The 144179-nt window shown below is 41.5% G+C and overlaps 4 protein-coding genes, 1 long non-coding RNA gene and 1 other non-coding gene across 20 annotated transcripts in view; 4 read left to right on the top strand and 2 right to left on the bottom strand.

Annotated features, from left to right (window-relative positions):
- Positions 1 to 41356: 41356 nt before the first annotated feature.
- IL6 (interleukin 6) lies at positions 41357 to 43615 on the top strand. Its single transcript, XM_042817354.1, has 4 exons — positions 41357 to 41629; positions 41712 to 41825; positions 41947 to 42093; positions 43424 to 43615. Exons 1-4 carry the CDS (start codon positions 41357 to 41359, stop codon positions 43613 to 43615), a joined length of 726 nt encoding a protein of 241 aa, XP_042673288.1.
- A 7751-nt stretch (positions 43616 to 51366) lies between these two features.
- TOMM7 (translocase of outer mitochondrial membrane 7) lies at positions 51367 to 55235 on the bottom strand. The gene is made up of 3 exons (XM_042816739.1): positions 55063 to 55235; positions 52788 to 52836; positions 51367 to 51586 (listed from the first exon to the last, which is right to left on the bottom strand). Exons 1-3 carry the CDS (start codon positions 55163 to 55165, stop codon positions 51571 to 51573), a joined length of 168 nt encoding a protein of 55 aa, XP_042672673.1. The 5' UTR covers positions 55166 to 55235; the 3' UTR covers positions 51367 to 51570.
- LOC122159291 lies at positions 55021 to 68299 on the top strand. 10 transcript variants are annotated; one of them, XR_006168434.1, is made up of 7 exons: positions 55230 to 55354; positions 56086 to 56166; positions 58294 to 58371; positions 59899 to 59943; positions 62389 to 62521; positions 64603 to 64670; positions 67699 to 68299. It is a non-coding gene; the product is annotated as an uncharacterized LOC122159291 (long non-coding RNA). The 10 variants fall into 10 exon arrangements; XR_006168432.1 differs by lacking the exon at positions 67699 to 68299 and adding an exon at positions 65934 to 66808 and having other exon boundaries at positions 55021 to 55354; positions 62389 to 64670; XR_006168436.1 differs by lacking the exon at positions 64603 to 64670 and having other exon boundaries at positions 55022 to 55354; positions 62389 to 64315.
- On the top strand, positions 58578 to 58665 carry LOC122159794. The gene has a single exon (XR_006168633.1). It is a non-coding gene; the product is annotated as a small nucleolar RNA SNORD93 (small nucleolar RNA).
- Positions 68300 to 73609: 5310 nt separating the features above from the next.
- Positions 73610 to 110123, bottom strand: FAM126A (family with sequence similarity 126 member A). Of its 6 annotated transcripts, none has more exons than XM_042816609.1 (12): positions 110002 to 110116; positions 94889 to 94968; positions 92328 to 92429; positions 88497 to 88676; positions 87523 to 87603; positions 87004 to 87119; positions 86573 to 86668; positions 84822 to 84938; positions 83998 to 84085; positions 82445 to 82604; positions 77114 to 77128; positions 73610 to 75980 (listed from the first exon to the last, which is right to left on the bottom strand). In XM_042816609.1, exons 2-12 carry the CDS (start codon positions 94937 to 94939, stop codon positions 75424 to 75426), a joined length of 1563 nt encoding a protein of 520 aa, XP_042672543.1. In that variant the 5' UTR covers positions 94940 to 94968; positions 110002 to 110116; the 3' UTR covers positions 73610 to 75423. The 6 variants fall into 6 exon arrangements, with proteins under 6 accessions (XP_042672543.1, XP_042672544.1, XP_042672545.1 ...); XM_042816610.1 differs by lacking the exon at positions 110002 to 110116 and adding an exon at positions 98379 to 98776; XM_042816611.1 differs by lacking the exon at positions 110002 to 110116 and adding an exon at positions 96704 to 96889.
- Positions 110124 to 129680: 19557 nt separating this feature from the next.
- KLHL7 (kelch like family member 7) overlaps positions 129681 to 144179 on the top strand; it is a 24589-nt gene continuing 10090 nt past the window's right edge. The window contains exons 1-7 of the mRNA XM_042816513.1: positions 129681 to 130002; positions 133454 to 133556; positions 134313 to 134406; positions 135527 to 135651; positions 137636 to 137811; positions 140361 to 140535; positions 141848 to 141990. Coding sequence (XP_042672447.1) covers positions 129883 to 130002; positions 133454 to 133556; positions 134313 to 134406; positions 135527 to 135651; positions 137636 to 137811; positions 140361 to 140535; positions 141848 to 141990 — 936 coding nt within the window. The 5' untranslated portion in view covers positions 129681 to 129882. The remainder of the gene's footprint in view (positions 130003 to 133453; positions 133557 to 134312; positions 134407 to 135526; positions 135652 to 137635; positions 137812 to 140360; positions 140536 to 141847; positions 141991 to 144179) is intronic.

Raw genomic sequence — 144179 nt, 5'->3', positions numbered from 1 at the left:
TTTATCTCAACATCAAAATAAGCTCTAGCACAATCATCTCTCATTGGAACTTCTGACTTTTAAGACTGATCTGAAAGACAAAGCAAATTGTAGGTAAAGCAGAAACATCTGCTTTCCCAACATAAACAATTTCCAATTTATTTACTGGGGTTGGGGAGCTCCCAACTTGTATAAGGAAAAGAAATTGAACACTTTCCTGAAACAGCTCAACATACAACCCTAGGAACACTTATGGATGTCAATGATGATGTCAACGACAAACACCTTTACAATAAACACATGAGCAGGATCCAGCTAAGGACTTCATGCTCATCATCAATTACAGAGGAAGCATTTCTGGTGGCTACAGCTTTCACCTAAATATTATCCACTTTTTTGAGAGACCAGCAGGGGACTGCAAATGGGTAACTACGCACTGACAGAGAGCAGAGAACTCGGGACAGCAGTAACTGATGTTTTAAAGACTTGGCCAACTCTAATGAAGAACATATGCCTGCATTTGTATTCCACTGAAGGCACACAGTACATTATGTAGCACATTAGACTTTAAAGCTCCCTGTGTATGCAATGAATTATGCAGCATTGTTTATTGAACAATTATACTAATAAGCCATCTTAAATTTAAAGATATTTTTACATGTAAGGCGTACAGTAGAAATGAGTCATGCAACTGAAGTGCCCTGAGCAAAGCGTACCTCCCTTACTGGGAGCACACAGCCAAGAGTTTACCAGCTCCGAGTAAGAACAGAGACATAGAAACAAAACACTTCTGGTTCCTCTGCCATTTCAGCCTGTCTACAGCCAGCCTTGTAGCTGGAGCTCAGGACTGTAAATGATGTGTGAGATGTGTGAGCATCTTACAAGCAGCATTAGCTGGCAGCCACAGCAGCAGGTCATACTGTGATGTATTATCTACTGCTGAATGGTGCCACAGATAGAAGCTGATGAAAAACAAATGAGAATTCTGAAATGGTGAAGAGACAAGCATTTATTTTTTGGATTTTGGTCCTAATAAATGGGGATCATCCAAATATTCCAAGAAGGACGCTGGAAAGGAAAACTAGATTTGTTGCTCCATGTGCTTTAGAATCTGAATGACCTATATATTAACATATGGAATATTACAATTCGCCACAATTATAGAATTACAGCCATATTACATATTACACTACATAAAATTGGAATCAATGTTGCATAATTATCATACGAATAGTATACAAATTAGATTGTGTATTATATGCAATACTATGTTATAATGTATTCTGGCATTTCCCATGCCCCAACTTCAAGTTACCAGTGAGAGCATTTACTTAAATTCCTACCCACAGCTCACTTCAGATTGCCAACCTACTTTAATTTCATTTCTTCACATCTTGCACAGCCTTCATCACTGGCTTGGGCTCCACCACAATAATTTTGCCTTGGCACATGTGGTTACTCAGACCTTGGCCTGACAGATTTTAAACCATTTCAAGTTAATGCAGAACTGTTGTAGAACAATCACAGAACTACAGAAAAATAAAGGGAGGAAAAGAAAAAGAAGAAAAGCCAAATAGTAGTGGAGAAACTAGAAAATAATACTCTCTTGGAACTACGAGTGAAATACAGAAACATCCTTTAGTTTAAGTGATTTATCGCAAATCAGCATGTCTAGTTACTAATTGTTGAGTGTATCTGGAACCAATGGATCAGCTACAGTCTGTAACAGTCACGTTATCACTCTATTAGCTGTGATGGTGATGCACTCTTGCCCTGGGTTGTCCATGGATCCACAGCCTTCGTTTCAGCTTTACTGTCTGCACTGCACACTCCTGGCCAAGTAAGCAAATCCCAGAGATAAACATAAATTGTTCAAACTTTCCTGCAATATCAAGTAGCACTTGTAGTTTGGATGGCTGAAAGACTTCTGAATTAGAAGTTGCCACAAGACTGTTCTTGCTGTCAGGCACAGCCAGTGTGTGCCTGAGCCAGATAAGATGGGTGATACCATCCACAGCCACGCAAAGAACAAGCCAGATGCATTTCCATTTTAACAAGAAATAGCGTTTCATACAGATTTTCAACGGTCTTCTATCCAAAAGCCTTTTCTTCACAGAATCATAGGATGGCCTGGGTTGAAAAGGACCACAATGCTCATCCAGTTTCAAACCCCTGCTATGTGCAGGGTCGCCAGCCACCAGACCAGGCTGCCCAGAGCCGCATCCAGCCTGGCCTTGAATGCCTCCAGGGATGGGGCATCCACAACCTCCTTGGGCAACCTGTTCAGTGCATCACCACCCTCTGTGTCAAAAACTTCCTCCTAATATCTAACCTAAATCTCCCCTGTCTCAGACCATTCACCCTTGTCCTATCACTATACACCCTTGTAAACAGCCGTTCCCCCTTATATGCTCCTTTCAAGTACTGGAGGGCCGCAATGAGGTATTCCTGGAGGCTTCTCTTCTCCAGGCTAAACAAGCCCAGTTCCCTCAACCTTTCTTCACAGGAGAGGTGCTCCAGCCCACTGATCATCTTAGAGACCCTCCTTCAGACTCGCTCCAAGAGCTCCACATCCTTCTTCTCCTTTAGCAATTCCAATAACTTCTCCTGAGGGTGAAGCGAGGAGCCCAGCACCCCAGGGTGCTCCGCATAGTAGGACACAAGTTCCAGGCAGAAATGATTCTGTATTTGACTGAAGGGCGTGACTGAAAGCGAAACTTCACCTTTCTCTCTGCTTTATTTCATTTACTTTCAACGTTTTTCTACTGGTCTCCACTCGTACAGTCTGCTTTGCATTTTCGGCAAGACAATTTTCGTATTTTCCCCACTGCTTATACCCTATTCATTGGAACAGGTAAGGACAAATAAAGAAGGGAAAAGGGAAAGAAGAAACGAGCCCTTGCCCTAGGGGCCCCGCAGCAGCGCGGTCCGCTGGCACCACCTAGCGCCCGCCGCAGCCCGAGCAGGCCCGGCTCCGCCCCGCCAGCTGCTGAACCTGCGCGGCTCAAAGCCTGCTCTCCTTCCTCCGCAGCGCACCGTGCTAACTGCCACACCTCGGGGAAGCTCTGCAGCTCTGCTTGGGGACTTTTTTTTTTTTCCCTGCCGTAATTACGCGCGGCTACATTTTTAGCCTCTCTGTAAGTACATATTAGCACTTCAAATCCCCTGAGAATTGTATGGATTTTAAAATAGAGTTTAAGGGGGCTTCTTTAATCTTTTTTTTTTTTTTTTTTTCTTCCATTAGCTGTTATTCACACAGATCAGGATAATACCCAATGAAAGACAATGCATTTTTGCATGGAATTCACCACAAGCAATCTGCAGCATCTTTTTGCTACAACTTCTGGAATTAGGGCTATTTTGTCCTTATTCCCATCTGCTTCATCATCTATGTTCTATGTGCAAGTTTTACTCAGTACAGCTTCTTTGCATTCCCAGCCCAACATAATTGACATCTGAGATATGACCCGGCAAACCACGGCTCGCAGAAGCACAACAGAAAGTGGATTGAGCTCTAGGGCAAAGATGCTTCTATGTCCAAGAAGGACAGTAGCTAGGGGCCATTTGGTTTTGCATTAGAGAAGATGAGTGGACCAAAACTAAGAAAACCTGTAATATTTCCTGCATACGAAACCAAACCATAGCTCTGCTTGCAGACCAGCTCCAGCAGCCAGGCTTCCTGGGGGCTTCCCAGACAGGAAGCAACCCACAACTATTTGTGGACTTCTGGTCACCTTGGCACTGAGAGCCGTCACAGCAGAGTTGTGAAAGGGCTCAGATCCAGAGTCAGGACAGTGCAGCAATGGTGCTAATGTACCGCTGGGGACAACATCTGACATCTGCAGAGCAGCACATGGCACCCAGCAGAGAGCTCAGCTCAGGAAGAACTGCTGCAGGAAGATGCTATTCTTGGTGGCAGGGAGGGCTTGGGAGGGACCAGAGACCCTTAGACTGGTCACCCTGGATGAGGCGATAGGTTGCCAGATGAAAGAGGTAAATAGCCCACGCAGCATCAGGATAGATCAGCAGGAGATCAGTAGCATCTTAAGAGAGTTATGAGAGCATGCAGAGCCATAAACCCAAGCCCAGTTTCATAGTACAAATGGATGGTCTTTGATAATAAACCTCCTCAAAGCACAAGCACAGCCCATTCTGACATGCAGGAAGTAAGTGTGTGAGAAGGGCCCTATGGTAGGGTCATTCATTTCCTGGCTGAGCTCAAACAAAATGAAAGCACACAGAAGGGCAAAGCAAAAATAGGCTACCCAGAAGATGTATGGAGACACCACTTGAATTCACAGGAACAAAGATAGAAAGGCCAAAGTTCTTCTGGTTGAAACTTACAGGTGGTATACAAATCGGTAAGAAGAACTTCTTTTCCCCATTGTTACAAGATGAAATCTAATGAAAACAGCTCTGCTGTATAGTGAGATGGGAAAGATAGCCACAGGAGACATGAAGTGGGCTGAAGTAAGTAATCTATGCTTTTGGTGGTTTTTTTTAAAAATTCTTTCTTTTCTTTCACCAATACGGTCTGCCATCTGGTTTCTCATTTCCTTTAGCCTGCTAGGGTAATCTGTGGGAGCATGTCAGGGAACAACAAAAAGAGAACTCCACCAGAGACTAGGAGCCAAGGGTAAGGACAGAATAGGCAGGGAACTTACCTGAAGTCCCATCAGTGACCATTAGGCAAAGCAAACAAGTCACATCTGAAGTCAAACCAATAAATTCAAATATTTCTTCATAATCAGAACAAAACAGAATTAAAAACATAGCCTAAAATTACAACATAACTCAAGAGTGGAATTGATAACCTGGACATGAGCTTAAATAGAGCTCCTAAGACCATGGGAAGTGGGTGCATGGGCGGAGGTTCCAGCTGAGAGTGATCAAGGCAATTCCTGCCTATTGGTGCCCTCAGGGCCCTGGCAGAGTGGCTTGTTACCTGCAGTAGAAAAGGGCACAGCTAAGGCATGCTAAAGTCAATTGCACATATACAAGTCCATAGGACTATCCATAGATGTGCCTGGAAGTCCAGGGGGAGTTACTGAAAGGTCCCTCTGTGGCATCACTGAAAGGGTCACGATGACTGGAGGAGATGTGTAATGTTTGGGAAAACACAAACATCACAGCCATCCCTCAGGAACGATAATCAGGACAACCTGGGGAAATGAAGACCAGCAAGCTGCATCTCAGGTTCAGGGAAGTAATAGAGCAAATCCTCCTGGAAGTCATTTCAGCTACATTTATGTCAACAAGGTGACAACAAGGCCTTTATAGATTGGTTAAAGGCTGGTCATAGCTGACTAACCTGATAGCCTCCTCTGACGAGATTGTGTGGATCTGGTGGGTAAGGGAGGGGCAAGCTCCCAAGATCTACGTCTCAAGAACTTTCTTCAAGGGACACGTTTCATTTGCATGACAATGACACGTTTTAAGTTTTCATGCACTATTCCAGACAGTTGTACTAAATATGTTCCCATCAGTTTGTCCAGGTCGACTGCTGAGCAAAGGAGGTTCACTGCCTCATGGATGTGAGCCCAGCTGGAACCTCAAGACCAGAGCTCTCCTTTGTCATGCGTTCATTAAATAAAATACAACTTAACTACGGTAATGGAATAACTACACTGAAAAAAGAAGTAATACCTAAGCACTTCTTTTCTTATTCTCATACTGACCTTTCTCAACTCCTTCAATGTGACTAAATCTTTTCTTTCACAAACCACAATGCTTTTCAAAATATAAAGACTACAGCTTCTGCTGTAAAGGCTTCAACATCCTCTAAAACAGAAAAAAGATTAGTTCCTGTGATCAGTATTTCAAAACACAACTTTTCTTTTGCATTCACGTAATAAACGTGAGAGACAAAATACATCAAAATGGCAAATAATTTACATGACAAAAAAGGGAAAATGCAATGGATTGGGAACAGTTGTGATTAAATTTGTAAATGAGAAATTTATCAAAGAAAAATGTTTCCTGCATACTGTGGTTTATAGAAAAAATGTAACCAGACTCTATCCAAAACTGAAGATATGCTTATCATTCCCCTTGAAGTGCCAGCACGTTCAGATAAGATTGAGTGATAAGCAGTGTTAGCAACCAAACGTTCTGTCTCAAAGGTTGTGACCTTAGATCCTGCTGAGAGTTGTGCACATACTTAGTATTAGGGAACAGCTGCATATTGTGACTGCCACCGTTCCTGCTGTGATATGGGACAGGTTCTGGGTTATCTTCAGCAAAAAAACAGAGGTGTCTGTGGTCTGATGGACTCTGGCCACACTTCTCCTTGTAGCATGCGCTGGGGAGGAATAGTCCACCTGTGCCCCTCACCATGCATTGCATGCAAGCCCATTTCTTGCCATTGTCTGTGAGTGACCGTCTGCTTCAACATCATGGATGTATTAAAACAGTTTCATTTTAAAGGGGCCCTTTGTTGGTCTTTGTTTTTTTTTTTTTTCTTTTTTTTTTTTTTGGGGGGGGGGGGGGGGTTTTTGTTGTTGTTTTTGTGGGGTTTTTTATGAGTCGTGGAAAGAAGGAAATTGTGATGAGGGAAATGCCATTGGAGTCATACTCATTGCATGGTACTATTCCTTCCTCCACAACTGTATGCAAATTATTCATTGTGTTTCACTAGGAGCTGATGTTTCCTAGGGAAATCCCCTAGTGAAAATTATTCCACTACCAATTCCATGAAAAGATTCATAAAATAGCCATTCATGCCATTCTCTAAAATCATTATTGCAATTGCTTGATATGTGGTTACAGTAGGAAAGGGGAAATGCCTTGTTAAGTATATATATTTATACAAATATGGAATTATTACATCATCTATTTTACAATAGTAATATAATAATGCAGCATATATTTTGTTATACATTTTGTATATATAATTATATGAAAATGTGTACAATTTAGCATGCACATGTGTATATTCTTGTGTGTGTATTTATATATGGTACAGTTTATCTCTGCACCTTTGAAGCCAAAATTCTTGGAGTGATATCAAATGAAGGCATAGCATTCACATTCTGGGGAAACTGGTAGGAAAAAGAAAAAGCAGTCAAATAAATGTGTGAAAACAAATGCAGATGCACATGCTATGCCAAAAAAAAGACACAGCAAAGGTTTTCCAAATGAAAAGTTATGCTTCACAAATCTACTGGAGTTCTTTGGAGAAGTCTATGGTTATGTAGATTAATGAGGCATATCCAGGTGGTACTGTCTACTTAGATTTCCAAAGGACATTTAACATGGTCTTTTAAAGGAATAAACCTTTCATGGGATAAAAGTAAAGAAATTTTCATTTAAATTTAGAGTATCTACATTCTCAGTACTTCTCTAACCCTCCATCTTTAAAAGGACATGAAATAACCAAAAAAGAATACTGCAAAGATTACTGGGGGCAATCAAAATATGGAATAGCTTTTAAATAAGATATGTCCCAAACGGCTAAGACACTTCATTCTGGGAAAGGAATGGTTGAGAAGGGATATTTCAAAGGTCTATAAATCCATGTAATAGTGCAGAAAAAGTGAAACACTGAGTACAAATTCAGAAGGAAGGATGTTTTAAAAGGAAAATTGCAAGAAGAAAGTTCAAAATAAACACTAAATACTGAGGCTATGATTCTTCTTTCCACAGGATGCTGTGGCAGATAAAAGTTTAGATGGATGCAAAAAGTAATTGAATATCTGTTTTCATTAATTTGATCATCAAGGGCTGTCTGTTACAGTGATAAAAATGAAGGTTCCCTACGACCCTGAGCCAAAGATCATTGGAATCTGATAGACTGTATCAGAGAATTGTGGTTGTATGTTTGATCTGTTCTTACATGCCATTTAAGCATCTTTTGTCCTGGTCATGCCAGAAGGATTTAGTGCAAACCCACTAAGACACGTGAGACTTGTAGGATGCTAAAGGTTTTCTGCAGAACCTCATGCGCATCAGCATCGCTGCTCAGAGCACACCAAGGGAAGACTGCAGTGACAGTAAGTGTGGTCTGTACCTTGTTGCAGGGCTGTACTCTCCTTTGGTTTGCATTTGGTAACCACTGCAGCTCTCCTGGTGCTGTGGTCCTGTAACAGCAAAGCTTGAAGGCACCAGAAACAGATTCTGCTAAACTGTGCATAAGCGTAGGCTTGTGATGTAGCTCTGACATCAGAGACAGTCTAGCAGAGGGCTGTGGGCACAGCATGGTGGCTGCCATAGAAAGAAATCCACCTCCAGTAACTGCACGTAAGTCCACATACTCATATTTTGTACTGCTTTTATACTGAAGCAGAAAGTATCTGCATCAGTAACAAAGGCTGATCCACCAGAATGATGTCTCAGAAGGGCAATTGAAAATGTATTTTCACAGGGTTAGAAATTTTATTTGAAGGGATCATGCCTTTGTCCAAAAAAGAGGAGAACACTTTAAAGCAAAGTTTCACAGTGAAAGTTTCAAACAGCATAAAGAGTGGTACAACAAAAATTCTGGAAAAAAACCCAGCTTTGTTTAGAAGTGTCTTAGAAGGAGTCTACGTGTTCTGTCAGGTAAGTGTAAGTTCTGAGCAGCCATCAAGTTTATGACAAGATACTGTGCATAAAACAAACAAACAAATTAACAATCTTTTAGAAAAGGGCATCTTACAACCACCATGCAGAGAATTTCTTTAGGTGGACATGGTTTTCATTTCTTATTGCTTTCTTGAACTAATTGTTGGATTAATTGCCACATAGCTTGCTTTCATTTTATTATATGAGCAAGCTTTTTCTTGCCCCAAGTAAAACAGAATATCTGTCTTTCAGAATTTCTGTCCTACCTTTTGCAATACCATTCATTTGTATGTTGTAAAATCATAAGCATTTAGCAAATTACATTGTGGTCAAAGGAAGTTTGCAGCTTTCATATTACAAGAGGATAAAGGTTTTCTTGAGCTACAGGATTGACTAATGTGGGACATTTCCTGTTTCCCCTTACTTTGATGTCATATGTAGAAGTTTAAATGAAGGGCAGCAGAAATAATAACTATTTCACTATTCATTGCCATGACACTCAGCCTTAATGACAGCCAATTTAACAAGCTTGTAAATGTGCTGTGAGTGCTCCTACTCTCATGCCATGGGGCAGATTACCCCAGTATCATCCATGCAAAGGGTATGAAAGCTGCCTTTACTCTATTAGTGGTATACAGTGATTTTATTTTCTAAAGAAAATGCTCACAGTTAGATGTTAATGATGGGTTTGCATTGGTAACAAAAATAGGTAAAAAAACATGAAGAGAGTCTGAAAAATAAGCTATTGTTTGTTCAGAGATGTTTCAGGCTTACAATGACAAAATTAGTAAAATAGTTTCTTAACAATCTTCTATCCAATATTTTAGTTTTATTTTGGAAGGAAGGGAGTGCTCAGAGTAGAATTTTAGAAGTCCGTTTCTCTAGAAAAATCCACTGTGATAAGAACAAAAATAGAGAACTAAATTCTGAAGCTGAAAAGTGAAAGTTGAGCAACTAAGGCTTTTTAAGCTGTTTTGTTCCTCTTTTTATAATTTTCATTTTACCAGCTTTTCAACTTCACAAGATTGCCAGCCTGGAATAAAACAGAAAGATCTTGGCTAGTGAGTCCACATCTCTGTCCCTTCAGCTGAGGCATGAGAGTTTGCAAAGGCAGATTTCAGAGACATCCAAAAGATCCCACACAAAATGGGGAAAACTGTACCTTACCTAGTCCATATAGTCAAAGTAAGAAAGTAGATAAAAGTGGAAGTATTTGTAGATCTATCATTTTTTTATATATACATAAAATAAAAGAGATGGAAACCAATACGGAAAGAAAGGAGGAGGGAGGGAAGGGTGGGCAGATGGAAGGAAAGAAAAAAGGAAGGAAGGAAAGGAGGAAGGAAGGAGGACGCTTCCAGCTGTTTTTAAATCACTTCCTCTGCTTGAAAAGGGACTTCAATTCTTCAAGTGAAATTACATGCATATATGCCCTTTAGAAAGTGCTTTACAGAGATGCTATAAAAATCCATCCACTCTAAGTCCACGGCCACTCTCCCTGATGAATATTACATACTGCTTAGAGAAAAGTGGGTAAGGAGGAAATTGCATACTTAGAGGCAAATTAGTAAATGAAGGTCACACTCATTGCTCCAGGGTACAGACTGCAAGACAGTAAGACTTCAGGAACATGACCTGTTTTCTCTGAGGGATTCTCACCTCTTGGGGTGTGCAGGCTGTTGCTCAGGGGAGGAGACACCTACTCAGCACTTTCAATGTTTGTTCAACAGATGATCACTCTTCCACCTACTTCAGTGCAAGTCTCTCTTTTTCTGCCCTAGCAGTGGTAGAGAGGTGTTAACCTCAACAGGATTTCTCCAAAAACATCTAACATTTCAAAGACATGAACTTGCTCCAGTCCTCTGATTATCTTTGTGGCCCTCCTCTAGACTCTCTCCAACAGCTCCACATCTTTCTTGTGCTGGGAGCTCCAGGCCTAGATGTGATACTGTAGGTGAGGTTCCATGAGGGCAGAACAGAGGAGGACAATCACAGAATCACAGAATTGTAGGGGTTGGAAGGGACCTCCAGAGATCATCGAGTCCAACCCTCCAATCACCACCCAATCACCACCCTACAATCACCACCCTAGCCCTGCTGGCTATCCCTCTTTTGATACAGTCCAGGATATTGCTGTCCTTCTGGACTGCAAGTGCACGCTGCTTGCTCTGGTCAAGTTTCTCCACCAGAGAACCCCCAAATCCTTCTCTGCAGGGCTGCTCTCAGTGAGTTCTTCTGCCAATCTGTACACAGGTTGCCCTGACTCAAGCTCAAAACCTTGCATTCAGCCTTGTGGAACCACACTGGAGTCTTGTGGGCTCACTTTTCAAGCCTGTCCTGGTCTCTCTGGATGCCATCCCTTGCTTATTATATCAATCAAACCACTCAGATTAGTATCATCAACAAACTTGTTGAATCCCACTGTCTATGTCATTGATAAAGATGCTGAAGAGCACTGGTCTCAAGACAGACCCCTGGGGGACACCACTGATGACTAGTCTCCACCTAGACATAGAGTCATATTTTGTATAAATGATTATAAAACACTTCAGGGAAGGTGAAGTTTTAAACCAGAAACAAGAAGTACCGAGAAAAAAAAAGTTTCCAACATTGTATCACTGTTTTTGAAAGGACCAAGACCACAAAAGCAAATCAGCCACTAGGGAACTCTCTTACAGTGAAGGTGGTTATGGTACAAACTACACTGTTAAACAACGTCCCCTCAGACCTCATTCCTAATCTTCTTCATCCGTTTTACGTTTCATTTCCATCACTGAATAAAGCCCTGAGGAGAAATAACCTTAATTATTAGTATGCACCCTCCACAGCCTCCTATTTGACTACGTCAAGCCATAGTCATTGCTCTGACACACCTCCCTGCAACTCACTCTCCAGTGCGGCACTGGATCTCCTTCCCTCATGTTGCATTCCCTCTCCTCTTGGCTGAGGTCTGCATGTGGGATTGCTCGGGGTTGTCTGCCAACTTTGAAATGAGAGATGTGTCCAACCACTATTGGTTGATCTCAGTTCGTAAGGGCTAAAACAACATTATTTGAAGCTTCAGACGAATGCCAGAAAGGAAAAAAAAAAAATCTTCGCTGTTAATTTACCGGAACACATTATCACCAAGACTTAAAGGGAAGGAATTTGAAGAACAAATTGTGCAAGCTATTAATTTTCCAAGCTGATGAACAAGCTGAATAACACATACCCTAGAGTAAGAATGTAGGTAAGAAGCACCCAATTCACCATCGTCATGTCTATCTTAAACTGACCAATTCCTAAATTCCCAGACTAACCATCTACTACACTGGCTCAAATAATGAATAAAGGAATTTTCTCTTCTTCTCACATCTAACCCCTTTTTGACCTCTAAATAATAAAATAAATTATCCTCAAGGCACTGAGCACACCCAGTTGGCTTGCAGTAATATTTGCTTAAATTAAAATTAGGAAGCAGCAGTCAGATGCTTCTTAAATCATATTCTTAATTCAGCCAGGACACACATAGTAAGATTTTAGAAATAAGACCCAAGTTGTTGAAAACAATTCTTAAGAGACAATTACACAAGCCTTAAGAAGGACACAAACTCTTTTCAAAAATGTACGCTGGAGGATGCATTTCCTATATACAGTGTCCCATATCTTAATTATGATACATCAGCCAGGGCTTCTTATTCAAGAGATATCAGTATTTTTATGGGTGTTACAGCAGAAGGACTAATAAGATTTCTATTAAACACAGAACCTACTGCTGAACCACAAAACATCAATGTCTATATACAGAACTTTGCATGAACACTGGCATGTATGAATCTTAGAGGCACCAGAAAATTCACAGGATTTTTAAAGCACATTTACAAGAAAGTTGTTAAAAAAAAAAAAAAAAAAAAAAAAAAAAAAAGGCTGAACATGTTTTATAACAATATTACACAAAAAAGCTCATAAATATCTTAAGGTAAGAAGAATCTTCGGATTATTTTGGCTAACAAAGAATTCTACTATCCAAATGAAGCTCAGGACGTTTCCTCATTCTTAGGATTCTCTTGGCATTTATTGTTGCAGCAATTAGAGAGGGTCTTGTGTAAGTTAGACAGGAATTTATCCTGACATGAAACCTACTGATTATCCATTAGAAAGGTAGTAGAAGTTCATGTTGCTATTTTTAAAATTCTACTCCAATGATCCAAAAAACCCACGCAGTTTCTAAGAAACGAAAAATATTCTGAAAGCCCTATTTTTTTGGAAAAGAAATCCAACAAGCAGTTCTCCACTGCCAAAAAAAAAAAAAAAAAAAAAAAAAAAAAAAAAAGCAGCTTTTCAATCCAAACAACTCATTTGGGGATAGTTGTTTTTGCAGCATATCAGAGATCATTTCATACTCCTTGTACTCCAGATGGTCCTAAGAAGATACATAGTGCCTGTAGGTACAGCTCACAAACCAATTGCCTCACAGACATTTTGTCATTACCCCAAACTGGAGCTCTAAACCCACACCTGTTTTTTACACCCTTCTGCAGCCCTCCCATGCCTCCTCCCCACATCCAGTTGCCATTATTTATCACAGATCCATGCCCTTCTGTTGGGACAGAGCTCAGTACTCCAGAATTAAGATGCTGGGGCTGTCCTTACCTTAGAGGTCACTGCCTTTTCAAGAGATGCACAATGAGTCACACATTCTGGAGGAAGTACAAGTGTTTGGTGGGGAAATTGAAACTGTAGCTGTATCTAGCTATACACAAGATTAAACTAGTCACGGTAATGCTGCATTTAGGATAAGCACTCAGCTAAATCCTCAGCTTCCTGGAAAAGTTTTGTAGTCTATACCAAACCACCTGCTACTAAGAATATGCTGCCAGAAGATGCTCAGGGTAGCTACTTAAAATGTAATTACATCACTCACTTTATTTGTTTCAAAAATCACCAGTATGGGGTCCTAGTGGAATTCTTTAGCTGCTGCCTTCAGTTTCCAGTAAATTCACATCCTCAATCCCTTTTAACCCATGCTATGTACAAGTTGAACAGTCAGTCTGGTGCTGAGCTGGGATGCTCATGAATTAGGGTGCATGCTTGCAGCCTTCCCAGCCCTTGTGTTCCCCACACAACTGCTGAACTACTCTTTCAGAACAGGTGTGCATGCAGCATTCTTTTAGAAGACTAATCTTGTGTTCTTTGCTGCAGATGTGCTTTATTCTATTGTCATTATTGTTCCACAGTCAGCCCAGGGGCGATCCTTTTCCTATTATATCTCACAGTAGTAGAATAACATGGCAAAAATAGCACTCACCATCAATTAGTGGTTTTGTTGTTTTTTTTTTCCTTCTGAAGACACTTTTCGAGTCTCTGTTTTCTGAAAGCCATGGAGGTTTGTTGAGGTTTTTTTGCCAAAGAAAGGAATGAGTCAGACTGCTAATAGATAGTACACGCAGATCTTTTAGGAGCGCATTAAGCCATTCCCTGCTAATGTCTCACATCTGTCTTCACAGCCTGACACAGAGCAGGACAATCAGAACACCCGTTAGCACATGAATCATGGAGGAACATCAGGTAGGAGAGCACACTGTGTTACGTCACCATTACATCAGCTCACAGAGTAATAGAAAAGAAAATCAATCAGAATACCACTGTATCGTCCAGTCTGATTAGAAGCCAAAATTCTGTGATGAGGCAGCAAAAAAGCACCAGCATACTTTCACACATGTTGCCCCTTCTGCCTGTACTGTCCAGCAAGTCAGAGAAAAATCGTAGTATCCAATGCTCCTGTAAACTTTTTGGCTGTCAAAGAAAGAGTTCTTTCTCCAATTTGATTCTTGTACAAAAGGAGGAAAAAGATTGCTTTAAAAAAAAGATTGGAATAAGGACAGTGCACGTAAGAAGGCACTAAGGTATCTATTAAATATTATTAGAGAGCATCGTCTTGTTTATATATAGCTGGGGCTTGCTTTACTCTTTATGTGGGAGAAGGACACTACGAATGCTTGCAGTCCTGCCAGTCCTCATGCTGACTTGGTGTGCAGTTTGTTTCACCACATCTGATGGAGCAACATGCTTCCCATCAGCATATAGACATACCACCAGCTTTCTCTGTGCCAAAATCAGCCAGCTGCCTTACTGTCTGCTACACCGAGCAGAAATAGATAAGTACAATTTAATCTAGAGAAACTCCAGAACACACTGAGGAGTGAAAAGACTTGCTTGCTGGAGGGAGTCTAGAGACCCAGTGAAGTCTGCTTCTTCACTGATCCAGAAGCTGGATGTGCTTGTGATTGCTCCCTGTATGACCTCTGATTAGTTCACCATTTCCATATGAGTTTTGGAAGGTGCCAGTTCCAGAAGAGTGGAATGAATAAGTCATCCCTAAGATTGTGACTTCTTAACAATTGAAGTTGCTATTGAAAACATGATTTCTGTGGGGTGAGATTTACTGGAAGAGGCACTGTGAGGTTTTTGAAACTGAAATCCAGATTGCCAGAGTTGCATTCTGACATAATCCATTTAAGAAAAAAACTTAGATCCCAGGGGACAGTCAATATTCCTTGTGCATTGAACTTTGCACAAGTATTTCAGAATCAGAAGTAAAAGATAAAAAGCAAGACCAATACCTGAGATATGTGTACAGGATACTCTAAGCACACCAAGACACAATCCCCGTTACTACCCAAAAACTAATGCAGAGGTCAAACAAGGAGCAGTCACAAGCACATCCATATTTTGGATCAATGAAGAAAAAGATCATCCCATTTCAGAGAGGTTCATCATCGACAGAATTTGCTTTTAATTTCAACTGATATTAACCAAACATTATAAAAGACTGAGTGGCCAGGTTCTTTCCTCCAGCATACTGCTGGGAAGCTGCAGTGCTTAGACAACGTAATCTCACTGACCTCAAGGAAATTCAGCAATAGCTTCCATGGCCAAAGAGGTGGCAGCAAGCCAGGTCAGTCTAACCCAGAAATTTCTGCTGCTGGTACATGCAGAGCAATCACAACCCTATATAAACATGACCAAGCTGACATGAGAACTTGGGAAGGTTTTCACCATCACAGAGTACCAAAGAACCAGCAAGATCCCACCCTACTCACTCCAGAATTTGCTTTTCCAAATTTATTTTTCAGTTAATTCTTGCTGTTAGTCATGAAAGTGAGTTTTCCATTGGGACAGAAACATTAAGAACTCAGCAGTATGGCATGAGGTCAACCAGTGTTAACACAAGGCACTCCTGGCTGCATGGAGAAACATCAAGAAACAGGACAGTTTTCTTCCTTGAAAGGACCGAAAACCAGTACGAGAAGCTGTGGTCACATCGTGTGGTATGGAGGCAAGAAGTGATACTGAGAGAAAGCAAGCAGCCACGCTCATAGGAAATAGGATGTCTGATTCCCACATTATTCCTAACAAACTCCAAAATGTTTAAGGATCCTGTCAAGTTTTATCTGATGTCCGTGACCCTGTTAAACTGTTGCAAAATAATATATATCTATTTCTTTTAAAGGAAAAATTATTGCTGCACTGACAGGCTTCTGAAAACTCAGCTGCAAGGAGGGACGTAAATGGTGCTTGTAGGCTGCAGTATGGCTTAAATATCTCCCAATTGTAAGTCTTAGAATATCCCTCAGAAGCTGCCATCTCTAATTCTACTCTAGCCCACAAGACCTGGAAATAATAAATACCAGAAGTCTATTTGGTTGCAATAGTCTATGCAGCAAATCCTAGAGCTGGAAAAATGCAGCATGACATTTAGTCCTATGACAAACAGCTCAGTACAATCCTAAAGAATTTGTGTTTGAACACCAAACACCTGTGAGTCAATCATAATAGAGTGAATAGCAACAAGATCCTTCATAGCCTGTGCTACCAGGGTAAAACCTATTTATTCACATCTAGCAAGTGAAGCCTCAGAGCACAGTTATTTCTTGAAGAAGCTTTGCCCATTGGAAAGCCATCTGTAGGGAATGGACAGCAAATTACTGTTAATTTGTGATTAACCTCCAGGCTCCAGGTTTTGTTACCTTAATTGTAACTTCAGACAAAGAAAAACTAAGCTGTCACATGGCTCAAAAAATCAGTAAAGATGAGTGTGAAACATGGAATCATACAGCATCCCAAATTGGAAGGAACCCACAAGGATCATCAAGTCCAACTCCTGGCTCCACACAGGACCACCATTCAAACCCTATGTTGTCCAAATGCCCCTTGAACTCAGGCAGCTTGAGGCCATGACCGCTGCTCTAGGGAGCCTGTTTCAGTGTCTGACCACTCTTTGGTGCAGAACCTTTTCCTGACCCATCCCGACACAGCTCCATGCCATTCTCTCTGGCCCTGTTGCTGCCACCAGAGAGCAGAGCTCAGCACTGCTCCTCTGCTCCCTGTGAGAGCTGCAGCCGCCATGATGTCTCCCCTCAGCTCCTTTGCTCTGGGCTGAGCAAACCAAGGCACCTCAGCAGCTCCTCATATACCTTGCGCTCCAGACCCTCCAACACCTTCACAGCCCTCTTTTGGATGCTCTCTCTAATAGCTTTATATCATTCCTATTTATGGCACCCAGACCCGCACGCAGTGCTTGAGGTGAGGCCACACCTACTGGGAAATCAGCCAGAGATGCTGATGCTCTCCCTTTGGAATGCAATGTGCTGAGGTAACTTTGCAGGCTACAGGCGGTCCCACAACAGACTTCAACATTTTAGTCTTATAGAAATATTTTGGCTGGTTCTCTCTCAAAAGTCTTTGAAAACAGATTGGCCAAGTAATCTGAGATAGGGGGCTTCTTTGCTGCTACAGGAGCCTGAAGCATACTTGACTTTTTCTTCTGACAAGACATCTTCCTCGCACCTGGAATTCCCTGCTATCACAAGGAGCACAGCTGAAGCAGACCTGCTGGGGGCTGCCTGTTTAGTGAATCCCTGTGATGTTGCCACAGCTGGGGACTGCTGCTCTGTCGTGCCCCAGGATGCAGCACAGCGCAGCAGTTTCTTTCACAGAAAAGGGAAGCAGGACACAACCCTGCACAATCTTGGAAAGCTTCGTCAACAGCCCCAGCTCTCACTCTCGAGAAATCACCACCACTTCCTTTTGCATTTCTCCTTCAACTCAGCACTCTGCTGACTGGCCACGGCTCTGAGAGTCACAGAACACCTTCAGGCCAGCCTTCAAACAGGTGAATCATCCTGAGCCTGTGAAATATCAGGTAATTGGGCTTAGCAAATTGGGAAGAGAGATAAAGGGATAACATTCCCTTTTTTCTCCTCACGGGCTTCCCTGGAAATACTGTAAATGTGTTTCAGCCAACTGTGAGGCCGTGGGTCTTCACTTCCCCCTCAGCAGGTACAGCTGCTCTCTGCTGAAGAGATAGCACTTGCTCTTCTCTTTCTCCTCCGAAATGAATCAAACCACAGGCATCTGACAAATAACAGGAACAAAAACCACTTCATTCGCTTTCAGGGAGACTGTGAGAGGGTTTCTAAAACATAACAGGATGTGAAAGCAGCAGCACTGTGTGCTCGGCTGCTGCAAAGCCACGATTCCCGGGAATTTCTGCTCCTCGGCACGTCTCTCCCAGTGACATTGGTCATTCTCTCATAGCTTTGAAATTGTTGCCTTTGACGTCCAATGTTTGGCAAGGGAGGTCCGCTTAGAAAAAAAAAAAGTTCTAAGAATCAAGTCCATTTCTTCTTCTGTCCACGTTTAGGGTATTTGGAAATTACACAACAGTTTCCAAATTTCACTGACATCCCCCCCACCTTCCCAAGCAGTGAGCTTTCCTCCTGGCGTCAAATACAGTAGGTCTGGCCTGCATCCAAATTTCCCTTCATCCTAATTCTCTGTTTGCACAAGTGTTGTGACAGCTGCAGCTATGTCAGGGTCGGCCGGGTAGGGAGCAGGGGGTGAAGGAGGGGTGGCATAAGGCAGTTGTGACATCATTCATACAGAGGAAATTAGGGATTGTGTTTCAAGTACAGCTAAACTGTAAGAGCTCTCCAGGAAGCATATGAACTCCTATTTTTCAGTAGCAGCGTGATTTTGTACATGTAGTGCATTTTTAAAAAACTTTTAATCAAACTGTTTCCACATCTAGAACTTTTCCTCCCTCTTCCAACATGAAAAGCAACAGCTTCCACAAACACAGGGCTCTGGACTGAAACATTTGGCTAAGCAGTGGCACCTTCAGGGGCTGACAGATGTGTGCTATGGCATTATCATGCCATCTCATTGTGTGGAACCTCACAGGCTCCACATATAGGATTTCCATAGAATTCTAGAGGGAAAAGAACTCTCCTTAAAATACATGATAAACAGGAAAAAAATAAAAAGTAACTTCCAGCTCTCAGCACCTGGAATGTTAAATGTAGAGCGTGAGCCTCAGGGTTCATTTCTGACTCCAAACCACTTCATACTGCTTGCTCGTGCTGAAAACACATGCCATGCGGCAAGGTGCAGACCCCAGGAGGCCATGATCTGCAGATTAAGTACAGCCAGTGCAGAGATGCCACACACCCCAATGCTCCATAACACCAGAGCAAGAAAACCCTGCTCAGAACCTAGATTCCTGGCCGCAGGCTCTGGAAAGTTTATCAACTGATGTCAAGAGGTATTTACCATGTGACTTTGTGTGTGGAAACAAACTGCAAGCTGTTGCAACGTACAGTAAGAACAGTGAAGGCAGCAGGAGTGTTACAAGCATTTTGCTACCACAGCACTTTGTGCTGAAGAAAATCCCCGCAAGGCACTGACAGCTGTCCTCTAGCTAACAGGACAGAGATCAAGTGAGATAGCTGCCCTGGGAAGCCTCCAGCTATGTAGGTTCCCATATCTGAGAGAGAACACTGGCTACAAACGTATATTAAGAGAGAAGGTGATATAAAAATGGGGCAGAATCCACATTTTCCATGACCCAGGCACTCTCCCTATGGTGGGAGAGAACAGAAATCAGATTTACATTTCTTCTTTGGGATTTAAAAAAAAAAAAAAAAGGGTAAGAATTAATCACGAGGTAACAACTCTTTGTAATGCTGTGACTCAGCAGAAAACATTACTTGCTTGAAAGCCCCTAGAGAACGCAGCTGGGACACAGCCATGAGTCAGGGAAACCTGGAACGGAGCTGTTGCCCTCACCCGACCCTTTGCTTTTCCTCTGTGTGTGCCCTGAGAACAGGGCAGCTGCTTACAGAGGTGCACACGTAACTGACGTCTTGCATAGTTAGTATGAGTTTAGATGCATGATAGAAATGGGAGACATTCTGTTTTTTGTGAAATGCTTTTTAACACCAATCTCCCATAGTGAGTTCCTAGCAGAACGTGATGATTAACCACAGAAGAGCCCTCAGCATACGCATTAATATAATCCATGGTAGCATAGACCTGGAAAGGATGTTTCCAGGATGATCACACAGCTTCACCTTTCACAGCATGGAGCCAAAAGCACATAGGAGTACATCTCATTCCTAAGATTGCAAAGATAGGATCCAGTCTAATGGCTCTCTTGTTTACTGCAAACTTACATATAGTACCTCTTAAAACAGCTTTGTTAATGGTACTTAATCAGCTTACTTAGGGTTACTCACAAATTTAACTCAGAACATCAGTTATAGCCCCTTTAAAGAACACTGCTAGATTTCTACATAAATTTTTGCAGAATGTCTGCAAAACACACAGTCTCTACGCACAGGAGCCTTGTTTGCTCTTCAGGCCCTTGCTCTTCATGGTCTGGATGCTCTGAACTAGTCTATGGTACTGTCTGAGCAGATAAAGGAGATTTTTGGACTGCTAAGCTGTCTCATTCCCACCTAAGGAAATGGGAATATTCTCTGTATAGCTCTTTCATTGTTAATGTTAAAGCACTTCTGACCTGGAGAACCCAGCCAGAAGCAAATCTCATGGTAAATAGTTCATAGCTCACATGGAAGTTGACTTTACCCCATGGATGTTATAATCCAGGATACAGCAAAAAGGCAAGAAGGCAAACACAGAGACAAGGGGAAGGCGACGTGTTGCAGCAGTGAAGATAAGTGTGATTCTGTGATCCACAGAGACCTGGGTAACTACAAACTGCTTCAGGATGGTTTGTGCAATAGCAGCAGGCAAAGTAGAGCTTGGTGAAGACAGCATTTTCATGAGTTTTGAAATGCAATATGCAAAACCACGAAGCCAAGGACTTACTACAAATCCATGAAACTCAGGAGGGGATCTGCAATGTTATTCACAACATCTCTCCTTATTGCTTTTCTAACTCTTTTAAGTCTCATTGCTCAGCACTCTGACATCTTCTGAAAGATCAACATGAGAAATACTGGTGGCTTTTTTAGCTTGAGTTTCTGCTGACAAATCCTGGTGACGTGTTAGAACACACTGTTGTTTATGGGCCACTGCCAGAGAATCAGCCAAGAAATAGGCTGCGGGAAGAAAACGTCGGGAGCAGGGACTTCTCACCACTGGAATTACAGGAGTGAGTGAGATTCATGTTTGCAGCGATTCCAGTCCAGACTGCTGGAAGTCATTCAAGTACCACTATGGAGTTTGCTGCTGTCTCTCCAGGGGGTTGCTAGCTCAGAGTTGCCTGTATCCTCCTCTCTGAGGAGTCCCCTCTGAGAAGCTGTCATCCCTCCAGCACTAACCAAAACAGGCTGTAGTTTACTAAGCATTTTGGAAGGTCTACACCAAAACAAAAAGATAGTAAGGCTGGAGAGATTACAACAATTCCTAACCCTATTTCTGTTCATCTTGTTCCCCTCTTCTACCCCCTTCCCACCAGTGGTACTAACATGAACCAGAGCTGGAAGCTTTGTCACCTGAAATCCAGATCTCCCCACACTTGCTGGGGCTCTTTTCTGCCAGGTTAAATGCACATCGAAGTTCAGTCTGGGCTTACACATCTACTCACCTGTTTGCTCACTCAGTCACATCACCATTTCTTTGCTTTGTTCCAACAGTACTGCTCCCCAAAACCTGAGGAAAAAAAATGCAAGAAAATGTCAAGGAGACATTATAAACTCAAACACCTTTACAGAGAATTTTGTTAGCTAGGTAGTTAAACTTGGAATTATTCATAGCTCTGAACAGTTCCTCTCTGTCACCAATGGCAGCATATCACCATGAGCTCACTGATGCAAGAGGCTGTTCATGAAGGCCATCTACATTCCCCTTCTCCCTGAGCATAACAAAGAACTGTTACAAGAAACACTAGTAAACTGCCACCAGAAGGAAACAAAGAACGTTGCATCAGTGGGGAAACACTTTCTCTGCTCTTAAGCACAACCTCAGAACCTTCATGCACATCACTGTGAGTCTCTGGAGGACAAGCAGGCCTAGCTAAGGAGAGCACACACTTCTGTTCTGGAAAATGCATTCTGCTTGGAGTCTCCTTCAGCAAGCTTTGAGAACCACTGTATTTTTAAAAGGAGGATAAAAGCAATTGCAACACCTGTGGTAGATGGACCTACCACTGCCATTTATACTTTAAAAAAAAAAAAAAAACAAAACAAACCTCTCTCTTCCTCCTAGTTTACTAATTCCTGAACACAGCAATAACCTCACCAGGTGGGGAGTCCCAGACTCTCTCACTCAACAGAAGACTAAATGAAGCCAAGAAGCAGAATTATACTTTCCTTGAGGTATTTTCAGTTCTTGAAAATTATATAACTCTCATTAATCCTTGCTGAGTATTAGTACCATGAGTGACAGAAAGAGAACAAACGCTGTTATGAAGCAAAAATTCAGCTATACTAGACTAATGCTGGCAAAAATGTTTCTTCCACTGAAGGGTGGCCTGAAGTCCTTGTGCTTGCCTGAGTCAGTATCAACCTTCCCTATGCCAGTAATTTCCCTTGCAAATCTTATACCAGGATAAGATATTAATCTTTATTTTCCTGCTTAGGCAGTTCATTTTGGGAAGAATGACTACACAGGTGGTATGGACAAGCATTTCTTTACAGTCTCATTCACTGCAGAGCCTCATGACCTTCCAGTGTTTTATTTAGAGTTCCAGTATTAGTGATGCCATTATTAGAGCCATAACGTCTTCAGAAAGCTTAGGATGATCTTTTGATGATGATAATAACAACATTAGCAACAGTATTAAGTCATCAACCCTATTGATGACAGGTTGGTGTTTGAAAAACAGCTCAATTCTACCCAGTGCCTCCTCATTAAAGCAAATGTAGAAATAAGTAAATATTAAATATGTGTTTAGCTTCTTGCTTTCTGGGATGCTTATTTAACGAATGGTCTGCACGGCAGACAATACCAGTACTGAAACCTCTCTAGAAGAGTAGCACTACAAAACCATCCACGGCAGAGAAGAAAATGGAATTGGCTGACTGAGTTCACCTCTTTCACGGGCCAGCAGATATAGGAGAAATGTCATGAGGTTTATCTGAGTGGCCCTAAATGGTATGGGGCAATCAGAGGTGAGGACTGCTCTTCCCATCTCTGGGTACCATCCTCCCTTGGCAGCACCCAAACTGTTCCAGCAGCTTGGACTTTCACAGCCATCGTACCATAAGGGATTTGGGGGGTATATTTCTTTCTATTTTCGAATAGTAAAGAGAATATTCCTCTGGCTGAGTTACACTCAAATCCTGCATCAAGTCCAAGGAAAACACAATGGAACTTTTTTTCAAAGATCCTTTCAGAGCTTCAGAGCATGAAGCAGGTCACTTCCGCAGAATGAGAGGTGGAAGAAAGTGCTTTGGCTCACAGTTCAGAAAATAGTTCATGTAAACTCATCTTAAATCATGGCCAAAACAGAAGAATGATAGCTTCTAAAATGGGAAAGCTTTCTCTTCTTCACATACTAAGTTTTTTTCCTAAAACTACGCAAGCAGCCAGGCCAAAACAAACATAAGGGTTGACTGAATTGTTTGGAGCATTATTATTTCTTACTTTTTCTTTCATTTTTAAAAGTGTGTATCAAACTACACTTCTAAATAAAATGGTAATAATAAATAACACATGCTCTAAAAGCATATGTGTTCATTTTTGTGCTTGAGTTAGTTTGTTGTTTCTCTGGAAGCACGGCCTGAAATTGTGTTTTCTTTTCTCAGATGACTTAGAAAGTAATACATATTTCAAAAGGAGTTACCAGGTACAGGTTATTCTGATTGTTTGTTTTTTTTTTTTTTTTTTTAAGAGGATATGACAGAAGATATTTCTTTTACATGGGAGATGCAACTTACAAGAACTAACCATTTAGTTGCCAGACAAAAGCCATAAGTTAATAACACTATTGCGAAGTCTGTTAAAAGGACAGGATGAAAAGTGAAATACTGAGTCATTCATTTAGCTTGCAGCTGTTTTTTATCCATACAAAGTGGTATTCTATGTGAAAGAGTGACAGTTTAAGTTTATTTTGCTGATAACTCTATTTAGATCACTTTGACGTAAATCACTTGTTTTACAAGAATGTAGACCAGCTGGAGGGCAAATACCTCTCAATTTTTATCTTTCTTTTTTCCCCCTTTTGTTTCTTCATAGACTGTCAAACCATACACTTCATTTTGGGGGATTTGTATCACCATTTTGTGATACAAAATCACTATTTTGATGCTTTAGGCACATAAGTGTAAAATCTGTCTCTAAATTACGGGGCTGTAATTCTAGTTCAGTCTGAAGAGAACAACTATAACACAATGGAAAACACAGTAATGACAGCAGAGCAGCAAGATCCCAGAGTACAGCAAACAAGGAACTGCTCAAATGCAACAGCAGTGAAGACAGAAGTAAAGGAAAGATATTGTTTACCTTTGGAAGGACTTAGAAACACAAGAATCTCCAGAGGGCTATCCTCCCTTCCCCTGCCAAATCTTAAATGAGGTCTGGGAAGGGGTGGATCCTAACTCCAACCCTTCTGGTCACTCAGGTGCATTGCTTTCACCTGAGCTCCCCTGGGTTGGCCCTCCCTACCAGGCGCTCAATCATGGTTCAAGCCATGACTTAGCATTTCTACTACAATGACCTTGTAAAGTAATAAACAAAATGATGACTGGACTAAAAAGGATGAAGAAAACATTTAAGTGATTGAATTCTAATGGATCTTAGGTATACAGTTTAACTTCTATGTGAGTGTAACTGTTGTCTTAAATGGAGACTAAGTGAAGCACAGGCTTCTATGACCTTGAGCCTATTGAGTCTATGCTTCCTGAAGCCTATGCTTATAACCTAGGTCGTTATACTGAAGCTTCTAGAGCTTATGTTATAACATCTATCATTCAGAATCCATCACAGCAAAATCATTCTCAGAGGCTGCAGCACTCATGTGAACCCCAAACTGGCTACCAGATTCCCTCTTACCAGCAAGGTTTTGGTGAAGACCTCACTCACTGTGTGTTCCCTCAGTCCAGACTCTCACTGAAAGAACCCCATGCAACCATGTGCTCCCAGTATTTTAAGATCTCCTTCATCCTGTGCCTATCATTACTGCCAGATCTCCTCCTGAGAACCAGTCAAAGTAGGAAGAAGGAACCATCCTAACACAGACTGCTAGTGTTTCCCACCAACACTGAGGGTGACTTTGATTTCTCCAATGCAAACATGAGACGCACAACACAAGATGGATCTGGCACATTACAACATGACTTGGCCTCTGCTGGGTCTCACAGGTCCCAACATGGACTTCAGACATGGACTCTGCCTTCCACTGGTGTGCCTTGTTTGTGAGACTTTCCTGCTAAGAAACCAAGTCTAGTTATCTCTCACTGCTGAAGACTGCCTCAATTACTCCATGTCCAGGCTTTCCCATTTCATAGAGAGTTTGGCCATTACTTGTTTTCTATAGGTGCCAAGAGCCACACATCTAACACTACATCTCTGCTATCAAATTGCACATGGCTAAAATCATTTGCAGGCATTGAGACCCAAATTCATATTATTAAGCCATCTCACATTCCAAAACTGGTTTGGTGCTCACAAGATACCTATTAGGAGTAACTACCAATTGGTCCTTACCCACATACTGTGCTTGAAAACTGTTTTGGAGAGTGATGTTTGCGCTAGGCTGAAGTGAAGCCAGGCTGATAAACGAATAACATAGGAGTCTTAGTCTCCTTGCTTGACAGCACCTTCTGGAAGCTCTGGCATCATCTCGAGTGGAGATACAGCCTGCCATTGATTCATTTCAAATACTCTTCCATTCTCTCACTGTTCATACAAGCCACATCAGTAGGCAAGCACCTCCAGACAATATAAGTTCTCTTAGAATATCTACCCTGACAACTTCAACAATTTCTCTACACCCAAGTAATTTCTGATGTAATTTCTAAACATACGTGTCCTCATGCATCATTTCATATACAGATATAAACACACAATTTCTAAACATCCTGTCCTCACTGCTAAATCCATCAGTTTAAACTGTATTCATCTCATGCATCTATTCGAGCTGACTGGAACTTGGCTTGTTCCTGGACCTGTCTCAAATCTTTACAATCAGTATTAAACTATGGTCTCACACATCAGCACTATCTCATGAGTGATCATCTATTTCACTGCTTCCTTTGAGGTGCAACCAGACAAGATCAAAAAAATCATAGCCATCAGCTGCTTTCAATCTGTGGTCAAACTATCATCTGATACTAACCTTAAGCAGTTGTAAATACTCTGCAAGTGCACCTAGAAATTAGATTCCCAAAGAAGACAGGGTCATGTGCAGAAACCCCTGTTCTTACCACAGAATATGTGCGTAGGCAGCACCAACCTGAATATCTGGCAAATTCCTCCTTCCCCTGAGGCATTGTTACCATCTCCCAGGAATTGGCTTAGCTTTGTAAAGGTGCCTAAGGTCCCCAGTTGGCCAGTGGCTGACTCCTAGCATAGTCACCCCCTTCCCCTGTGGGCTTGCTTCCAGCCCAATCCCCAGGCCACCCGTCCATTTGCTGTCACCAGACACCAAGTTCAGGCTAAACTCCAGCTTTATTCCTGTGCAAAGATGTCAGTGCACCAGCTGTGATCCTCCTGAGGTGGCACAGTGCTTTACAAGGCAGTGGTAGAGACAAGCTCAGCGCTGGGTTCAAGCCCTCACTCAGCAGTCCTTGGCATTCTGGAGTAAATAAAGGCTTGCTTTCATTGCCTTTTGGGTGTCGCCTTTTTGAAATCTGTTGTAAAACAGACATGGGAGCCAGCCAGAGGGCTGGATTTGAAGGACAGCCAGAATACCTGAAAAAGAGGATCAGGCAGGTGGGGAGAGCTTTGGGACACAAAGCAAGAGATAGACCCAAGCAAGAAATCCAGAGACCAAATATGCAAACTGGAAGAAGATATTGGAAGGGAAAGCATTTGGAATATATTCAAGAGAATATATTCAGAAGAGGCTGCAAAGCAAATTTGAAGTTATTCAAAGGAGTATCAAGCCCTTTAAGTGCAGAAAGACAGACAATATGTCCTGACAGGAAATGTGGGTAATGTAAAGCAAACATCTGTAATTGCTTGAGGCTGTTTCTCAAGAGACAACTACTCTACGGTAACCAGAGTAAAAGTGGGAAACAAGTATGAGAGGGTAGGGGGAAGAAAGCATCAGGGAGTTGCTCTGTCCGTACAAGTACCAACACCTTTCAGTTTCATTTGGCCTCTCTTGCTCTCTTCTCTTGTGTCCAGCTGCCCAGCCAGCATACTTCCCTGCTGCTACGTCAGACAGCCTGACCTAAAGTGCCCTACGCCTTTCCCAGATGGATGTGACTTCCTTCAGCACCCTGTCTTGGGGCCTGCCATCTCAGCACATGTCCCCTTCACCTGGGCAGTGCAGAACTCACAGCAAAGCCTGACAGCAGTGGTAGTGCTGGGTGCTGTGAGAGGCCTAGGCTACTCGAGGTCACCTGTGCCATGGAGGTCACCTGGGAGGTAGCAGACTGCAGGGCATCAGGACATCTGTGCCCTTACAGCCTCTTAGGGTACATCCAACCAGCCACATTAGGAGAATTACATCTTGGCTTGGTGAAGGTTTATACTTATATTTTGGGGCACATAGCTTAGGGCAAACTGAATCTTAGTTACTGGAAGCCACGCAATTGATTCATTACCTTTTTAACATTTCAAAAAAAAAAAATCACATTAACCTACAGAGACTGCCAGTATATGAAAATTCTTTTCAGATAGAAACAAAAGCAATGAAGAAGATGTCCTGAGTTACAAATAAGGGATCTATCTGCCAGTCACAGGGATGAATGGACCTGATCCACTGCCTCTTCCTCATATGAACGTTCTAGCTGAAGTGCAGCTCATTGGGTTACAGGAGTTGGGGCAAGAGGGCTGAGTCATATTGTTCTTGCTGCCTCTGCCCACACAAGTGCCCTCTCTTTTGTCAGTGCTGTAATTCCATGATTCAAAAGTGAAAGCAAGGTCAGTTTTGTTTCCACATTTCATTTTGCTTTTTAAACCATTAAGAGAGTATGCCACTGGAACTGCCAAAGAGATTGGAATTTGTGAAAGTTTCTAGCAAACTATACTTCCTCTGACCTCTTTTTTTCTCCACCTTCTCTCAAATCCTCTTTCAATTTTTTTCCTCCCTCCCCAGTTATTTTCTTTATCTCCATTCTACCTCCTCTGTACTCTTCACTGAAAAATAATATTTTCCCCAACCTTCAGCACTTCTTTTTGTTCATTAATGTGGTCATTCACAGCTCTCCTGCAAATAACCCTGAATCTTGTGAAAACTAAAGAGGAAATGAGTGATGAAGAGGAAGATAAGTAATTTGCTTGGTTTTTCTGTCTCAAAAATGCAGGGAAGGCATCATTTTTGCTGCTAAGCTGTGAACAAATGCTAAAAAGGATGACAAAACAGCCTGCTCCTCTGGAGGTCACCCAGGCCATCCTCTGCATACCCAGCCAGCTCAGAGCTGGAACATGTGCTCAGTGTCTTATCCAGGGCTGGCGATTTGATAGCCCACCTGGGCACCTGTTCCAATCCCTGACCATCTCACTGAAAAACTTTTTTCAGGTTACAATTTTTTTTCCATGATTAGGAAGCACCTTCCCACTTGAAAATCACATTTCTATTCACAACTATTTTATTTCATGCATTCACTGATGTTGCCTCTGCAATTTTGTGTTGCCAGCCTTAATGTAGCATCCACTCCCCAGCACAAAGCTCCCCATCCCTGTGACTACTCAAGCCATCACTGGGTACCTGCGGTCACAGTCCATTTTTGCTTAAGTATGAGCAATATTTAAATGGAATTTCACAAACATCTTGGAATAAAGGCACTATGCTTCCTTCTCTTCTGCTGGATATACCTCACCAGACTACTTTAAGATATCAGCAGCACATTCATCGTACACAAGGATCCTTCCCTTCCACAGTTGTTACCACCCAGCATCTTTGCTGCTATCACAGCACCCAGTTCATTAACTTCTTCCTCCCCACATACTCATTCGCACTCCATGGTGCTCTCTGCCTTTTAGCCATCTCTGTTCACACTCAGAAAGAAAAATACTTGGTCCAGGGCTGTGCTTCTGTATATCAATCCCAACAGAACGCATAAGCTTACTTTGCCCCATAATAACCAGGAGCTCTCTAGGAAAAAAAAAAGTCAGTTTCACTGTATTTTCAACTCTAAAAAGAAGGGTCAGAAAAATGATGGTGCATCCATGATCCCAAATGACCTGCACGTATGATCGTCCTATAAATGTGCAAAAGGAGCCCACCTGAGCAACAGCCAGCAGTATATTCAAAGCTAACAAGCTTCGACATTCTCTCCGCAAACGGCAGTTTGCAAGGTGGATGAGAAACTGAGAAGAAAGCTGGCTGGATGCTATCAGTGCAAAGAAAGAAGGTCTGGGACTCTGGCATGGGAGTGGGTGGCCGTGGGGTTATTGGTAAATGAACGTCTTTCTCTGTGTGCCAGAGGCTGCAGCTTCTGATCCATCACACAGCGGTGCTGCCAGAAGCTGGCACACACCCACACCCTTCCTGCAGCTCTCAGCCTGGCCCAGGATCACCAACCAACCCCACCATCACTCTGTCTCTTGCTGTTGAGAATAGCTCTGGAATTGCTGGCTGGGAAAACAACAAGGAGGAAAGGTGAAGTCATGAATGAGGAGTTAGTTACGAATGGGCAACGTTTCAATTCCTTTCCAAATCTCGTGGTTGAGAGATTTCTCTTTCTACCAGCTTCTTTATCCTTTTCAATCAGCATTCCCAGCAAAACGGTTACCAGCACTGCTATTAGAATACCCATAGCCATAGCAGTTTCGCAATGTGGGGAAAATCAACAGGATGGATTTCGTTGGCCTCTTCCCAATCTTCTTGAAAACAGTGGCAAAAATCCCTTGGTACAGGAGTTGCTTGTATGAGATAATCTCCTATAATCTTTGAGAAATCTGTGCATAGGAATAGATTCTAAAACATCCTAATTTGATACTCCATATTGAGCCAGTTTTACTTTGTAAGTTCAAACACATACTGCAAATATTCTCCGGCATGTTGAGTCAAAATTCTGAAAATACGTTCTAGCAGTTTAAACCAGACATAAACTCTTTCATCTGCTCAATCCTTTACAAAATCTTCACCAAAAAAAAAAAAAAAAAAAAAAAAAAAAAAAAAAAAAAGACACAAGAAAAGCACTGCCAACAACAATAATCGTAGCCTTCCGCTGCAAATCAAAGATAAGACCACCAAGCTTAATATTCAAATGGTGTGGACACTGCTATTTACCTAAGAGAAACAGTACCTACATGGTATGAACTGTTAGAGAAAAAAAAGATTTCTCAGTAAACCTACTGGAATTAATACAATGCGAAAGACTGGAAAGTTATATATTAGCAGAGAGAAATGAGAAACCATGAGAACGTGAATGGTTATTTGTAATAGGATAAGGTTAGTTTATTTACGTAAAACCAACTGTTTTCTATGCCTGAGCATGTTGTCTTATGTCAGAGTCTTTTGCCTGGTGCTTTCTTGCACAGTCTCTTGGAAAGATTTCATTTGTTTCCAGGAAACATGCAACATATTCCTGCCACATTGCACAAAATTCTGCCTGAGAAAGAGGTATCTACATCTGCCAGTTCTGTGTATGCTGAGAAATGCATATTGAAACTGAAGGTTTTAGTCAGTATACTCTAAAAAAATCCAAAACCTTTATGATATCAATACCAGGTCCAATGGGCATCCTCTTATGCTTCACTACTGTGCGGGCGTAGTGCCATCAACTGCATGAAACATGGGTCAAGCACCTATCTGCAGATCTTCCATGTCTAAGAAAATACGGTGAAAATACTGTGAAAGAAGCTGGAGAAACAGAAAGTTACAAGTTTTGCATTCAAAATGTGACCCTCTGGTGAGTATTTAAGAACAATTCCAGGCCATGTGAAATGTCTGAGGCCATTGCATGGCTCCTTTTAGAGCCAGGACTAAAATTTCCATTAGAGATGCCTCCCTGCACAGTTTCTTCACTATGAAGCAGAGTACAGTACTGATTACAGTAACAGCAGAGACAGGAGCAAATAGATTTCTCCTTGCTCTGAGTCTGCAAAAAAGGGTGCTGAGTTTTTGGCAGCTTTGCTGTGGATCATCCTGATGGAACTTGAACCCCAGAGCAGTGCGAGTGTCCCAGGATGGCCAACCAATTCTGGCTCTCCCCTCACTTCCCAGGGCAAGCTCCTATCACTGTCAGTAAAGCTGACATACAGTATAGGTGGTAGTATACTGTACTATATATATACTGACTATGGTATAGGTACAGATAGCACAGCTGGAGAAATCTGTTTTTTGCATCAGGCAGAGGAGAGTGATGTCACTGAGGACAGTATTCAAGACGACAAAGCTGTGGTTCAGAAAGGTCGTCATTGTGGCTTGCTAATTACCTACTTTCTGGATGCACTTGGTGATGACTGGGCCTTGATGCTGGCAGTTTCTGGCCCCAAAGCACTTCTTCCTGAGGTGTAACACAGTGTTACTACCAAGCTTCAGAAAAAGGGATGTCAGGATCGGTGTTTCCCTGTTGTGATTTGTTTCTCACCTTTCACCTGATACGCTCAGCAAGATAAGAAAGCTGGGCAGCTATCACAGCTGCCTGCAATTTAGAAACACAAGGAGCCATCCCTGTTCTTCTGAATATTTACAGATAAAACATCATATTTTCTATTTCACATGAATCACTCCTGATTTTCTAAACCATTCCAGATCATTAAAGGGAAGAACATAAGGGTGAAGCAAAACTGCACTTCTTCTGCAAGGCTGCGTGATAGACTTTATTTACTGTAGTGTAACATAAGGATGCTTTTCGTGTGTCCTTTTTCTTCCTCATTTGAAAATGGCTGTTGAGAAGTAAAGCAAGAAGCAAAAGAGAAAAAGAAAATATAAAAGAGCAGAGGTAGAATAATTACTCACACAGCCGGCTCCAAAGGACTTTGTCAGCATATTTCCAGGGGAAAAAAAAACACATGTATATTCTCTGATGCTGACTGAATGCTATCCTATGGCCTTTTCTGCCCATTCAAGAGTAATGCTACCTGAAATAGTCCACAGTGAATCGCTGTCTGAAAGAAAGCCTCCCACAGGGGCACAGAGGAACATCCCAGGCAAAAGATCATTTAGGGGGAAAGAGACATTTAGGGGGGAGTTTTGAGGATGCAAAAAGTATATGCATCAGTAGGGAATCAACAGCAAACTTCAGGATTATCAAGAGACATTGTACTATGGAACTGGGGTCCTCTACAGAGGTGAGGATCTATCCAGGATGATTCAGTCCATACTGAACAAATTAAAAGTGCTTCAAAAACTTACTTTCTAAAAACAATATATTGGAAAAAATGTGTCCTTTCTGTTAAATCCCCAGATAAATTTATTACAAAGCTTGTCACTCAGAAAAAGCTGGGACTTCATTTCAGATCTATGGAACTTCATGCTCAGATTGTAGTATATGACCTTTTGTGATTGCATTCCTCTTGTTGCTCCAGGCTGTGTCAAGATTATTAGTGTTTATAGGGCTAGTTCAGAGGAAGAACTGGCAGAACAGGCAAAGTGACTTTGTCCCTTGGCAATGAAATGTCCCATGTCAGTGGTAAGCAAAGGATTCCAAGCAGATGGCATCTGCAAGACAGTGTCAGGTTCATAAAGTAATCAATAGAAATGTTGCCATTGAGCTCTGTGTAAACAAATTCCATCCTTTTACAGTAATTTATCATAAAGATAATATAAAAAACTTTCCCCCAGTGTGACACTGATCTTTCACTTATGATAAGCAGATATTTTCTTTACCCCTGTGGCTGTTTCTCCAAAACAATACACAATATTTATTCAATATACACATTGTAAGAAAACTAAGAAATAGGAAACAAAAAGGAAAGGAATTCCAAGAAAGCTAAAGGACACTCCCACACCAGAAAATGTCATCTTTGTTTTGCTGACTTTTGGCAGGCCTTTTGCTCTGCAGAAGATCTTGGTAGACCAAAAAGCAGTGGAAGTTGCAACTACCTTACCTGCCCACCTACCAAAGACCATTTTGAATGTTCTGATTTCTAGAGGTTGGGATCTCATAAATTTATAGTCCAAAGACCTTTTGGACTACATTTGCAACCTATTTGCAACCTCTTCAAATCACAGAATCATAGAATGGTTTGGGTTGGAGGGGACCTTTAAGATCATCTAGTTCTAACCCCTCTGTTCCAGGCAGGGACACCTCCCTCTAGCTCACACTGCTCGAAGCCCGATGCAGCCTGGCCTTGAATGCCTCCAGGAAGGGAGCATCCACAATCTCACTGGGCAGCCTTTTCCAGTGTCTCACCACCCTCACAGTGAATAATTTCTTCCTGAGATCTAGTCTAAATCTACCCTCTTCCAGTCTAAAACCATTGTCTCTTGTCCTCCCTCCCCAGCTCTCCTGTAGGCTCCCTTCAGGTCTTGGAAGGCTGCTATAAGGTCTCCTCAGAGCCTTCTCTTCTCCAGGCTGAAGAGTGTTATCTGTCTCAGCTTGTCCTTGTAGAGGAGGCGCTCCAGCCCTCTGATGATCTTTGTGGCCCTCCTCTGGACCTGTCCCAACAGCTCCATGTCTTTCTCGTACTGAGAACTGGATGCAGTACTCCAGGTGGGGTCTCAGAGAGCAGAGTAGAGAGGCAGAATCACCTCCCTTGACCTGTCTGGTCATGTCTCTCTTGATGCAACCCAGGATACGGTTGGCCTTCTGGGCTGCAAGCACACATTGTTGCTCATGTTTAGTCTTTCATAAACTGACACCTCCAAATCCTTCTCCTCAGGGCTGCTCTCAAACCATTCTCCACCTAACCTGTATCTGTGCTTGGGATTGCCCTGACTCAGATGCAGGACCGTGCAGTTGTCCTTGTTGGAACTTCATGAAGTTGGTGTGGGCCCATCTTTCAGTAGCTTGGTATAAAAAAATCATCAGCTGCAGGCTTACCTATACAGATGGCAAAACATGCACTGAAAATTGTCTGAGGCAGTGGAAGTCTTCAGCTTGACTTCCTTTTTCACAGGCATCAGGAATCCTGTCATTATCAATGGAGTTACAATAGAATAAGACACATGCAATTGCTTTCTGAGATCAAGTAGGTACAACCAGATAAAAAGACTATTTAAGGATCAGTAAAAATGTCCAAAATAAAATCCGAAGCTGAAAGCAGCTGAGCAGTCACAATACCTTAGACATACAAATTGAATTTAGCTGCTAAATTTGCCTGTCATGAAAAGGTGATGAACACTTTGGTTTTTTAATACTTACTACTTCTTAAATCTGTTTTTAAGAGTATATGCTGGTTTGGAGAAGTGAGAACTGAATGTTATTTTGGGATGAGGTAAAACATCTTTTTGTTTGACTTGAAGACATGTATCTTGTTATTCGTAGTTTATACACTCCTAGGAGTCACCCACTTTACCTGTCTCCACCACATTGACACAAGCATTTGGGCAGAGTTAGAACTGATCCCACTGAAACCTGTCTTTATTCAGTTTCTTTGTTGGGTTGGTTTCCAACCATATGCTTTCTCCAGCTGCTCAAATGCCAACACCAACACATGTGGGGAACTGTGAGAAAAAGTGACTCATGGCACAGGTCAGGCTACTGCATGGCAGTGCCATTCTCTTTGGCAGTGGCTTTCCCACACCAATATCTACTCTCAACAGTTGTGGAACCACAGTGAAGCACCAGGCAAAAAGATTTCACTACATGGCATCTGGGCTGAGTGGGAAACATGGATAGCATCTAACTGAAAAGCACAAAACTGTCCAAGAAACATGGAATCTCCATGGAATCCTCTACCTGAATTTTAAAAATTCCTTTTAAAAATTTAGTTGAAAATTGAGTTTTAGAATGTAGCAATTTTATTGTATGTATATAATATGAAACTTTGCACCAGAAATTTTGCATAGACAAACACATAACACATAACAAAAATATTATTAAATGAAACACAATTAATATGCTGTTTCTTAAAAGCATCTGTAATTCTCAACAAAATCCTTCCTCTCTGTTCATGTTTGCCAACTTTTGTTGAATTTACTGGAACAAAGAGAATACATTCCACTGTCAGACATCTCAAAAGTGTAGGCACTTCATCCTGATATGCCCAGACACGCAGCATCAGAAGACTGCCCGCAGAAATCCCAAAATCAGGGCATTTACAAATAGAAACGGAGATCAGAGAACGAGCAGCAGGGAGTGACGTTTGATGCTGCAGAGCTAAGGCACAAAGATGACTAGGGAGATACCCAACATGTTCCCTCTCCACACCAAATCTGTCACTGTCACATGCCACTTCAGGCACAGGGGAGAGATGGGGTTTTTCAGATTCCAGTCGTTCGTCTGGAGTGCTTCTGTTTTTTGTGTGGGTTTTTGTTTTTTTTTTTGGTTTCACATGTATTTTTGAAACCAGCAGGGAAATCGCTGTGTTCAAGACAAGCGATGCCCTGGGACTTTACGCTAAGCAGCACCTAACTGGGGCAGGAAGAGCTGCGGTGTTCCCATGAGAGAGGCTAAGAGATAAACTGCTCAACAAACCATGAGGAACTCTTGCATCAACCAAAAAGAAACTCCAAGGAAATGAGCGCTTCCCCCTCAGAAAGCAGGCACCTCTCTCAGGTAGTCAAGATCCTTCTCTGGGGAAGATCCAGCACCCAACCTCTGCTAGGTTTGGGAGTACAGACCAGCTCCTCCCAAAATATATGAGAGGAAATACGAAGGAAGCAAAGACAATACTATGGGCTTCCACATCTGCCTAGGCTTATCCAAGAACTCTGAGGTCACAGTACTTATTGGGATTCACTTTCTATTCTGGCCCAAAGGCCAGAATTCTTCTGCTATGTGTTAGGGCAAACGTTGCCTGGAGTTCAGGCCAGCCCACCAGGGCAGCACAGCAGCACTCTTCCATCTTAAGAAAAAATGTTCACTTGAAGAGGAGAGAATGGAAAATGTTTTGGCCAAGATTATTTTTAGGGGTTGGAGAACTTTCCTGTAAAGTAGTAAATCTGGGTTCACAACCCCTTTACATATGGAATGATATGATTCACATCTCCCACACATCCTGATTCAGCAATTTAAACAAAATACATCAGACTATCTAATTAGCTGATTGGTAGAAATATCTGCTTGGGCCTAGACCACTTGAACCTTCTGGTGATTTGGACCAAAGTCCTTAGATCCAGTCTGACCCTCCGGGATGCTTCTGCTTCAATAGTAGCAGTGTGGGAAAAGTGAAGGTTCAGATTCAATACAACTTCTTAATCCTTGCTGTTATATCTTTTTGATGTGCAATTACGAAGGGCTCCCACTGTACTAAGTAGGTTCACTTTAACATTTTCAGTATAAAACAATGAAGGACTTTGCTAAAACGTGCACAGAAAAAGACAAAAAAATAAAAATAAAAAAATAAAAAAATCAATCAGCACTTCAGGCAATTTCTGAGCAATGATTTTCAGATTTCTTGGCAGGACCGAGGCCAAATGTACACTTACAGCAGCAAATTCCCTAGTAGCTCCCCAGTATCACCACAAGATCCTTGAGCTACAGAACATTTATGAAAACCACACTGCCATTTCTGCAGGTGTGTAACGTGTTTTGTTTTTCTGGTTACTCATCTCCTAAGAAAAATTTCCAACACACATAAATTGTCATTGAAACACTGTCTCCAAAAAGAATGCCTTGCGTGATCCTGGGAATGGAACTAGGATACTTTTGTCAGCGACCCTGTAAAGCATACCATCTTGTTGCATCACAGCTAATGCTCCAGGTAGGCAGTCAGTGTGTCTCATTACCCTCAGATGGGATAAAAATTACATCAGCGTCCACTTCAGCCATCTTCCCATTCTTCCTGGACAAGATTTGGTATGCATTCACAAATGTGATTACTTCCTAGACAAACATTGATATTGCTTGGTTTTCCTTTGCTGTTGAGCAAGCTCCCTGGAGGGAGACCTCACCTTTTGATGATTTTGTAAAATACGTTAAAACATGACATTCGTACCTCCCATATGCTGACTCCTCACTGCGTTTTCTTTCCAGCTTCGTCATCTTCCCCGATGACTGAAAAACCTCCCTCTTCTCCGTTGTCATACAACTTCTTCGAACTTCATCTTTCACACTTAAAAGGGAACAAGGAAGTTCCTTAAACGCAAGTGGAACTTTCAGTCATTTTGGTTTTAAAAGGAGACAGAGGCTTTCTATTTCCATGCTGCATGACAATAGAGGCATAGTAACAGCTGCTTTCCACCCCTGAGGAAGGGCTGTGGAATCGCACCCTGGTAGCATTTACTGGTACACCCACAGCAGTTAATTACTCCTGGCACAAGTCTACTTTCCCTGATGAGTGCTGCGTTAATCCCATTAAGGTGTACAAACGGATACTTGCTTGCAATATTTTTGATTTGACAGGGATGTGTCTACTTGGAGTGATACATGGCATTCAGATAGTCCCCAAGGATAGTTCCCTCCAGAGCTTGGTGTATCAGCCACCATGGTGGTTGACTAGAGAAGACCATGGCATGATTTCTCTTCTCAAGGTTAACCAGATAAGGCTGCAAATTGGAACATAAATTAAAACAAACTATGAATTTTTCCTCTAGACCTCTACTTTAGCCTAAGGCATGGAAATTCACAGTATTTGCATATGATATGCTTGAGAAGAAAATTTAAGTCTGTTACTATATATCCTAGTCTTGTTTAAAAATGATGCAAGCTTGCCTGTAGGGAAAAAAAATGAGCAATCCCCAGAGTTTTTCACAAAAAAAAAAAAAATCCCCAGATATCTGTGTGGTTCCTTGCTGGCTAACAACCAACAGAGAACCAAAGAACTTGCAACATAGCAATAGTAAAGGGCTGATTGTTCAGGGTGCCAGTACTCCTGGGTGTCATGTGTAGGTCCATAAAGCAGCGCTTGGTTATGAGAAACATCGACACGGTATCTTAGCATCCTGCCCAATATGTTCAAGTACAGTGCAGGGACACTTGGTTGCACTCTCACCTATTGCTGGAGCTGGTAGTATCCTACTTGCAAACGTTTGGGGCAAAAAAGTTTGTTTTCTGAAGCCTAGGATTTTTTATGCAGACTGATGAAGATGGTATTACTACTGTGAATGAGAAACACGTAAGAACTCACAAATACTGTAATTTCAGTGGATGCTGGATACAATAAACCTTAAAAAGAAAGGAGCTGTAAAATGGGTGATGTGTTTGTATCTTGGTGGACAACAGAAACCCCATCTTGTTCGGAGCTATAGGAACTTAAGATCTTATTAACAATTTTAAGGATATCCACTGAAAGCATGCCGGAGGAGCTGAACATCAGCTTTATACCTCACTCATGACATCTACCATTATTTCATTTAATCATTGTTATGATTCCACTTACACAGTCCACCAGCAGTTGGCATTTTCTTCCACACATGAACTAAACTTGTACAGCAGTCCATTACATTTTTTTAGTCATATTCCTTCTCCTGTTGCAAACACTACAGCCTAAAGAAGCAATCTCTGATCAAGCATTAGTGGCTTGCATTTATACTGCAGAATATTGAAGACTATCAGAAAGGAAAAACACCACTAAATCAGAGTGAAACATACCACAAACCTAATAATCCTCTGCCTTTATTCAAAATCTTAATTTTTTCTATGCAGGATGGCCACGTATATGCAGCCAGGTGGCTTGCAGCACTAAGCACTGGGCAGCACTGGGCCTTACCTCAACCCATGGTTGACAGCCAACAAAAGAGGAGTGATGCACTTTGACCAAAAACAACTCTGCAGTCTGCTAAGCTCTTCAGGGGCAAAGCATTTACCCCGATGTTCTCACCTATCTCACCTGAAAACAGCCTCCTGCTTGCAAATCTCCCTGGAAGCAAAAGTGGCATGGGCTTGCTTGCACCCAGAGCGATTTTTTGAGTCTAGGAGTTACCATACTAATGCTAGAAATTCAGCATTCAACAGGTGGCATTATCCTGATTGGCTCTCTGGCTATGAATTCATCCCTGACTGTAGCTAGGATTAGTTTTCATGTGCCGAGAGTCTGAGAGGTTTTTTACAGCATTCATAATTGGCCTCTCTGCTCCCACAGAGCTTTACAGTAGTAGTTTCCATTGCCCCGACAAAAGAAGGAGTTGAATGAATGCTGACAGTATTTGGGATCCCACCTGAGGAAAGTTTTGCACAGTGGGAGGCAGCCATCTGTTTTGTAATGTAAATGACAATAAGAGAGGACTAACCCACAGAGTGAAATGAAGAACAGTAGCAACAAAAGGGTAGAAGAATAGTAAACTGTAAGATACACCTGTACCTAGAAATTATGTCTTACAGTCTCAGTAATAGTGCTTGGACATATTAAAGTCCCAACAGCCCCATACCTGATGCACAGTTAACTGATGACCCAGCACTACTCGTCCAGGGCTTACTGCTTTCTGAACAAGGTGATGAAGCAGCTTAGCTCAGAGCAATACAGAGCAGGCTAATTAAGCCCTTTAAGTCCATCACAAACTTTAAACATTCCTATAGATAGATCACTGCAAATTACTCATTTTAAATGCAGTACCAGAGAGAAAAGGGGGAAAAAATGGAGAGAGAGAGGAGGGAGAGAGATTTTCCCTAAGAAAATAAATGCAGTAGTAGCAGAAGTGTGAATTCAGGTTTCTCCTTCTCTTGAATGCCATGTAAGGCATTCATGAGCGTCTGCCATGGGAGCGTGCAAGGATGCTCAGCACTTCTGAAGTGACGCACACAGCCAGACAGAAAGAGCAAACAAACCAAAAATAAAGTAAGGGGCAGCAGTGGCAGAAGGCTTGGGAGCTTTAAGATGAGAAACAACAATTGAAACTTCATTTTATTTCACTTTGAAGGTTTAATCAAACACACTGGCAAGACTAGAGAAGCTGGGCTGTGTGCAGAAAGCGGAACATGAGCCATCCAGAACCGGAAAGAAAGAGCTCTCTGTGTGCTATCACACACAGAAAGTAGGAGGCAGGAACTCCCTTCCCGCTGCATTTGCTTCTGAAGGTATCAGAAGGCAAAACCTGGACTCACCTCACTGGGTTGCTCCTGCCCTTTGGCACCTTGCAGCTGGACCCATCAATTTGGTGTTGGCCAAACATGCTGCTGGCTGTGTGCTTTATTCTTGTGGTTCATACCACAGCTCTGGCTGGGGAGAACACAACAGAATATAATTGCTATAGCTCAGGGAAGCAGGCACACGCTGACGGCAGCTACTGAAAGTCACTGTGTTGCTTGCAATTCAGTGCTAATATCTCCCAAGTGGGCAAAATTACTGCAGCTGTCTTTGCACTGTGGGCAGAATGGGACTTTAGATGAAGAGTGGTATTCTGCCTCTTTCCCAAGACGCTCTACCCAGGCTGTTCTGGAGCTGCCAACATCTGGCTTCTTTACAAAGCAGAGTCTGAGAGTCTGAGAGTCTCCTATCTCAATTCCTGTGTCAGCATCTCCCTGCACTCCATGTTATGCCCTCCCCATTCCAAAACCAGGATCAGTTCTTTCTCTGTTTTTCTCTATTTGGCAAAAGCAGATGTTGACACTCCCAAAGCCGACCAGCAGCTTGCCCTGAGCAGCTTGCCCCAGCCCATGGTAGCACATGCCTGAGCTGAATGGCCACGCTCATTCTGGGCAAAGAATCCCTCAGCGAAATGCCAAAATTCCCAGCACCCCTCCCTGTGTGGCGAAGGAGATAAGGCTGCAGATAGCAGGTAAACAACTGCGTGGCATTTCCTGCGCCTGCTGCCCCGGGGAGCCCTGGGTGCTGACCTTCCTCCACTGCTGTGTGCTGGAAACACCGGAGCGATGGGATGTGCCCAGATGTGGTTCACAGAAAGGTGCGCGTGTGACAACGTGTAACGTGGGCATGTGCAGCAGCTGAACCCAGGGCATCCAGTTTCACGTTTACAAGTAATCAAAACAGAACGAATGAAAATAGAACACAAGTAGAAGGAATTTCTGAAATTCTTAAAAACAAGAATAAAGATGCATTATGAGTAAAAGTAGTGAAAACAGGTATCAATGTATAAGACGTATAAAACACAATAAAACATAAGACAGGCCACGCCTGCGTGCAGGTACGAGGCTCTGCGGGCGGCTGCCGGGCTCATCCCCCGCCCCGACCCCCGGTCGAGGCCAGGTGAGCGGCGGCGCGGCCCGCAAGGAGTTACGGAAGGGGAGGAAAAATGACTTCATGCCTCTGCCTGGCCCGGCTCGCCTCCCCCCCCGGCCCCGTTTCACAATCCCAATGCTCTCGGACGGGGCGAGTGAGCGCTGTGTCAAACCCAGCGCAAGCACAGGGCACACACCCCCGTGTTCTCATGCCGGATTTTCCCGGACCATGAATAATCTCGAAGCCCCCTCGATAAATACACGTTCAGGGATGCCCGGAGCTCATTCGATCCGTCAGCCTCCCCGACGAGCAGAGAAGCCGCACCATGAACTTCACCGAGGGCTGCGAGGCGACGGGACGGCGGCCGGGGAGCGCTGGGAGCCGCCGCCGGAAAGCGCCCCGTCCCGGCCCCGCCGCGCTGCTGCTGCTGCTGCTGCCGCTGCTACTGCCGCCCGCCGCCGCCGCCCCGCTGCCCGCCGCCGCCGACTCGTCCGGGGAGGCCGGGCTGGAGGAGGAGGCGGGGGCGCGACGGGCGCTGCCCGACTGCGAGTCGCTGGCCTGGCTGCTGCACAGCCGCGCCGCCCGGCTTCAGGACGAGGTGGGTACGGGGCCGCGGCGGGGGACCCGCGGGCTGCGCCCGGGGCTTGGACGCGACGGCAGCTCTCGGTGTCTCTCCGTAGATGTGCGAGAAGTTCTCCGTCTGCGAGAACAGCATGGAGATGCTGGTCCGGAACAACCTCAACCTGCCCAAGGTGACGGAGGAGGACGGCTGCCTGCTCGCCGGCTTCGACGAGGCAAGGAACCGCTCCGCTCCTTCCTTGGGCCGCCTTCGGCCCAATCCGAGCGCCGCTGAATTCAGCGCGACGTGCCGGGCACCCCGAACTGCTCCTGATGTTCTCACTTCTCTCTCCACAGGAGAAATGCCTGAGGAAGCTCTCTAGCGGCCTGTTCGCCTTTCAGACCTACCTGGAATTCATTCAAGAAACTTTTGCTAGCGAAAAGCAGAATGTCGAATCGCTGTGCTACGGCACAAAGCACCTGGCGGCCACGATCCGGCAGATGGTGAGTCGGTGTGCGGGGCACTGCCGCGGCCGCTGGGACGTGCAGTGATGTGCAGTCAGGACATGCCCGAGGCTGAGCATTTCCCGCTGTTACTTATCCCATCAGCAGCAGGTGCTGGCTGCCTGTGCTGCTTTCCCTTATGACTAACTTTCAAGTTTTACAAGCTCGTGTTCTGTACTCTTCTTCCAATTTTCTGTTTCCATTCCTACCTTCCAGACAACAATCAAACTCATCAGACTCCTTTAAAAACAATGTGCTCAGGCACTCTGCTCAGAGCTGCACTTTGGTCCCCTCAGTGCTGGGACCACCGTGAAGTACAGTAACTTTGAAACCTCACAGAAATAACTGCAGATACAAACAGCTGATTTTCTTTCAATTTGATGAATGGAATGATATCCACTTCTGACTGCTGTTTTCTGCACTTTGGAGTGCTTTAAAAGATCATACTTCAAAACTGGCTTCATTCCTGCAGCACTTAATCACGCCCATAACCCTTCCCTTCCTATAACCCTTCCTACTTTGTCAGCAGTGAAACTATGGGTGAGTGAGGGCTGCCCAGGTGAAGGGGAACCAAGAACTGCAGAGCTCTCTGGCTGTGATTTCCTGCCAGGTGTTTTCAGCACTTGAGAAGGACTTTGTGTGCCTTTCCTACCACACTTTTTCGTGTTCCTCATTCTTTAAGTGAAAGGGAGCTGGACTTCTTTCTTTCACACTGTATTTGCTAAGAATAATAGTCCTGGCTTAAGGCAACTACCGGCTTCAAACTTGATATATTGTTTGTAGAAAGTTTGTTCAAGGGCTGGGTGAGACTGGCCTTCTGTGGAATGACGAGGGCTGAGGCATCAGAGCAGGTGGCACAAAACAGAGCGGGTGCACGGAGCTCTGTGCTTGTAGGGACTGTTGAGATTTTGAGAAAATCAGGAGCTATGGCTTGCAGGGTGGAAACTTCTTTATGAAAGCAGTCCGTGTAAGGCTGTTTGAGATGGGGATGGCAGGTGAAAGTAATCTGCTACTTGTGCTCCAGTCCATCCATTAGCAAGCTCCCTATTTGGATACCTAACACACTTGTGAGCGAGGATGCAGCAGCCAGTATGGTTTAGACCGAGCCACGTCCCCAGCCAGCACAGGGCAGCAGACACTGCGGGCACTTTGGGCCAGGCCACCCCAACCCCAACAAGCGTTAGTTGGAATTCTGGAAGAGCAGGGATAGGCGTACCTCAAAACCCAGCGCAGAGGTGGGGCTGCCGGCAGCTGTACAGAGAGGAGGGCTACGAAGCCGGGTGGAACACATTCGTACCTATGGTCTGACTCAACGTTCTGTTTCCCACAGGTGATAAATCCCGATGAAGTGATCATCCCAGACTCAGCCACCCAGAAATCCCTCCTCGCCAAGCTGAAGTCGGATAAGGCCTGGATAGAGAAAATCACCACGCACCTCATCCTCCGAGACTTTACTTCGTTTATGGAGAATACCGTGAGGGCCGTTCGCTATTTGAAAAACACCAGGAGTTTCAGTGCCTGAATGTTTTAGTTCGGGCACAGTCCTCTGTTACCGATCTGTCACGTGGCAGATGGCAGTGTTGTTCCGTTTCAGGAACCAGATAGTAACAATGGTTTGCATTTATAGACATTCTCATTTCCTTCTAGGAACCTATTTATTGTATTTAAAATATTTATTCTTTTCTAATGTTTTCTATTTATATGAAATATTTTCAATATTTAGAAATAACTTAAGCAAAACACCTGTTTCATTTCTTATGGTACTATTCAGAATATCAACTTATTTATTACGTATTCAATGCCAAGGAAAATGTCCAGAAGCCAGACTGTTGTATAACTTATGCTTTTAAAATATTTGAGAGATTGTATTTTTTATCTATTTATATTTTTTAAACAAATAAAAGCTCACTGGGAAAAAAAAAACAAACAGCCTGTCTGAACTTTGAATAGGACTGAAGAGCTACAGCGTATCCAGCGTCTAATGCCCAGAATTATCAAAATAAACCCTTTAAATAATTTAATCTGTATAATTAAATCAGCTATCTATGAAGGCTGCTCCAAATGTAATGCCTCCTATTTCATTGGGTCAGTCCGCTACGTCAAAGGTGGATGTTGGTGGTATGGCAGCAGAGGTTGAACCTTCCCTCAGTATCCCATTACATGTTGCCGTGTGACAGATGGCAGCAGAGGGACAGTCTGACAGAATGGCATCTGACATCGAAGTGAGGATGAAGCAAAGGTGTGCCACTGAATCCCTCCATGCAGACAGAATGGCACCTACTGACATTCATCAACACTTGCTGAATGTTTGTGGAGACCAAAAGTGGACGTGAGCACAGTGAGGCAGTGGGTGGTGTGTGCAACAGCAGTGTGAAAGACAAGCCATGTTTCAGACAGCCAACGCACAGCTTTCACACTACAGAATGAGGAGTGTCCTGATCAGCTCATCCACATGCATTGGCTAATGTGGTGGCTATACGGAATTACAATGTTTTGTAGCTGAGAACTTGCTCTATGAAACAGTGTTATTGTGCTCTTTGTTGTAGTTTCCATGGAAATATATGTAAGACACTACTTTCAGAGTGACCTACACAGGGCATCTATACATACATACACAGCACGATCAACATACAGTTCTTAAAACAGTGTATGTAATGCATACAGATGTACTGTACATCAGTGTGTACTTCACTGCATGCACAGCAGTACGAGCATGATAAAGCATCACTGCTCTCAAGAAACAAATGAATGAGTTCTTTCTATTTAATATAGAACACTCCATAAACCTGTAAATGTATTTAAGTGTATGCTTAAAAGTCAATCTAATTAAAACAAACAATATGGTCAGATACCAAATTAACAAGTTTGATTTTATCATCTGATTAGACACTGCTGTCTTCTAAGGGAATTCTCCAAATTGGATTAAACATCTGAGACAGAGATTTAGGTTAGATATTAGGAGGAAGTTTTTCACTCAGAGGGTGGTGACACTGGAACAGGTTGCCCAAGGAGGCTGTGGATGCCCCATCCCCGGAGGCATTCAAGGCCAGACTGGATGTGGCTCTGGGCAGCCTGGCCTGGTGGTTGGCAACCCTGCACATAGCAGGGGGGTTGAAGCTAGATGATCCTTTTCAACCCAGGCCATTCTATGATCCTGTGTTCTTCTCCCTTTCTCCTAAGAAGTGGAAAAAATCTTAAGTTCTTTCCCCAGGTGGAAAGAATTGACGTATTGTTGCAGCAATGTCAGTGACTCTTGGGATCTAATCCATCTGCCACAGAGCACGAATGCTAGTCACTGAGCAATGCAGAGGTAAAAATAGGTCCTTAGACTGAGTACCAAACCACTGAAATATTCCTTAGCTCTATCACCTCCTTTGTTGTGGCTGTGAACATCCTCTTATACCCAAACTTAGAGGAATTTCAGCTCATAGTACACACAAAGGATGGGCTCCCTTGAGCCTTGTTCTTCCAGCGTGAACAGCGGAACATTAATTACTCTCTCTGGAGCAGCACAATGAGGAGATGAAAGGTATGCTCTGGAATGTGGATAAGGATGTCAGTAAACTCTTCTCTTCCTCTGAGCGATCTTCTGATCCTCCACACAGACATTCCACTGCTGGGGATGCCAAAACAGTGAGCAGTCAGCTCACAGCCTGCATCTCAGAGGCTCAAAACAAAGCAAAATGCAACTGCTTTGCCCAATATGGTAAAACCATAGGCTCAAATTGTGCAACACCTCAGGAAAGAATGAAGAGACCTCAGAATGGTCATTTTCAAGAAGTCTGTGGTGAGTGAGATTTTCTTGCAAGACAGAAGATAGCACTTTAGTTGTCCTGCATGTGGTCTAAGAGACATAGAATCATAGAACAAAATACAGAAATCTGGTTGGTTTTTTCACAGCTTACCTTGGCAGAGATTTTCTTAGTGACTACTTGGTGAGAGAGCATTCTGGCACTTACCATGTCTGTGACATCTATGGGAAAGCCATGAGAATGACTAAATCATTTTGCTGTTTGTGAGTAATATGCAACAATCTATCTTAAAGCTACTGGGCTGCAGTCTTGCATGCACGTGACTATGAGAAGGAAATAAGGTAATTGAATCTGTTCTGGTCTTGATGAAATTCTAGAGTATCTTCAGTATGAATTCAGTAAGTGCCTTTAAAAATATAAAGTTCTCTGACTGAGGTAATGTATGAGGGGTCTCAATCTTGCTCCCTCTTAGCTACAGATAAGGGCTTAGATTGCAGCTACGAAAAGCACAGTCTATTCACAAGTACAGTATGAATCACACTGCCTCTGATTCACAAAGGAGTCCTCAGCGGGAATCCCGAGTTGGACCCTTTAAGCACTGTATTACTGTGACAGTAGCAGGGAACAAAACAAACAAAAAAACAGAAACATTCTGTCTCACCTCTACCAGCAGCAGTTGACAGATTGCCTAAGATCATTCTTAGTTACTGTGTACACTTCAGCTAAACAAACTCACTCTTTGGATTGAACTCCTTGAATTGCAGGAGGCACCTGAACTGCAGAGCAGTGAAATTTCACACAACATAGCTTAAATTAAACCCACATTCCCCAAAGGCACCCTTCAGCTGGTGGCTGCCTAAACTGTCCAGCATTCCAGTAAAGGTGTAAATGTTACATTTTGGGATGGAAGAGACAGCAAAGATCGCTGCTTACTGGACAGGAAGGTCAACCTCAAGTTTTTCCTGGAGGGAAGAGGATCACTGATGCTGCTGATGCAGTTGCTGAGTTGCCACAGTTTATCTGCAGCTCCTCCACAGACCCCTCCATAGAATCATGGAATCACATAGGTTGGAAAAAACCCTTAAGTCCAGCCATGAACCTGAGCTACCGAGTCCCACTGCTAACCATGTCCTTCAGTGCTACGTCCACACTTCTCTTAAATACCTCCAGGGATAGGGACACCACCATTTCCCTGCTCAGCCTGTTCCAATGCCTGATTAACCTCTTCATGAAAAGATTCTTCCTAACGTCCAATTTAAGCCTCCTCTTAAGCAGAAAGTACAACAGATTCTTGAAAAAGTCTGTCTCCATTTCTCGTACCTTTGCTGACATTAATGAAGGCTGATGGCTGTGAGGTTAGCAAGACAGAGCTGGTGCTACAGAAGTGGAGAAGCTACAGTACCAACGGATCTGATGAGTAATGAGCCATCAGATGAGCTCAGCAAACTTGTGAAACTTCCCCTGACTTTTGCACTATTACCTGCAACTAATAATTTTTCAGCATTCAGTTCACATGATGAAATGGCAGAAAGGTGAATATACAACAGTACCTATCAAGTCAAAACCTAAAGTTCCAGAACTGCTGCTGAATATATATACTATTACAAACCTTGGGTATTTGATAGGAAACTTTCTTTAAACTTCTGTTTTTCAAGTTGAATTATTAAACAGAATTTCACTGAGAGATCTGAAATTGTTTTCTTCTTCCTGGTAAGAGGAAAAATGAAACGAACACTCTCACACAGAAAATATGATCTCTGTAGACTCCAACACCAAAATACCATTTCCTCCCTTCTTCACCATACAAACAAATTTCTGCAATTTCAACGCGTTTACCCAAACCTTGGAATACTTTCAAGGCAGACTTTGGGGGCTCTCAAATAACACAGTAGACAAATATCAATAGATATAATTCTAAACTCAGCATCATAGAAATAGGGCCAAAATGATGCACACAAATTATATTAACAGTTTTATTACCTCAGAGAATCCCTGCTGCTGCACACACACACAAAAGCACCATCACCTATGGAAAGTTCCAAGTCCATTCCTCAGCTTGGATGAACTGCCTGCTACAACACCACTGGTGCACAGCAACTGTCCTTGCCTCTCCTTACACTTATCCCTCCTGCTCACATGGCTCAGTGGCCTGGCACTGGGCTATAAGAGAAAACAGAATTTGTGAGAAGGGAGATCGTTTAGGATGAAGGCAGACGTACAGACGATCTTCCAGTCTTGCTGAGAAAGACCTGTTTTCCAGTTGCTGCACCTTGAATTGCACCATTTGGGAAGTTTCCACGAGAATAAAGTGGATCCAGAGAAATCACATAACGATGTAGTTGCAAATCCATGTTTACCTAATTTCCCAGGTCAGTAACTGCTCACCGCTTTGCACTTACTTTTTCTAATTTTTGACAGAAACTTGATTTCTTAATTGCAAGAAAATAGGAGTAAATCCCCTTTTCCACTTAGCAGATTTGCATCTCCTCTGCCTTACCCATTCCCTAATCCTGAATTAATATAAACATAATCAAGAAACAATGCATGTAAGCCACAAACAGTTACTGCATCACATACCATCATGGAAAACTATTTAGAAATTGCAATTAAATAGTCTGTTTTAAAAACTAAATTAGTCATATGACATTAAACCAGGATGTGGTTTTTACTTCTGTGGTGAGAACAGATGTAATGAGCTTTTATTTCCAAAAGTCATCACTGGTATCATCATAGCTTAAATTCCAACTCCATAATGAGGTGTTTCCAAAAATACCCAGATTGCTTTGGCAAATTTTCCTGTTAAAAATGTGTTAGATCCCTGTTTCATTAACACGATGCAGCTAAGCCATGGAAAGCACTGTCATCTAGAGCCATCTTGCTGCACAGACAAGAAGCAATGGTTTTAGACACAGCCAACACGTGGGCCTGTTGTTACAAAATTATGAAAGTTGCTTTGGTTTGCAGTGTTTACATGTTTGAAAACCGTATGATAAAAACTTTAAGTTTTACTGATGATTAATTAGGAGACCAAAATTACCATACACCAAGACCAAAACAGCCCCCAAACTCACAAACTCCCCAAGCACAACACATCAAGCACCACCAGGACTCTGCTGCTCCCTGTCTGATGTGCATATTTGTCTTTTTCTCTCATCTCATCTATTTTCCACTTCCAAAAATCTTGTCTTTTATCCTCTTCTGATCAATCCTCGTCTTCTTTTTTTCTCCCAGAACCTAAGCTTTTTTTCTTGTTTTTCTTTAGCCTAATGTCTCGATCCCCGTTCACTCTGTTAGTATGACAGAGAACGAAATACTCAGAAGGCAGGACATTACAGCACTCCCTGCCCACCATGCCTTCCCAATACTCCACTAGTGCTTCACATGCAGCCTGGCTACCAGAGGAGAAACAGCCCAGTTCTTCGTCCCTGGCTTCTTCATAGCTGCTCTCCTCAGACACCAATCTGAGGTGACACCATTACCTCGTGTCACTCTTGCAGGAAGAGGCCACAGCCCCTGTGGCCAGCCCCTTCTGGCATGGAGCAATGTTATCTTCTTCATATGTGAGGAGATGAAGTACAGCTCATTCTTCTAATATTAATATCCCCGTATTCATATTTGGCAAGCAGAATAGTGAGCTACAGCAACTTTTGATCTTCCTACGAGTGGCCCAGGCAAAAACGTTCCCAAGCATAAACTTGAGTTCAGCTGTGGAATTCGGAGTATGCTTCTCTGTAAACTACCATCACTGACTTCATTTCAAATCTGAGTTCACAGTGGTCTCAAAGGAGCACACCATAAGCCTCATTACTGAAAAGAATCTGCTTGGCTACAGAAGCCACTGATTCACTTGACAGAGATTTACTGATCAATAGAGGGAAGCAGGAATTTGAACAGTGAAAGGTTCCATGTTAATGACTTTCCAGAACCGTATCTGATTTTTAAAAAGAACAATAACTGCAGCCAATTAGCAATAGAGAACGACCAAAAGTTTGCCATCCGGTGTGCTTAAAGTGAAATTCTGAACGTAAGTATTGTAATATTGATCCAATAATTCCAGATCTTAAAGTAAGCTGAACTGCAACTACTTAGACGGGAAATTTACAGCAGTGAATCCAGTCTGTGCTTAATATATCCATGCTTACGTACATACTTTTCTTAAAAGAGACAAGAACAGTTCCCAATTCTCTGCCTATTGCCAAATACTACAATTCTTGGCAAGCACAGAGCAACCATGTGGTGGTTAAGACCCACAAACCACATCCGCAAATGTCTGACACTGGATAGAACATGAGAAATACTTCTGCAGGTGTTTTGGTACATACACAGTTGCATTTTGAGCAGCCTTGTGGAATGCCAAAGTCGATTTTAAGAAATCCACGTTATTTTGCACTGGACAGCTTCTCTCTTAATATTGAGTATCTAAGGTCACGCCAACAGATTCAGTGAAAGGAAATCGTTCCTGACCATGATCAAAGCCACTCTCAGATTATTTCATCCTCATTGTAACAGGATCAGTCAAGAAAAAGGGCTCTGAATTTCAACGCTTCCATAATGAAAGACAGTTAAATTGCAGTTAAATTATTCTCAAGTTACCATTAGAAAAGCTGCAATATCAACAGGAAACAGGATCACAACAGTATTCTGCATTCAGAACTTGCTCTTTGCCCATCCGCAATCGGTCATCATCTGCTATTCCACCATTCTGTGACATTTAATTATTGTGACCAATTGGACTTCAAGGAACATGCTGCTTTATGTTACCTTAGCTTCCCACCTCCCACTTTTTTTTTTAATCCTTGTCTTTTAATTTATTTCTTCTCTTGGCTCATTTCTCATTTTTTCTCCATTTCTCATAAGCATTTTACCACGACTTCCAACAGCAGATGAGAGACTGAGGCATCTCCTACTCACCACTGAATGTACAGTCAGAAAATCCGGGTTAAGCTGATCAAGAATATCTTTTTTCAGCGTTAACTGGGAGCAAACAAGATTTTATCTTCTTAAATACAGTGATTTTGTCACATACTCCTACCATCACTCCCGAACTGTGGAAAAAGGACAAGGGGCAATGGTTTTAAACTGGGAGAGGGTAGATTTAGACTAGATTTCAGGGAGAAATTCTTCACTGTGAGGGTGGTGAGACACTGAAACAGGCTGCCCAGTCGGGCTGTGAATACCTCTTTCCTGGAGGCATTCAGGGTCAGGCCAGATGGGGCTGTGAGCAACCTGGTCTAGAGGGAGGTGTCCCTGCCTGTAGCAGGGGGTTTATAACTAGATGATCTTCAAGGTCCCTTCTAACCCAAAGCACTCTATGATTCTGGTTATTATGAAGAAAAATCTCTACCTGAAATTCATACTTGCTATGTAGATCCAAGAGGGTTGAACGTTGCCAAATTTACCAAAATCAATGGTTACTTATATTTATGATTATATATAGTTACATCCATATTTAAATGGTTAAATACATTTATGGTTAAAGGAACTGTCACTTTATGTAATAAAGACTTCAAAACAACACATATCCATTTCAAACTAGATTTAATTTTACCATAATCCAAATAAGTTACATCCATATAAACTCCATTGTGTTGTATGTACAACCTATGTCATTAGCAAGCTGAGAGAGTAAGCTGGTGAAAGCATTCGCCTCATCCTCTGGAACGTATGAATCTTCAAACACTTTCTCTGTCCATCGGCTGGTTCTAGAGCAGGACAGCCACATCTTTCATCCCCAAAGCAGACTGAAAGGGGAGGGGGGAGGAAATGAAAGTCAGATTTGCAGTACGTTCTTGTTTTTAAATAAGTTTCTCTAAAAAGCAAGTCAGAACAAACAGCCCTATAAAAATACAGCATAAATGCTACCAAAAAAAAAACCCACAAAAACCAGCCAGAATACATTGCAACAAAGCTACCTACCCAGAAAAAGGAGAACTTGTAAGCCTCAGACTAGACCTAAATGCATTTCTGTTACCTGTACACATACTCTGGTATCAAATGCATACTTTATGCTCTGCAGACACGTTCAATACAAGAAAAAAATCTCAAGCTGCTAGTGAAACTGAACACAGGAACACTGCCAGCAAACAAACAACTTGAGCAAATGACACCATAAGACAAAAGATTTTACTGAAACTGTAACATGACCTTGACATTTTTCTCATTGTTTCTACTGTTAGAAGTAGCTCCTTTATATGGTGTGAGGCAAAAATAATGAATATATAATTTTGCAAACAATGCAGACCATCAATTATTTGTCTTAGCAGTACCTGGCTCTGTGCTGTTGTCAAATTTCAAGATCATTAAAAGAGCCACATTCCCTTCAAAATCTTAATTTTAAAAGTCTGACCCATGGTTACGCTTCAATAGAACTCAAACCCCACAAGAATTTAAGTATTACTAATGCCAGGACATTGCAGTGGTGCCAAGTTGTCCCATAACAAAGAGGCAATATGAGCAAATGCATTTTGATCCACTGCAACGACAAATACTGAAGGATGTATCTCTGTATTTAATGCCGTTTTTAAGCAGCTTTACAACCATATTTACAAAGAGGGAAGGAGAATGGATTCTGGTTATAAATCCCTGTTAGAAGTATAAGTAATTATTTCTAGGTGCAAAAAGAAACTTGCATAGAACACCTCTAAAACAGATTACAAGGGCAGCTTCCACTCAAAAAGGCACAGGAAGTCCCATATATTAAAAAAAAATGCACAGGATTCAGAACAAAACACTGAGGCTCTTACAAGAACTTGTGTTTCGCTGTTTTTTCTAGTTTTGATTTTAAAAGAAAAAATAACCTGACCAGCTATACTATCACCCAAAACCAACTAAAACAGTGGATAAAACACCTCTTGCTGTTTAGTGTGAACAACCAGAGGTAACACCTAAAACTGTGACCATGAGAGCTCTGCTTTTGCATGTACATTTGGACACAACACATACCTCCAGATGGTTGGCTCGGGCATTCCTGGATCTGCACCCCTCCTAAAACCTGAACAGAAATAAACATTAGATAAACACACACGTGTATGTGTAGACTTCTACACAGCTAACACAGTATCAGATTATTCCAGTTCATTAAACTGAGATGCAAAAGGAGGGGGGGAACTGTGATTCACGAAGTTGTAGACTCACCTCAACAGAAAAGTAACATTAACCAGGGTTAGAAAACAGGCAAAATAAATACAAGTGTACCATTTTTCTTTTTTTTTTTTTTTAATTTTTTTTTTTTTAAACTCTTACCTGTATCTCTATCTGATTTAAAATTCAGGAACAATTGAATTTGAAGCTGTGAGAGATGATGGAAATTATTTACCCTGAAGATCCCGGCACACACACATGCATGCACATATACATAACTACCAATGAGATTTTAAATGTTGCTGAGAATGCAACTGAATGAGTCAGCACCAGCAGTGACACCTATACCTGGTATAAGCAACCACTGTGAGCCTTAACAAGCAGCATTCTGTAATGAACTTACATTTCTATTTCAGTAACTGTTTATTTAATTCAGGGTGAAAGAATTCTAAATGTTCAATTGATTAAACTTAGAACGTTTTGTTCTAACTGCCTTGCAGGGCAAGTTAATTACAAAGAGTTCATCTCCAGCTAACGACTTTAACTACTGATTCACTAAGGCAAACGAATGCTAGATAAGCAATTCAAGGTTCAGTTTATCAAACAGCTTTCTTGCTGGACTGTAAATTAAGTCTTGAAGCACAATTATACATGACGTACGCTGTTCAACATGCTTTCCCACAAATGCTTGATAGAAATGGATGCTATACGGAAAATATATTATTCCTCTCCCTTACAGATTATAACGACAGCCCACCTAAAACACAGGCCATGAAGGTTAATGGAAAAGCTTCCATTAATGTGGTGGGCACTAGGTTACCTTTTTGAAGATAACCTTGTCAGACTTAGACTATTAAATATTTTGGTCTGTTGCCTTTTGTGGCCACACTTACCAATAAAATTGCTTTGAAATACATGAAGTTGTGTTAGCAGTCATACTACGTGTGTGTGTGACACAGATTTAGGAAACAGTACTAGGGAATAAGGGCCAGAAATATTACATAAGCAATCCAGTTTCACAGAACTGTACTGGCCTAATTTACCTACTTCACACAGGAGCAGTCACTTCAAAGCAAGCATAAAAACACCTACCAACGAGCTGCAATTGCACAGAGCACACTTCCTCGCATGTGTCCTGAATATCCCACCCCAACCTAGGTCTTTCACTGAAACATTCCATTGGTTACAGTGCATTTCATACATATGGGCCGATACAAACTGGGATCAGCAGCACCAAGCACTGCAGAGCCGCTGTAACTGTAATAGAGGATTCAGTACTACAGACTTCCGAGTCTGTGCCACTTCCAGGGGTCAGGCAAGGGTGGCACCTGTATTGGTGTCCCTTCATTAATCACAGCACGAAAACTGCTCAGGCGGCAATGCGGGCTGCTGGGGGAGCAGTACATTTATCTGTCGGAGGCACAAAACAAAGCTCCTACAACCCAGTTCCTTACAGTTACAGAAGTACGCAGGCATCCAGGCAGAGGTACAACTGCCCACACAGTGCACCAGCAGGACGTAACACTCGCGTTACATAAGTGCGCATGGTGCCACAGAGCAGCTCAGGCTGCCCAGAGAGGTTGTGGATGCCCTGTCCATCCCTGCAGGTGTTCAAGGCCAGGTTGGATGGGGCCCTGGGCAGCCTGGTCTACTATTAAATGGGGAGGTTGGTAGCCCTGCCTGTGGTAGGGGGGTTGGAGATTCGTGATTCAGGATGCTCGTTCCAACCCTGGCCATCCTGTGATCTCTCCCTAAAGGCGGAGCCCTCGCAAAGCCCCGCCGGATCGAAGCAGGTAGCGAAACGCTGCGGGAATCCCCGCCCCCAAACCCATCAATTTTAAAATAATCAATATACTAAGGATGGGAACGCAATATCCTAACGTTGCCTAACGCGGCAGAGTTCAAAGCGACCTTCTGTACCAGTTAAAGCCCGCCGGCTATCCATCAGCCCGCCTGCCCCCTGCACCAACCACCCCCCCGGCCCCCCCGCGTCCCCCCGCACCCCCGCCCTCCCCACGCCCGCTCGCCCCCGGCCGCCCCGACCTCGTTCCCCGACCTCGTTCCCCGCCCCGGGACCGGGGCCGGCCCCCAGCCGTGCAATGCGGGCCGCTGCACGCCGGCGCCTGCCGTCACTGACCTAGGTAGAGCACGACCGGGATGAAGCCCCAGCGGATGGCGAACTGACCGCCCTTGAAGAGCTGCTGCAGCCGCTGCTTGGCCTCCTTGCTGAGCTTCGGCATGCCGGCGGCGGGGAGAGAGAGGAGCGGCCCGCCCGCGGACGTTACTCGGCTGCGGTGGGCGGCGCTCCGGGGGCCCTTCCGGGGGCGGTGAGCAGGGGTTCGTTTGGGGCGGAGGCCGCCCTCGTTTGTCCGCGGGCCGTTCTTGCGCCCCGACGTGCCTCTGCGCGCCGCTCTCTGCCGAGGCTGCGGGTAAGTGAAGGGTAGAGATGGAGCGCCGAGAGCAGCGCTTCCGGGTGACGCCGAAAACGGCATTCGCGTTGCGCTGTCCCAGCGTGCGCCGTGTCTCACGTGGCCCGCTGCCTTTGGCTGCCGCGGCGGACGCGGCTCTGCGGCTGTTCGGTGCCGCCTGGGGAGCAGCGCGGTCGGGAGCGGCGGGCTGTGCCAGGGCTGCTCCCAAAGCTGGGAGGGGATCCAGTTGTGTATGGAAACCGGGGGGGGGGGAGAGGGGAGAATATCCTAGCGGATAAATCACAGCTTGTGGCACTGCAGACATCCACGTAGTTCCTTATAGAATCATTAGCGCTGGAAAAGACCACCGAGATCCTCTAGTCCAACCGCCAACCCATCCCCACTGCCCGTGTCCTTCAGTGCTACATCCACGCGCTTCCTGAACACCTCCAGGGCTGCTGGCTCCCCCACCTCCCTGGGCAGCCCATTTCAGGGCATCCCCATTCCTTATGAAAATATTTTTGCCTAATCCCCAACCTGATTTGTTTATAATCGCAGTTTACCAGCCAGATGCAGTTATAAAGTTCTGCATATGTTACGTGTTGGTTTGCTTAAGGCAACAGATGGCTTGCAGTTCAGCAGCTCACTTGTCGCATTAACAAAAGGGCAGTACTTTTCGATTAAAAAATAATTCAAATCCAGGATCATAATAAATATCACTTACATAGCTTTTTCTATATTTATTCTTCCAGTACACAGATGCATATGCTGCCTGTAAGAGATGATGAAGATACAAGTTCATAGCTTGCTCCTTGCTTCTTAGATATGGACAGGTGACAATCTACAAGCCACATGAGTGATCCTCAGCTGCCTTGCCACTCTCTACCAGTAATCAAAGTGTGGGGGACACAGAAGTGTCTTGGTGATGGGATGACAAACCTGCTGTATGTCAGGGTATAGAATGCACAAACAGCCTTTGTTCATGAAATCCAGAGCACATGTACTCACCTATGCATTGAACAGGAGAGGAAAAGTCAGTATCACATGGTAACATATGTAATGATGTCTAACAGGTAAAGCTGAGGCTTGGAGTCCATGAGTGGCTTCATTGTCAGCTGAACAGCTTATCCCTGTTGGGGTTAGGCAGCATTGTCATGGTTCAGTAGGTGAACATCAGTATGAAGGGGACTGTGAGTCTACATGTTCTCCAAAGAAGAGTATGCCTTCATATGTTCTCAGACACTAGGAACCAACAAAACATTCTCTAAATAATGCCAGCCATAGAACTTGTTGTGTCGATTGACTCTGTTAGTTATGCTTGATGAGGATTGCCAACAACCAATTCTTTCTGCAGCAGGTGGGCTGCTGGTGTAGGTAGAAAAATACTGGTAATTCATACTTCACTGCACTTCAAAAAGACAAATTTTCTCAATATAATGTTCCAGTCAGAGCTTTATCCAGTTGTTAAGCAAACACATTTTGTTATTGTTAGCAGATTAATGAGGCGCTTTCAGTAACAAATCCAGAATTTGTGGAACATATTAATGAAGATTTTTCTGTGGCAATCTTAGGCAGCTAATAACACAGACACCATAGAAGGCGGAACTGCTTCTGAAATGCTCTGTCAGTTGTTTTTACCAGCTAGTATTAAAGGTTATTTTGTACTTAGCAAAGTGGTCACACATTCCTGCTTTGTCACATCTAGCACGGTAGTTCTGCATCAGCGTGTTGCTGTATTTCCATTCCTTAAATTGAGTACTTTATGCCTATTGTTACTTTTTTTTTTTTTAATTATCTTTTATTAAAGCTGGAAATTTGAAGTCAGTAATGACTGCTCATGTTCAACTTAGAAGTGGCATCTTCCCTCCCAAGAACAGCTTTTATAAAATACTCTTTAAAGATCGTGAATCCTGCTGTACCATGCCGTGTGTCAGTTCCTTTGTGACTGCCATACCCATTGCATAGCACTAACAAATTTAGATCTTTCCACTTCTTGCCTCTAAGGAGATGTTTTCTTCAATTTTAGGTAATTGTAGTGCAAGTAGGATTCATAAGGCCAAGTGTACTAAATAACTGATCCAAATGATTTAACAGCTCTGTCTTTTTCAGGTATAAACCTGTTTAACTGTTTCTAGTTACATCAGTATGGATGTTCTTGAGAAAGGGTATTCCTAAAAATGTGCCATCTGTGCTCCTTCTTCCATCCTTCACATATTGAGTCAAGGAATTATTTTCAGAGAACAGAAACTTTCCTTGATAGCTCTCATTTCTTGCATCTGCAGTGTGTTATGACTGGACATCATGTTTTACTTTATTATGATAATTAAGCTGTCTTTTGTGCCCTTGTAAGGATGGTCCTTTTCTTCCATTCCATTTTAATGTTCATTTAATACATCCCAGCTATTCTGCAGTACCGTTGGTCTAGGAAACGCAGATTTTCAGTTTGCAGAGACTACATTTTGCAGAGATAAATAGAAATGGAAAGCACTGCTGCAGCCAAAAAAAACTAAGGCTATGCAATTGTGCTGCTTGGGAAATGCCAGAATTCTGTGACATCTCATTTTCTCTTGATAGTTGTAAAAGCAATAATACTTGGGCTTAAATATGTTCGGGTTTCTTAATTTAGCATATTTTCAAAACATATTTGAAATACAGAGCAGAGATGCATATAAATTTTTTTTCTGTCTGGATTACTGTCTCTTTCATATGATTTTCTGTGTGATACTCCATTGGCTGTACTCTGGCCACTGTAGGGTATTGGATAGCTGCCTTGCACAGAGATCTCAACAAATTAAGGGGCTGACAATAATCAACCTCATGAAGTTTAACAAGAGCAAGTGCTGCATTCTGTACCTGGGCTGGGGCAATCCTGGCTGTACATGCAGACTTGGGAACAAGAGGATTGAGATTTAATATGGAATTGAGAGCAAACACAATAATAATATTATTTTCCATTTCAGCTCCTGAAGCCAGTGAAGGAGAAACAGCAGTCTGAGATGAAACAACATTCAACAAAACCTCATCAAATGCTTTCAGAGGTCTCTGAAAAAAAAGTATTGTTGTGCTTAAAAATTGAATATTATCTGCTACTCAACTTTATTTTCATTCGGAACCTGACTGTCCCATTCTCCTCATTTTCATTTAAGAATGAAAATGTTGCATTAAAGATACTGCTACCTTTCTGTAAGTGGTTACTCTAAAAACATCACAGTTCTTATATGCACATTGCTGTGATTGCAGTATTTGGCCAGGGATGAAAACAATCATCTGATTACTTGCATACTTACAGTGATATGCAGAAGTCTGATGGATTAAAGGATTTTCTGAGGCCAAAACCAATATCCGTATTCTCTCATTCTTTGTTTTTAAATTAACTTTTGGGTTTTTGTTTTGTTTTAAAGCATCTGAGGAGAGCAACTGTCAATGGCTTTAGAAAGGTTTTCCTCAAAAAACATTTGAATGCATACTTTCTAATTGTCAACCAATCTCATCCAGAGATAAAATCTGAAAAGATTTTATAGGATTTAAAAGGTCTGCCTGTTTTAGGCAGATTCTTACTATGATGGGAACAAATGAGGAAAAGAATGATGATATTTCTACAACAGTCTTTGCTCTTACTGTCTTTGTTTATACCAATTCCAACCTTAGTACATTGAATTAAGGTTAGGCAACCTTAAAACAGAGAATGTAAGGTCTTTATCATAGTTTACACAAAAATGGATATGAAAATGAGAACATGGATGTGGAGCATTTGAAAAATAAGAATTGTAATTAAAATTCATATACAACCTTTTTTTAGAGTATCTGCTCTCAGCATTGACATACTGACAGCCTGAGACACTTACCTGCAGTGTTCCTTTGGACTCTTTCCAGTAGTGCATAGAGCACTGTCACCATATGGGAAAATACTCACCGGTGTTTCAGTGTGGCATTGCTGTTGCTTTTCACTTGGGATTACTAAAAAGCTCCTATAGTTGATCTACAAGGGCAAAATTGAGACGTTCTGGATACTGGGGTTATTTTTTCAAGGAGGGTGATTTGTAGCAGCAGTGCATATGGCACTAATCAATGAGAGTTGAGAAGACTTTGGCCTAGCATCCTGCCCAAAGAAAAAGAAAAGAGGTTACAAGAGATTTGCTATGTTCCTTATCATTGCTTCATATGAAACAATATACGTACTCCTGAAGTTATTATTTTGAATCATTTCTGCAATAATTTTATCAGGTGCATAGGATATTCAAGCAACTTTTGAAAATTCCTTATGTTCTGCATTATAAAGTCTGTTGTCCGTACTTGGCACAGACTACAAATTTGACCCTTATTTTCAAGCATTTAAAGGCCCAAAATAAAATTATCATTCTGTAACACTTTTTTTCTTACATTTATTCAAGTTTGCATTAACTATATATCCAGCAAAATTGCATTTTACTCCTTCATCTTAGCCTTAAGTAGCAGTCACAGGAGATTAAATGCGGTTCAGCATAATGAAGCATGAAGATGACAAGAAAAATGAACCAGAGGTGCCTTGTCTCCCAGTTCATAGCAGTACAAATTTTATATTCCAGACACGAATGCCACCTTGGGATTGAAATCGTACTGTGTGAATGTGTGTAAGTATTATTTTCCAATTACCTTCCTGCTTTAAATGTAGAAAACGAGTCCTCCTGAATTAAGAGATGTGTTAATTGCATGTGGGATTTGTGATGGAAAGTTCTCTCTAAAATAAACAGTAATAGAAGTTGGTCTTTCACCTATCAGGAGGAAAACTTGCTTCTAGTGAGAGAATGCTAGACTGGACTGACACTGGTCTCTACTGGTCTCTTTTATGACGTTATTACTGAACTGACATATATAGCACAGTATATTAGAACTGTTAATTGTATCATAGCATAATATTTTTCTGTAGTTTTTCTGTTAAATCTCTCAAAAACCACGTGCAGAAAAGTACTTCTCATGTGTATGTTAGTTTTGGCAACTGTCTGATCTGAATGAAATGCTGGTGGGCTTTTAAAAGCCTGAAGAACAGGAATCAGGCAGTGAGCCTTTAAAAAAAAAAAGGTATTTACAAAGTATTTATCTATTATAAAAAATGAAAAAAATAGAAGTTGTCTAAAGGTTTCAATTAATAAACTGTCAGCCTCTATGAATTTAGTTCCCCTTCTTCGTTACATAAATATTAATTCAAATATTATTAGCAATGTTTCCTTAATACCAGTGGAGGGCAGACTTGAACTGGAAACTTTTTCTGCTTTGATTTCCTGAAATTAAAATACAAGATAGTTCCTCAGGCTCAGAGCTGATGGCAGTCTCATCACTTCTCCACAATTCTAATTACTCTTGCACTGGGTAAAAGCTTCTTTACAATTGCTGTTTGACAAAATGAGTGTTTTGCTATGTCACAGAAAAGAAATAGTGAATGTTTAGATAAAAACAATCATATGAAAGTGGATGAGTCAGTTTATTAGCAGCTGCGTGATATTCCCCAGGGAGGATCCGCACTGCTAAGCAATTAATCATGTATATCTTAAAATGGTTTTTAAAAGTGAGTGAATATCATTATCCCCACTTTACAGGTGAAGGAACTAAGGCGTAGGGAGGTAGCCTTGGAAGGTGTCTGTCTAGGTGACCTGCAGATGCAAGAACAAAATCCAGATTTCTGTGATTTAGTCCAGTGCTCAAGCACATTTTCTTGCATAAATGATGGTAGGTCAAGCTGTTGCAAACACTGGAAATGATGCAGTCAAAATTGCTGAGGAGCTCACACTGGTGAAATAGACAGGTAACAGAGAGACAGAGCATAGGTGCTGAGAAGAATATTGTCCTCAGGAAGTTAGGTGGAGGTCAGATCAGGTGGCCAAAGGTCTGCATTGAAAATAGTGTGTTTTTACTAAAACAAGTACTCTGTGTTTTTTGTATATATTTGTCATTAAGTTAGACTGTACTCTCTCCAAGGAGGGAGCCTTTCTATGTAAGCCTGCAAAGCCATTCCAATCTCAGTACTAGGAAATGTGTACTTAAAATGTAGGTGAAGGATGAAGATGCTAAAAAATTGGTCCTCCTCTCCCATCATCTTAAATTATGAGCAAAATGTGAGGCTTCCTATGAGTCACCAAGTCCACTGTATCTACTGAACCCACGGTCAGTAGCATTCGTGAGGTTTATGTGACTCGCCACTGAATGCTATGCTTCATTAAGGAACTACGTTTAATAGCTAAATACAATCACTAATTTTATTTGATTAAATACATGTATTCCACTTTGTATGCTCTTATGAAGTCATTATTAGTTATAATAGCTTTTTAGAGCATAAAATGGCTCTGCTTTTTTTTTTTTTTTTTTTTCCTTAATCAGCCTCAGCATATAGATTGTTCTTTCCCTTTCTAGAAAGGGCTGGAGGCACACCATTACAAAGCCTCCCATTTCTAAGACTTGTGTAAGATATACCGCAGAACATTTGGTGTTGCACATTAAAACCTCTGTAGATGTAGAGTGAACAAGCTCTTTACACACTGCATTTTTCCCCTTTTTTCCTCTTACTGCCAGTTTGCAGTGGCAACATGCTGATGGTGTGAATTAGTCATTAGTTTATGACTCCAAGGAAAAGGACTGGTGAAAATTGTAAGTTAGAATGTTAGTAAGTGGACTCTCACCATACAGAATGAAATACTGCATAACCTGTGAGTGTGTTACTATAATTTCTGGTTTATTTCCAAACAAATGATGATAAAATAGGAGTCAGAAATACCTGGCGGGGATTTGAAGTGCAGTGTGGCAGTAACCCCAAAACCTATTACTTTATATTCAAGGTTTCTCTGTTGGACCTCTTTAACTCATCCCTAATTATAAATTGCTGTCTGTAAGTTTCCAAAAAATTGTTTAATACTCCCAGGCCTAATGCTATAATTTGGGGCAGAATACAATACCATAATGCCATATTTTCAGTGCAGAATTACACCTTATCTCCAATAAACCACCTATGTCTTCCAGTATTTTTTAGATTTACTGTATTTCAATATGCAGAATCTTCAGCTTGTGTGGTTAATCTTTTTTCTTAGTCTTTAAGCAGAACTGAGTCTCTTCGTTCTCAGTGCAGAAGTGCAGTACAACAGAAGAACAAATCCATTCTGCAGGTGGAAAGAAAAGCTGTGGGTTCATGGGGAGGACAGCACCCATCTGCCCCAGATAAATGTAAGTCCATCTTCCCTTTGTTTACCTATTGCTCCATAACAAAACCAGAAGCTGCTTGATAAAATTCCCTTTGGATTACAACCATAAATAAACCCGTTCTGCATTCTTAAATACAGAATGCAGTTTTTGTGGCAGATAGCTTGTAAGCTGTAAACATAAAAATCACATACGAATAAATAAGCGTTGAGAAAGCAGTTATGTGACATAAAATGTATATGAAAAAAATGCTCTGAATATGGGAAAAAATGAAAGGATAGCTCCACGGCAGTAGTAGCTGTACCTGTTCAATGCACTGAGTTAAGGGAGACTTCTACCTTGCTGTTGTTGTCTCTGTAACTAGTTACATCTTAAAATCTTAAAACCACTGACAGTTAAGGGAAAATAAACTTGTACGTTTGGGCATGGCAGGTCTTTTCTGCTGCAAGCTTCACAGGAGCTTCTGCCTCCACACTGATCTTTTCTTACACTGCTCTTAGGTAATGTGTCTTCTGTCTTGTTTGTAATCGTTTCTCCCTTTTATTTGTAATACACAAAATATTTAAGAAGCTCATGATTTAAGAGTAATTAAGATAGTGCTACCTCAAGAAGATCAAATGTTACTCTTATGTACGCTCATATTTGTTCTGCTGAGCAGGCCCATCTCCGTGACAGAGGGAACTGCAAATAATACAGACTGACATCAAACTAGCTATTGCTGTAAGCAGGCAGAACAAAAGTTATTTCTGCATTTCTTGACACAGAAACACATGGGTGGCTATATACTGTGTGAAAAAAAACACTGCATTGTTGTGTGCTTATGACAAAAAAACCAGGAATCCTTTGCCAATAAAACACCGTTATTTTTGGATAAACAAAACCAAAATCAAGTAAGAGCAAACAAGTGTATATATGCCGTGCATAACACACAGTCCCATATCATCAACATTAGTGATTTTAGCAGTGTACTTCCTGAAATGGGAGTTTTCACTAGAATGAAAATTGCTTCCACATCACTTGGAAGTAAAGCTTACTGCTGTCAGGTTGCCGGAACCCCTAAGTGAGTGCTCAAGCATCATTACCTCTTTCAGTGATTTCATGTATTTATACTTACTGTCACAAGTAGGAGAGGATCAGCAAGGATTTGTTCCTTGTTCAGAAGATCATGGAGTCTGCTACCTGCCAGCAGGCCCTGCTTCCAGCAGCTGAAGCTCTTACTCATCACAAATCTTGTTCCTGACATACTTCAGCATCCAATTCTTCTTTTACACCTTCTGAGGTCCTATATTTAGGTATTTCTTCTTCTCCCCAGTTGCTCCAAGCCAGAAACATATCCCTTTACATAGAAGATTCTTAGATTTGTTCACACTGCTTTTTTAGCATTTGTTTCCTTTGTAAGTTCCACTTCTGTAGACTGTTCGGTACTAAGCGTATTATGAAAGTCTAGGTGGTATTCTACATTATAAATCACAGATATACACAAGATTGGCAGGATTCTTGAATACTGGCCTGCAGCATCCCAGATCCATAGTGCCAGAGATGCGGACAGATCTTTGGTCTTGAAGGCCAGAATTTGGTCATATTCACAGACATGTTTGGAAGCTTGCAAAAGGTGGCCAAGAGAAGGAACAGGGGATGTCACTGATGAGCTGTGCAGAAATGTCACCTCCTGGAGAACCATCTAGTTAGATGGATTACATCTGAGTTCTGCTAATGCTCTTCATTAAGCAAACACGTTCAGCACTGCTGCAGTCACGACTGGAATACACAGCACACCAGCATATGTTGAAATCCAGGACACCCAGTTCAACAGAAAGAGTGAGTAATATAAATGGCATTAACTGAAATAAATTTCAGGATGTTTTTTGATGGAAAGCATGCTCATATCTCAAAATCAAACCTTTCAGTAGACAAATAAATGGCTTCAACATTTTTCAGGGAAATCTCAGTAGCATTCCTTGGGCTTGTAGGTCAAGCTTACTGCAGTCAAGCAGGCTTAAATGCAATGTTACGATGCTTTTTTCTTTTTACATATTTTGAATGGAACAATGGAATAACAATGAACACACACATTCTTGTGTTTCTGATGCATTCTTTTCTTGCAGAAGCCCCAGTCGGTAGTAAAGCAGTTCACAGCACAGACATTTCTGTAGAGGAGAAGCTCCTGCAGCAGGTGAGCCCTGTACTGACAGCAAGCAGTTCTCACACTGCAACATCGTGATCAGCTGTGTTAAGCAACATATAAATCATGAAGACAAAATGCTGCTGAGCAGTGAGGCAGCTTTCCCTGTCCAGGTTGTAAGAAGCAGCCACAATTACCAAATCAGTGCCTTGGCACTGAAACTGCACAGCACAGTGGAGCAGGTTAGTGGGCTTGGGTCCCTTCCTCTAGAGGAAAGTTTGTGCTACAGTTTGGCCTCACCCACCTTCGGGCAGCTGAGTTTCTGTTGACTCGAAAGGAAAGCAAAAACTTTGAGAAATGCTGCTAAAAGGCCTCACATTGTCTGACATCCTGAGACAAGAAAAAATGAACTTTGACTGCAAGCCGTGAAGACTCTGACCTGTGTGTAAGCTTTCAGTACTGCTGCGTCCTGCTTTTGGTTTTGCCCTGCTCACTTGGGTTATTCCATGCATTGCACAAAGAGTTCCAAAGACAGCTCCTGTAAGCCAGTTACCTGTAACTGCTCCTGGGAGCAGTTGCACTGCCAGCACAGAAATAAAAATACTGGGCCCAAAAGTCAGCCTTGTCTTGTCTGTCACTGCAGTTTCCATGTGCAGGAACAGCTACATGGGAGCTGCTGCCACCAACCAGGAGTAGCTCTCAGGAGAAGCATGTATCCATGTGGCTCTGTGACAGCATTGCAAAAATACCACATTTGATCTCTGAGTAAAATGGAAAAAGCAGGAGGGTGTTTTTTTTACACCACAAATAGAGAGTGCAGGCAGTGCGATGTATGAACACTTAGATTTTAAGCCAGCACTTCTGGGCACGCTGTTCAGAAGTGCAAATGCTTTCAAAAAGTGCCTTTCAGCTCAGCCTGGTAGAGCAGAGGACCCTGAGCAACTGCCAGTGGGCTCACATCTCACCTCTTGGCTTCACACATACCCAAGTCCACCTTCATTCCAGGTATGTGGAAATGCCTGCACCTCTCCTTAGTGACAGAGTAAAGCAAAACTGCATCTGAAGGATATTGCACTGATTTCAGAGAAAAAAAAAAAAAAGCATTTAATTACAGGGTAGCACATACAGTGAGATTGCTATCTACCAAAATCAGATTATTTCTGTGCTGACCTTCTGGAGCAAACTTTTCTGACTGAATTTATTGTGAGGAGAACGTGATAGCAAAATGGGCAAACCATTAATTATCCTACTATTTTCCACCTATGCTTTTGAGTCCTCTGCATCAGGTGGAAATGATGTCTTCTTGTCCCCCAGGTACAGAGGATAAAAGTGTCAGTGACGCATTTTCACCTCTGGCTCAACGCACTGGGACATTTCCCCACCTTCTAACAGCTAAATGTTATCAGGTCTCTTCTCGCCTTTTCAACAGAATGCTTCAACACTACTCACCCGTTTTTGTTCAAGACAGCAGGGAATGAAGCTCATCAAACACATTGCTTACAGCATGCAGTCTGACACACTGGACTAATAATAGCTTTCCTGTCATCACAAAATACCACATTTATGTGTGGCATCCAGAATGGAGCCAACCAAAGTGAGCTGCATGGCCACACGTCTACACGCGCTTATTCACATTGATGGGCACCAGGAAAGGACAGGCAGCAGAGCAGCCATCTGCATACAGTAGACACGATGTGTTTTAGATGAGTTTCCTTCTCTTAAGCTCTGTAATTGCTGTCATTAACACTGAGCAGTATGACAGCAAAAGAATAATTCCACAAATGTAATGGATCAACTTATAAAAAGTTAAAATTTGTCAATTTTAAGTAGCTAACCATCATTTCCCTTTTGTCATGTATTAGGAGGGCCACCAAGACGATCAGAGGGATGGAGCTCCCCTCCTGTGAAGAGTGCTTAAGGGAACAGGCCTTTGTTTAGCTTGGAGAAGAGAAGGCTCTGGGCAGACCTCACTGTAATCCTCCAATATTTGAAGGGAGCTTATAAACAAGAGAGGGAATGACTTTTTACAATGATAGATAATGATAGGACAAGGGGGAATGGTTTTAATTGTGGTTTGTTTTTTTTTTTGGTCTAGCAGTAGGCAATCCTGTCCGTGGCAGGGGGGTTGAAACTAGGAGGATCATTATGATCCTTTTCAACCCACGCCATTCTATGATTCTATGATAAACTAAGACAGGGAGATTCAGGTTAGGTATTAGGAGAAAGTTTTTCACTCAGACAGTGGTGACACACTGGAACTGGTTGCCCAAGGAGGCTGTGGATGCCCCATCCCCGGAGGCATTCAAGGCCAGGCTGCATGTGGCTCTGGGCAGCCTGGTCTGGTGGTTGACGATCCTGCACACAGCAAGGGGACTAAGCTAGATGAGTATTGTGGTCCTTTTCAACCCAGGCCATTCTATGATTTTATATAATTCCATGCAGTTATTGGGGTTTTTTGTTGTTGTTTTTTTTGAGATAATTCAGTCATGTACTATATAACATCTCACCTAAATCTCCCCACTTTAGCTTAAAGTCATTAATAAACTAAGTGTCCAGCCCTGCTGTCCTGCTTCACAGTGCAGGCCCAGTAAGAAAAGCTGTAATTAATAAGTAAATGAAAGCTGTCTGCAAGCACGTCCTCACAGCACAGCAGATAGCATGGAGGCTTCTGTTACAGCTGAAGGGTCATAGAAATCTAATCCATTGTGATAATTAAAAGCTGACAGGAGATGAGCCCCTGACCTTGTGATTCATGGAGTTTTTCCTCAATGGCGTAAGGGTCGGCTGCAACCCGGCCACCCTTTGAAGCCCTGAGGTCCCCTGAGGCACACATTGCAAAATGGGGCACACTTGGACATGAAGTGCCCAACCTCTCCGTACCCCTGAGTACAGCAGGTGCAGCACTGAGCGATGTACTGAGCGCCACGCTTCAGCCTTTGGACGTGCATCGCTGGACTGAGCGACCACTGGGTGGCAATGACAATCTCCTGGAAAACATTTTCCTGCATTTGCTGATCTCGGCTTCCTTTCCTGCTCCTCCCCTTCTGTTCTTTTTGTTATTATTTTTTTTTTTTCCTAGGGATATTTTGTTCAACAACTTCCAGAAGAGAAAAGGATCTACAGTTATTGATAGAATTTGTCTTCCATCAAGAAAACCATCAATGCTCAAACACACAGAGCAGAACAGAGCCAGGGCACTGCCTGCAGCCACCCCACGCTGATTCCCTGTTGGTTCCCACAGCACTCCCCAGTGCCCAGAATGCCCCCAGCAAACAGACACAGCACAAAGCACAACGGAAAGGGGCTGCCCGTGCTGCAGTCTGCTGGGGCTCACGGTAGCAGAGTTCTCCTCTTTGCGTCTCATTTTGCTCAGCTTCTTCATTCATTCAGAGCTGCCTGCAGAGACAGATACGGAGGAAACGAACCAGACAGAGCCGCTCTTACAGCTCCTGTTTTGTTCTCCAGTCACCTATTTCCCCACAGCTCAGCACATAGTGTGCTTTATGCAACATCTTCTTTCTTTCAGGCATGAAACAAAACTGTCCCTCAGTGCTGAACAGTACCATGCCAGCTTTTCATAGAGGAGGAGGGAGTAATTACAGGAATTACGAGTGTGGCGCTGAATGTCAACATATATTAAAGCTGTTTAATATCTTGAAATAGAATATCCTTCCACCTGAGGCACTGTCTTTCTGTCTAGAATTAAATTATGGCATCAACTGCCTTGGATCTACCTAGTAACTCATTTTGTTGGCATACTTAAGAAGTTATTCATCTCAGCATTACCAGAGTGCGTCAAAACTCTTTTGTGCTCGCAGGCAGCACGGCAGCTTCACCCAATGCTCCTCTGAAGGCACAAAAACACTGTCACTCACTGAGAGCATGCTGCTGCCTGCATCCCCTATGCCAACCTCTGGAAAAAAGACAGGTGATAGCAGTGGATGCTACACAACACCATCACCCAGTCCTTTCTCCAAGCTATTTATCTCTACACACCTTTGCTTTGGGGTGATGATGCCAAGCAGTGGAGTAATCACTGAGAGACCAAAGCGCAGTGGTTCAGGAGCACTGCTAGGGCTCAATGGTGGGTCCCATCCTGGACCTCTGAACTCACCCGTTCCAGCCCATGTTGCTGCCTGCAGCCTCCTGCCTTTCCTCCTTGCAGAACTCTGCCCACCCCAAGGCACAGGAAGAAGCCAGGTTCATATTAGGGTCAGTGACAATGCTTCTGTAGTGAGGTTTCCTGAACTAGCAGCACAAAAACAAGAGCTCACACAACTGAAGGCATTTCAAGTTACAAAGGCAGCCTGCAAGGCAGGTGAGAATCTCCTTTGCAGACTGAACAGCAAATGAAAAACCTTACATTTGTCAGAGGATTGAGCTAGAGCTGAATAGCTGTCACTCAGTTACAGAGATACACTCACATCCTTGATGCTATTCTACATTTAAACCTCAAAGCAGCTGAAGGTATTAGATATTTTTAAGTGGGATTCTGACTAAAGAATGGCAGAAATAAGAATGCAGTAAAGAGATCTGTGCTCCAGTTCTACCCTTCATCCCTGCTTTAGGTGTTCAGGAGTGCTGCTGTTTCACACTTACTCAAAAAATCCAAACTGATTCAGCTGAATTGTGGGCCCCCAGTACCATCTCTGTTATTTCCAGTGAATCGCTGCCTCAAGGCCTGCAGCACCAGTGAGTCAGGTGTATTCCTCCTGGACTTCTACCTGTTAGTAAGGCCCGTAGTGAAAATAGGGCAACTGCTGGCATTACCCAGGGCTATGCTAAAATGATTGATCCAAACACTTGTTTGAGTGTATTTTGGCCCTGTGCAGCGAGGTCCTGTCCAATAGGAACATCCTCACACTACAGAAATCCACCATCACACTTCAGCCTGAGAAGCTGCAGTCAGGAGCATCAGCCTTAGTCAGCACTACAGCACTAACAACTGCTGGGCTTGTCTGCATGACTCAGCCCCACTTCCACCAGACCTGCTGCACCATTACATTCAGCAATGCCCCAGGAAATTCAGGGTAACAGCCAATTAAACTTGCCCTTATTTCAGAGTCAATGAAGCAACACCTGCAGCAGAGAGGCTTGTGCTGCAGCAGTTGCCCCAGTCACAGGGGCACGCTCCTGTCAGCCAGAACTGGCAGCTGTTGTTACCCAGCAGCCGCCGGGTGAGAGAACACGAGTGTGCTGAAGTTCCCTTTAATACAGAGCCAAATTAACACTGAATATAAAAAGCATCCAAATTAAATGCAGGCGGCCAGCTGTAAAGTCTATACAAACAAATACCATTCCAAATTCTCAATGCTTGCGCTATCTGCAGGTTCCCCTCCCACTCCACAGTGCCCTACAAAGAGGCTCTCTGTTCTATTTCCCCCCCAGCTAAGAGCTGTACTTTGGAGTTACCACTATTTTCTTTTGTACTTCCTGCCACATTTTGGGAAAAGGAGATTCAAATTCTCTTCCACTAATCAGTAACTATTCCTACTTGAAACCACGTTAAGAGCCCATCCTAAGCATTCCCTTTCACTCACTGTCACTGAAATAGCAAATATTACACTCTCCTGGGACAGTCACAGACCCAAGTTCAACCCCTACACTTCAGAAACCAAAATTCCTGGCTAGGAATCCCTGGCTAAACCCTTGCCATACCAAGCGAACTGTTAAGAATCTGAGATTTCCTTTCTCATCTACCCATACAAAGGTGATTTGTGTTTTGACCATTTGAATCAACAGGTTAAAGATTTGGGATTTAAAAAAAAAAAGAAAATGAACATTGTTCCCAAAACATAAGATTCTCACAGCTGCTATTTAGACAAGCTCTTCCGTTCACGCAGGTTCCTCCACAGCGTTGCACCGGAGACCACATTTGTAATGGTAGGTTAAGGAACTTTGTACAAAATGCAACCCCTCACCTGCAAACACACCTTGTCTGTTGGGAGACAGGGAGGCCATCCTGAAGGGCAGTGGGACCCAGCACAGCTGGGGGCTCCCCCAGGCTCACAAACTGGCCCATCCCAACACACTGGAAGTCAAGCAGAGCCAGCAGGCCTGCATGCACAGACATGGGGCTCTCAGTTCTACTTACCTATGAAAAGCAAGCACACAAGAGGTGGAAGCAGGAGACCAAGGAGGATTACAGAGAGACTCTGAGCATGCACAGGTAGGGCTAGGAAATCCAGTCTTCATGCAGTGCCCAGGGGCAGCGCAAGGGGCAGTGAGCACAGAACCAAACTGCATGTGGCTTTAAGCTCGAGGCAAAGGAGGTGGATGAGATGATCTCCAGCCTCAGCCATGCTGTGGTTTTTCTGAAAAAGGAACCTAAGCACTACTTCTGTTCTGTCAAAGCTGGAGAAGTGATACGATTTCTGGCTGAGCAGCACAAAAACCACCACACTACTTCCGGAGTTTTACAAACATATCATTCCCAAGAGACTTGGTACAACTGACCTCCAGGATTGCTGGCGCTTCAAACACAGAAATAGTGAGAACAGCTGAATAGAAGATCTAATGAAGATATAGAGCAGTCGTGTATCAAAATGCTGCTGTATTAAGGTTATCACAGAGCTGCCCAAACAGCACCGCATCAGTGACAAGGATGGCCACGTTTCTGGCTACAACTCACCTGCTTGCAGGCACCTGAGGGGCAGCACTCCTCAGCCAGGTGGGTTGGGCTGGGTGACTCGCCTGCTTTCATAGAGCCCATGCTGTGTGCAGGACAGCTGTTTGGCACGTCGAAAGTAAGGAAGGCAACCTTACCAGGGCTTCTACACACATGTAATGAAAAAGCTGAATATGTCACAGCGTACTTCAACAAAGCCTGTAGAAACAGAAAGGCGACTTTTCTTGCTTATGAAAGCACCAACTTCAAAATCCACCAGTTTATTTTACTGGCCAAAGTATTAAACACTAAACAAAACAAGCCTTTAGTTACAATAGGAATGTAAATTTTCTTGTACAATTCAGAAAACACTGTAAGGTTAAAACCTTTACTAAAAATTGCTAAAGCAAAACATCACTCAGCAAACCAAAAACTGAGGAAGTGTGGCACATTCAGACTCAGACCCTCAGGTGAAGAAGCATCCAGCTGCAGTCATCCTGCTGGTTTCAGCAGACACTGTGAAGTGTGCACATCTAGTTTGCTGTTTTAGAATTACAGAATTAAACAGAATTATACACACATATACATGCAGCAATGTAAGCCTCAAACACTGAGAAAAGTTGTCAAATAATTCACTTAGAAATTTCTAAAATCCTCATAGACCACAGACCTACTCAGAAGGGTGGCAAAAAGTGCTGTATTTTTGTACTCCTCAAATCCATCGGGTATTCAAGACAATTCAGTGGCATTTCACTCCCTTTAGAAAACCCACTGCAGTTCTAGATCAAGTGGTTGGAGGCCATACAATTTTTGCACAAATGCTATAGATTTTCTAAACAAAAACAATTCTACTCAGCTTTTAAGAGTTTTGAAAATGTTGCTGTTCAAAGTTGTCATTGGCAACAGTTTCCTCTGATTCAAAACAATGAGGTCAGTTGTAAATGTCAGCATTCAGCAACTTCTGTCATTATAATTGGAGATGATTCACTCCCACATAACATTTTTTCCCTGCAGAATGTTGCAACTATGTGTGACATTTGGAGTGCATTCATCAGAACTACCTACTACAGGGTAGACTACAATATGAAACGATAGAATAGCCAGAAAATAGGAAAAAACTGCTTCTTTAGTATATACATATATATTAAAAAAAAAAAAGAAAGAAAAAAGAAAAAAAAAGAAAAAACCCTGCTTGTTTAGTATACTTTCAGTCTAAAATGATCAGATAATGCTAAAAAAACCTGAGGCTTTCAATATTTCAGAAGTAACAAGAAAGAATTAATAGCTTTGTTTCTGGCCCCACCTTCCCTTCAATTCTGCGTTGGAAGCAGTGCAGCACATCTTCTGGAACACACTGCAGACATTCAGACAATAAATAGTTCTGCCTTCCTTCCCCCACTGCATTTTTGCATATTTTTGAAGAAAGCAGCACAGCTGGAAGTTATATTATTTTCATTAGTAAAGAAATTGTTGAGTCTCTGTCAGCATCAAGGAGTGATGACTGTTCACTAAGACATGCTTATTGCCTGTGTCACCCCAGAGACTTAAGCATACGTACTTACAAGGACACACACGCGTGGAAGCAGCAGGCTCTGGTACCAAGAAAATTTCCCTTCACTTCCTAAAGGAAACATGAAGACTCGATGTAATCCTGTTCGTACCAACATGAGTTTCTGTTTCAGGTTCAAGTGAGACCACAACTAGAATCATTATTTGTATAAAATAAAAGGATAAACTAACTCTATTGACTTCACAGCATCCCAGTCATGTTATGTATCTACACTCGATGGCATTTTAGATGCTTCAGGACTGGCATGACTTGCAGCTGAGGTGGCTACATCTCCCAAATATAAGGGATGCCTTTGACATAAACACCTGGTTTGAAACACTATCTACTCTGACACAGTCCATGAATTAAATGAATCCAAACCAAGAGAATTACATGGTAGTTCTAGTTCCTCAGTGCTAACTCATAATCAGTGCAGTCACATTTGCCAATTGCAATTTTATCTACCTATTCTCATTTTTATTTCAATTTTAATTACTGTGTTTCCATGATATTGTTAAGCACAACCCCACAAGAGGAAGTCAGGTGGCAGCTGGGAGTTCTGCAGGTTATTTTTCATCATATCCAACACAAATGTCAAGGAAAGGAAGAACTCTACATTCAGTATGTGCTTGCAGTTCTCCAGCTGCCTGAAAAACCCTTCTATTGCCTCGCTCTATTGTTACTTATGTTAGTCCAGACATGCTGGTCAATGTGAAACAAACACATTAGTATCAAATGTGTATTTCAACAAAGTCTAATAATAATTAAAAAAAAAAAACAAACAGTAACAATACAGGCAAATTTTCTGCTGTATGAAGTACTTACAAAAGCATATAATTTCAAAAACTACCAGTTTATTTTACTGGCCAAAGTATTAAACACTAAACAAGTTGATAGTTTGTACAATAGGAATGTAAATTTTCATGTACAATTCAAAAGACATTTCACTGTGAGAAGGTGAAATACTACAATGCAAAAACAAAACAGTGTCATTCAACCAACTGAAGAACATGAGAAAGCATGGTACATTCATTTACACTCAGACTCAGCTGAAGACAAACACCCATGGACTGCTGCAGCTACTTCAACAAGTTGAAGGAATATTATGAAATGTGCACGACAAGTTTGCTGTCTTAGAAGTAGAATGATACGACTAACCGCCTATCAGTTACGTCTTCTCATCTCTTAATTAATCAACTACAAACCTGAATAACATTAGCTGCTTAAATGTTACTTGTGCTTCAGTTTAAGTTAAAAAGGGACACAGACATTCATCTCTAGGCAGATCAGAAAGTCTACCAGAACGTTAATGTTAGTGCTCGGGTCTGTTCCGAGGTCTTTCTACGTCCTTGACACAAAGGATCACTAGCTGCAGAAATCAGGACTGCTGGGAATTAGCAGCCATTAGATCCTCACCCCGATTCCACACCACGCACCAGGATTTGCTGTCTATCAGATCATCACTGCCACTGATTTTTTGCTTCTCCAAATTTCCACGTAAACCATTTTAATGTTTGTTTTTAATTAAAGCCTGAAGCTTATAAAAATTGGTATCAAACAAGGTCACCACACAGGTCAGGTAACTTAGAACGTGTTACACTTCAACGATTTCTAACTAGAAAAATAACAGATACAAAACACTAGCAGTTACATTGCTAGTTATATTTACATTGTAATTTCCCTTTGTGCTTGCAAGTTTCTGAAAGTACACATCCTTTGGTACTATTAGTCTCAAGTAACAAGTTCACGGTAAATGCAGTTACACTCCTGAATTGTTTGGTTCAGTGCAAAGGGTTCATACCTTATTTTCCACACGATACCTCTACATAAGCACATCGCTTCCTCCTCATAAATAATGCAAATACCAGTGACAGCAACTTTTCCATGAGAAGTTTTGTGCCCAACATTTGAGAAACTGAAAGGAATAGAGTCAGTCACACTTGTCTGAAAAGTGACTATTAGAGTCGGTGATAAGAACTGCCATCCACAAGTACTGCTACCACGTGACATTTGGCCCAGTTTCAAAGATTCATATATAAAACAAAATGCATCTTTACCTCAGATACTTGTAGGCGTACAGAAATATGAACACTGCAGTGTATACTGACAAAAACCACCATAACATCAAACACTAACTGATGCTTCTAGTTTTAACCTCACATGTAAGTATACCTTCCTCATAACTCACAGAAGAGCACTTATATTCTTACAGTGCCATTCCAAAATGTTATACTCATGCTGCAAGGCTCCTCTTAAAAGAGATACTTGCAGTTTTATGTATGCTAAGTAGTAGTGAGTAGTAGAATCTGGGATAGAGGATCTCTCTGTCCCTACATAGTGCATCTGTAAAAAGCCAGACATCTTGGTCAGTAGCTAAAACAATATTTGTTAATTTGGTAAAGATGCAAACTGCATGAAGTCATAAAGAATTGGAGGATAAATGCAGGATGTCAGAGAGGAACTTTCCAACCTATTAGAAGCTGACGCAGAATAATTAGAACTCTATTTACCACTACTGTCAAACGTGAGCAGAATAAGAATTTACAGGTTTGAGATTTAAGAAAGTAACACAGGACATACTAGGAGCTTAAGGTACAGTACCAATATCTGCATAAAACCCCATATTTCATTTTGCCAATGTAATGATATCAATCTGTTGACAAAGTTATGCTAATACTAGGAGGTCGCTGTTGATTAGGTTGTTTGCTTAATGCTGGGAGGTCTGTTCTTTCCGTTCCATAGATAAGTTTTTCCTCCTGGAGACTGCAAGCTGAGAACCTGTTTGCCTCTGTACCAGATACGCCTCCACGATTATTCACAACTGTGACACCACTGACCTGTTCAAAGGATTTACTAAACACAGTCGTGGTAGTTCTGGCCAAACTATGGCTACCAGGCTTAGGCAGGGACTGGCTTGTTGTCAGTGTCAGTCTCTTCAAAGAGACAAGCTCTAGGTTCTCACTCAGGGCTCTCTGAGTTTGCTTTCGTGACAAGTGTTCTCTACAGGTTTCTCCTTCTTTTTCTCTTCCTGCAGCTTTGCTTCCTCCAGATCTTCGTTGGCTCTTCCCTAAAAGGTTCTTACTGCTCGTGTTGCTGCTATTAGATAAAGCAGACTGACTTGTGCTAGAAGCAGCCCTAGAGTAAAACCCTTCATCAGTTTCAGATACTTCTATCAGTTCTTCTTCAATTCCTAAATCTGTATTTCCTGTGTGGTAGAAAAAAGAAAAAAATAATTAACATTTGCCTTTCTCACATCTATTGACTTTATGCATTACTAGACCTTGATATTTACAAGCATGAAGCCATAAAGCAACAGCACAGAGAATGGAAGACCAAAACTTACCTATTACATTTTGTAATCAAGAATCATTAGGATATAAAATGCCAGCAAATAATGCTGCATTAACTAGATCAAAAAGCATGCCTAAAATTTCATTCTGTAGTGATTTTGATTAAAAAAAAATAAATAAATAAAAATGCAGCATTGTTAATTCATGCAGATTAGAAATAGATTAGAAGATACCACACAAAAGTGCAAATCTCATTTTGAGCAAGTGCTCCAATACAAGTTTTTGCAAAGCTCAGTAATTATAAATGATCTGTGATCAACGGCCCAGAAAACCCAGTGTGGCAGCTGTTCATTCAGCAACCCAGGAGTGCATTATTACTGAAAGGTCACCTTCTGCACTATAGGCCTCATGGCATGAGTTGGAAACTCATGCACAATGGAACATGAAACCTCCAGTATACCACATGTGGAATTTGGAATATTTTAGGTATACAGGGAGACAATTTTCACTTCCTTTTTGATCGATTCTTCATAATGTTCATCACTGGATTTTGTAAATCCAACAAATATGTTTAGGAAATTCAAGGAAATGTTGAGTCTCACAGTGTACAGTTTCCAGATCAAAAATATCTGCTTGTAAGTATGTTGTCATTGTCCATGGCACAGACAAGAGCTGTGTGCAATACATGCATTTGTGTTATTACACATGCAATATATTAACTGCATACTTCAATTCTTCAAACATGCAGCAGTGATCCTTTCAATCAGTGGTACCTTAGAGTGCAGCTACAAGTGCTAAAACTGCACTCTGCCAGATGAGTTTATTCCATCCTCCATCATTTTTCTTACAGATTTTTGCCTCCTGATTTCTGGCATGCATTTGCTGTCAGTTCTAGGGTCTGTAGCTGTTTCCTGTACTCCCTGTATATGCTGAGCATCATTCTCTGCTAGTGCTCTGCTCTTTTCCCCATTCCCGGTTTTCTCTCCAGACACATTTGTGACACTAATTTCAGGTATGACAAAGTTGCCCATTTCAGTAGCATCATTACCATTCTCTGCTTGTTCTAGAATTAAAGATGGATAAGGAAAAAAAAAAGACAAAAATGATGCCTGAAACAAAACATGGAACAAAAAACAACAGAAACAGATGATTAAAGCATTATGAATTAAAGCAGATGTTCACACATTGACCTCTTGTTAATCAGCAGTATTAGTGAGTATGAAGTTCTCTTCTTAAATAGTGCGAGTCTATCTTCCAATGATCATCCTTCACCCACATACTGGGAAGTCCCACATCCAACATTTCAGTTTTGAAACACTATTTGATCTGGAGGAGACCCTCCCCCAGCTCCCACCCTGAGGATCCCTGTGCAGGCACAGTGCATTCCCAGGCAGCATGCTGCAGCCCTTGGCTCTCTGCTAACGCCACTGCTGTCTGCATTCATCACAGAAGAGAAGTCAGTCCCAGACAAAGAAAGATATTCTGACAGGGATGGACATCACCATCCCTCAGTTAAGAAGCTATCCCTGCTTTTACCTGTCATCATTTGTTAACATGATTCTTTCTAACTGACTAGTCAGCTACTTGTGGAAGTGTCAATTTAACAAGTTGCACTAGTCAATGGAAATGGAATTATTAGCTGCTGTCATTAGCTACTAATTTTCTAATATTTGTCAAGAAACGAATTAAAAGTTGCAATTCTTCTTCCTTCTAAGAGGTCATCCCTTCCACAGAGTTGTTTTATCAGTAACACAGTAACAGCTGCAACTGAGCACTGTGAACTGCAGCTATATTAGAATATCATTATACACAGCACTTTTTCCAGAGACACATGAGCAGAAAATTAAGAGAGGAAACCACCACTCATTGGCTCCAATGGTCTCATTACACAGGGCTGGGGTAGCTGTGCCTCTCCTACAGCAAGTCTCCAAACTGGTTCCCTCTTCCCCTGTCAGTGCCACTGGAGGCATCTTACTCCAGCAGAGCTACTTCCCAGGATCCACTGAACTCCACGTGCACAAGTCTATTCTGGAAACTTCATTTACAGCTGGGAAACCAGGCTGAGGAGAGGGCAGAACAGAGCCTGCAGTCAGTCCCTTCTCCACTACGAGCAGAAATGCATTAACAAAACAGCTGCTCTAGAGAAAGGAGATTCAGAATGCACCAAGTCCACAGCATGGCAGAGACTGGAAGAAAAGAGGAAGAACTTTCTACATCACACATTGGGTGATAATAGCAATAATTAATTATTGTGGTTTAGTGATGTGCATCTCTAAATGCAATTGTGTCCTATTGTGCATCAACACTCCCCATCGCTGCTGCATTCCCACTGCTGTCACCACTACAGTAAGGAACTGAAAAAAATAGGTCTTAGCATAAAACTGGCAAAACTAGTCTTGTAGACAAAACTGAACAGTTACACTGATTTGAAAGCTAACAGATATATGCTGTAGCATTTGTAGGAAAATGCATTTGAGTTATGCTTTCTGAAGGTTTGAATAGTACAACCAACCTTAACATTTGCATTTCACAATTACCAGCTGCTAAGGACTAATAAAAATGATTTCAACTATTGTCCACCTCACTGCTACAATTGCCTTTATCATTTACCTCTTGTATAAGTAGACTGCCCACATGGAATGCAACTCAGTTTTAACCATCACAGGCTCAAGCTGCATTTCCTACATAATAACATCAGCACCTTGAATTATTCACAGGAGTATCAAGCTCCTTTCTCCCAAAATCAGAACCCCCTCCCCAAAAAAGCTGTCATTATTTCAGGTAATACTGTTTCAAAATAAATAAAATAAAGGGAAATTCTCTCCACAGAGATTCAAAGACTGATATATCTCCTATGCCTTGTGCACAATCTCAAAGTCAATTCTTGCAGTGAGAAAAATTAGCTTGACTTTATTCTCTAGTCAACATCTTTGGTTTTGTTACGTACCCTACTGTCACCTGCTCAGCTCCACTTACTCAGTCTGTCCCATCACAGCATGCCTTACATGCACACAAGTTTTTCCCAACAGCTCTTTGTGGGGAAGTTGGAGAGATCTCAGATTTAGATTACTAAGAAAAGCATTGCTAGCAGATGCCTTTTTTTTGCCCTAGCTTCTGTAAATAACATTTCAGTGTTTATAAGTTACATAAACTGCACAATTTCTCTGCTTTGCCTCTACTTGTGAATAGAAACATGGATGCCAATTTTTTTTTTTTTTTAAACAATAACACAAAGGCATGAAAAACTAACATTAGATCAAATTCCCTTTAAGCTGTATGATTCAACTCAAGCCAACCCAATGCAGTAGCTCCAAGTAATCTGTCAGTAAGTGGTGGCTAATATCAACTCGCTCTAAATCCTATTCATGAGTAATGGATCCATTCTGCAAAAGACTTTTGCACTTAGTATCTCTGTCAGAAGCCCAAATCAAGGATACCAACTTGATTTGAAAACAAAAGTCCTTCTCAGTAACAAGAATTATAATCTTGTTAAGTATCCAGTGTCCCAGAAGTTCAGAAATAAACTGTTATTTTTAATAAAATAACAATAAAAACAACCCACATGCTTCTCAATCAGAAATGTGATCAGCTGAGATTCTTTTGTTTTTTATTCTGTACCAATAGACAGATTTAAAATTGCTGCCCTTGCAGCCCAGGGGACATTTTGCTTTGTGAGTTCTCATGGCCCATGTAATGCATAAGAAACTGCCTCTCAGCTGCCTCCTCTAGCTTCTGAATCCATTTGTGTAACTCACTTTGTATTGAAATACAAAAGTAAAATCTCTGAATTGATTCTTTCTCTCTGTGGCAGAGCAGTGGGTCAGAAGGTACAAGGTTTGTCAGCCTATTTCTACCAGCTCCTGTATTCATTTTAATTCTAGAAAGCATCTGTAAGCACAAGCCTCGTTATTCTTTCTGTACACCTACCCTGAAGATCTATTCCACATCATTCATAGGGCACTGTGGGACACTGAATTTTATTGGAGATATTTCATTCTGATTTTAAATGCTTCTGTTCCAGCCATAAACAACAGGGTTTTTTGTTCTGTTTTAGAATTTTCTGATGAGGTTTTGGAGCAGCCTAGCTCAAGTGCTACATACTTGAAACACTTGCCATGTAAACCAAAAAGATTTTGCTGATCAGTCAGAAATGCAGTCCTTCTTTACATCCTGTACCACTAGACCAATACAAAGCTCTTTCAATAACCCAAACAGAATGATGACAAGAGTTTGTTAGTGGAAGTCCTCGGTGTTCCTTGATCTTCAGTCCTCGACCCAAATACTCACTACTTCTCACTTCTGTCATACTAACTAGATTATCACTGTTTATCTTTTCCTGCTCTCTTCACCCCATTTCTACAAATCCTACTTATATTCTTACTACCCTTCCACCTTAGTGCTATCGCTTACAGTGAACATTTGTCCCACCATTGGTTCTTGACTTTCTCTCAGTATTGGCCCTCGAAGAAGAAATAGTTGTAAGAACTTTCACATTCTTGTATTTGCTGAAAATAATTGGATTCCCATTAGGATAATTTTATATTTCATTTTCTTCTGTAAATGCAAGAGCAAAGGAAACTTTGTTTTAATACTTCCAATTCCTCTGAATGTGTATAAACACTCAGTGTCCCTGATCCGCGTTCCCATTTACCACTTGAAAATGACAGCAAAACTGCCAAGCTTTAGAGGACATGTCTGCATTTAGAAGCCATTATTATACAGTATCCTGACACCAGGTCAATATTTCCTCCTCCTTTTAAGCAGGAAGAAAGGAAAATAAACAGTAAAGGCTAAAATGTTCCTTAGCAGTCTTGAAATCTCAGAAAAGACTTACACTCTTACTACTGAACCACACTCATATCAAAGACACTAATGTTCTGCTCCTCGTCTTTGCCTACCAGTTTAAGTTAACAAATCAAGCATTTTATTGAAATGAAAAGAACTTTAACTATTGTAACTTCCTTTGCCCTTCCTCGCGTTCAAAAGCTTACTACTGGAACTCACACCAGCATGTATCATCACTGCTCAGAAATCTTTCTTGTTATTTTTAAGCCCTCTTTTATCAGAATATTTATAATCTTCAACAGCTACCTGAAATATCCCCGTGTTGTGCACTGTTGTTTTTGTTTGTTTGGGTTTTTTTTAAACACAGATCTATGCAATAATTTTTTGAACTGAACCTTTGTATAATCAAAGAATATTAGGCTGTTACAATTACAATAAACAAGAGAGTTAAGGCAAAGTAGACTATGATAACAAGAGAGAATAAATGGAAGGCTTACCCTTATGTTGGACTCACCACAAAACACCAGAAGGAGGGATCTCCAGAAGAGATCCATCCCCCCTGGCAGTCAGCTCTTAAATAGGTCTAGGAGGGCTGGAGCCAGGCTCCACCCCTTCCAGCAGCACAGCTGAATTGCCTTCACCTGTGCTCCTCTGGCTGACTCATGGCTCGCCTCAGGTGATCAATCAGAGGTTCAGGCCGTGACTCAGCAGTTCCCATACAACTTTATATATACTACAAAAAAGTTCTTATAGCACACATCATATAGAAATCATCATGATACTGTTTTAAAGTCTTTATTTAGCCTATTAAAAGAACACTTATCTACACTGACTCCTCCCTTTCATCAGAATTACAAACACAGCACAGCAAGCCACTGGAAGTTTTGATCTCTGGTTCAGCAGCTCTTCCCCCACCTGAATCTGGTAGAAAAAGTGGAATACATTGATTGTCCTTTTGCAGTATATTCAGCACCATTTTTTTCTACTCCTCAGCATTGACCTGTGCTTCACTTTGTTGAAGCCCTTACGCTACTTCACCTCAAAAGTAATAATTTACCCCCTCTAGCCTTAAACATTGTTTTTATTTAGATAACTTAAAACAAATGAGGCACTGTAGCATATTTATTAAACATTCGCTTTGCTTCAGGTACCATACACTACTTTTCAGAAGAGAACAGGAACATAAGTGTCTTGAAAGAATCAAAAACGTTGTACAGCAGCATTTAACAAAAAGGTGTTCCATTAAAAGGAAAAAAAACAGGATTGAGGAAATAAGAGAATATACTTTCTGATCCACTAAGTTTCTCATTTACCAGTTATCAAATTATCTGCCACTTGCTTACCATCATCAGCAGAATAGCACCCATGTCCAACTGTGACATGTTTCATCTAGTATATAGCATCTTCACACTGTTCCAGACCCACATTAATAATGTAAGTTTAAGAGAAATTATATAATTTTAGGAATAAAAGCACAGTGTCAGTTCACTAAGGGCATTCTCATTAGCAATGACAATGCATAAATACAAAACCCTCAATATTATTTTAAACAGGTGTAAGAAACTAAGAAACCATTGTAAATTGTGCCTCTTACCATGTCTTTTCCATCTGTGCCCTCGGATAGACATACTAGTCACAGCATTTCTTGATATCCTGGATGAAGTAGGTGTAATTTCAACCTGAATGCATTTTGTACCTTCTTTACTAGACTTCATGGCACCCTGAGGCAGTGAAGCTTTTATTGCATTAGCAACCTAGAGCAAGGAAAAATGCAGTTTAGGCTTGTATCAGGAATGGTGTGGTGAGCAGGACTAGGGAAGTCATCCTGGCCCTGTACTCGGCATTGGTGAGGCCTCACCTCAAGCACTGTGTTCAGTTTTGGGCACCTCAGTACAGAAAGCACACTGAGGTGCTGGAGCAGGTCCAAAGAAGGGCAACAAGGGTTGTGAAGGGCTTGGAGAATATGCCCTGCAAGGAGAGACTGAAGGAACTGGGGCTGTTCAGTCTGGGGAAGAGGAGGCTGAGGGGAGACCTCACTGTTTTCTTCCAATATCTGAAAAGGTGCTGGTCTCTTCTCATTGGTGACAGGACAAGAGGAAATGGCCACAAGTTGCATCAGGGGAGATTTAGGCTGGATATCAGGAAAAAACTTCTTTACAGAAAGGGTTGTTCAGCACTGGAATAGGCTCCCAGGGAGGTGGTTGAGACATCATTCCTGGATGTGTTTAAAAACCGTTTGGATGTGGTGCTCAGGGACATGATTTAGCAGAAGGTTGTTAGAGTCAGGGCAGCATTGTTACAGTGCAGTTGGACTTTATTATCTTTAAGGTCTTTTCCAACTTGAGCTATTCTATGATTCTATGAAGTTTTTAAACATGAAGGTTGAAATTTTAGAAAATAATTATCTCCCTACTAGGGATCCCTAGCAGTTCATAAAGATTTAGAATTAGATGATCTTGCAATCCAAGCCATTCTATGATTCTAAGCCATTCTATAAATTTCCTTCTTGCCTTTTAAGTGAGAGGATTTTTTACACATGATACGTATGTTCATAGAATCATAGAATCACAAGGTTGGACATGACCTGTAGGATCATCTAGTCCAACTGCCTTCTCATTACCATTGCTACCACAAACTAAACCACATCTCGTAGCTCCTCATCTTCTTGAACACAGCCTCTTGAACACTGCCAGGGACGGCGACTGCACCACCTCCCTGGGCAGGTTATTGCATACAACTCCAATTTATGTCAAATAAGCACACTAGCATTTTGCACAAGTCATAAAGAATGCGTGGTGCAATTAGCTTTTAGAATTAATTTGTATTTAAGATCTGTCACTATTTAAATCAGAGTCTTCAGTTTAATGACTATATGACTACTACTTAACATTAACTCCAGAGTGCTTCTGCACTATCATTACACTTTCAAGTCTTAGAAGTGTTGTACTGTAAACCACTTATTCACTTGGGAAGATGATAAAATAACTAAGTACACTGAAAACGTGTGTATATATCCTTATAGATCTAGCTACTCAAACAAGCAATACACATAGGCCTCATGAGATTTAGGTTCCTCACATGATGTTCACAGAAAGTATTTACTGAGTTAAAAACTCTACTTTAAAAATGTTGGACTACATCACCTACCAGCAGAGGTTCTGGATACAGTTCCAGCTGTGCTCTATACAAAATGTCATCCATAGCTTTACGAGCCAGATCCCATTCTCCATTATAACTGCAAAGTTAAACATATACTTAATAGTAAGCACTGTATCAATGGATGAACCTTCCTGGTCATGACTTTCAAGAAATTAGTGTCCCTTGGGAGCTCAACTGAGAGTTAATCTACTCGTGCTTATTATCAGTAAGCCTGCTACTTTAAAATGTTGTTCCGAATTAGTGCATATGGAGGCACTAGTTTTATTTTTTATTGACCTCTCTGAGCAGCTTAAAAGTAACATTGCTAGTTATTGATCAGCTAGTAATGAAATATTCTGAAATTCCAATAGGATGGTCTTAATATTAAGCCACCTTTTGAATACCCCCATGTTACTAGCCTCTGATTATTTCAGTTAATGAAAGAGCTTTACATATCAACACGACTATCAAAGGGTGGATGACATTCAACATTTTAGAGAAAGAATGCTAAGACTTTTTGCCTTAACTAGATTGATGTCAAAAACGTGGACAGCAGACAAAAGTTGGAAAAGGTTTTTTCAGGTATTTTTTCACATCATCAGTTATAACTGTTAAGTGTTATTCTAGCCTTCATTCCTCAGTATCACACCGGTAATGTCATCTAACAAGTTGGTGAACTGTGTTCTAATCCTGAAGTCTTTACTGCTACACCCAGCACATGTCCATTAGAAAATGAAACACTTCAAAAGTAGCATGCCTAAATGAACATATAAGTTAAGCTGGTGCTTCTTTATCTTGTGTGAATAATAAAGAAAAAAACACCTCTCACTTACAAGGCATAATAAATCCCTGTTAGCATTTGCACCATGAATTCAGATGAAACTGGAATCCTGCTGTTTACTCCCTTATACTTTCTCACTTGTTGGCGAGGATACCCGCAGACACAGATTCTAAAGAAATAAGGCATTTGTCACTAGTAAATAATGAAGAACCACCTTTGTATAGAACACCACTAAAACAGATGTTTGGTGTGTGTTTTAACAACAGTAGACCCAAGGACAGTGTTCATCAACTGAGAGCTAGAGCAGATCATTTCTTAATATGGAAGAAGGGAATGCCCTCTACTGGCAGTGTTCAAATCCTTCAAAATAGAGATACCCTTGATGGTAATGTTTATACCACAGTTGAACACTGAAAACTACCATTAAAGTCATTCTCAATTAAAAGCATTTTCAGCAGGGTAGACAAAAAATATTAATGGTATTTGAGGAAATGAAACAGTAAAAAAAAAGTATGAAAATAGCACACAAATTTCAAGCAAAGAGACTAGAAGAATCACATTTTAAAAAAACATTCTAAACTCCAGTAGAAGTCAGCATTTGAATTTAATTCTGATCCAAATTCCACATCAACTTTCATAGTCAAAAGATTCAGGAAATCAAAGATATTGTGTAGTTAAATATTCAACTTATTAACTGTTACTTCCAGACTTAAGGAATGATTTCTGTGACATTAATAAAAGAATTTCCTTCTTCATAGCACAGAAAGTATCCATTTCAAAAAGCTTCAACCCTTCAGCTTCATTACTACCAGAGAGCTCCTAAAACACTACTTTAAAACTCATTTACGGCCCCCAGCAAAAAACAGATTAAGGTTGTATTGCTTCTTAACATTCAAATTACAGCTGTAACAGAGCTTTCAGGACTCCTCTTTTTTTTTTTTTTTTTTTTTTTTTTTTAAATGAATAACAACTTTGCCACTAACTTACTATGCTTTTTTTTCTTCTCTATTCTGCAATGCATCTTCTGCTAAGACTAATTCAAAACAGAACAAAACAAGAAGAAACAAGCATCCATTGCTCATTTGTTTTTCTGGATGTTTCTGTTTGTTTACTTGTATGAGGAATCTAGAACCTCAGAGCTACTAGTGGCAAACAGCTGCTCTGGGTCTCCTCGGTTGCCTGGGTTAACAAGAATGCTCTAACTTCTTTGATTCAGTGTCAACTTCCAAAATTCCAGAGAGACAAGTTCACTAGCAGTTCTTTCTCTTTAAAAAGAAAGAGATAAAAAAGGATGAATGCCTCAGCTTTGTCTTTTTAGTTGTTGTTATACCAGATTTAGGGAATATCCAAAACATCTGTAGGAACGAGCATATTTCTAGCTTTAGTAACTACTATATTTTCAATTAAGTTTCAACTTGTACAGCACTGAAATGTTTAGTAAGCATGCAGTGCAAAGTTAACCAAGATCTTAGAAAACATTTCTGAATTATTTGGATAAAACACCTAGTACTACTTCAATAAAAACATAATTCCTTAGATTTGACTTCTTCCTCCAGTTTACAGCACTGCTTATAAGGCAGGTCATTGCTTCTCCAATTCTGAGATCTCAGTCCACAGTCAATTAAGAGATACTTTAAGGTAAGTAATGCAGCTATCCTTTTTTTTTTTTTTTTTTTTTTTTTAATCAAGTTTACAAGCAAACTTTGGGAATGAAAGGACTTTTTTCATTATTGTTTGCTAAGTTCAAACAAATTGCATTTCAACTTGATAACATTTTAAGTATAATCAGCCTACAGAAGTTACCTTGAGCAAATTTGACACAATGACTGAAGAGAAATTGCAGGCATGTAGCTTAAGGCAGCATTGTAGCAGAGCAGAAGGAAAGTCAACACTTCAAACCTGGAGTTTACAGAAAACAACAGGTTATATTACCAATTTTACATTGTTTTTTTTTTAAAACAAGTTAAACTGTTTTACAGAGAAATTTGCAAGGGTTATTTGAACAAACTTGGTTTAATTCAATAAAATTATATATAAAATTATTATATTGATCAATGACTTGGGACTGCAAGCCTTCGCTTTTCCTATGCATCCTGCATCTAAATTTAACACACATAGAAAAACAAATGAAAGAAAAACCAGCACACACTCATTCATCTTCTGTCTACAGTTATTAAAAATTCTTAGAAGATTCTTAAATGATTATGAAGATAAATCCTATTATACAATTTCACCTGTTCTGTGCTGTCAGCATCTCCCTCTGAGGATGAGGTCCACTGTACACCACCCTGGACAAACCATGCTGGGATAAAGCTCCTTCAGTAAGAGCCATGGAGCCAATACTGGAAGGCTATAGGGGGAAAAAAAAAAAGAAAAAATTAAAACACATCCAACCTGAAGTCTTGCTACAATGCAAGTAAAAACAGACAAGAGATCAGCATCATCATATTTCTACATCAATTTCATCTGAACACCTAGATACCTTAGACTTAAGAAATCACTTTGCAGCAGGTAAAATATAAGGTTTCAGAACAGGAAGAAATACAGTTGGTACATGCATATCACTCAGTTATGACTACTGAGTCTTCAAAAGGCTCCAAAGAGCAGTTAGCAGCAATGAGTAGACTGAGAAACGTGTTACTAGGTCATGCAAAATGCAAAGACTAATTTTCACTTTCATTCTTCACTCACAGGCCCAAAATCACACTGCCTTTCACAATCAGTGACAACTTTATGCTGTAAGTGCCACTTACTTCATGATATACTGAAGGTTTGGACAAAGATGGAATAGTGAAACTCAGCACTTTGCTGTGTCCCTCTTTGTCAACTATCTCCTGAAAAAAGGCAGAAGACAACAAGACACCAAGGGTTATATTGTTCTACAGAAACCAGACAGAAGATACCTTCCTGCAGTATATCACTGGAGTGGAACATTGGCAGGCCTCTCACATCTGTAAGTTAGCAGAAAGCTAATGAGTTAGGCAAACAAACAACAAAAAAGAGACCACACATCACAGAAGAGCACTGAAGTACTCTGGATCAAAACCCTCAGCAACAACTTCTGAAGCAGACCTAACCAAAACCACACAGCCTTTAATTTTAAATTTCAGCAGCAAATTTCACTTATCCAAAGGCAGAGATTAGAAAGGAGTTTCAGTAAAGCATCTCCTAGCACAGACTAATTGCATTTTGCCTGTAACGGCTAAAATATGATGCTTTTCAAGGTTCCCTCAGAATTCTGTTTTTCAAAGGATTGATTTAACAGCAAACAGTGTATTTTCATGCAAAATATACAAGAAAGTCAAGGTTATTACAAAATGAAAGACTTTCATTTTCTCAAGAGTGAGCAATCTGTTCAACAATCAAGTACTAAGAATTTGTTGAAAGTGCCTTTATGCATGATCTCCAGCTAAGATGGTCAGAATACCACAGAAAGCATAGGCAACAACTTCAAATGTAGCACCCACAAAGGCTCTCCAGCAAAACACAAATTTAATTGCCATACCAAGAATTAATGAAAGCAAGAACTGAAGAGGAACCCTTTTCAAGTTCACATTACAGATTTCCAACTTGAACATAAATTTAAAGAGAGAAAAGTACGACACTCAATCACTTGTTTTCAGTTCTGAAATAAGAGAGCTTATCCCTTCTCCATAAACACTTTGCAGTATCCCCTTAACAGGGCCCTAATATTTTTAGGCCTGAATAATTAGGTGTAAATACAAACCAAGTTATACACTCCTAGAAGAAGGGCTTCTATACATCCACTGCTCTGCAAATCTCTGCTGGCTGAGACAGCAAGGTAGCACCACATCAGTTCGGGCAGAAACTGCAGCGTGAATCGTAGTAATTGCTCCTCACCGCTGCGATAGAACTCAAAGAGCTGATGGCAGACTGGCTCCAGAAGCTGCAATTACAACGAGGTTACTGTTAATGAGTAAAAAAATTACAAGAAACCACAACTTTGTGTAGAGGCATAACCACTCAGTAGGGGAAAAGCTGATAGGTGTTCAATTGTAGCTACCTGAGAGCGATCAGCCTGCTAACTACCAGGTCACCTTGCACAATTTCAGTCTTCTACACTTTAGATGATACAAGTGGAGTCTTCCACCACAACAGAAATACTGTTGCAACTGCTCCATCCCCTCCTTTTTAAGCCCATTTGCTCTAGCCTCACCAGCTTAAGTTAGTAGAGGATGCTTACTATCACTGCATCTCATACCATGACCTCAATACATCACCTGCACGGAAAAAACAACAGCCCAAAAGGCCTTGTTGTTGTAGAGCTCCAACAACCAACACACAAAAGTCTAAAGATTTTACCCTGCAACTGAGAAGAGCTACAGGACACTTGTATTCAAAGTGCCACAACAACTTAGTGTACTGTAGATAAACTAAATCCTTCCATTCATCCAGAAGCTTCAATGTATTCATAGGAGTTAAGGCCAAAAATAAAAAATAATAATAATAATAAAAAAAGCTGCTAAAGGTCAATATAGAGTGTTAACTATGTGTCACTACACGGGGGTAAAGACTGTCCACAACAGCAGATCCTTTCAAAGTGAGCAGAACTGGATGCTGAGGCCTCAGTCAATATAAAAATCAAAAAATCCAAAATGCTTTTTGACAGCAAACATGGCTCATAAGAATTTGCAACTATTAGAGGATCTGTTCTTTATGTTCCTTAAAATGCCCCTAAAAAATGGAATTGGGTTTAAAAAAAAAAAAAAAAAAAAGATGTTTAACTAAACATTGTAAATGAAGTGTTTTTAAGCAGTAACAAATAGCAGAAACTACTCCTTTAAAAGAATCTAGGTAGTTGCACTTGTACTTGCAAATTTTACAAACTGAAATCTGAGATCCCAGCTTTTTAGAATTCAATTTCTCAACCTCAGCTAGTATATTAAAAATCACTGCACAAAATGTGACATTCTCCAACTGCAAATCTCAAAAGACTGGATTTAAATGCAACACATCTGAAGGATTAGTTTTATTGCTTTGTTTCTTACCTCGGAGGCTTAATATCTCTCAATCGTTCATTTATATGAGTCACAGAAACAGACTCTAAATTAATTTAAATACCAGGAATGTTAAGGTTAGTAATAGATTGAAATGTGTTCCTACACAAAAATCCCCAGAAGCTTCAACCTGAAAGTGACAGAATGAAAACCAAACAGGCTAGTCTCTAAAATGCATATCTAAGACACTGTAATCATGAGAATTGCCACTGCACTTCAGAAAGGAAGGTACTATCCAGCATCTTCCTGAAAATTCTTAAAGACTGTGATACATGTACAGACATGTACAGATACAAAGTACAGATATGTACTTTCTTATCAGTAATATGCAGATCATGTTTGCCATTCATTTTGGCTCAGAAAACTGTGAAAACCTAAGGCAAAAAAGCATACGAAGCTCAACTAGTCTCTTCCCAGAGCTGATTAGCAAAGATCCTTCTAGAAGGCTTTACCAGCACAAGTGCTTTCCATCTTCAGCTTACATATTTCACAAAATTTGCATGCTTCCTTTAATGAAGTATCAGTTCTGAATGATGTGCTTGAACTTTAGAAGGCACAGAAATAGCTCTGACAGGTATCCACGTTCACATCGTTATCTCAGTTGAGACAGCTCTGTATCAGCACGTTTCAATGCGTAATCAGTACAAAAACAGATATTCTTCCTTGAAATGCCACCACATGCTAAAACCTAATATCAAAACACACGAGTTGCTGCTGTTCCAAGATAATGTTTTCACACTAAACCAGTTCTAAAAAGCATGAAAACTTCTAGCGCTGGAACAGAAGAACATTGAAGTAATTTCATCCCTCCTCCTTTGAAGTTGCATCCAGACACGTTGGACATTTCAATTCACAATTTCTAATACTTACGTTTCCTAATGCAAATACCTGAATGGCTGCTATCTGAAAGGACAGCAGTACAGCTTTAGGTACACAATAAACAATCTCAAATTTGTTAAGAAACAAAATCTTTCAGAAAAAGAGCTTGCCAGTGAATTTCTTGAGTGTTTGCTCAGTTGAAAGTCCTTTAAATCTTCACATCCACTGAAGACTCTTCTACTGAATTATATTTTCCATACCAGTGGGCCAGGAACTTCAAAATAACCAATAAAGCCTTTGCTAACAAAGCTACTATGAAACTGCTGTTTCTCAGTATAGCAAACACAGGTAGTTCATTTCTCTCACCAAATGCTACATTTTCAGAAATGCAAACAAGGTATATGAAAAGCAAATATACAGTACAGGTAATACATCTCAAAAACAGAAAGAAGTTGCTTGCTTTTTTAAATTGCTGGTTTAGAAGTATTTCCTCTATGTGGAAAGCTCCAGGTACCCCATTCCACAGTTTCAGGCAGTAAGAATAAATAGCACAGATAAAAATTTTAGGAGAACTGTCAGCATTGGCAGTTTAATGTCAAGATTCAGTTAACGGGAATCTTCAATACTTAGCCCCTCCCAAAATTCTTTTTCTTTGGCATTTTTTTAAAATCTTTTTTTTCATGGCTTAGAAACCATCCTGCAAAAGTCCTTGACAAAACTAGTGATAGCCATCAGTAGTAATAAAATTACAGAACATGAAGGTATCAGTTTGGCTATCAACAGGGAGACTCATCGCTATAATTTACACATTGATGTGCATTCTGAAGACCAGGCAAGCTTGACTCAGTATTTGGAATGACTCAGAATGCCTTCCTGAGCAGCACAGAAAAGTGAAATGACATTTCTTCTCCGCTGCACAACCTGTATTTCTGTACCAGCATCCTCTCTAAAAATGTATGAACACTGGAAGCATTTTACCCTCTGCCCACCACTGGCATTATCTCAACTTTGGAGAGGCTCCTTATGCTGCACCTTTTCCAGAAGAGGCATGAGGACTCCAAGTAGTTTCAAAAATAATAATACACAAAGGTTTGCTGGGTGGTAGAGAGTGTGACCAGGATACAACTAACACCAGTTTGGGATGTTCTGTTCTCACCTAGACATTTCAAGAGAAGCACAGTCATAGTGCATGAGCCATTCTTTACGTGGGCACAGTGCAAACCTGCCCCATGCCACCTCAGAATTTCTAAGGAAGTGACAGATCAGTGTTGAAGTGATGGAAGAAAGGCATAAAGCCCTAAATCCAAAGCACTAATATGAAAGGAATGCAAAACTACCTAACATTTATCTCTTGTCATATAAACAGGCAAGCTTCTGGTAGCTACGGATTCACATTCAAGTTATGGTGAATCACAGAAATAATTCAGTCAAACATCTTTTCAATTCCTTAACATATTTCTCATTTCCATACACAGATCCTGATTATGATCTACAAGATCAGTTCACAATCAGCAAACAAGAAACAAATCTACAGATAGTTTCCATAGTACTATATTCTTGCTAAGAACACATTCCAATAAAATTAAAAGGAAAACACTGTGATGAAGACTCTTCATGTAGTTCACGTAATTAGAACAGAATTAACTATTACACAGCATGCAAGGTTTTACTCTATTCTGCTGGTGTTACATCAGACATTACCAGAGATACACCACACTCACTTCACTTTGTGGCTCCTGAATTACTCTGTAAAGAGATGAAATCAGAGCACTCTTGTCTTTCAGGTTTGTAGCATAGCTGGATATGGATGCCTCTGGCAGTGTCTGAAAAATATATAGAGTATATTTATTGTAGTTACTAGAAAAAATAAGGTTTAATCATTAAAGTGTAGCAGCTATTTCAACAACTATTTTCCTTAGAAGTTATTATTTATCAGAGTTTACAGTGAACTAAAACTTGTTTCATAAAGAAATCCTTGCTATAGAAATCATCATTTTTCACAGCAGCAACGTTGCCAGAAGACACACAGCGCTATCATTTAGCAGAGAGCTTCTTTAAGAGATCAATGACATTCAATGGGAAATCATTAAAAAAAAAAAAAAAAAGGGGTGAGTTTCAGAAGTGCAGTTGCCACTGAAAATACATCATGTTCTGAAACCAGAAAAAAATGGCAATGCACTTCCCACTCTTTGCTGGTGTCAGTGACAACACATGCCCACTGTGAAATTTAAATACTGTGAAAGCTCGCTGCTTGCAGACCTGCGCTTTACTGTCAAGACTGACAGTACACAGACTGTAAATATTATTACAGGACACATTATTACCTGAAAGAACATAAACTCAGGTTGACAAGAACAGCTATCCTTTAATATAAATGGGTTTCCTTACAGTACTTAAAGAGGTTAAAAAGCTAATCTCTTTGACAATCCTTCGGAAGCTGCACCTCTAAACTTATTATTCATAGCTCCTACAGTACTACATTTCTGCAGCCCTACAAAGGAAATCATATCCCATTATAAAGACAGGAAAACAGATATCTAGCTGGACCAGGACAAAAATCTGTACTCACATAAGTTCCAGCCCATATTCAGAACAGCAAGATCACACCACACTGTCAGTATCGGGAGGAGAAACAAAAAATACAACAAAAAGCCAGTACCAAAGTTTGAAAAGAAATCCAGCAGAACTTCAGAAATGCCAGCTAGCAGTTTCTGGGGTTTAGCCTGTGTGTGTGCATCCAATTTTCAATTTCTGTTGTAAAAATTTTCCAGTTATTCAGCAGCAAGATTACTGAACACCATGCTGAGGACTCCCAAGACATTTCAACAACAGCAAGAGCCATCCAAGGAGTTACTCAAGACAAAGTCTAACACAAAGAAATTAGGCTGATCTAGAATCCACTTGGGTCCAAAATGGAGGTATGCTGCATTTTCTTCTAGTCACAACATTCTTAAAAGTCTTTAATTTCAGCATCTTACTGATACACATACAGCGTGTGAACCTTCCAGTCAGGGTGTTTCAAGAGCACAGTTTGACCATGATTACAAGATATGGTTTAGTAAACTAGGGTTATAATCCTAAACTTTTCTTTCTAGCGATTAAGCTTGCAAAAGTATTGTGCTTTGTTACAAAGCATACATAACAGAGACATGTTCCACTTTTTGGTTGTTAGCAGACCAGAGAGTGCAACTTAATAAAAGGGAGCTGTATGATTCATCCCTCCCTGAAGGTAGGAACCATTAGCTGTGCCACAAAATTCCTATCAACAGAAACAGAATAGAAAACACTGAATCAGAATATTGTAAGAAAGATGCTACTTCCACTTGCTCCTTACTTCTTTCAAGTTACATAAACAACATTTACACAACAATAAAGTGCTGGGCAAGCTTAGCAAACTCGTTGTGAAGTAACAGAAAATCTTGGCTTCATAACATAAGATACAGACAAGCTAGTTTTAAGGAAGCCAATATTTCTATCTGCTGTTGCGTTTGCCAGATAAAGGCCTGAAGACATAGAAAACTGACAATTCTTTACTTCAAAGTTGTCTTTACTGCTGGTAGAGTGAACGCTCTGGAAATAAAAAAAAAAAAATAAATGTGGCTTCACTTGTTAAACCCAAACATTTTTTCCTGGGGTAAAGACAGACAGAGATAATGCATGATATCCACTTCCTGCTTTCAGATCTTTCCTTCCATAGCATTTGCCCCTCTCAGAGTCAGAACTGACCTCACATACTGACAGCACAATGACTGAGAAATGCCATCTGCAAGGAACACACCTGGACATCTGACTGTAAGTAAGTGCTCTGAAAAAATAAGCAATCAGAACTACAGCACATGATGGAAGTTCAGCAAGTTCAACAGGTAAAGTGATCAGCAGCTATCACAGCATCTATCACACAGCACTGAATTTCTAATAATAAAACTTAAAGAAGCTACACCAGCAAGAATGAGCATGAATAACTCACTCATGTAGCCCATAAAAAGGTAAATGAAAGGAAAAAAATCAAAAGCCTGAGATTTGGGGTACAACACTATAGCCTGCAGTACATTTTTTGCCATAGGCCACTGAAGATTATTTCCTGGATCAGGAAGTAGGCAATCCCAAAGAAGACAATGAAAAAAAGACATCTATCAAGTTGATAGTTGTACACATCAGATTACCTTAAAATCCAAGGTTGCTAATCATCTTCATTTTCTACAAAAGTCACACACTCTTGCATTCGAGTCCAGCAGCAATTCAGATACCACAGGTTAAGTGTCTGATGGTGTGTTATTATTACCTTGAACTCCGATAACCACTCCTCCACAAGCCCAGTATCCACAGCTAACATCTTCCAACATCCGTTCCAAAACCTTCTGCCTGAAAGAATGTGCAAACAGTCTGTAAGAACTGTGCAATCACTGCATTAAATACATGATTAGATGAAGTTCCTGCAAATACTTAAGGAATCTCATCATGCTTTTACTCATTAACATTTCACATGCTGACACACTTTGAACTTTTATTCCACTTTGCTTTTGCAAGCTGCTGGAAGCATTAAGCATGAGTCGTCAGATACAGCAGTTTAATAAATCCCAAATACGTACTGCGTGGGAAGCTCAGCAAGTCAAAGATTTGCAGAAGGGGCATTTTGGAAACAGAAAATATTACCTTCTCAATTTCTATTTATTTTTCAGCTTACAGAAAGAGAGAAAACTATAGGAATTCACTGAATAGGAATTACTGTCCAAGCTTTTTCTAAACAACTGTTTTCTTAACTTGGAGAAGGACACTGAAAGTATGATGAAAACCTTTCAATCCACCTCTATCACTACAGCTGAAAGACAAGACAACGAGCCTGCAGCCTCAGCATGAAGCCCAAGGTAGAATTCCTTGCCTAATTCCTCAGTCAGAGCACGGGCAGCGGTACTCAGATGAATACAAAAGATGCAAAGTGGCTTTTGAAACTCATCCCTTATTTTCCCTTAATTTATTTAAAAAACATCTCACAACAAATGCTCTTTGGAACAGTTTATTCTGAAGCTAAGGGCAGCATTCCATTAAGATAAAAAACTACTAAAAGCATGCTGTGGAGGGTGCCCTAGGCATACTTCATTATTCTACATTAACTTACCAAACTGAGATCATGTATATCAAACAATGACAAATACTCATCTCAGGAGAAAATTAACAGTTACTTGAAGAAACATTCAGACATGAGTGAGATACCTTATCAGACTGTTCCAGTTTAAAATTAAGTTCTGATATCCAAGTATGGGAGTATATGAGAAGTTAAAACAAGGAAAGAGGGGAAGAATTGTCTCATAACATAAATAAATTTCAAGAATTGAAGAATTAAGAAAAGAACCAAGCATGATAATGGTGAGAGCTGTAAGGCCGTAAGGCCTCCAGTAAAAAGGAGGAAAAAGTTGTTTAAAAGAGGTTTCACTTAAAAAGAGAAGTACTGGAATCTTTTAAGGTTTGTAAGAGAATAACTATCCAACATATACTGCAAAAGCAGTACAACGGGACAGGCTATCTAGAAACTTTTTGTGTCACATTCACACAAAACAACAGCATAGCACAGATAATGCCAAAGGAAAGGGAGAAGGCAAGGAGGGGAACAGACGACCAGCTTAGTCACTACTTGAAGTCACGAGTTCTTAACAATCCAAAATTCAATAAAGAGGCACAATGAAAATGAGATCCATTTTAAATGACCGTGAGGCACAGCTATGATCTTTATGAACCCGCATCAGAAAGACCCAGTGCATACCACAAAACCCACTAAGAAGACAGTTCCTTCTTTCTCTCATTCAGAGAAGAAACTCTTCTGGAAGAAAGCATAAGAAAGGTTTGTTTCTGGTTTTGAAACTAGTCAGGTTTGGGTTTTGCTTTCTCTTTTAAGTGACGACTGAAAAACAGTTCACTGTAGTTAGAATACTGACACAGCTAGCATAAGCAAAAAACAAGAACTCACAGCATTACTGGGAAAGAATTTAGCCTGGGAAATCAACAGTCTGGTCAGGGTAAGAAATCTAAGCTCTTACTGAAAACAGCTAGTGCAGGTAGCTGCTCCAGAAAGACAAGAGAGGAAATCACAAAGGAAACTCACCTAGCTAAATATCAGCTCTTTCTGACCAGCTCTGATGATCTCTGAAGGTGTCATGAAGATATGGATTAGTAGCCTCTGAATCAAATCAGGTTTCTGTGCCAAACCCTGATGCAAAAGTGTAGTTTTCATGATAACACCACTGTGTGCTAACAAACACAAAGGCTAGACCGACTGCAATTCCTGAACCAACAGCCTCATCGTTTCCTACAGTCACATCTGCCAGCCCTACTTTTATTCCTGTGAAGGCAGACAAAGGCTTCTGCAATGCCTTATGTTTCAGCAGGGCTGAATAGTAACCATTCTTTACTGAGCCTCATCTATAGCATAAATGCTTGCACTAATATTGACTTCTGCATCCAGGATTCCTGGATACTCCAGTTCATGGCTGACACCAAGTTTATGGTTTATTACACACGCAGTATAAAATTTTTTCTTTTTTACCCATTTATGTTGATCTATCAAATGTTATTTTCAGACTGAACACTTCCAGAGAACACAAAATTTATTTGACCAGTGAAAATAATAAGAGCATCTTTGCCTGGCACTATCCACTGGGCTAAAAATGACACTTCAAGACTTAATGACATTGTATTTGAAGGTAAGTCTTTTTGTTGGTGTGTCAGGCACAAGCATAGGCTATAGAAAACTGAACTAAAAGAAAAAGGAAGCATTTTTGCTGATTGTGTCACAGAAAATGCAGACTGTACTTATTTTATCTTGATGCATTAATAAAAAAGTCACACCCTTCTAAACAAATGTTTTAAACTTAAGCACACATGCATCTACAGCAATACACTCACAAGTGTCACAGATAAAACCTAATTGTCTACTCGTTTTCCTTGAAGACAAATATTATGATTACTTATTAGGCTGATGTCCCCAGAAGGAAGAAGCACCAATTTTATACAGCAAGTATGAAACTGGTGCAAGTATTTAAACAAGCAGACAACCTGCTGTTTTGCTGAGGATTGCCAAGTTTTGCACTAGCTGGATAGACCATGCTGGTCTTCAGCAATGACAGATTTGGCAAACATGTACTGAGATTGCTCTAAAAGGACTGACAAATTTAACAGTGCAAGTTTTTCTTAGCACTAGACACATATTTTCTTAGTTTGTGCCACACACAAAGCAAAGCAACTTTAGAAGACTTATTCATTGCAAGTCTTACCACATTACTTCCCACTTGTCACATGATGAAAACAAGCATAAGTACAGCAGCCCAGATAACATACAGCAGATTTAACTGTTTATGTTAGACCTGCGAGTTGAAAGCATTTTGGAGTACCTTCCACAAGACTTTCACCTGCATTAGCAGCAAGAAATAGGATTTATACTAAATAATAAGTAACAAACAAGCTTGGCTAGTAGAACACTTTTGTCAAACAAGCATACGTAAAACCATATAGACATTACTAATCTCTAACATTAGAACCCTGTGCCACTTGAGCACTAATATCAACAAGAAAAGATTCTAACTCTAATTCTAACATTGAAAGTCTGCAATCCATTTTGACATAGTTTGGTATGTTCCCAAGCAATAAGCTGAGTAAGAGCAACAAATTGATCTTATTCTGTTCTAATACTGTAAGAAAACTCTCCTTTGATAGGAGATGGCAATTTTTGCTTTGTTTCAGGATAAATAGTGAATCTAGAATAAGATATAAAATAAGCTTACCTGAGAAAAGCCAAGTCTTGTTTGGAAAGGTCTCTACAAATGTCTATGAAGACCCTTTGGTGTCAGGAACTTACTGCTTCAGTAACAGGCAGGGAGAAGTTGCTATGCACCAAGCTGGTGGAGGGCAAGCCAAGATCAATGAAAATATATTCTCTGGCAAATCTACAGACAGATTCATCTACTCAAATGACTTCAATTTTCTGTATCAGTCACTCAAAAGTTTTTCTTCACGTTTTAATATCAAATGATGGCCTTAAATGAAATCAGACAACAGACACGCAGGCTGTTCTCAACAAATAAAGAAGAAAATCTCACAATAGATGGCTTTCCTATTTTTTTAAACCTGCCCAGCCTTTGGAGAATTTATCCACAGGATGTGTGTGCGTGTGTGAATGAACTCTGGATAAAGTACAAGGAGGCTGGACTTGGATGAAGAATGAACACTTGAGTTCAGAAGTGACCTTCTGGAATCACAGTGTGAGGCATTTGATAGCGGAAAAAAACAAAACCAGGATCCAAAAACTGATCATGTCCCATCCTTTGGGAACTGCTGGAAGAGGAGGAAAAGCATCGACTGTGCCCTTACCTAATCTGAAAAGCATCTATTTGGAAGTTTGTACACTTGCTAAGTAGCAGGTTTTTTTCGGTATTCAGTTAAACAGAACTACAGGAAATACATTGCAAAACATAATGATTTTTTTTAATCAACTACCAGCCAAATTTGTGAACTCAACTCGGAAAAGTAACAAAACAAAATTCTGAGCATTCTTTTACAATGCACCAGTCCCATAAGAAACCAAGTCCCTGGTACACGTTAATTTCTTTTTTATGTAGTTCATTTTCAGAAGAAGGGAACATCCCACTAGTACTCAACATTTTTGGGTGGGGAGAAATTTTTGGTCAGCTCTGTATATTACGTCAAGTTCACTTAAGGATTACAGTCTATACTTGGAGCTCGCATTACTAAGCCCTTTTCTATCCCAGCTCATTACACAGACAAAGACAAAACCTTGGTAGGCCTCAGAAGAGAACACAGCACTCAAGAAAGTGTATCTTTAACTAAATCAGCAATGAAGCAAACTTATTTTGTGTGTTAACGCGTGACTAATGCATACTCTAGCAATACAGTGATCTATTCATTAATTATGAAATTTCAGACACTGTCAAACTATCATCTTAAAACAGATTCTCACAGTTGCAGTAGTGGATAGCAAATTACTCAAAGTCTGTCAAGAAAAGAAACCAATGCTGCTCCGGGCTTTGAAAACCACTTTGGAACGTTCTAAAAACCACAAAGGCCAGGTCTGACTTCTCGACACTTTTCAAACTTGCACAAAGAGGAAGAAACAAAAAAACCCATTGTACTGTGCCTGAAACAGTCACATGCTCAACGCATAGAACGCTCATAGACTCAGCATCAAATATTCTCTTGTAATTGCTGCCTTCGTTGTGAAAGCAGGCATTGTCAACAGGACAGCTAAAGGTGCTCCAAGTGTCACTGACACAGGCTCAAACAAACTCCTAAAACGACAAGAGACAGCCATTTAGCTGCTTCTAATATGATAACTAACAAGTGCTAAGGCTCAGAACAGAAGGAGTTTCCAAAAACAACGCCAAGGAAGCATGTACTGATTCCCAGGCCAGAGTACATTAAGTTTACATAAACGCACAGAAAAAGCCCGGATGCATCCAGGGAAGAAGAAACCATCAGCAGCCACTAAATGTAGGAACACATCCTCTAGTTCAGAAAGTCCATGTCAGAAGCTAATCCCCAAGAAGCTGACTACTCATCTAGCTTTCCCTATCACCACATGCCTGGCCTTCCTGTCTAGGAGCCTATTAACAGCATTAGACAAACCAGCTTCAGAAATTCTAGTTTGACTCAGTGTGGTCAATACCTCAGTTATCTTCACCACTGCAGCACCAAACCCACGCCAGCACTCAGCTTGTTTCCAGTGTGTTTGGTTTTTGTTGTTTCCTGTAAAGGTTACAGAACCTGAAGAGCTGAAAATGCAATGAATGTGAATTTCATGAACTGTTCTCCAGTCTTGTGCCTTTTTTCTCCTCTGGCACCCAGTCCATCAGCACAAGAAGCCTTACTTGAAGCTAATATTATAGATCAGAGAACAACAGCTTTGAAATGTCAGTGCTATTGTCCCATGACAGACTTAAATAAGATTACCTGATCTTGCGCTCATATGCTTCTTAAATGGCGCACTGTTGAAATATGTGAATGTTTGGCACTCACAGATAATGAAAAAAATAATTATACTGAAGCAAGAAAGCATACAGTAGACTGCACAGAAATGACAGAAAGCTGCCTCAGATGCATTTGTTTCTTATGTTAAGGATACAGCACCACAGAATGCTGACACTATGCTGCCCAAAAACCTACACACAAGTACTGGGTGTATAAACTACAACTCACCCTTCTACAACCCTCAAATTCTGTAAACACAGCTGGAAGCAACAATTGAGGTCACAATGCCATTTCTCAGGCTGGCCACAGGTGACCCAAACCAGTTCTGGAGAAAGCTCTCTATAGTCTTGAGCAGTGGTTGGGTCCCTTAAGCATGTGCTGTAACAGATTTTTATTCTGATCTTTGACTCCTGGCAATTACATTCGCTTTGATTTCTGATTAGAGAGCAACAATTATAAACCACCTTTGTACACAACCAACTTTGTACTTGCCCTCTACCAGGCAGAAGATAACTCTTCAAACACAACCAGATGACTCATTCCAGCTAAATAAATCATGATAGAGAAGAAAGATTTAATATTGATACAGTCCCTTGAATTTATACAAGCCACAGTAAGTCACATTTAAACTGTTAAAGCTACACAAAAGCAACCCTCATAGTACAGTACCAAACTGGAGTAAAATTAAGTAACTTCTATAGCCTGATTACTTTTTTTTTTAGTCCTACTTTACCATTTCTTCATTGCTGCCTTCTGCAAAAAAGCACACCTTAAACAAAACCATTGTCCTCATGACCACAGCATCAGCCAAACCAGCCACAGTAAGCCAGTTTACCCTAATTACATGCCATTCTCCAGCTTGTAGATGCCCTACTCTGTTACACTTGAGGATATACTGCAAATGAAAGTTTTCCAGTGAACTGTAATAAAGCAATACCTCCATGCATTATAGGAAAGTAAAGCAAGAGCTATCACTTTCAAAACAGTTGTTCTGAGCAACCTAAATATACTTACTTCCTCTTTTGTCCTGTTCCACGCAAACACTGTTCTTCAATCTCTTAAAAAAAGCAAATATAAACAACCCAGCCTCAGACAAAATAAGAAAACTGGTTGAAAAATCTTGCCTTAAACTACGTCCGTACTTATTGTGACTTAATAGAGTTATCAGTTTCACATACATAAGGAAAACTCAAAGTAATAACTACATGAATCACAAGGAAAGAGAGTTTAAACTAAGGCAATGTTAAAGGGAGTACAATCAAAAGCTCAACCAAACATTTGAACTAACAAAGAGAATTATGTGAAAGGGAACAGTGTGCTAATACCACTGAAGTCACCTAATCCATACTGGTTTTCCAGGTTTTGCTCCAGTCAGAAAATTTCACAATATTAAAATAAAGGTATTGTCTTTACTCTCTGAAAGAATTGAAAAGCTTTAGAAAAAGTTACATGCTTTTCTTACGTGTCAGCATTGCTGTATCTTATGTCAAGAAGCACAGTACACAACCCAGGGCTCTCACCACCTCTGTAAGGGAACACGGTGCTGCAGAAGTTGTCCACTTCCAAGAATTCTGCACACAACTCAAAACAAAGCAAAGCTACTGTTCTCACAGGACCTCTTTCCCCTAAGCCCAAAGAACACAACACCATGCTGAAGCCAGGAGGTACCCCTGAAACCCTACAACAAATTCAAAATGGTGAAATAGAACAAACTGTGCAGAGAGAATGATCACGTTGCAGCTTTTGTTTCAGTGCCACGTGCAAGCTTGGAACCACCAACCAAAAACCTTAACAAGAACACTAATCATTATTATGCTAGCAATGCCATGACCTCCAGTTACCTTCTCTGCATCATCAAATTTCAGTTTTATTGTAGTTTCCCTTTACTAACAGTTGCTCATTTCATCTAGCTGTTTGTAAAGTCTGTTTGTTGCTAATTTTAAAAACAAGTTTTCCTTCCTGTGAAAACTGTAAGTCACTTCCAATTAGTTCCTTTGTAAGAGATCAAAAAGAAAGGTGTCAGGTAATTCAGCAGTTGGGAAAAGACTGTCCGTGTAATGAGCGAATAAGCAGATGCTGCACAACAGCTTGAGCATGACCTAAAAAGCACGCAGAGTACTGAGCAGAGGCTGTGCTCAGCATCAACTGTTAAAGGCACAATTCCAACACCTTCTAGCATAACAGCTAGTTATGAAAGAAGAAAGCTAGAGAAAGCAGAAGAGTGTATCTAGCAAAGAGTTAAGCAGTGGCTCTTGCCAACAGACTCAGCTCACAAAGGGGCAGCAATCAGAGGAAGCTTTTCACCTACTGCTTTTCAGTAGCAACCTTAAGAATGCAACACTTGGCCAAAACCTCTTGGCTCTCCTTTCTCAGAGCACAGTTTCAGGAGATTTGCCCATTTCCAACTCCAGTCTGGGTAGCTACTGCTTGCCTAATTTGAAAGGCAGAAATGCCTGCCTCCAGACCGACAGAAGCCATACACAAGTTACAGGAAGCTGCATTTTCCAAAAGAGAGGTACATCAACACTGAAAATAATCTTAGAACTTTGTTTGCTTGAAGTGGTATTTCTAGAAGTAGTGATCAGTACGTTAGTGTTCGGTTACAAATTCAGAGCCCTATTCTGGAGCACAGACTTCAGGACTCAGTCTAATAAATATGTCTGCAGCCTGAAAACAAAGCAGTCAAAATTTGTTTCTATAGTAATCTCAACTCGAGGGACTTCAACTTGTAAACAGAATGCACTAAATCAAGTTCCAAGAGGCAAATGAAAAATCATTTGAACTGCTGAGGCGATTATGACAACGCATGAAATTGGTCATTGACTGCACACAGATTTGGGACACAGTGGACTCAAATGAACCAGGGCAGAACAACATCAGGACAGCTTAATGGCCCTAGGAAGCAAAAGGTTATGTTCATGAACACTGTCAAACCCACAGCAAAGAGGAGTTGCAATGAAGCAAAAGCAAAGCAAGCTATCCCACGAGAGGAAATGATAGATAACAAAATGAAAATAAATCAGTGACTGGCCACTCTTCCAACAGTATGGCATTGTTTTCAAGGAGAGAGAGAGGTATAATTGCTCAATGTAAAAGGACTGTACTCCCATCATCGAAAATGAGCAACAACATTTGAGGAACCTCTTAAAGGGTAAATGTGGTATCAGCTGGTTCCTGTTGGTTTCATCATCCACTTAACTTCCTATTCACATTTTTCAAGTCTTCAGTTTACTGTGCAAGCAGAGACTTCATGTAAGGGTTTCTCCTCCCTCTGACGTCAAGCAAACTCACACCCTACAGAGTTACTAAATTTATATGGGACTTTGGCTTCACCACACTGAAAAGCAGTTATAAATGGTTAAGTGATTTAGCTCGTGTCACTTTATTTCATGGGAACAAAGCTGGACTATCATTGAACTGCTTTACTAAAATAGGGCAAAGCATCTAGGACATTTTTAAATACCACTGAAACAGGAATGAATCAAAGATTTTGATTAATTCCTTAAGGAATAAATGTGTATGTATATGGAGCTGCACAGCTCAGAAATCTTTCCCAGTTTGGCTACGTTTCTGGTGGAAAATCCTTACTGGGTTTTCCCAATACATTGACAGCTTGCCAGTACCAACAGTTTGGCATATCAGTCAAAATAACCATTACAGCCTAATAAGACCTTGGTAATCATTGCTAATGCTTTGGAGACTCATCATTTTGACGCAAGACAAAAAGGGTCATATTAAAAATGCATACACAAAAAAAAAGGCAGCAAACAAATTAAAGTTAGCAGGGATTTCATCACGTTGGAGACTGACTGAGTAGATTACCAAGTGCTGCAAGAGCAGTTCTGCTGTATTTGCACAAACAACTGAAAAAGCAACACAATTTGAAATCAAGTCTATAAAGTATCTTGACCGAGTTCAACCAATCCTAGCTGAAAACAGAATTCAGATACTTCAAACTGCATCATTAATTACACTGCCTAACAGATGTTTCCTTTGATTGTGTTTCACTACGTGTGGTGACAAAAGTGATTGTCTGAAACACAGTGCTTCATGACAGCACAACAACAGTGTGGTGAAAATACCTGCCATTTACAGGAATTACGTGAAATGCTGCTGAGATAATAGGGGGAGAGAGACAGCTTGATTTTTTATTTCTCCTATAAACTTCACAGTTAAATGTAAAACACATTTTCTTCAGGAAGAGAGAAATTGGTAAATACCATACCAGTGCTCACAAAGCTGTGCGAGCAGATGTACAGAATTACTTTCAAAAAGCCATCACATGCTTCTCTGGCTGCAATGGCAATACAGCTCAGAGGGGGAAAAAAAGGCAGGAACCTCTTACTCTTTCTCAGTCTGATATAGAGAATAAATACAACTGGCAGTGGGAAAGATGAGGAAAGACTACAGCCTAAAAGCACGGCATGAAACAGCTAAACAACCTGAAGAGAGGCAATAAGAAAGGTATTATCTTAACCAAGTAGGCAGTAAGTGGCTCAGCTCAGTGCTACTAACCACAAACTGGACAGCAGTCAGAATGACACCGCCAAAATGCAGTGTGAAGTTACCGTAAGGAACATTAAATTGTTGCTCCAGTACTAAGCACCAAGAGCTATGGAAGTCCCTTCTAACACAAAATACATGAAATTGCAGTCTGACTTTACAATCTATTTCACCTCTGGAAGAGAACTGCATAAATTCCTTTAGCCAGCAGGCACAGAAAAAAATCTTATTGTGGAACAAAGTTTCCAATTCTGTACCTGAACATCCTATAAAGACACAGAGGGGTAATGGTAATATAGCATACTAGCATGCCTTACAGAACAGACTGTTTGAAAACATGCAAATATCCCAAGATTGAGAGATGACATATGGCAATAAGAGCTATTAGAGATTTTTAATAGTAGGTCAACTTAAAGCTTTCTCAGATTCTAGTCATTTCCTTCAATACAGGGAATACATCAGGATTAAAAAATTAAAATCACAAAACAATTGTATTTAGGTTTGAGAAGAGGATTCAAGTATTTGAAAACAAAGCACAGTGATATAGTACAGCCCTGTCCATTAACCAGGTACCCACGAAGACCTTCTGTTATCCAACACAAGCTAACATACAACACTCAGACTGCTAGACAGCTTAATTGGTATCAGACTTAATTCTCTAACTCCAATCAAAAATCTTCCCACAAGAATCTATACTGTTTTGCACAAAGTACACATTCCAAGTGCAGTGGGCTGCTTCTCCACTTTTCTAAAAGAAAAAATAATAATAATAATTGAAATAAATACAGTAATAGCACTGAATTGTGGTGTTTAGTGCTAACAAAAATATTAAGGTTGTATGCACTATTCAGCAGCTTGAATGAACACCTTGCTGGAGCTTTATTCATCCAGCGCAAACAGCAGGAAACTTAAGGAGACAGCATGGCTTGAAGCACTCAAGTGAGTTAATTAGTATCCAGTGCAGCTTCAGACCATGCCATGCTACTTTTAATTAAAGGTTAGCTTCCAAACAGAAAAAAAAAGTAACCAAAAGCAAAGGATATCTTATCTCTTACTTAAGAGAGCTGTCTTCAACAGCTATCAGAAGAACTCGAAACACACAAAGCTTCTGTCACTAAATTTAGAATAGGAGTACTTACTCCAATCAGGATGGAAAGCAGATACTCTGACCTGTGCATCAGCCATGGGTATGTCCTCACTGTTCAGCTACTATTGCTTTTACCTACACGTCTTTGCTGTGCTCCGTTTGCTGGGCAGCGTTTCTTCTCACCCACAGTTAGAGACAGCAGAACATAAACGTGTATCTGTTTTGGAGAGATAACCTATTTCCAATCTCCCTCTCAACAGCCAGGTGATATGCAACTGTATCTTCCGCAACACTGACCATTTAAAATAGGGTAAAAAATGTTTTTGTGCATCTCCTCATTCTTCATTGCATTCTCCACAGACAAGAGCGATGATTACTGAGAACATATCTGCATTCCACACACCTTATTGATTCCAATTCTAATAAATAACACTCCTGGTAACAACTGTTGGTTGAGCACACATTACACTGCACCATTCAGAAATTACACTGAGGCCTTATAAACAGAGTCCTTCATCACACCGCATCAAGTGTGGCACCATTCTCCTGTTTCTTCCACTGCAATGAGATCGGGCTGCATTCAGGCTATTTCAGCACTCACCCAGGCTGTCAGTCACGTTACTTTCACTCATAGCTCTCCAGTTGTTACCAAAGCATGCAAGTTCACGTGGGGATGCATCTAAAGAAATCACTGCTACAAGTCGCCTTAGCAGCCTAAGCCAACACGCTATTTTTATTCGGCTGCTCTTAAGCCTAGGCCTAATTAGGAAAAGGACTTCACAAAAGTTTTGCCAGATGTACATGCAAACACTACATACCCCACATTCTCTTATGTGCTCCAGTTCAGAGCTAGTATTGTGGGGGGGCTCTGCCAGATGCTTTTTTATCCAAACCAGAATTGCTTGAGTATTCAAGCCAGCAAAATTCTAACACTAATTTTGGTGGAACCCTAATGATGTACAGCAAGAACTGATGCAGAAACAAAACTCTCAGCTTCAGAGAAAACTTTTTCTTGAATTTCACCAATGTTTTCAAAAAACACCACATATTTTAAGTGCCAGTTACTTCTAAAGATAAACCTGAGAGCATTCAGAAACACTTCATCTTAAAAGCACGTGAGCCCACTTAACGTAACCTGTATGTTATAAAGATAGGGGAGATTTTGGTCCATGCAGGAGCTAGGAATGTATTTTAATAACATGCAGAGCTTGAGTGCCCTAGAAGCTTCCAACGTGGCCCTGCAGCCTTGACAAGCAATAAAATCATTTTTCCATACCTGAGTACTTACTTTCCCTTCAACCACACTGACCTGACACAGATTTCAGACTCCATCCCGACACTACTCTGCTATTGCCTTCCAAGACTATCTCACAAAGCATTTCAAATACACTAACCCAACTTAAGTTCCTAATTGATTTATGCTAATAAAACAGTGCTTTAATTCTAACACGTTCTCTGCTCTCAAACGTGCATGTGGCATCCCAACATTTCATGCTGGTGATTGAGACCAGTGAATGTCCAAAAGGCTTTTTTTTTTTTTCTTTTTTTTTTTTTAAATTACATGGATTTAAAGAAAAAATAGCATACCTACAGTTCTACTTAGGCTTCGGATGTTGGAGCCTTTCAGATACTCCCACAATGAAACAGACCAGCATTAGCAAATCAAAAGCTTGTCATAACCTTGTCCTCATGCAAATTATGAGATTACAGTATACCATTAAGAACCTTCACATATGTCCTATCATAACTAAACCAAGACAAGAAGAAGTACTGCATACAGAATGCAAGTTTAAGCACATCCTATCTTCATAGGACCACACAAGAAGTCTGGGAGGTTACACACAAGCCACTCTCATGATCAAGCTCATAAGAAGATCAATACACATTTGCATGGCCTTCCGTTTGGCTTTAGTTTTTTAAGCATAAGAGTTTTGGACTCGATATCTCTTAACCTCAAAGACGACAGCATACACACAGTAAAGGTCACATCATCAGGCTTCTCATTTCCTGTACAGTGGGACAGGATCTCCTGCTTAAACTTCGTGACTATTACTTCTGGAAGACTGACTACTTGATACCTGTACTATTGTATATATCAGAGGTGGAGATTACATGTGTGTTAACAAAGCTACCTGCACCAACCCCACAGCAGACTGAAGTATAAGCTTTGTACTCAATCTCACATTTGCTAGATGGGAGGCATGCCAGTTCATGCTGAGAGGGCATTTGCCTAAATGAAGGCTTGGGAATGAAACCTGGTGATCCAGCTAACGGATTTAAAGTCTAAGCTGTCCCTGATAGAGGCTTTGTGCTTTTGCAGAGCACGCAGGTGATCTCTGTAAGTATTTAAGACCTACTGCATTTTAATACTATCAACATTTAAGCTTCATTCAACTTCCATTTGGAAGCTTCAAATTTACAGAGCACTCCACTGGCTACTAGTGTCAAAGGAAAGCTTGGAAACTGTGACTTTCCTCTTACAAATCATGCACAGCCTGCAGACTGTGCATCTTCTACACAAACTGAAGCAAACAACAGTGTCAAGTTGGGTCAAAAAATGTGTATTTATTTTCTAATTAAATTAGTCAACATTTGAAAATTAATAGCAAGAAAGTAAATCCCCAGAAGGAATGAGGTCGTTTTCACTTTGCACACATTACTCATAGGTTAGAGGGAACCTAATACTTACCATCAGGTAAGCATTAATGAAAAAGCATTTATTGACATGAACATAAGGGGAAATATCAAGATATTTGCGGGGGCTTTTTGGCATTCAAAATAGCACATTAGCATATACTAAGAAACAGACCAACTCTGTGGCTTACTATCAGGCTTGACACAGCCAGAACATCTGCGTCAGTAGGAAGGCTCACAGCTTAGTGCCAGCCCCATTGTGTTGAGTAAAATACAGATGACACACAGCATTTACAGGGCCTAGCCTGGCAATATGTTCTGCACATGCTTGTTTGCAATACAAGTCTTTACAAATTAGGATTTGAGTGACTTAACTATCTGGCTATGTCTGTGAACACGTCTACCATGGACTTACACTCGTGAAAAAGAACACTCCTATTCATAAATCTATGGCAGAAGCTTGGCATGATTATCCTCATGAAAGCCTTCTTCCCTGTGAGAAGTATTCAGAATAGATAGTACCTTAAGACAGCTCAACACTGTCAGGAAGTAAAATTAATAGATCATCCAAAGCAAGACTGCCACTCCTCAGAAGTGGCACCCTTCTGCTCATCAAAAAGATCATCACTGAGCTTTGCATCTCAAAAGTATTTTTATGTCGTCACCTTAGTCAGAAGATACATCCCAGAACAAAGCTGGATGGATTCAACTCAGGAGTACATCACTACTACCTAAAGTACCACACCGATAAAAAGTAAAATCGATTGTTTGTTAACTTGACCGTGTTTGGCTTTTCGAACAGAAAATTACTTGTTGGAAGAAGACAACAAAGGTAGGGCACCACCAGCGAGAAAGACATTCTGTGAGAAGCACAAGCTTCTAAAAAGGTGCTTTGTAGCATCTAAATGCATTCTCGGAGGCAACAACCGCAGACAACTCTTTCAGAGGCAATGAAAGCCCAACACTGACGTTGCCCTGTACTTCCCACCGTCCAGCGGCGTCTTACCGCTTTTAAAAGAAGCCCTAATCGCCTTTCGGGATAGCGGCGATCAGAAGCACCGCGGCACCGCCTCGCTTTCCCCGCAGCCGTCAGCACACGCGGCGCCGGACGAGGGGCCGCGATTCAGCGCGCGCCAAGTTCAGCGGCGAAGCCCGCAGGAGCGCGGCCGCCCCGCAGGCAGCCGGCACTTCCTACTCACCGACCGCAACCGCAGGCTCTCGGCGACGAGAACTGCTGCCGCCGCCTCTCACATCCCCGGCCGGGCACGCCGAAGTCGACGCGGCGATAGAGATCCCTTAACAATAAGGCAGAAGAGCGGCGTGAGGAGCGACGCGTGGGTAGCGCGCGGATCCGCTCTCCCCCGAGCAGCGGCGCAGCCCGCAGCCGTGCCCCGCGCGGGGCAGCCCCTTTGTCTCTCTGCCCGCCGTCTCCTCGAGGCGGAGAGAGCCCGCCCGATGCCCGCGGCCGGCCCAGCGGAGCCCCTCCGCCCCGCCCGGCCCCGCCCGGCCGCTAACGAAAAGGAGAAGGAAGAGGAGAAGGCGCGCGGGACCGCCGGGCTCCCCTCAGCCTCAGCCGCCGTTAGTTATCCAACGGCCGCCACCGTCCCACGCGGCGCCCAGGGCTGCCGGCGCCCCGCGCGGCGTTCAAAAGTTGGCCCGGCGGCAGCGAGCGGCTACTCACGCTCAGCCCGCCCGCCCGCCCCGCGGCGCCTTCGCCGCCGCTCACGGACTCCCTCGCCTGCGGGGAGCGACGGCGCTGAGGGCGGGCGCCGGCGGGCGGGCACCGCCCGAGCGGCCACTGCCTGGCGGCGACGGCGACCAATGGGCGAGAGCAGCGCGGTGACGCCAGCCAATGGGGAGGCAGAGCGGAGCGGACGGGCGCCCGCGCCCTCCTCTCTCCCAGCGGGTGGCACCGCCCCTAAAGGAGGGCGGGGCGGAAGACCCGCGGGGCTGCGAGGGCGCCTGGGGGGGCGGGCGGCGCCGCGGCCTCTCGCAGGCGCGGGGCGGCGGGGGGCTGAGCGCGCGTTCTCTGCTGCGCTAAGCCGGAGTGACTCAGGCCGCGGGCAGCCGCCGACCTCACCGAGGAAGCGGCATTCGGGAGAAGAATGCCACCGGGACGCCGGAACCCCGAGCTGGGTGTCCGGCTGCGCAGCGCCGGCACCGGCCCTGGAGCCGCGAGAAGCCCCGGCGGGAGCACGAGGTGCTGGGCGTGTCCCTGTGCCCGGGGCTCGTGCTGCGTTCAGCGCTCTCGGGGCTGTGGCATCCTCGCCACTCCACGGCCTTTCTCAGCTATGAACGCTTTTGCCTTTTCTTCACTTTCGGCCGCTTTTTACTGTCTTAAGCCTCGGACCGCTCCGAAGAATTCACTTAAAATAAATCCGAATGCAGTATAATTCTCTACTTTTTGTTTCAATTGTAGCACAGTTTTTTTTATATATATATATATATATATATTAATTTTTGCATGTTACAGAGTTTCTTTGCAGGCACGCTTTGAGGATTAAGTTTCAATAATCCTCAGAAGCACATGCTTGTGATAAGCTCCAGAATTAATAAAGATTAAATTAATCAGTAATCTAATTGCAGTGTGGTGAGACTGCAGCGCCTGGTCAGTGTCAAATGCTGCTCACTGACAGAGCCCACACAGCACTCAGTGCTGCCGGGTATCCTCTGTGTGTCTTCCGTATCATCTTAATGCATTGACAATGAAATATATAGGTTATTTTCAAGGCTCTTTTATAATACAAAGACAAAAAGACTGTTTTCAGAACATAAATGCCTTTCTTAACTCCTTTCTCTTTGTGTTACTCCTACTGTTTTCATGGTCTAAATTCATTCTGGCATCAGTTTCTATAACAGTGGATAGAAAGGTCTGAAAAGAAAGATGGAATTGATTCCAACAAAGGTGTGAGAGAGCTTTGTCACTGTACTACAGCATGATGAAGAGACAATTAAATGACAATCTCAGAAACAACTGAATAGAATGAAAAGTATGCTTTTTCTTAACCTCTGAAAGAACATTTGAATCTTTTCCCTTCTATGTATCGTCAAGTAACAGAGTGCTTTTCCCCAACTTTCTGCTAACAACAGTGCAGGTGTAAGGTCCCATCAGAACACTTTCTATCTATTCCTAAGACCCTCATGGTTTCTGTGACTGTACAGTCAATGGATATAAAGATGCTATAATTATGAAATAAACAAGTGTTTGGCAAAGCAGATTATAATAACCAAAAGAGAACAGATAGAAAGCTTACCCACATCCTGGACTCACTACAAAGCTCCAGTAGGATCACCAGAAGAGATCCATCCCCCCTGGCAGTCAGCTCTTAAATGGGTCTAGGAGAGGCACAGCCAGGCTCCACCCCTTCCAGCAGCACAGGTGAATTGCCTTCAGCTGTACTCCCAGGGCTGACTCAGTGCTTGCCTCAGGTGATCAATCAGAGGTTCAGGCCGTGACTCAGCAGTTCCCATACAGTGACCAATGAACAGCCAAACCAATTCACCTCATCATGAAGATAACCAAGTGAAAAACAGTCTGTTTTAAAAACAGGATTCTGTTTCCAGACCTGGTTTCATGCTCAGTCCTGCAGATCTGGGAGCAGCATGCGATGTTGCAATGCAAAAGGAGCTTAAAACCCAGTTTGTTAGCCTGTATCCTCAGACCTGGCATGCATACAGCATCAGGAAGGGGAGTGGGTACTGCTGGGAGCACCACATCCCAGTGCTGATGAGGGCTGTGACACAGCTGACATACCAAATGACCCTGTTAGTTGCAGGAAATGCAGCAAGGTCATGCTGTCATTAGTTATTAATGGTACTGATGTGTAACAGCTCTAGCAATTAGTAAAATTAATGAATCGTGCACAAAAGGCAAAGAATTCACATACAGCATATGAGATACGCTGACAGTTCTGCAACTTCAAGTCACGTTATCTAAATAAAACAGTTCAGCTGGCATTCATTCAGCATATTTTAATACTTCTACTTAAATTATTGTAGTGCTTCAGGCATTCTTATGACATAAGCCTTAAATACTTCAAATGCTCCAAACTGCAGTACATCTTCCCTTCAGTAATTGTTGATAATTCTGTGCACACACATCCCATTTTACTTCCTTTTAACCTTATGCTTGTAGCAACTTTTTTTCCCCTCCCATTAAAAATCTATTTCAAGTTGTCCTCTCATGGGAGGGCTACAGAGCATCTAAACTTTTGTTCCACTTCCCCAGCTGTCAGGGCAGCTCAGTGTTGTTTCAGAGAGGTTTTCCAGGAAGCAGTTTTCTTTAGATTTCATAAAGTATTCTCATCGCTCAGGAAAATAGTTTGAAACGTAAAGGTTCAGCCCATCTTTGCTATTTTTTGTGTGTGCTTTTCATTGTAAGTTCTTATATTTAGATTGGAAGCTATAATGGAGTTGTTTGCCTCTTCAAAAATAGAAACCCTCGATAAGTGAATACGTAACTGTAATCTCCATCATATGACCATGTTTTTAAAGCACAATTCAGTGTTTAAAGAAAACAGCACATCTGGACATTGGGAAAAAAACAGCAGATATTTCCAGTCATCTGAGCTGAAACAAAATCTGTAGCTGTAAGACATTGAGACAGGCACTGTTTAGGGACAGAGATAGAACTGCAGGAGCAGCCCTCTGTCCTAGCCTTGCTGTGGTTGCTCTCTGTTAGCACCTTTGCAGAGCAATCCAATTTCAGTCAGGGTGGAACAATGCTCACTTCAGAATGAACAGCATCTTAATCTTGATTAGAAAATCAGCTAACATTGTCAATGATATCCAAAACTTGCTCTGCTAAGGAGCCTCTAATTGCGACCATGAGCAAGCACCAGGTCATCCTTCAAATCAATACAGCTGTAGGAGTTTGGTAACAAACACAGAGCACTCTGTAGGCTCCTGGTGTGATGTTCTCCTTGAAAACAGTTCTAGTAGCTACATGTTAAAAGTAACTACATGTTAAAAGCCTGAAAGAAAAAAATATAGTAGTAATATTGCAGGCTTAAGAATTAAAAAAAAAAAAACAACACTGATCTTCTGAAATCCCCTTTCAAAAGGAAATAAACCAACAACACTTTCTATAGAACGCAAATTCTGCTATTTTTATTTTAGGAAACAACTGACTGACGGTTTATTTTGACAGTGTCAGACATTCAGCTTTGACGTACAGTTTTCTTCTTAATATTCTAGCTTTAACCACAAATAAAATATTTTGATAGCTTTTTCCTGAAAACATAAATGAAACTTCTCTGCTCCTACAAGAAGTTTCATCAAATTCATGTTTTGACAGAAATTTGCTGTAACAGAAAGCTCTATACCAGATCTTCTGGGAAAGTGAAAAATCATTAACATCTGTTTGATTCAAACATTGAAGATCTGAGTCTCCAACTTTTCATATTATTGCAAAACCTTTCAAAGAAAAATGCTCAAGAAAGAAGGCCTCTATAAACATCGCAGTGATCAAGTGGCTGAATACAATCATTTTCAATACTCACAGCCATACAGTCTAGGCTTCAGGTGGTCCTGTGGCGGGCCAGGAGATAGACTCAATGATCCTTATGGGCCCTTTGCAGTCTTCAGGATGTTCTGATTCTATGATTTTAGTACAACCTCAGATTAAGAAAGTGATACATTGGCACAGAATTTCAAAAATGCCTTTACATTATTAAGCATGCTAAGTTTCACTCACTCAAAATAATAAACAGTTTTATCTTATGATTTTTACTGACCTGAAGTCCTGCAGGCAACCTGCAGTTCTCCACAGGTTTCCTTTTTAGCTTTCCTAGAATCAATTTCCACTACTACACTTCAATTTGCTGATATTCAAGAGAAATATTTTTACGCAAACACTATTCAGAGTTTCCAAGGAGTTTACAGCAATAAATGAAATGTAAAGTTAAGTTTAATCTGCTTTTAAAAGCCTGTTCTCTAAACACATTCCATATCACTGCTTTGCAACTAAGAATAATGTTTATAACACTATGAAATAATAAGCGATGTCCCCTCATTTCGATAAGCTTTAAGAAGCTACTACAAGGATTCAGTAACTGAAAAAGATCGCCACTGCAGCAAGGCAAAGTTCAACAAAAAAAAACAGGAACCAAACTCAAGTGAACATAAATAATGAATGAGCTATTCTTACTGCAGAAGAGTGAGGAAGCCCATTACTTCCTCCTCACACTTTTCTGAGAGCACATTGCATCAGGCTTGCCACAAGCACCAGGCAGTGGCTGAAATCACATATGTAGGTTTGTAACTGCATCTGCTACTAAGATTAATTGCCTGAGGGGACTGGCACAGACCTCATAGCAGGGCCCATGCAGGCTAGTGTTGTAGAAAGCAGCTCTCAAGGTAAGGGAGAGGAAAAGAAAAAAAATATAAAAAATGCTTGGAGTTACTCTCAGAGAACATACACACAAACTGCACAGCATTACAATGGAGCCAGGAAGGGATGCATTTGGGAGGGAAAGCTGAAAGGAAAGGAGCAAGCACCCATCCACACACATACCCCATAGCCCTAACTATAAGAAGGGCTGAGGAAGAGGCTGCCAGACACTAGGCTTTTATGCAACATCCCTGCACTGGTATTAGCAGCTCAATTAAAGTATCACAGCTATTCTAATTATCACAGCTGAGTTAGATTTCTTCTTCTTGACTATGACTGTTTGTGGTGCTTGCGTGGAGCTCCTTCTCGCTGTGTAAATAAGGAGCAGGGAGGGCTGGTAGAGATGTTGTGAAAGGAAAGGGAGAAGGAAGGAGGAGAAAAAAATGATGCAAGGTGATTTGAGGATTCTTGTGCTTTTATGGTTGTTCAGATATTTGCTAACTGTTACTTTTGCAGAAAATTCCCTTCCCAAACTATGCATGCCTGAGCATGCTGACAGTATGGCAAACGCACAAACGTATTGCCTTGCTGCCTGCCTATAGGAAGATGAACAGCTGGGTTCCTGAGGGCTGTCAGCTGTGTGCTCTTCTTGGAAGATGCTGATGGCCAGGTGTGAGCTAGAAGCCCCACGCTGCTCCCAGGGAGCGAGCCCAGCCACATTCCACCACCTGCCTGCCCCTGGGACCAGGCTGGAACAGGGCTGCCCTGATAGTGCTCGGTGTATGTGAGGGCCAAGCTCACTGCTACCTCCTCAGCATACTGATGAGAAGGGTGGTGTGGTACCCTGAGAGTGGGTAGTATTTATTATAGAGCAGATAGGGTAACATACCATAGGGCTAAACTGCAGCAAGGGAGGCAGAAGTTAGCTGTGGGGGAGTCCTGCCTCAGCTTTGCAACTGGAGCAGACTGTGGGGAGAAAATATGGAACTACCATCAGCTTTCAAGAACAGTACAGCTTCATTTGATCCTGCTTTAAGGCAGGTGTGGAGAGCTGAATGATAGCTCTTTGTGATCTTCTGGGCTATTATCAGCAACACTTATCCTCTCCTCTCAAAGTAACGTGTTACAGACTGAATATTTTAAGACTTGAGTGAAACTTCAAGCGCTAAATTACAGTGTTATGGAATGCTTTTAGACTGGGATCACTGTTAATGGGGATGTATGTATCCTTAAATAGGAGCATACATGTAATAAAGAAGTCATATACTTGAAGCAAAATGCAAACTAGTCATGAAGTAATGACTTCTGTTATGTTTTCTGACTTCTGCTTTTCAAGTTAATACCTACATCATCCCTGTCCTTACAGTGTTACCATGTTTGTTTAGGGATTTTTTTTTTATTATTATTATTTTTTTTTTTTTTACTATTTTCTTCTATTATTAATTCTGGTAATAAAATATCCAAAGTTTCACAAGGACAAAGGCCTGCTTTTTTTTTGCCAGCTCCATACTACTTTGATAGTGCCCAAACTTAAACAAGTTTCTGCATTCCTCTCTCTCCATTTATCTTTATACATGCTTATGGGGCTTTTCTGCTATATTAAGAGATGGTTTCACTTACTCAAACAGTTAGACCAGGTCTCTGTTCTTCCTTGGATAAGAGCATCAGATGTTTATTTTCACTACGTACTTCATTTTCCTCCCAGCAGAGAGGCTTTCTACTTAGTGAAGGAAAAAATTTCCACCACTTCTTATTTTTTTTTTAAGAATGTGAACAATAAAAAGATCTTTTCCAATGAGGCTCTTTCCTCTTAGTGTGGGAGGTCACAAATGTGGTCTAATCATTCGGCCATTTTTCCCAGAACTAATAATGCTCACACCAACAATCACAGAGGAGGAAAAGCAGACTCTTCAGTTAATCAGGCCATTAATGCCCCGCTTTCTTGCTATGTACTTCCTCACAGCCTGACATTTTAAAGAAAATAAACTTATTCATAGGGCTATAATCTAGAGAAAAGAGAACATTCAAATTATGGGCTTGGTATTTGATATAGCTGCACCCTGTTGATTTTTAGAAAGTTGTATTTCAGACCAGCAGCCTTCTTGGTTCACGTGGCTCAGCTTGTGTCCTATTTTATCTGAAGGCATCTTACCATAATATCACTCTGACACAAAGAGCATGAACGTAGCACTGTCTGAATTTAAACACAGACCATACACATTAGATATGTATCATATGCAACCAAACTGTTGGGGCTTCCAAGGGGGGAAAAGGTGCCCTTTTTCTGTGCCAAGACATCCTGATCTTAGATGCTATTGCCTGAGAAAATCAGTCCAGCATTTGACAATAGCTAAACACGTTTTCAAACATTTTTCTAATTCCTTTCTCTGTGTGTGCGTTCCAGCCTTGCAGCTCTTGTGCATGTCACTGCCAGTGACTGACCTGTCTCTTGCCTTTTCTGGGGACTTGCTCTCTGTTAGACAGACTAAAATTATAGCCAGTTATAATGTAGGGTTGTAGATTTACTCACTGCTAAATAAAAATTCATCACTCACTCAGGACGCTGTGAATCTTAGAGTGGATGAGATGCCAGCAGGTCAGGGGCCAGCAGGTGCAGAGATTCACTGGTGTAGAAATGAAGGAGGGGAATTTTGGTTTTCTTTTGGAGAAATTACCTTTAAGGAGGATGTAAGGGAAAAAAAGAAATACATATATGTAAGAGTAAGAGTGTGATGGCTTTGAGCAAGGAATGCCAAATGAAGGAAGCCATATAGCTGCTGGGAAAAAAAACAAAAACCAAAAAACAAAACTAAGCAGTTGATAATCTGTGTACTGTGTGTGCATGTATGCACCACATACATCTGTATCTGTGACCTTCCCAGTGTATAACACCACAAACCACAGCCCTGTGACCTGACTGATGACTGTGTTTTGATATTCATCATGCTTTTGAAAGCATTATAAAATTAAATACTCTCTCAAAATGTGAACTATTGTCTCAACAGAAACAAAGTCTACTGAAGCAAAGTTCTTCTCCTCCGCTGGCACAGGGCATCTCATCACAAGCATCTCCAGCAATATTTTCCATTGTCATGATGACATCTACTGGAGGCATGAGGCTGAACACATTTGTGTGTACAGGAGGTGTTGAAATATACAGAGAACAACACGAGAATGTCATTGTTACGGCTATCTTGAATCGTATCTCAAGAAAAACATGATTAAAAAAAAACAATTAGAGGAAATGATTCAAACCTTGTTTGCGATTTGTAAATAAAAATGACCCAGCCAGATATTTTTAATGCTTAGATGAAAAAGAAATAAACTCATTCAATACCACTTGAAAGATAATAGCAAGCACTAATTGCAGAAGGATATGTCACCGTGGCACTCTGAAGCATAGGTTTGTTAAAACAGATGAGATATTAGCAATTTGTTATGCAAGACAATATAAATTGAAAAGATCAAGGCAATGCTTGTACATATGTGTACCAGCACAATATGAAGGGTTTAATTTTCTCCACAATAAAACTACCGTATGTTTACATTAAAGAAAATTGTATCCTTGCTACACTTTCACTTCATGTTTGCAAATGCAAATATATAGTTACAATGCTTGAAAATAAGAATTAAGAGTGAATATGTTTTCTAAAGTCCCACATACAACTTCTTTGGTTGGTAGTGAGTTTCTGCAATTTGTTCAAATGGAACTGGAGAAGCCAAGATTGCAAGATGCTTTCTCAAAATAAAATTTTGAATGTGAGGACATTTGCTTTCCTTTAAAGCCATTCACTGGTGCTGGACCACAGCCTCACTTTGACACCTTGTCCCAGCATCTACAAGGGGCAGGGTACATGCTGTGCCCATCTATTGTCCTCTTCTTCACGCTGCTCCACTCTCGTTCATGGAGAAAAGCAGAGGATGACATTGCAGGGCAAACGTCGTGTGCCCTGCTGACCTGTGATGTCCACAGGCTCAGTCTGTGCCTGAGATGGAGAGGAAGCATTTGGCTGTTGCTACTGAGTATGTTTCTGCAACGATTTCCTGGGAAAGAAGTGAACATGTTGGGCTGGATTATGCCAGGAAACCAAACAATATAAACTTTCAGCTCAACAATTACACAAATCCAGACTAACCGGAAAACCCCAAAAGAGGATTTAATTTAACAAAATAAGGTTGTTTTAGTCTCCAGAGTCTCCCTTTCCTTCTAGCTTAGAAATAGAAACCATAACAGAGTAATGCAGATGAGTAGGTGTTCTAAAACTTACAAATTCTTTAGAAAACCAAAATACACAAAGTCAGAAAATTTTCTGATAAGAAGGAAATTCAATGGAATAATAAAGAGAGATGAGGACAGAAGAAAATGAAGGAATCATTGCAAGTGGCATCCATGATGAAAAGAATGAGAGTGCTAGGGCAATCTGGTGTGGGCATCGCTGGCGATTCAGAAGGTGAAGCCCCGTGATTCAGACTCAGCAATGGGCAAAGGCACACTCAGGGACCCAAAGTGTAAAATTAGGCTCTTGCTCCTGGCAGTAAAGAAGCAATGCCTATGGCTGGAAGGCCAGAGAGGAAGAGCAGTGTGTGTTGCATGTGCTGAGCTGTTGTCTGAGCTGAGTTCACAGCTGTTCACAGCTGAGTCTGTGAACTGGCAAGCCTGACATGCCCTCTGCCAAACCTCTTGAGCATGCCTGTCCTGAATTTCAAGCTGCCTAGAAATCAGAAGAGCACTGGCAAAGTAATTTGGCAGATGGCTGCTACTAAAAGAAGCCATCTACAATGGTATTAGGGTTGGCACGCCAGAAACGTGCTGTCAGTGCTTGGCAGCTTGGAGTGTGCTGAAAGGTAGGAGACACACAGCTGAGACAGTGCACCACTCCCACAGTAATGATGTACCTCTGACAAAAAATAATGCTTCAAAAGGATCTTACAAAAGACTTCTTCAAACAACTCCAGCAACAATCACATTAAATCACAATTTTAGGAAACATGAATTCCTTTACAGGACATCTCCCAGCTCACTGGAGTACAAGAACTACCAGTGCGTGCAACTATTAAACATCTCCCTGCATAAAACACTACCCTTGGGAGGATTAAATGTGTCATAATGGTGGAGGCAGAGAAAGGTAAAGTCACAGATATGGAGCAGGAAGAAGAGTAGAAAGGAAAGAAAAAACTCCAAATTTATTTTTATTTATTTATTTTATATATGAGAATGCTTCTCAGCAGTCTCAGTAGGTTTCTTCCCACATGCAAAGCCACTAGCTATCTTTTTCTTTTTGTGTGTGTGCGCTGAAATATGATTCTTCTGCTTTCAGCCAGGGCCCTGTCTCCACTTTCCAGACTATTAATTATGACTTCCCTAGTCTTTCACACATAACTATTTGTTTTCCCCAGTGTCAATGGCAGTGCTAATGAATGGCCAATTTAAACGCTAACTTTTACTTGCGTATGAAAGCCTTCAGATAAACCGTATCTCTAAAACACTGAAAACGTCCACACATACCGTAGTTAGGTTTGCCATTCTGGGAGGACTGGATTTATTTTAATTTCTTTTGCAACTTCCCTCCTCCTGCTTCTGTCAGTTTGTCCCCACAGGGAACTCTCGATAAGCGATCTTCCCCTTCCGCCTCTTCTCAAAGGTCTCATAAGTGTTTTGACTCCTTTTGATCATCAAGGTCTCAGACTGAAGGATGTTTCTCTTTGGAGACTGCATGTAAGGTCCCTGAGCCTGATGCCTTTGTCCATTATCTCTCACTGTGAGCCTGGCTGATTCCCTGTGGGAACCAACTGCGTGCTCATTGTCTGCCCTTCCCACAGCCCCAGGCTAAGCTAGAGACATCCAGAATTCAGCCTGCACCAAACTCATTTTCTCCCCATGACTCAGACATTTACCTTTCATCAAACTATTGCATCCCAGCGCTAAGAGTTTTATTATATCTCTTCATTTTCATCAGTTACCCACTGTGAGCATCCCAAACCAGTCATCACTCACACTGCTCAGGTCACAGATCAGCCTAAATGCTGAGGTGGCTGTGGGAAGATCAACAGCAGCCCCTAATCACTTATCTTCTGCTCTGCTCATGTCAGCCCCAGTCCACATTAGTAATCTGTAAATACTCCATCATATAACTTAAAGGAAGATTAAGACTGAATATTCTTATGCTATCAGAATTTCCTACTTATACGAATGCCAGTGCAACCTCATCTACAGCAGACAAAACCTATCAGAAGTAATTTCTTGTGCCAAAACTCAGACAGCTTGCCACATTGTCCTTCAGGCACAGCAGCTGGTACAGAAGCTGTTGGAGATGTTTGCCCTCCTTCAAGACCTATGGGAATGGAGATTTCCATTTACAGTTTCCTTTCTTAATAGAACATACAAAAATTAGCCCTTGTGATCTTCACTGTTCTTAAGCCAGACCTTCTGCAGGGCTGGCTCTCCACTCCACCTGGATCCCTGTGATGATTTCAGAAACTCTGCAAGACCAAGCCAGAGGAAATCCATCCTGCAGAATTAAGGCTAGTTATAGCAATCCCTTTGAACATCACAACCATGACTCTTGCTGGCCATGCAGGGCCTGAGCCTCCCTGTTATGTTTCGCAGTTCCCTCATTGAGACATCATGTTTCTAGTTTCGAGTTCCAAAGCCTCATTTCACCTTTTACAGTTTCATTTCCATGAAGCAGTAGGCTCACTTGCTTCATAATACAGAGAGCTGACACCATCACTTGCATGGCACTGCAGTACCACAGCCACTTGACAGCCAGAGCCAGAGCTGCGCAGGACAGGGAAAATCCATCCAGCTTAAGAAAACTTCAGCAGAATGTCAGAAGGATTGAGTACAATCATTCCTCTGAAATTCCACCCGAGATGGACTTGCTGTTTTACTGAGTGGTTACACCTCTGCTGACATCAGTGGACTTGCAGCTGTTCACAACAACATGAATTTGGCCTTGGATCTGACAGTCACAGGGTTTGTGGGCAGGAGGGGTTTGGCAAGAAGTATTTCAGTATTTCAGATAAAAGTGGGTTGGAGACTGTCACAGCCCTCTGCCGCCTGCTGGAAACCAGGGCCTGTTCCATTATATCTATGCAGCTGTGTGTCTGCTACTGGGGAGATACCAGTGTATTGCTGTGACTGACAAAGTAAGACACTGAAGTGCATCTGACCTTCAGGTATTCATAAGTTCTTCATTAATTTGTATTATTTTCTGAAGTGGCAATAGCACATGCTGTTGAAAGCAGCAGTACTGCTCCCAGCATCCTTGCAATACGCACTCACTTAACATTACCTGAGCCTGTGTCCGAGAGATCAGTGCATCTCATGTGTCCTGCAGCCCATTTTCTGTCACCTTCTCTACCACCTCTTCAGACAGCATCGATTTTGCTGTCTGTGTGCCAAGGTCTAACTCTGACACAACCTTGGCTCACACTTCTGAGAGGAACGCAATGTTGTGGCCAAAAGCTGAGAAGGTCCAGGCAAAGTAAGGGAAGATAAAGTTACTGAGGTGTTGCAGAGGTGGGATGGTTGAACAGAGGAAGTTAAGAGCTCCAAGAGGGGACAAGAGGAAAAAAGGCATAAAATATTAAAGACTGGGAACAGGGAGCTACTGTCACTGAAAGGCACAGTAAAAGACAGCAACTCCATGATCTCTGCAATCTGCACATAAAGCAGCAGAGGCCAGCCCAGGCCTCCTGCCTGGTGTTACATGGACTCTTCAGTGCCTTCTGAGGGATGTAAGCACACCAACTCCGGTAGCTTATTAGATCCTGGCTATTGTGTGTGTGTATTAGCAAATAAATTGTTACTTTATTTTGCTAAACTGTGTTTGTCCTGACAGCAGCAGATTCTTTAGATACGCTTAAACGTGCTGAAACCCAAAAGGGCCAGTTACAGCCAACTGCAGAGCAGCTTCCTTCAATCATCATTAATCGCTGTCTTTTATTTTTTTCAAAACCAGCCTCTTGCTAGCCATAAAACAAATATTTAGCCAAATGAAAATGACAAACGTATCAGTGTCATTCCAGGATAACTCCCCAAAGCTTGTTGCTCCCAATAGCACTCAGAGCACCAAGGTTTGCTGCCCCTTTGGCAGTCCATGCGAGGCTCCGAGACCCTCCATTCCACAGCTGAGACAGGCAAGGTCTGGCATATACTTACCTCTTCTCAAACCATTCTCTCCTTGCATTATCTCACAGAGTGGGAGAAATAGAAACTAGCACCAAGGGGCTGAGAAATACAGCCAGCATTAAGCCTATGTGTGAATGGAAATTTGTGAAAATCTATAATAGCATTTCATAATACAGGCACAGAACAAAACCATTCAAAGGAGTTTGTTAGTGTTGCTGTCTTACTCACCAAAATCCACAGTAAGCTCTCCATCCACTTTGAAGTTCCCACTAGCACCAACCCTCAGACAGTATATCTTACATTCAGACATTCAAACAAGAAGAGTTTAATAAGGCATAGAAGTTTTACGAGTTTTAACTGATCACAGGCTCATGCTTCTTTTCTTAACATAATCCAGAACAAACTATCATTGAAATGGCATTTTAATCTTCATGTAATGTTATTCTAGCTTTTAACAACAAGTCAACACTAATTATTACTGTCATTAAAAAATTAGATTGCTTACAAGGCCATTGGGCAATTATGCAAGTAACATAATAGTGTTTATAACTGGATATTTTAGCTGAATGTACATGACTTTGTTCCAAAGGAGGTGCCTCAACTGCACGTCTCTTGAGGGTGACTCATACACTGTTTCCTTGAAGGCATCCCATTCCAGGCAGCCTTTGGATTGGAAAAATGTGATTTGTTTAAAAATGTATATATAGAACTATAATCACATGGACTGCTGGGGTGCAGAGGCTGCAAGTTCCCTCAACTGATGGCAGAACACAACATCACCATGAAGGCAGTTCTGCTATTTCCATGTGTGCTGCCACAAAAAAGAAGTAACACAAAACATTAAAATTGTCATCCTATAAGGGGTTTTCCCCACAGATGGCAAGCCTGTATTTTCTGTTTGCTTGTTTAGTTTTGTTGCTGAACAGGAAGTAAATTACTTGTTTATCCTCAGTTACATTATCTAGCAAAGTGGCAAAATTCTTTCTGAATTTTAGTGTTTCTGATTCTATTTAACTTAGTCCATGCCAGACATTGATATATATATATATAAATATATATATATATCAAGGCTGTTCTTCATTTATCCCAGACCAGTTCATTTTCACAGTATAGCTACGAGTAAAAATCTTAACTATGTGATGGCAGAAGAAGAGACAGGACAAGTCCCGGCACTGACACTCACTAGAGGCACAAACTTCAAGCAGGAGATGAGCTTATCACCACATTAGCTGGGACCCCTTACTGAAAGCATTAAGGAGATGAAATAATGTTTGTTTCTTTGCACACAGGCACAGGGCCATCCCCAACAGGAGATACTGAGGTAATCCTTCTTACCTTCTGGGTTTCTACCAGAAGACCAGTTCTAAGAAGGAGAAGATGGCATTTAGGGGCTCCAGTTGCTAGAACACGTGGAAGGGCAGTAGGTGCTGGAGAGAAACAGGTGCAACCCTATAGCAAGTTGTCACTATAAGGCTGTGGTATTTAAAACTCAATAAAACTCAGCTCCAGACTTCATCAGGTTGATGCCCAGTAACTTCAAGCAATTAAATAAAAAAAAAAAAAATCTTTTTTTTTTTTTTTTACACTTGGTTCTACTCTGGCTTTCTTTTTTCTTTTTTTTAATCTGTGATTATTATGACCTTGCAAAATCTCCCACACTGGGGCTGATTGCCCCTATCTCAGGCCAGGAAGACCAGGACATGTGTAGGATCCAGCAGCCAGCAGAACAAGCAGACTCCACAAGCCAGCCCTTTGGGTCAGCTCCAGGCAGCAGGGGCAGTGCTACCAACACACAGCAACGCCAACTCCAAAATCCTGCTGCACACACAGCCCTGCTGTGTTCTGCTGCCCTCCTGATACACTATTACAGCCTGCACTACAACAGTTACTGAACTGGCTCAAATACATGTATAAATATTATTCTATAATTCTGTGATTTTTTTTTTCCCTGGGAAAGGGTCAAGAATTGTAGGCAGTCTAAATATTTACCAATCTTCAAAGTGGAAAAGCTAAATTGAAAGCCTGAAATTACTTCCAAACATTAACAAAATACAAGAGATGTATTCAGTGTAGGACAGATGTTAATGACTAAAAAAAATGACTTTTTGCAATGCGTCCTGCAGCAGAATTAACCTCATCTCACCCATGGGAAGGGGACAGGGGGGGAAGGTCAGCCAGACAGGGACTGGGAATCTGTAGAGTCCTCTGCTTTTCTTCTTCTACTGTTTGTTTTATCCATTCCAAAATTGAGTTTGTTTTCAAAATGTTTACAAATGCTTGTCATAATCACCTCCTTTGGCTGGCTCTGACAATAAATTATTCCACAATGAGTTAGAATGGAAGTGCTGACAAAGGAAGGATGACAAACTGAGAAAAGGCACTACAAACCTGTGCTGCCAAGGCAAAGCTGCATTTTGGTTATTAACCCGTCTTGTTCCAAACCTCATTGCTAGGATACAGATGAGTTGCATTACAATAGTGCAAACAAACAGCATAAAATTCAGCCAGGGAGTGCATTGCTTGATAAGTGTCCTTGCCTAGGTTATCACGCAACAAAAATTAAACAGTAAACACAGCTGTTACATGGAGAGAAAAAAAATCATCAGATGAGGCTTCACTTGTTAATTATTTTGTGGTCCAGAGTGTTCCAGGGGGACCTTAATCTTTAATGCAAAAAGGAAGCAAACATCACGAACAAGCAAATAAAGAATAAACCAATTTCAGGCTCTTTTATCCCTGCCTTGAACGCTTTAATTCAACTGACATCTACCAGAAGAGAAAATCTGGAATAGCAGGGGGCATTGTAAGCCATAGTTCATAGAGCTGTAAGCCTGCCCTCCATCAACACTGAAGGCACAAGTCTTAATCATGATGGGGGAAAAACAGGGAAAATGTTAAGAAAAAGGAAATAAAACCACGTAAAAGGGCACTTGGACTTAAGAAAACAGAGAACACCGAGAAAGCCTTCATCCAAAACAGTAAAACAACACTCCAAGCCAAGAAGGCAGAAAAACCTCTAATAAACTGTTCAGGCAGGGGTACCCTGGAAATACTTCAAACCCAAGGAAATAATTCAGACAGAATTCAGACCGCACTTTGGCACAGCTCAGAAGGGCTCATAAAGGGGGGACAAGGAGTCCCTGTGCAGAACAGACCACTGGCAGCCATCAAGAGAATTCTCCAAAGGAGACCACAACACTTAAAAATGTACCAGTTCAAAGCCAAAATGCTGACTTCATCAAGTCTAAGTTGTCCCACTGCTCCTGAGAGTGCAAGAAAACAAACACTGTTTCATCTCCTTAATGCCTTCAGTAAGGGGTTCCAGCTAACGTGGTGATAAGCTCATCTCCTGCTTGTGCCTCTAGTGAGCATCAGTGCTGAGGTGTGTCCTGGCTCTTCTCTTAACATAGTTCAGATTTTCACTCGTAGCTATACTGTGAAAATGAACTGGTCTGGGATAAATGAAGAGCAGCCTTAAGATATACATATATTTTAATGTCTGGCATGGACTAAGTTAATAAGAATCAGAAACACTAAAATTTAGAAAGCATTTCGCCACTTTGCAACAAAATGTAACTGAGACCCACACACAGTCCTTTGCAAAGAGGCAACCTGCTGATAATCCCTATTTTAATACCAACCACAGCCAAACATCTATTTTCATCTTTGGTGTCATAGCCTCAGTCATCCAGCTGTGTCTGAAGTGAGTGCTTGTCACCGATCTTTTTGTTCTCTGCTGTGACGTGTTGGCTCGTATTTCTCTAATCCACAGAATTTGAACTGATCACAAACTCAAGAGGAGAACTGACCTTAAAAGCACTGTCTGTTAAATATGTAATCAGAGCCTCATCTGGGCAATCTTCCTTTCTTGCCAAACATGCCTGCTCTGCTTCAGTCCTAATATGCTGAACTGAGCCTGAACTATTTCCTAGAGCCATGATTTTCTGTTTGACCTCAGCGCTTCCTCAGAACTGTGAGTGCTATGCACAGCAGCACCGAACACATCCATCAGTCATTCACGCCAGCATAAGCAGAGGGCACTCAACCTGCCACAAAAGCCAACCCAGGGCATTTGAATCTCTCACTACAGGGCTGCCAAGAACTGTAAAACTGCTAAGCATTGTGTACATCAAATCCTTTGGAGAGGATCACTTTGCTTTCAAAGGAAATTGGCCTGGCACAGGAAGGACTTCTCTCCCTGCATCCTGGTCTCAGTGGCAAAATCTGCACTGTGCCAGAGACATTTTCCAAGTCCAGCACAACTCCCTCCTGCCCTCTTGCTTTTCCCTAAGGATGAACAGCTCTCCTAATCTTCCTCCTTTTCCCAAATATGCACTTTGCCCACAAGAGGCAGAAAGCTCTGCAGATAGGTAACAGGGAAGTAGCAATAGTGTTGTCTCATCTGAATACAGGAGTGGCATGAGAAGGGTGAGCAGAGCCAGGCTTGAGAGATCAAGACACAAAGCTAGAAAGACAGGTCTATCAATAGCATGGCAGTAGTTCCCATAATGAGTCCGTATCATGGTGATGTAAGGTGATGTCACAAGCTTTTAAATTCAGAACTTTTATTCCAGCCTTGCTTTGTGAATTGCAAAAGACAAGGGACAACAGTTACTATTTACTGACGTATGTAAGAAGTTATTATCACTAGTGGGACAAAAGGAGAATTAATCTGACCCCAGTGCCAAGGTGACAGAACAGCACTCTGCTGCAAATATCCTGAGATTTGGTCTCAGCCTAGCAAAGAGCTGGACATGATTGGTACACAGCATCCTTCCAAGACCATACTGCAGAGGCAGGTCTGGCTAATCTTCTAAATTACATGATACACACTACTACATCTTCCTGATGGAAACATTCCTCCCACGCTATGGATTAGAGATTATTGGATTAAGCATGCAGTGTTCACTAAAACATTTTAGGGCCCAGCTGTGCTGCACTAACCTGGTTAGCAGCACTAGTTTATCATTCAAAATATAATTGGATACACTTTAAAAGCCACAACAAATATAATACTGTTTATGTTAGGCCAATTGTTCTCCTGTCAAACTCACACCTAAAATGCAATTTAGAAAAAAATTATAATCCTTTTCCATTCTTAATTTTAACCTCTGTTTGGGAATCAGGTTAAAACATCATTCAGTTGTTAAAGTTTATAGAGTCCTTTGAGAATTAATAACATGTTTAGATGAGACACAAGACATTACAATGGTTTCATTTGTATGAAACACCCAATTTATGTTACAGATTGCCCATTTCATTTAAATGATTTGAACTTAATTTCTCAGATTTCAAGAGGAGCCAACTTCTGCCAATACTCATTTCAATGCTTGGAGTAAGAGATTTTATCCTTGACATTACACCAGTTTCTGTTGTCCATTATTTTCTCAACTTGACATGTTCTTCCTTAGTGGCTTTGTTTAATTCCACATGGCTTCACCCACAGCTCACCACCCTTTTGGAGCAGCCAGCCCCCACCGTTCTCATACGAGCACCTCACCTGTGAAATATGAAATTAGCCAGGCACGGTCCCAGTGTTTCCAGTTCATCACCAAGGCAGTTGTATTAGGTTGGAGATAATAGCCTATTGCTGCAGCATGAAAAGTACAGATGCCTCATTTTTACATTAGTAAGATATAGAAAGCCAAGTGTGTCAACACAATTATTTTACACAGAAAGTGCAACAGAAAGTTACACAGCTTTCTTCACAGATTTCAGACGACAATGCAACCCAGCCTTGAACGCCTCCTGGGATGGCAGATCCACAGCTTCTCTGGGCAGCCTATGCCAGTGCCTCACCAACCTCTGAGTAAGGAGTCTCTTCCTTATATCCAGACTAAATCTGTTTCTCTAGTTTTAAAGCATCATCCTCATCCTACCACTACAAGCCCTGCTAAAACCTTTCTCCACCTTTCACAGAAGCACCCTTTACTGAAAGGCCACACTAAGGTCTTCCTGGAACCTTCTCTTCTAGAACAGGCTGAGCAAGCCCAGCTCCTTCAGGCTGTCTTCCCAGGAGAGGTGCTGCAGCCCCCTGATTATTCTGGCAGCCCTTCTCCGGACCCACTCTAGCAGGTCCATGCCTGCCCTGAGCTAGGGGCCCCGAGCTGGACGCAGCATTTCAGGTAGGATTTAGCAATGGGGGGAATCACATCGCTTAACTAGCTGACAGCGTACTCCTACAGCGTACTACTAAGCGCAGCCCAGGATACAGCCCGCTTTCTGGGCTGCACACACCACAGCGCCTGCCACCCTCACCCCGGCAGCCTCTCCGCCCATCCCCACCATGGCGCGCGCGCACGCCGCCCCGACGCCACGTGACGCACAGAGGCCTCTCCGCTCTTTGTTTACCTCGCGCGGGGGCAGCGCTCCGGTCCGCGGCGTCCGCACATGCGCAGCACCGCCCCACCCCGCCCACCAGCCTCGGTCCGCTTCCGCCGCGGAGATCTTCGGTGTTGCTGGTTGACGGCTTTGTCCGTTCAGTTGTCCGTCGGTCTGTCTAGTCATCCATCCGCTCCTGGCGCAGCGAGAGCCCGAGGCGGCCGCTCGTCGCCCGTCGTCGCATGCCCCCCGTGGGCGGAGGTGGCGGGACCGCGGTGCCGGCGGTGAGGGGCCATGGCCGCTCCCGGTTCGGAGAAGAGCAGCAAGAAGAAGACGGAGAAGAAGCTCGCAGCCCGCGAGGAGGCCAAGCTGCTGGCTGGCTTTATGGGCGTCATGAACAGCATGCGCAAGCAGGTGCGGGCCGGGCTGCTCGGCGCTGGGGCTGGCGCTCGGAGCCGGGCGGGGTTGGGGCCGGGGGCTCCGTGCGTGGCGTCGTCACGTGCCGCCGTTCGGCTGCGCTTCTCCCGGTGCGAGCCTTGGACAGGGCGCCGTCCTGCCGTCGGAAACCGGCAGGCAGCGGCGGCGTTGGTTCTGCTTTGCTCCTCCCTTCGTTCCCATCTGACGGGCCGTCAGTTACTCTCGTGTACTTGTAGAACTTCACGCAGCTCAGCGGTGTGTGAAGGACTAAGTCGATCTCCATGAAAACTTTGTGGTGATTTGAGGTAATGAAATGTTAAGAGTTATGCAGGGACTCAAAGCTGTGAGGGCAGCTCTGCTGAGAAGGGCCAGGGGATCCTGATGGATGAAAAGCTGCCCACGAGCCAGAAGTGTACACACAGCCCACAAGGCCAGCTGTATCCCGGGCTGCATCTCGAGAGAGGTGACAGCAGGGAGAGGGAGGTGGTTGTCTGTCCCCTTTGCTCTGCCCTCACGAGGCCCCATCTGGAGTACTGCATCCCGGGGGGCTGGAGTTCAGGAGGGATGTGGAGCTGTTGGAGCGGGTCTAGAGAAGAGCCACGAAGATGATGGGAGGGCTGGAGCACCTCTGCTATGAAGAAATGTTGAGGAGAGCTGTGCTGCTTCGGTTTGGAGAAGGTTCTGGGGAGATCTCACTGTGACCTTCCAGTACTTAAAAGGAGTTTATAAGCAGGAGGACCAACTTCTCACATGTTCTAATAGTGACAGGACAAGGGAATATGGTTTTAAGTTAAAAGAGAGGAAGTTTAGGTTAGATGTTAGGCAGAATCCTTTTAAGCAGAGAGTAGTGAGGCACTGGCACAGCTGCTCAGAGAAGCTGTGGATGCCCCATCCCTGGAGGCGTTCGAGGCCAGGATGGATGGGGCCCTGAGCAGCCTGACCTACTGGATGACAGCCCTGCCCACTGCAAGGGGGGGTAATTAGATGATTTTTAAGGTCTCTTTCCAACCTAAGCCATGCTGTGATCTGCTTATTGATGTAGGATTTGTTTCTGTTCTGGTGGGGTGTAGCTGAGCTCCTACCTCTCTCCTTGTTGACAAGGGGATGCCTGGTGCTGTTATGCTTTGGAGACACGTTGTCAATTAAGTTTCCCGAAACATGTTTGAAAAGACAAGTCTTTTCAGAAGAGGCATTTATTCTACATGGGCTGCAAGGCATGAAATGCCCAAAAATCAAGCACGCAAAGTCTTTACACTGACTTCTATTTATAGTCCAAAATGTTTTCACTATCCACCTACCTAATACATAAGTCACGCCTACCTATGACATATTCATAGAGTTATGTAAGCTTACATAACATTTGAATCTTCTGCGATTGCGCGGGGTTCTTTGGTTGGTCTTCAGTGATCATTTGGGGAGCTGTCCCACTCCTCACTTTATCTGTGTTTGAGCATAATACTTAGTCTCATCTGATTGATTACTATTTTAGACTCGTGTCTCATCTCAAAGGTGTCTTTTCTTGTTCCTTATTTATGGCCATCTTGGATCTCTGAAGAGAAACAGCTCATCTTGGGAAGTTTAGTTATCCTAAATAAGCAGGACATCTGGAACTTAAAGCAGAGCTTCAACCTTGAGCAAAATCCCTCAGCCACACAAAAATGTCAAATAATCAGCTTTTGAGACATCAAGCAGGCAGAGGAGATACAGCCCCCAGTGTGAGAGGATCAAACCAAAGCGTTGTGCTGCTTCTGGTTGTCTTCAAACTAACTGTGCTTGAGGGATTGGGGATGCAACTCCAAATTTTGCCTGCTACTTTTTACTTTTAGCCAGACTTCAGATGGTGGCTTTTATGTCTGCTCACCCCTGCCAGTTGACTAGTCTAGAAACTTTTGGGTAGTTTGAGACATTCCTGCTTCTATTAGCTATGTGTAGGAGGAGCAGCAACCATAGGAAAGTGTTCAGCTTGCTCCTTGTGCTGCAGGAAGCTGCTGTCCTATTTTGGTAAGTTGAGAACTCTGCTGTGGTTATAAAACCTCAATGCACTATGAGTTAAAACTCCTGTGATGGAAACAGCAGCCTGTGTGCAGAGCCTACCTGTTCATATGCATTTGGTTAATGATGTAGGAAAATGGGACAGGTATAAAGCACAGCTAATTTTGAAGAAACTGCTTTTTTTTTTTTTTGGTGAACTGTGATCTATAGTCAGCTGCTATGTGTGGGATTTTGGAGTAGACTGTGGGCATGTTGGCATTCAGTTCTGGTGAGATACTGGGAGTATGTTCAATGCATAAGGACTAATTGCTGACCTCAGAAATGAAATGGATGTATCTCTGTGCGTAATGAGCTTTTTTGACAGCATGTGCATACATCCTGTGTTGCCACTTTGTAGCTGAGTGGAGATAGGTCAAAAGGAAGAAGCTGAGAATGAAGCTGGGATGGAGTTGCAAGGTGTCATCGAGTTAATGAAGCTTGGAAGTGCTGGGTGACGCTTGGGGTGTGGGCTTTGGTCAATGAAGCAGCAGTCATGGGTTGCATCAGCAGAATTACTGAGTGATGCAAATAGATCCTTTTGGAAAGTTCTTTCTGAGCATTTCTGTACCATGGTTGAAACAGAACAGTTACACCCAGAAATGTCACAGGAAAAGAAAGGAGAATGATGATCTGGTTTGGTTGGCAGATATTTCTTCCCACATCCAGTGAGGCTTTAGGGTATCTGAGATGCTTCAAATACTGAGCTGAGGCATCAAACTTGCCTTAGAAACACAGCATGTAGTTAAAGCAGCAGTTGTGTGTCGTAGCAGAGCTCAGCCACAGTGTCCTATGATGTTGTGTACTGCTAATGTACCTGTTTGGAGCCAGATGTGCTGGGAATTCCAGCTTTGAAACTTTGTTCACATGGTCTTTTTTGTTACTGTTTCAATCTTAAATGTTTTAAAGTCCTGGATGTACAAAGGAAGTTTAGCGACGCATGCGCTCCCCAGATCTGCACTTGTAATTCAGACTCTTCTTTTTGAAATGTGTTATTTATGTTTTATTCAGTGAATGCTTTCTGATGAGTATCCTGTAAGAAGCTTAAAAAATAGATTGGCAGTTGAGTAGATAAGGATGAAAAGGATGGAATGTCAATGTAGTCCCTGCTCAATGCTGCGGAGCCTTTAGCATAGGAGGCTGACATAAATGCCACAGGAAAAGCTTTAATCACAGCTCATGTTATCAGTGACCAGCCTGAAGGCACAAGGTCATGGGAGCATTGAGCTTCCCTAGTTTTTCAGGTTGTTGAGCTTTGTTGACTTTCAGAAAATCTTTTTATTGTGTGATATTATTTGGGTTTATGCAGATAAAGGAGACCAATGAATTTTCATAAGCTGTTTTTAGAGAAATATTGTTGAAAGTGTTTCAGGAATGCTGATCTTCTGTTTTTCCATCTGGTTTTCTTCCTCTGATTTAGAGAACGCTCTGTGATGTTATTCTTATGGTTCAGGAAAGGAGGATCCCAGCTCACCGTGTTGTGCTCGCCTCAGCAAGCCACTTTTTTAACTTGATGTTTACTAGTAAGTATTTTCCAAATTGCTTAATTTTATTCTTTCATGAACACATCTTGATAAACAGCTTGTCAGTCACAGTTTCTTTTTTATGAAGTGATTAATTTCAGGGATAGGTGTAAGTGAAGATTTCCTCAGTTCTTATCCATCTTCCATTCATCTCTATTCACCATTCCTCTTATTTTTGTTTCCAAAAATGTAAGCATTATTGTACTTGTTCTGCCTTTATACATTCAACTGCATAGTATCTATCTTACAAGTCGTAGGTCAGGTATGCAGAAGTAAAATTGCTGTGCTATAAATCACATGTTAAACTGAAGAAGTAAAATGTCTGTGCCTTCTGGTGGTTGGCTTGTATCCATCTGTGGGTAGATCTGCAGTGCTGTGACAGCGTGGGAGCTCTGAGCTGGCTCTGCTGTTATCAGCTTGAATATGGAAATAGCCTTTGGTGGTGCAGAGCATGCTTCCTATCTTTGGTCATGCTGGCTTGGCAGTCTGCATTGCAGTCCGACAGCATTTTTGACCGTTCCTATTTAAGGCACTTTTCAGCAAAATTGACATAATGCAAACATGTGCACGCACCACTTATTTTGGTTATCAAACCTCTTCTTTCTTTCTTGACTTGCATTTGTAAGGGAAAAGCAGCAACCGTGTGCAGTTTTTAGCAGGTTCCCATTTTGTATAATGACTTTATTTCCTAGTTTTTAAAATGGAAAATAACTGGAGTGGCTTATTGATGTAGTTTGTCTTTTAACCTTTTTGCAGCAAATATGCTTGAATCAAAGTCCTTTGAGGTGGAGCTGAAAGATGCGGAACCTGACATTATTGAACAGCTTGTGGAGTTTGCTTATACTGCAAGGTAGTTTTGTTATTTAAAACTGATGCTTCTGCTAGAAAGCCTGCCAACTCTAAATGATGAAATCTTAAAACAATGCTTTTATGATTCATCAGTTTTCATATTATTACAATTCTTCACTTGTTTTAAGTCTGTTGTGACTAAATTTATATCCTCCTTCCTTTTTCCTATTTATTTCATCAGTAGGGAAGCCCTGTGGACTAAAGAGAGTGGTAATTGTCATCAGAAAGTAATTAAGAATACTTCTGGCATCCGTGTTGGAGTTGAATTATATTCACCATTGTTCTGAAATGTAGACCCTTCTTGTTATAAGCAGGGGCTTCTCCTCATGATCCTAACAGCTATCACAAATACCTATTTTGGGGACTTACACCTTCACCTCTGCACAGTCTGAGTGGGAAGCTGCTTTGCAAAATGCATTTCCCTTCTATCTCAGACTCCCACGTGTTTGTTTTTAAATAGCACTGCAGGCACTGTAACGTTTAAACGGAGCTTGTTCAAAAGACTGGGATTCTGAACAGTACTGTGCAACAAGCTCTTATGATGGATGGCAGACCCTGTCTTTGTAGTGATGGGGTGAAGGCTTTTTCTCTGCTTTCTGAGAGAAGTTGTGTGTGCTTATCTGTGGTGAGATGCAGCCGATGCTGGCACCCTAGCCCTTTTGGTGCCTTGCAGTCAGAATGGTTGTTCTGCTTGTGCACTCTAGGCAAATAAACTGTAGCAGTTTTGACAATGAGTTTAGGCAGATTTCACTGATGTGCATTTGGGAGTGGGAGGCTGTCAGGGGAAGGCTCTTTTCCTTTTCTGTTCTTGTGAAAATGGCTAACCACACAAATCAGAGCATGGTGTTCCAGATGGCCTGTGTTAAAGGCTAATTCTTTAACTAGCCAATTCTTTAACAGGCTAATCCTGCACTGTTTGCTCTCTGTCCTTCCTCAGTAATGTACAGCAAATTAAAGCAATTTGAAAAGACTATGAAGGGAAGTTGTGTCTCAACTGTTTGTGAGTTCAAGAAGCTTGGGGAGATAGCAGGAGAATAATTTTGCCTCTTATGGATCGGTGTTTTGGCTACGACTAAGAAGGTAGTTTTAGTGATGCTAATATTGCACCTTCTGTTTTGCAGAATTTCTGTTAACAGCAATAATGTCCAGTCCTTACTAGATGCAGCAAACCAATATCAAATTGAACCTGTGAAAAAAATGTGTGTGGACTTTTTGAAAGAACAAGTTGATGCTTCAAATTGTCTTGGTAAGAGAAATACGGACTGGTCACTTTTTTAACTTTTCTGTTCTTGAAAAACAGGTAGTATCATAGTATAACAGACAGTAGTACTTGGCTAAATCCAAATGCATGCAAAGAATAATTTTGCTCTGAATCTGAACTGTTTCCCCTTGCCATAAACAAAATAATTTGTCAGTTGTCTTGGCCAGTGTTAGGGTCCACTGACTTTGCAAGGTCTCATCCCAGTTTAACAACAGCCTGGAGATTCTTGTTTGTTTCAAATCCTCGGCTGTTTAACAAGGTGATGCTTTCAGTTGTTGTTACTGTTCTTGGAGACTAAATTTGACGGTCGTAGTTTATACAAAACTAACATACCTTCTAAAAATTCCAAATAAAATGAGTTTGTTTGAGTGAAATCAAAAGGAGAAAGCAGCAGCTAAAAACAAAAGTGAGTGAAATCTATGAAAGACATCCGCACTGTTTTGGTGTTTGATGTGCCCTGTAGCCTTAATGCAAACTCAGTATTACAAAAATACAAACACCAAGCAGAACTTGGTGCTTACTATTATTTAGAGATTTGGAGTACTTAATCTTTGGTCTTTGATGTAAGAAAATACTTAGAATTATTGTTGTTAGTTATGCAATTCTCCTAACGACATCTCAATTAAGTATGTTACAGATGTTTAATATCAACAAATGTTTTGCAAAAGATCTGAATTACAAAGATTCAGGTGATGTGCTGTGATGCTGCACTATAGCAGTGGCTCTGAAATAACTGCTGGAAGGAAGGCATTACTTTCTAAGGAAAATGCCACTTACACTTGCTTTGAGGCATGTTCAGTCCTCTGCAGTCTTTGTTAACTAGAAAATTAATTATATTCTTTAACACTTGCATACTTCGCTAATTCATATCAAAAAGGAGATAGAAATTAAATCAAATTTTCCTAAAGATATACCTTATGAGTTCTGTGTAGACTTACAGGCAAGCCCACAGCTCACAAAAATGAATATTTGAAATAAACTATGACTTATTTTGAATCTCTTGAAGTTTTGTTATTTCTCACTGGAAAACCAGCTAGGTCATACTCTTGAATTTTATCATTGGAGTTCACATTTTGCTTTGTAGAGAGGCTCACTCTAATTGCATCCTGTGGATTGAATTTCACTCTGGGGTTGCTTCTACTCCACTTGTTGCCATCCTCCAAAAGAGGAGGAGGGGGAAGACCATAGCGTGGTGGGCAAAATGTGTCCACTGAACAGCTCTGTGCTCACCTGGTAACTAGAGAGGAGGTTGGAAATAGTACTTCTCCCCAGAGCCCTGTCCCTGGAGGTGTTCAAGGCCAGATTGGATGGGGCCCTGGGCAGCCTGGTCTAGTGTTAAATGGGGAGGTTGGTGGTCCTGCATGGGGCAGGGGGGTTGGAGATTCATGATCCTTGGGGTCCCTTCCAACCCTGGCCATTCTGTGATTCTCAGCAGCATTTGCTGTTCATAGCTTTACGCCAAGCTTCTGCTCTTGCTTCAGTGCTAGCTTGACTTTTTTGTGTTGGCCTGCAGCAGTCTTCACTACTACACTGAAGAGTCCAGCTCACTGTGCCTCTTAGTTGCACTTGGTTGGTGATGTTTGCTGCCTCAGCAGGTCAGGGCAGGTCATGAAACCTGGAAATATCAAGCTGTTCTGGTTAGACTTCGGTGTTACGTGGCTCACACCTAGTTAATATACTGTTGTATTTTCCATGGTAAGGAAATAGTGCTGGAGAAATAGTACAGCAAGTGCTACAGGCCTGACTCTGCACTTTGCCCTGTAGAGGGGGGGTTCACATACTTGTGCTTATCTTAGTTTGACTTGAGTTACAGATGAATTATGATAGTATTTTTTTCATTAAGCATATCAGTAAGTACTAAACTGGCATTCTAAGTATCACTGGAATTATGGTGTTACCATTTGAGTCAAACATATTAAAGGTAATTGCAGTTCAGTTTGGAAAGGTTTTCTTAATTTTTCTTTCACAGGTATAAGTGTGTTAGCAGAATGCTTAGACTGTCCAGAACTGAAAGCCACCGCAGATGACTTTATCCATCAGCATTTCACTGAGGTTTACAAGACAGATGAATTTCTTCAGCTTGATGTTAAGCGTGTGACACACCTCTTGAACCAAGATACACTGACTGTGAGGGCAGAAGACCAGGTGAGATCTGTTTCATTGTGAAAAGAGCTCTTCTATCAGCTAAGAAGATCGAACTTCACTATCTCTTTTTTAATTGAGAGAAAGTTTCGAGTGTCTCGTTTCAGGTATTCCTGCACAGTGCTTGAGCTGAGGCCACACCAGTGCAGAGCAAAGCAGTACAGTCCTTCACTCAACCAGCTAGCAAGTGTATCCCTGCTTGGTCAAAACCAAACATAAAATGAATATCCACACTTAATCTGGATATAACATATGTAATATCAGCAAAATGGAAAGAAAAGTCATAAATGATGTAGGCAGAACAGTTTCCCTTATTGAGATACAGGGCTTCTGATCCCATGTAACATGAGTTGAATTAAGTTTAACGTATTACAACAGTTGCTCCCAGCCTGGGAATTTAGGCACTGTTAGTGGAAGTGAATACCTCAAAGTGAGGAGCAAACTGCATGTGATGTCTCTACCTGACTATGTGCTGAGTGTCAGCCTCTTTCAGAAGGGAGCTGCTGCTGATGGAGACATGTATTCATAAAAAAAACTTGCAAAATTGAAGAACTTAAGAACAAGGTGGACCTAACACTCAAACCTAGAAGCACTGACAGTGACAGATTGATGGAAGGCCCTTGTTTATGGAATAGATACAAAAAAGCTTAAGTAAATGGGAAGTGCCTTAAGTTTCATTTAAAAGCTGTGAACTGTGGTGGAGATTAGTCACAGCTGTCCCATTTTGAACACTTGATTCAGTATACCATAGCCCTGAACATGTTTGCCAGCTTATTCTTCCTGCTGCAGGGAAATGGAGTATAGGTGTGTCTGCACTGCAGCTAAAAGAGCTGATTGCGAGATGGTTGTAGCTGCTGGATACTTCCTGAAGGTTCTCAGTCACATCTATACTGAAATTTTGCCTTTCTACCTGCTTCTGGTGCTTGTGTTGGGTAATTTAAATTCATTTAGCTATGTTGTCATGAATTTACACTCTTTAAAGTGCATCAGAAGGATCTTGTAATCAAGGTGGTATGTATATGCATTTAAATAGAGACAGGAATTTTACTGACTCTGAAGTTAAGTATTCATAGAATTAATGCATTTTCTTCAATACATATTACCTGAAAATACTAATTGCTGTGTTGGGAAATAATGTCAGGTGACAAGATCAAAATTCTTACCATGAACTGGGAAGAGTTCAGGCCCCAGGTAACTTTCCCAGAGTTAGGAGTGTTTTATGCTTTAGAATTTATTTTCTTGAAGTTCAGTTGATAAAGTAACATGGCATGCTTCAACTTGGCAGCAGTGATAGAAATTTCAAGTAGGAGCATGGCATGATTAAAATTCCTCTTATAAATGGACAGCATACCAAAGTAATCTTATTTTTCAGGAATACCAATAGAAAGTTAGTGTACTTTCATTTTTATATTGGTATAAAGCATATTTTCACTTAGCAGAAGCAGGAAGGATAGCTTTCATTACTACTTGGCCTCTTGTTCCTGTATGCTAATAGTGTTTCTGTTAGTGACTGAGAAAACAACGCTATATCCCTACATTCTTTTGAATTTCCTTAGCTGATGGAACTTAAGTCTTCAGTTTCTTTATTTCTTTTCCCTTGCTCTCTGGTCATTCCAGCTGGGAAGGTTTAGCAGTCCTTCTGAATAACTCATGACATAGAGAGACTTTTAATGGCAGAACTAATTTCAGTCATTCACTGAGCGCCGTGATCAGTTTCAGCTTCAGTGAGTGGGTATTGACTGCATTACTACCCGTAACAAAATTAGTGCTGACTCTGGCATGGCAGTGTACTGGATAAGTTTGCTATGTCTGCAGCAGCACTGAAGAGCGTTACTACGTTGGTAACGTTGGACTTCCTTTCTATTCCTTCCTGACTCAGTGGATAATCATAAATAGAACAGGTTTCTTGGTTACCTTCCCTGTCCTGCCTGCCCTGTCCTGCCAAGAAAATCCATTAGCTTTTCCAGTAAAGAGAAGATAACAAAGGAAAGTTTCAGAATACTATACTTGAGGCAGTCTGTAGCTTTAAAAAAATAGGGGGGGTTTTGTTATTTTTTTTTTTAATGGTCTGCTAAGAGATAATTTGGAACTTCTTAAGAATGGTTTAATAACACAGTTTGTCAGCTTAGGACACTGTGTGAAGTACAAGCTATTTCAACATTCCTGATGAAGCACTAGCAGTGTTGTGACACTGAACACAAAGCATATTTGTCTTGTATGCTGTGCAGGGATTACGCACGTAGATGTGAATTACAGATTCATGCTTCCTTTTGGGAAAAATGTTAAAAAGTAGTAGAAATTATTGGTTTAAAAAACATAGAGGGGTTTTATCTTGCGTCCCTTCGTTTGTTTCAATTTGTGCCTGAGCGTTGTCTTGCCTTTTTTGGAACATGGTGGCATAGATAGTTTTACTGAAGCCTCTGCATACTGCAATTTTATTATTGGTTACCCTGCAGTGGATGGAAGAATCTGATTGGAGCACTGATGTTTAGTTTTTGCCCGAGTCTGTGGTGATGTACATCACCTTTTTCTTTTGTTTTCTTCTGTTTAAGGTTTATGATGCAGCAGTCAGGTGGCTGAAGTATGATGAACCAAATCGCCAGCCATACATGGTTGACATTCTTGCTAAAGTCCGATTTCCTCTTATATCAAAGAACTTCCTAAGTAAAACAGTTCAGGCTGAACCACTTATTCAGGATAACCCAGAATGCCTTAAGATGGTGATCAGTAAGTTGACCTCTAGTTGAAATCTCTGATGTTCTATATATTTTAAAAATGATGTGGAATGTAAATTTTTATAAGTTATTCCAAATGCTCTGATGATGCTTTCACATTAAAAACATCTCTGTTCCTTCTAGGGTGTTGCATTTAGTTGAAGTTGCGTTAGCAGATTGTCATGAACACAACATCTGTTCTTATAAGAGAAAAGAAGTGAGAATCGCTAGCAAATGACATTAACTTCACGATGCATAATGGAATGAATTTTCTGCCACTGAGTTGGTGTAACTGGAAATGTGCCTTTGGGACAGGATAGTACCTCAGTGTCTGTTATTGCTTAGAGGTGAATTATTAAAAATCAGTTTGAAGTTTTGAATATTATGAAGTGTCCCTAAGCAAATAAGGATGTTAAGCCTGAGTTGCACCGTTTTCATCTCTCACACTCTGTGACATTTGAGGCTGTAAACACTTATGTTCTTAATGTACGAATGAGAAGGGAAAACAAGCTTTCTTTTTCTTCTTTTAAGGTATCAAATTTGAAGTTTCATCATTTTATCATTTTTATCATTTTATCATGTATGAGAATAAAGCTTATATGTTGATGAGTATTCTGGAAGATTTTTTTTAAATTTCAGTAGCAATTAGTCAGCTTCCTTTAAGTGTAGATCTAGAAAAGGCATGCAACTCTTTTCCATCAGTCAACGAGTAAGATTCAGATTAACCTGTACGTTGGTATTTGCTGACCATCAACATCTCAGTTGCACTCCTGCATGACATGGAATTAGGTGCACTGCTGAAAAAATAAGGGTTTTTGTTTTAACGACCTGTAAGATCAGTAATGTTTTTGCATAATTTGGACTGTTTCTTAGAGAAAAAGAAAGCACCTATTTTCTTAAAGCAATTGTAACTCCTATTTTGCATTGTCAAGTTATGAACAGTGGGATTTTTTCCTAAAATGCAGGATGATAGAGATGCTTCACTTTCAGACACCCAGTTTTGCCAATATTTTTCATAAGTCACGCTTCCTTTTGCCAGTTTCAGTATGGGAGACATAGCTATTAGCTAAAAGAGCTGATTGATAAATTGGAATCTAACATGAGTCCATATCCAAGTCCCATTTTCATGCAGAGTAGGAAGTTTGAAATAAGGTGTAAGTCTGGATGTATTCTGCCACACTCACATTCGTTCATTTAAGAATGAAAACAAAGCTGCATAGATGTACTGCAGAAACTTGAGTCCCTGCTTTTTTCCCTTTCCTAGCTCTGAAACATTCCCTTCTTTGTGAATTAGGCTGGGTCTGCAACAGTTGTCTTCCTTCCAGGTGGGATGCGATACCATCTCCTTTCCCCAGAAGACAGAGAAGAGCTAGTGGAAGGTACACGACCAAGAAGGAAGAAACACGATTATCGCATTGCTTTGTTTGGAGGCTCACAGCCCCAGTCCTGCAGATATTTTAATCCAAAGGTAATCGTTACCTCAGAATGCATTAAGATTCACTGTTTGTAAGCTTACGTGTTTTACATTTGCTGGTGGTATTAACCAAAGCATCATGGTCTGCAGAATGGAATGGGAAGGATGGATTATTCTCTGTCTCTTGAGTGTACAGTTGGAAGGTATAGCTAATTTGGTGCTTTTAGATCTGTGCTCTAGATGTAATACTTGATTTTAAATAGAATGATTGTGCTTGTCTGTTGCCAGTGTTAGATATAGGGTTCTGAAATGCCTTTGAGTCAGAATTTATTGGTATGTGCATCCCATAGCTGGAAATAAAAGTTTACAGAAATACCAAGCAGTCAGTTTGGAATATATAAATCCATATGCATGTGCTTGCACTTACTGCTTTGAGTTAGTCTCTGAGCACATTTTTTCTTAGTGTAATTTGAAAGATTGACTTTTGTGATAGTGTAGAACCTGTTTTAGAGTACAAGGGGTTTTGATACTCTTATTAAATATGTAAACATTTCTGAATCCAATGGTTCACAATTCTACTAGTTAAGAATATGTAAGAAAGAGAATTGAGAGCCAAGTACCCCAGAAGTGGGAAAAAAGTGAATTTCTGCAAAAACCTTAGAGATGATCACTTTAGATCAGTCAAGATTTGCCTGGAATTTGTTTCCATGTTTTCTGAAAGAAATCAAGCCACAGGAATTGTGTTTGTTTCAGCTATGCAGACTAGGTGATCTAGAAACATCAGCTACTTGCAGAAGGACTATCCATATGCTGTTTTACCAGACAACATTTGCAATAGTACAGAAATAAGTTTCTACTCAAGTATCACTGCTGCTCTGATAAGTTCTGAAGTTATATACATCATATATTTTGTTAAATAAGTTGTCTTTTCCAAGTGAGCACATTTAATGTCCATTGCAGTTTCAAACAGTTAAGCAGTTCAGTGTGTCATGTGTGAAGTACATTGTCAGTGTGAGCCCTGTCAGATCTAATTCAGGATGAATGACCCCTTGGGACATTCTTTTGAGCTCATTTGATACAAATTTGCATTCCTGTATGTAAAATAGAATTGAAGCCACCTTTTCTGAGCTCTGATTGAGTTTGAAAAAAGTTGCCAGATTTTCTAACTTAGTTTGAGGCATTTAATTTGAATTTTAATTGAGAATTCCAAATTCCTAAGTGTTGTCCATCTTCCTCCTTATTTAAGTAAGCGATATAAATAGTGCTCCAACTGAGGGTGGGAGGAACTGGGAAGATATTTTTTTTCCTGTTGTGAAGCAATAAATTCTTTCCAACATCTGAACTGGGGAAGTCTTTGATCGGGGCGTTCATCATCTTCAAATAGTCATTTGGTTTAGGCATTTTAACAGGTTGTAATCCATCTAACATGCTCTGACCTTTCTCCTACTAGAAGAAAATTGGATTGATGTTTCTTCCTCTTGATCTACAGTAACTTAGGTTGGAACAAAGCTATTCTAAGGCAGTGTGGAAACTAGCTTTGAGGCTGTCTGTCCTAGTTGTTAGCTGGCAAGGGTATTATCAGCATAGATAATACTGATCTCTTTGCTAACTTAACTGGCACATGAAATTCCAAAGTAAGCGCCTGTATAATCAACGGATATCAAGATGTTACAATCACAATATATAATCAATGGATATCAAGATGTTACAATCACAATATAAACAAGAGAGTTAGGCAAAGTGGACCATGATAACAAGAGAGAATAAATGGAAGGCTTACCCTTATGCTGGGCTCACCACAAAACACCAGAAGGAGGGATCTCCAGAAGAGATCCTTCCCCACTGGTAGCCAGCTCTTAAATAGGTCTAGGAGGGATGGAGCCTGGCTCCACCCCTTCTGGCAGCACAGTGAATTGCCTTCACCTGTGCTCCTCTGGCTGACTCAGTGCTCGCCTCAGGTGATCAATCAGAGGTTCAGGCCGTGACTCAGCAGCTCCCATACAGTGCCTGATGTCAGCGGTGGTCAGAACTGTAGAAATGGGAGTAGTGGTTTAGTGGCTTCATCACTCTTCATGCATTAATATATAATCTTCCAGTTGACTTTTTTTTTTTTAGGTTTTAATTGTGTTTGAAAAATACTAGGGTTTTTTCCTTTTTTTTTTTTAAAAAAAAAAACTTGATGTCATTGTAAAAATAATAACCTCAAGGCATGCTGTGTGGGAGCAAGAGGCAATGTCAGCTGG

The sequence above is a fragment of the Centrocercus urophasianus genome, unplaced genomic scaffold (genome assembly GCF_019232065.1).
Source record: "Centrocercus urophasianus isolate 14NV4802_14NV808 unplaced genomic scaffold, USGS_Curo_1.0 seq_16, whole genome shotgun sequence".
Classification (NCBI taxonomy): Eukaryota; Metazoa; Chordata; class Aves; order Galliformes; family Phasianidae; genus Centrocercus; species Centrocercus urophasianus.
Note: the sequence above shows the minus strand (reverse complement) of the source record. Positions and strands in the feature narration are given on the sequence as shown.

Excerpts from the sequence above, each read along its gene's own strand:
- IL6 (XM_042817354.1), top strand. The coding sequence starts at position 41,357 with ATGAACTTCACCGAGGGCTGCGAGGCGACGGGACGGCGGCCGGGGAGC. Across the intron at positions 41,630-41,711 it reads CCGCCCGGCTTCAGGACGAG|ATGTGCGAGAAGTTCTCCGT; the intron begins GTGGGTACGGGG and ends GTCTCTCCGTAG. Across the intron at positions 41,826-41,946 it reads TGCTCGCCGGCTTCGACGAG|GAGAAATGCCTGAGGAAGCT; the intron begins GCAAGGAACCGC and ends CTCTCTCCACAG.
- TOMM7 (XM_042816739.1), bottom strand. The coding sequence starts at position 55,165 with ATGCCGAAGCTCAGCAAGGAGGCCAAGCAGCGGCTGCAGCAGCTCTTC. Across the intron at positions 52,837-55,062 it reads CCCGGTCGTGCTCTACCTAG|GTTTTAGGAGGGGTGCAGAT; the intron begins GTCAGTGACGGC and ends ATTTCTGTTCAG.
- FAM126A (XM_042816609.1), bottom strand. The coding sequence starts at position 94,939 with ATGTTAGCTGTGGATACTGGGCTTGTGGAGGAGTGGTTATCGGAGTTC. Across the intron at positions 87,604-88,496 it reads TTCTAGGAGTGTATAACTTG|GAGATAGTTGACAAAGAGGG; the intron begins GTTTGTATTTAC and ends GCCTTTTTTCAG. Across the intron at positions 87,120-87,522 it reads AACCTTCAGTATATCATGAA|CCTTCCAGTATTGGCTCCAT; the intron begins GTAAGTGGCACT and ends TTCCCCCTATAG.